This window comes from Ipomoea nil, unplaced genomic scaffold (genome assembly GCF_001879475.1).
Source record: "Ipomoea nil cultivar Tokyo-kokei standard unplaced genomic scaffold, Asagao_1.1 scaffold3321, whole genome shotgun sequence".
Classification (NCBI taxonomy): domain Eukaryota; kingdom Viridiplantae; phylum Streptophyta; class Magnoliopsida; order Solanales; family Convolvulaceae; genus Ipomoea; species Ipomoea nil.
Window position 1 is genome coordinate 5,353,785 of NW_017619749.1, and position 144,179 is coordinate 5,497,963.

Consider the following 144,179-nt stretch of genomic DNA (forward strand, 5'->3'; position numbering starts at 1 on the left):
AATATATAGCTATTTTATTTTTCAAATTTTGTGTTTTTATTTTTATTTTATAATAAAGGATGTTGTGGCATTAATTGTAACATTAATTACTTCCCAAACCATATAATTTTATTATAGTTAAGATATATATATATATATATATATATATATATATATATATATATATATTTACACGTTAGAATTGGTTATTAGCACAAAATAAATGGGAAAAAAAATACCCGAAAAGGGGAAAAATATATTTCATAATAAATGTATACCATATTTGTATAATTTAATTGATATTGATGTAAATCAATCAATATATATAAATGGATACTCATAAATCTTGATAGAAACGGATATCACTATACATGGATTTGGATATATATGAAAAGTAAATGTAATATATTTCAAATATTCTTAGGATTAATATTTGATGCACTGTCGATGTATAGATGTTATACACCGGTGGTGAAGGAGACGATACCACATCATTAAAAAACAACGTCAATATTAATGGGATTCTTTTTGCAAAATATCTAAGATTTGTATTTTATTAGGTAACTCTTTTATTTCTAATTAACAAAATATATCTACTTTCCTAAGGGTCCGTTTGGAAACCCGTAAAATGACTTCTGGAAAATAAGTCATTTTTAAAAAACATTTTCCTTTTATTTGATACTATCTTTATGTGAATAGAACTCTTATATATATATACACCACCTTGTGCTCCAGGTTTTTTTTTGGTTTTTTTTGTCCCGTGAGGCATAGAAGCTGGCACAAAGGAAATCGTCACTTGTGGGAATCGAACCCGGGTAAGAGAGCTCATTTGACACTTGAGCTACCCTATTGGGTTATATATATATATATATATATATATATATATATATATATATATATATATATATATATATATATATATTAAATTTCAATTATTGAATTAAGCATTTACATTTTTCTAAAATTAAATAATTGGATATTTGGATTTTTTGGGGGTTAAATGTGATGTTTGAAAAATTATCGTCATTTTGATTTTCAAATGCTTGAATTTTTCATATTATAATTTATTTTATTTTTAAAAACTTATGTTCCGTCATAGGATTTCCATCAAATCATCCAATCCATTATTGATAAATCAGATTGGATTAGATCCACACTCTTAGCTAATTCAGATTAAAAAAAAAAAATCACATTTGTCAGATTGGATGTGAAATATATTCTCTCATCCTCTTTGCGATCATCCCTACTTAGCCTTTAGCATATAAAATCTTGAGTAAGGTTTGCAGCTAATGAGACCTTAAACCTTCTGTTGACAGTATTTGAAAAAAGAGATCAATATTGATGCATTTTTATTTATTAATACAAGTAATTCAACTCGTTTTTATTTATTAATACGATCACATAATAAAGTCGTTTCCATTTCTCTCTATATAAAGAGTTGTCTGGATCGCTTTCTCTCTTTATATATTTGGAGCTGATACATATACTACATGACTAAATCCGAGATGAAGTTGGTGGGTGGACATCTCCCAAAAGCTTACGATTAGGAGGATCTGTTCTGCAACGAGTGATCGGACTACAACCTCTGCGGTAGCGGCCGGATCTGGGTGGCGGCAGACAACCTGCACCACTGCATGGTGGCGGAGAAGGTGGCCATGGATTAAGGAATTTGGCCTCTACTATTGCCACCTCTCCCAAACATGCGAATGCGATTGCTACAATAACCCCAAATGCAACCATTCCTCTATTCATCATAGCCATAGCTACCACAAAAACACTTCCTTAATATATGAAGAGAAAGAAGAGAATGTGTTTTTGTTGTGTGTTCTCCCTGAAGACTGGCAGGGTATTTATACTGCATTAGTGCAACAACCTTCCTCTGCTTATCCATGGAAACAAAAGGGGATCATGGGTCTGAATAGAAGTAAATCGAGTATATATATATATATATATATATATATATATATATATATATATATATATAAAATAAATTTACCATTTAATAAACCCTTTATTGAATTCGAGTAAATAATTGCTCTTATTATAAAAAAGAAAACAGAGAAGGATTCCTAATTGACTGAAAATAGAAAAAAGGAAAATATCATTGATCATTATCCTTAATAAGTATTATTGATTATTATTTATTTTCTATTAAATGATTTTTATTATTATTCCTTAATAAGTATTATTATTTCCTAATTAGCTGATTATTATTATTCCTTAATAAGTATTACTAATCTAAAACATACCTCCATTTGTATATGTTCTATACTTTATCAAACATACCTCCATAGTAAATCTTTGTTTTTTGGAAAATTAAATAAGCATTAAAGCTTTTCATCGATCCGCCCGTAGTGTAAAATAAAATCTTGGTACGCAGCCCCCTCCCGTAGTGACGAGTGTAAAATGTTAATGGTCGTTCGATCGTCTAGTTGCTCTACTTCTGCCATTAAAGCTTTCCATCGATCCAGGAACACCGACAAGGGTTCACGTACCGTGTCGTTGACCCTTCTCCTCAAGGTAGGTAAAGTGCTTCTTAACCGCTTTTGAAGTGGCAAAGCGTCGTACAAACTTGCGGGCAAGATCAGAGAAACTAGTTATTGACCTGGGGTCTAACGAGTTGAACCATTCGACAGCTTTTCTTGACAAGGTGGAGTAAAAAGTTCGGCACATTATAGCGTCGGACACTCCCATCATAAGCATATTACCGTAGTATGTGTTGATGTGCTCGTCGGGGTCAGTCTTACCGCTATAGTCTTTGTTGCCGGGGACACGCAGATCGATAGGGTATTGTTCCGCCATTATTTGCGCGGTGAACGGGGTTTGTAATAGAGGCATATCGACCTCACTGGTTCAGGTTCCCCGTTGTTCCCTTTTCCACCTGTTGAACTCTTCTCGAAACTGCTCCATCAGTGCTGGAGATAATGGTCGCTTGGCGATCCAGTTGAACTCCTCTCTTTCGACGTGATCGGGAAGAGCTAACTTCGCTGGAATCCCCATGACCGCTAGCTTCCGGTTCATCGACCGACATGCGCGCTTCCTCTCTTGATCCTAGTCGCTGATGAACGGTTGTGCCTATCCGGTCAAATGCACTGGTTCTGGCGGCTTCGCCCCTTCGGCGGTCTGCCAGAGCGGGGTTTGGGCATAACCAGGATAAAGCGGGGCGGCGAACTGAAACTGAGGGAGACCGGTCAACACCTCGCTCAGGCGGGGCCCTCCTCTCCGATTGTGCCCGCCTGAGTTCTGGACGGGCAATCTCGTTAGTTGCAGCCACCGTTGCCTCTGGTCGGATCGGGGCAGAGGCCAGGGGCGGAATCGGATACATTCCTGGCATGGGCTGGAAAGGGTACGTCGGAGGGTAGTACCTAGGAGATTGTTGGGTGTAACCTTCCTTACACTTATTATTATGTTTTTAGAATATTATTATGTAGGAATATGTTAGTCTATATGCATTATTTATTGAATCAATATTCGACAAATTATGTTTTTAGAATATTATTATGTAGGAATATGTTAGTCTATATGCATTATTTATTGAATCAATATTCGACAAATGAAACAATATAATTAATATTCTTACTAATTTATTCTCTTGTAATTTAAATTATATTTGTCAAACTTATTTTATACAAATCGAATAAATTATAATTGTTGTTGTTGTTGTTTTTTTTTTTTTTTTTTTAAATTTATGGTTCATATATGATTTTTTGTTTGGCGGGCTGTCACATGGGTCCTTCACGTGAGATTGAATGCGATTGACTTGTCATTTTACGTTGACTAAATGGAATAAAAGATGGGGGAGGTGATCGCAATTAAAAATATTGAGGAGGATAGTTTTGCAATTTATATGAAGTTAATACTCTTGAGCTTCTAAAACGGATTCCATGGTGAGAGCAGGGGTGGTGTAATACTGGTGCATATGTAATTCTCTCCATCTTGGCTTTGCAGAGAAAGAAGGTTTTCGCAATTGGGTAATTTACGGAATGGATCCTTTCCATCACCGCCAAAGGTACGTTCAACGCCCTCCTCCTCCGAACTTTCCCGATTCCCCCAATTGCTTTCACCACCGCCCGCCGCCCCCGCCGCCTCATCCAAATCTTCACCCACCACTGCCGCCACCTCGCCATTACCATCATCGCCTCCCTCCTCCACCCCCTCCCCGCCGATTTTCCTTCCACCCCGAAAACCCCCAATTCTTCGATTTCGTTAAAAATCGCGATTCCCCACCTACACCCCACTCTATCCCAACTCTAGAGCCCTGGTCGGACCTATCCCCTAGGTTTCCGCCGTCTCAGCCTCTTCACCACCGCCAAACCCCTTTTTTGCTGCCCCTCAATGAGCAGACTGATAATTCTCGGTTCATAAGAGATGATCGTGTTATTAAGAACAATGGGTTCGGAGATAACCGCTCTATCACCAATCAAGATTCGCTCTGGGGACGCAAAGATAGTGACTTTGATGACGAGGATAATGTTGATAAGTTCCGATTTAAATCGGGATTCCAGAGGCCATCAATCCAACATAGACTTCATATTAGGGATGACAGAGAGGAAGACCTAAGATGGGGCTATCCAGATGTTAATGATGTTCTAGACTCCTCGTCTAGGAGGTTGTCCTTAGATAATAGCAGCTATGGTTATGATCAGAGGAGGTTTAGCAGTAGGGTGAGAGAGGGTGTAGAAGAATTCCGTAGGTCACCTAGGAACAAGTATATGCAGAAAAGGAGTGCACCCCTTAGGATACAATTAGGAAAGACTAATAATAGGATTAGAAATCAGGACCGCCATTACTCAAGAGGGTTTGTTGATAATTCAAGTGTAGCTGGTTCGAGGGGAAAGGAGAAAGATGGTAATGCACGGGCTGGTAAAAGAGTTGAGGAGAGGGAGAGCAGTCCTGTGGAGCTTGATGTTTCATTTAAATCTAATGCACTTGTGGCAAAGGCTATTGTGGCTCCATCCAGTCCAGCACTTGAATCTGATAAGAATCTTACACCTAGAGTTCCTAAGGCTAGGAGACTTAGGATGTCTGGCTCACCAAGTGAAGATTTTGGCAAATGTGAAAATTCAGCAAATGGGTCAGATTTTCCATTGAATTCTGAGAAAGATTCAAGGGAGTTGGAGGATAATGTTTCTGGCAATGAGAAGGCATCTACTAGTATCAACAATGCCTGCACTCCTACGAAGAATATGGTTTCGGATCGGGGTACAAATGGTATTGGAAATGATGAAAGTCCTCTGAGAAAAACTAGGTACAAGAAGAAAGTTATGACCTCTGTCATGGAGAAAACCAGTTTGTTGCAGAAAGAGTCTGGGGCTAATCCTGTTAGTGCAGATAGATCTTCAAACAATCCGTCATCAGTCTCTCAATTGGATGATGATACCATACATGCAGAGGAGAGAATTGTATCTCATGGTATGAATAAAGTGCAGGATTTTGTGTTGGCGCATTCTTCTAATGAAGAGCCAGTAACTAACAAGATTCATGAATCTTCGGAGCCTGTTGACTCTGCTAGAGATGATTCTAGTAGGCCTTTCAACTCTAAGAGAAAAAGGACCTGTTTGTCTGTAATTGCTGTTTCCAAAAGCCAAGTGGACACAGAGATTAATGAACATGCTCATCCAGAAAGCAGATCACTTGAAAACTATCCTCTGTTCAATTCTGAGACAAGTATAGTTGAACCACAGAAGAGCCCTACTGGCTCAAGCATTGATAAGGAACATGATTATAAAGAGAAGCCTTGCCAGAATGCTGATTTGATGATTGAAACCAATCTTGTTCAAGAATCTACTGGGCATATGCTTTCAATAGAAAACAATGGCTGTGCTCACATCTCAAGCTCTGAGGAAACCATGATTCATAAGGATGGCATGAACGTACTGTCAGTAACTGCAGATGCATGTGCAGCTTCAGAGTCTCTTCTGAGATTTTCCAAAAGTCCAGAAAATGTTATTGATGTGGGATATCTGCATGCGGGTTCTGAGCAATTATTCATCAATAGTTTGACTATTCCTCATACAGATGGTATAAGTAAAGAGCCTCCAGATAGTTTTTTCTTGGTCAGAGACGTCAGTAATGCCTGTTCATTGAGTGCTGAGAAAACAATAGTTCATCAAGGCTTGTCAAGTGTGAGTTGCTCCAACCCTTGTTCCAGTACCAGCACAAATTCTAATGTTAGTGGTCCTTGTACTGGGATTATAAGTGTTTCTCAGAGCTGTTTTCCCAATGATATTATTAGAAAATCAGGTGCTGATGGTAGCATAGCATCTCCTGATATAGGCTGTTGTAATGTTTCTCCACTACCTTCGATTGGTGTTGAAGATTGTCATGACCTGTGCTTGGGTAGGGAATATTCACTTGAGGCTAACAGGAAGAGGAAAGCAAGGGATATTCAGTTGAACTTCTCCAGTCCGAGGACAAGTGACACACCCATAAATTTATGCAGCCCTCTAGACTTGAGTAAGGGAATGAATTGTGTCAAGGAATACAAAGTTACAGCTCCTGAAAATGGAGACAACTCTTCATATAGAGGCCAGTCACATGAAGGATCTTCAGGGAATGACATTTCAGTACGAGGGGGTCTTGAAACTGGTTCATATGTTACTACTCCCAAGAATCTAAAGAAAAGGAAGTGCTCCCCTGCATTGGGTCACACTATTCTTTCTGAAACTTTTGAGGGACTTGATGAAGCTAATATGTCAGAACCACCAACACAAGAGCTTTCCATTGGAAACAATGCTATTACATGCACTGTGTCTCAAGTAGAAAATTGTTGTGCTGCTCTGTCACCATGTATCCAACCAATGGTCACGTTGCATGATAATAGTACTAATCCAGGATCATTTTTGGGTGAATCTGTTGGAGATGGCTTTTTGGGGGACTTGTCAAAACTTGAGCAGGTGCCATCTTTCCCCTCTCATATGGGAGCTGGTGAAAAGGAATCTACTTCAGTTGTGTCCAAGGGCAATGATCAGGATGATCCTCTGGGTATGGCAACCAAGATATGTGAGGAAAAGTTTACCTCTTCTATGGATGGTATGGTGCCGACTGAAGGAGATAGTGAATGCCGCAATGGTTTATCTACTTCAAATTTCAGTGATGAAATGACAGGTCCTATTCCTGACAGTTCAACTATAAAGTCATCACCGTTTCAAGTATCTAATGAAGTTGATTCTGAGGTAGAACCAACTGATAATGAGCTGATGGTTTCTTCTGGCGATGCATTATCTTTTTCTGTGAAAACATCCTCAGACAATTCTAAAGTTGATGGTTATGCAGTTAATGCAATTAGTACAAATCATCTTATGAAAATAACTGCATCACCTTCACCCCCAGACAGTTATAAACCATCAACAGTATCCATTTCATCATCACTGCCAGACACTTTTAAACCACCCCAAAGTTTGAAATCTGTGCCAAGTAAATCAATTTTGAGTAAGGACAAAATGAGCTCTGTTCTCCCCAGGGGTTACTCTGGCAGTTCATCAGTAAGTTTTATCACTTCAAGGAAAGCTGCCCTACCCACCCATGTTGCAAAACCACGAACATGGCATCGAACTGGTAATTCCTCTTCTGTCACAGGTTCGGTGTCTATAGTCAGCTCCATTCCTCCACGGAGTCAGTCACCAAATGACACTATGAACATCCGTAATTCTTACATTCGCAAGGGTAATAGTCTTGTAAGAAATCTTTCACACACTGGTACTGTGGCACGATACCATGCTTCAAGTTCCTCTGTTTATAGACTGAACTCCTCAAGTATAAAGGGTGGTAAGAAGTTCAAAAGTGATAATGTGGTGGATGCTTCTGATCCATCAAGTTGCACAAAAACTTCTGGATCTAATACTCTTTCTCAGAGGCTCAACTGCAAGCCATTAAATTGCACTAGTAACAACTTAGGAAATCCAATGCCTTTGCCAGTAGCTGATCAGTCTGGAAGTGGTAGCCTTGGTAGGGAATTGAATGGGTTGGAATTGACAGCAGTAATGAGTGTGCAAAAGTGTTCTGAGGATGCTGCCAAATCTTTTCAATGTCTAGCTGATTCAGTCAACAAATTAGAAACCCAGAACACATCAGATGAAGGCAATTCAAGAAAGAAGTTGTTATATTTGAAGCGAAGATCAAATCAACTAGTTGCAGCTCCAGATACTACCCCAACGTCATCATCTGATGGCTATTATAAAAGGAGAAAAAATCAGCTGGTTCGGACAATAACAGAAAACCATGTCAAACAAGGAGTTGCTGTTGTTGATGATGGCTTGAACTCAGAGAGGCAGGTTGCTGAGAAGGCTATTACCAAGAAGCAGACTGGTAGGAATGTGTTCACCAAAAACTACTTATTATATTATTTGATCTCAATTATTCTTAACTTTAATTTTCTGGCAACACATGCACATGCTATTCCCTATAGACCCTTTCTCTTTCATTGTACTAATTTTAAGGTTATGTTGTGGTTTTCCTGGTTTGGTGATTTGTTTGCAGCTGATGCATGTAACTGAAGACCAATAAAGCTGATAACAATTTGATTGAAACATGTACATATTGTTTGAAATAACACTGATATTGATTCATATCAAGTCAATTCTGTTCCACTTCCACATGCAGAAAAGAAAGTATAACTTGCATGCTTTATTAGTTTTTGGTTCTGTACACAGTATACCTGGCTGGTTGTACCAATTTTTTGTTTACGTAACTTGGCTTGTTGAACACTGGTAGAGCTGATAAGAGTTTGATTTGAACATGTTCCCAATGCTTCAAATAACACTCATGCTGTGATGCATAATCAATTCATATTCTCAACTCAATTCTATCTCACATGCAGAAAAGAAACTGGTGTTCTTCCTCATTGCTTCCAGAAATTGTATTTTGACACAATAACAGTTAGTTTAAAATAAGGGGATTTCATATTAAAATTGAAATGTATTCTTTATACTTTATAGTCGAGGGAAGAAGGTAGGTTAAAAGCATAACTATGGACTCCATGAGACCGAAGGTGTTTGTTGACTAATCAATGTTTTCATTATATGTCTAAGCCAGAGTTTTTTTCTTCTAAATTCTAACTTGGTACTTATTGAAAAAGTATCCATTGATGTGATCAGCATAGTTTAATGGAATTCTTTTGTGCAGTTTTACCAAATGCACATAACCGTTCAAAGTTCTCTTTGGTATGGACATTAAATGGTACGCAATCATCAAGGGAAGATGGTAGTTCTTTTAATCATAAAGTTCGACCCTACATGTTTCCATGGAAAAGAGCTACAAATTTGAGGAGTTTTGTCCAGAGCTTAGGTTCAATTCCAAATGATCATTCTATATCTACCATCAGGTTGAAAGAATATCAAGTTTTGCTTTATTCTGTTTCTTGTCTTAGAGATTGTTTTAAATTTAGTGCATATTTTCTATTTTAGGCAAAGGCTACTGCTCTCAAGAAAGAGAGATACTGTCTACACCAGATCGGCCTATGGGCTCTCTCTGCGAAGGTCCAAAGTATTGAGTGTTTGTGGCGCTAGCTTGAAGTGGTCAAAATCTATTGAGAGAAACTCAAGAAAAGCTAATCAGGTTTGCTAGCAGCATTCTACAGGCTTTTGTGTCTGGGTGTGTGTATAACTGTCTATAGGGTTGCAGAGTTCAAATACAGTTGTCTGCTTCTAGTTGCTTAAAACTCAAGTTGTACATTAAAAAAATTATCTACAGGAAGCTACACTAGCAGTTGCTGCTGCAGAGAAGAGGAAAAGGGGACAAAACAGTATTGCCCCTTCTAATTCGAATCGCAGAAATAATGTTTCTCGTAAGTGTTATAGTGTTATGCTTCTCCCAGGTAGGCGTGTCCTTAATCCTGCCGTGGCATATGCATTTATATATAATGGTCAGAAACATATTTTTAGATATTTGAAAATCTTGGTCTATGCACTTCCATATTTGCTCTCTTTTCCAGTTCCTTATTTAATGAGCATTATCTAGATGTGTAGATTATGATATCTGTACTATTTTACAGGAGAGAGGATTTTCCGTATTGGTTCAGAACGCTACAAAATGGATCCTACGGGGAAAACACTTCAGAGGATCTCAAGTGGTCTGATCCTGATTTACCGAATATGCTTTTTATCTCCTTTTTTCTTTTACATTATGAAGTACTTCAGCATGAGAATCATATAATTTTGTTTTTTTATTTTTTTATTTTTTTTGGTTTCTATATATATATATATATATATATATATAAAATTCTATTTAGGTGTTATGTGACCCCACATATGACATTTATTTAGTTGGCTGGTTAGACTTTATGCAGTAAGAATTAAATTGACTGATGTATAAGTGAATAACTGCTGAAGTCTTTTTATGTAGGTTTTTCAAAATATTGTAGCCAAAATCTTTCTTGATATATATTTATGTTCAATTAGTAGCCCATTCCTATTTTATGCATTGGATTAGTTATCTACAGAGGAGCTTCATCATATTCTTTCCAATTTCCTAAGCTTGTTACCATTTTAGGGTGCTTTGAAATGATGAAATCTGTCTGGTATATTTGAACTTTGTATCACGCATGTAGAGATATGCCTATAAACATAGAGCTTCATTATATTCTCTTCAATTTACTTGAGCCTATTACTATTTTAGGTGTTTCAAAATGGTTGAACTCAATTTAGTGTAACTGTGATTTATACTAAATTCGTGGAATTCATCAAGAATGGAATTGCAATCCCTCTGTTGGGTGTCTCCTAAAAGCCTCAGAATGGGATTCTGGATCCCCTCTTCCCCTTTGGAATAGCTATTCTTTGGTCTGAAGGAATTGACCAAAATGTTAATGGAGAAGTATCCCCCAGATAGAATCCTTTTACCCTATAAATGAAGAATAGTATACACACACAAATACTAGGTGTGACATATCAGAATACAAACACTAATACCTTGATTCCTCTAAAAAAGTTAAATTGAATAGGAAATATTTAAAGCTTTTCATGCCCTTGCTGATTTTCTTCTAACTTCTGTTTTGTCTAACTCTTCTCAAATTCTATTGTTGTTTCTTTCCTTCCTTTATGCTGATATAATGAAACAAAAACAAAAATTGTAGAAAGTTGAGTATTCTTTGATGTTGAACTTGGTTCCATAACCTCTTTCCGTGCTACATTTACAGATGAGGAACTAGCAGAGGATGTTCCCCAATCTGAGAGTAATGCAAAGACATCTTATATTCCAAGGAGATTACTGATTGGTAATGATGAGTAAGTATGCCTAGATATTTCACCTCATACAAGTCAAGTGCTGATTTCGTCAATTTTGGTATAGGCTGTATGTGTGTGTGTATGCGTTTAACTTGTCAAAGCCATGTCTGGTTTACTAGACAAAATAGTTAAATAACTTAAATTTAAAAAGAAAATTTATTTGTACATAAGAATAGCATTATTTTATTTGCAATTGTCAATTTGTCATTCTATTTGAATGGTAAGTTCCAGTAAAAATAACTGAGGTGAAAGATTAACCATGTTGTCTGGAATGTGTTGATTTTTGCCTTGGATTGGTTTTTATGTTCCTGGAATGTTTTCATAGATATGTGCGCATTGGCAATGGGAATAAGTTGGTCAGAAATCCAAAAAGAAGAGTCCGCATCCTGGCAAATCAGAAAGTCCGATGGAGTTTGCACACTGCTAGGTTGCGGTTGGCCAAGAAGAAGAAGTATTGCCAGTTTTTCACTAGGTTTGGCAAATGTAACAAGGATAATGGAAAATGTCCTTACATCCATGATCCCTCTAAAATCGCAGTCTGCACCAAATTTCTGAGTGGGTCATGCTCCAATCTTGATTGCAAATTGACTCACAAGGTATTATCATTATTATTATTATTATTATTATTATTATTATTATTATTATTATTATTATTATTATTATTATTATTATTATTATTATTATGATGATGATGATGATGATGATGATGATGATGTTTTAAAAGCTTTTTCCCATACTGTTCCATGCATAGGTCATTCCTGAGAGAATGCAAGATTGCTCATATTTTTTGCAAGGTAGGCATTGCAGTATTAAATTTTGGAATGAACCAATAAGGTTATACTGTGCGATGTACTAATGAGTGTTTTTGACAGGATTATGCTCTAATGAGAGTTGTCCTTATAGACATGTAAATGTGAATCCAAATTCATCTGTTTGTGAAGGTTTTCTCAGGGGTTACTGTTCTGATGGAAATGAGGTATTCTGTTTAGTTTTATGTTTCCACCTACTCTAGAGGTCAATTCAAGAATTGACCTCTACATAATATTGAATCATGGTCAATTTATCAGTTTAGGTATTCATAGTGGACAGAGAAGAGATTAAGAGGAGAGAAGGGGGTACTCAAAAAAAAAAAAAAAAAAAAGAGGAGAGAAGGGGATGCAAGGAACATTTTGAAAGAACAATACTATAGTGGATTACAAGTTGCCCCATTACACGAAGGGGGACTGTTTGGGGAACACCTTTAGCTTTTTGAAGGACTTTTAACTGTTTAACTAGGTCTTAAAGCGAAATTCTATGTTTGGTAAAATAGTTTTAGCATGTGCTACCCATCTTGTTGTGGCCTAATAAAGCATATAGATTGCCTTGTTGTGCACTATATATATGCCTGCATGTGTGACTGCGTTCGAATATGTATTATATTAATATATTTTTGTTACAACAGTATACATTTTGAGTAGGCCACAACAAGATGCGTAGCACATTTTGAGTTGGATATAAGAACAATAAGTTACAATAGTAATATTCAGTTTTACTTAGATATGTTGGTTTTTAGTCTTTCTTCCTTGTATATTTTGTTTGTTCAAATAATTCATTCCAACTCTTCCTGCTTGATGCTGTAACTGGATTCAATTTCTACGACGTTTCGTCTGGGTCTCCCTCTTCCTCTTCTGCCAGGCTCCATATGTTCTCCTTCTCTCTTCCCTCTCCCTCCATCTGGATCACTTTTGTGTGTGTGTGTGTACATGTTTGTTATACTAGTACTATACATTGTGTGTGTGTGTATGATGTATCCATATATAGAAACACAAACTCACTAATATTATAACTCGTGAAATGGATTGTATGTCTAAACTTGCAGTGCCGGAAGAAACACACATATGTCTGCCCTGATTTTGAAGCAACTGGGAATTGCCTTCAAGGTTCAAAGTGCAAGCTTCACCATCCAAAAAACAGAAGGAAGGGAATAAGACGGGGGGGAGCATTAGCTTGTAATGAAAAGAAGAATGATCGAGGTCGTTATTTTGGTTCTCCGCATATTGATATCAGTGAGTGCATACGAGCTGTATCAGAGGATAAGTCCTCTGATGAGGACTTTTTCTTTAAAGAAGGCAGGTTTGTTGAGTTTATTAGGTTAGATGCCAATGTTGAAGAGCAGCAGATAATTGATCAGAGTAATGTGGAAAGATGTGAGGAGGGTGGCCCTTTGCATTTGCAAATTGCTGCTGCTGCTGTTGATGATGATGATTTTGATGAGCTGATCAAACCCATTCGGCTAATAAACCACGGGAACAGAACGACTGCTGTAGATTCCTCATCCACAGGCACTGGCAGCCCGAGTGAGATGAGCACAAGTTATGATGTTTCAGAAGAGTCCCATTCCCAATGTTGTAAGAATGAGGCGTTGTAGTTAAATAGTGGCAGAACAAAACAATTTTTGTAGGTAGTAGGTAGGCTTAGCTTATTATACTTTAGGAGGGTTAGGTTGTAGGAGGAGGATTAGGCAGGCAAGGTTTTAGTTTACATTGTCGTTTGAATTGAATTGTAGAAAGCAAATACAAATTTGTAGTATTTCTGCTTTTGCTTGCTTATCTTCCAGCCTGTGTTTCTTTGAATCTTGAGATTTGTAGTGGTATTTATCTGTGTTGGATTTTGCAGTCATGATGTGGCTGGCCGGCCATAAAATGAAAACCAAAAGAACATAAACAAATTACTTTCATTGCTCTCTCTTCTGCTTCTGGATACAAAATACTCCCTAGTATTTAAAGAGAAAAAGTAGAGCAAACAAGCAGCCTTTTGCCATTAAGTCTCAAAAAGTAACACTACCACAATGTGCGCCCGTACCTCCCAAAATGACGTTGTTTTATTAAGTTGTTTAAAAAAAATCCTCTGTTTTGAATGCACATAAACTCATAACATAATACACAAACTCATAACAGGATACCCATAATCTAACATAATACATAATATACATAAAGTTTTAACTGAATACACATAATGAGATTTGGTTATCATAATACATATAAACTCTTAACTGAATACACATAAACTTATAACGCAATACAAAACCATAAACTTTTAACTGAATATACATAATGGGATTTGGTTAACATAATACACATAAACTCTTAACTAAATACACATAAACTCGTAACACAATACACATAAATTTTTAACTAAATATACATAATGGGGTTTGGTCTGTTCGGACAGATAGAGTAACGTCAGCCTGAAATGCGCGCGTTTTGTGCCTGGGCGTACATAGTGGTGCACGATATAAATTGCCACATTCCTGCATATGCTGCAAAAAGGAAGTTGTTCAACCTTTTGTGTATTTCCAACTCCTAGCAAGATCCAGGCATAACAGCAAGGCATTTTGGGTCCTCCCAAGGCTTGAACGCTCGTTCCTTAGTCATATTCTGCAATAGTTGAACCCACCCGCATTAATTATATTGTGACGACAAAAGTGATAATGGGAACAAATTCCAAATTAAAATGTGAAGTAAGGCTCAAGTCTGTTTATTCATTCTCTCATAAAGCATTAGTGTTATTCTTAATCCGTCTTTTAAGGAATCCCATCCTCAGCAGCAGCTTCACACCAAAAACTATAGATGCATACTAAAATATAAAATTGTATGAGGACCATACCATCAGGAAGGAAGGATACCCTTTTCCTTTTTCTCAAAGAGTTGAGTACATACATGGCTTTTATCAATTTTCTTCATTTGTTGAAAATGAAAATACACATTGAAAATAAATCTCTCTCTACAACTATAAGCTCAAGCAAAATAAAATAACATAAAGAAGGAGATTATCTGCATAAAATTCGTAATCACTATTGTATATTAACAAAGTGCAGAAAAAATGCCACTCACCCGTAGCCAAAAGAAAAATCCACGCAAGATGTTCAACATTTTATGTTTGTCAGGACTCACTTCTTCAAGTTTGTTGTTAAAATCTGCATGTTTGTGTGAAAAGGTATACATCAATGCAGGCATTCTTGGATCTTTTAAACAACACAATTTTAATTTTCTCAAGATAAGATAGATAAAGATAATATAAATGCTCAAGTATTGCAGGAATATAGAGTGGATATACACAAGTGTTAGAAGAAGGCATAAAAGTATAAAGTACATAACAAGGATAACAAAAAACAACTTGACAAAGGACACCAATTGAAGAGATGGAAAATGATTTTCCATAAAAAAAAATACTAGAGAAACTACAAGAAACAAAATCACACTTAAACTACAACTATAAAACTCAAATCAAGCACATTTCACCCTGTAAGAAACATAGACCAAACTAAACAAATTAAAGGAGTCGTGTAAAAATGTGCAAGCTTCACACCGTGTATTTGAATGAGAACGACAGAGAATGCAACAGGGCACAAAAGTGGCTTCTTTCCCTTTCTCCATATTATATGCATGTAAAGGCATGAAAAAACTATGTGCTCTACCAAAACTAGAACTTTAAGCTACTATAGAGGGAATATAGAAGAAAGCACATTTGTGGAATCTCATATCTTCCTCAAGCAAAATTTGTAGTAGGAACTAAGTGCCCTAGATATGACAAAAAGAGTTCAGGAATTAATTTAAAAGCCGACTTTAATCAAACTACACCAAGGAAACATCAAATTACAAACAATGATTTTTAAGTGCACATGGTTCCAAATTTGTGGAGCATATGTGGTGGCAGAGCTAGGAATGAAATTCAGTAGGATCAACAGCTTAACTTAATACGGAATATTATTTTCTAAGGCATTGAAATATAAAGTATCTCAACAATCAACATGATTTTTAAGAAAATTCATTGATGAAGGTGTTCATTTTACCCTTAAGAGCTAAGATTTAAAATTTCTTCCTTATTTAGACAATTAGACTTTTGTTTTTTTATATATTGACCCCAATATTTTAATTTCAGTGGGATCAATGTCACTTGAATGCGTCAATTAGCATATGTCAAAAAACTATATTGTCAACTATGAAGAGGGATATCATTTGGAGCTTCTTGTTGCATGAACTCAGAGACTACATCCACATGTACAATGAAATCATCATATGGTAATACGGTATGGTAGTTCGCATAACTTTAAAACAAAAAGAGAATTGCTCAGATCTGGACAAGTAACTTGCAAAACATAATTTTTTTACCATCAAAGTGATCAAGATAAGATTTTCCAATTCTATTTGATGGGCAGCTTCTATCTCTCCCATGGCGTAACTCCAAATTTCTATCCATTGGCTTTTGAACTTTGACATCTTGCAAAAGCTTTTCAAATTCTGCTTGGTCATAGGGCCTCCTAAGAATACTAATTATCTCCTGTCTAAATTGAGAGTCTTCATACAGTGTGTTGCCCACCTAAATAATTCAAGGGTAACTCAAATTAAAAATAGAAAGTCATAAGTGGATGAATAGGAGGGACATGACGCAGGGGGAAACAACCTCACAATAATCTGTTGAAGGGACACATGGATTGAAGCTTCCCCCATGGCAAAATGTAAAGGAATCAATTTCAAGGACTTCAACATCTCCAGAATCATCACGATCATATTCCACATGCTGGTTATTTGGAAATAAAGCCTTCAAGGTGTATCCTTCACATTGCATGTGTTGCAGGAAAAGAGCATAATCTTTGTCTAGATATTTTTCCTCGGCGCCTATACTTGAAGTTCTCTGCTCTTTATCTGAGTTATTCTTCATATTATACTTGTGTTGTTTCCCAGACATAGGCTGCCTTCTCCCCATAGAAACAGGATTCAATGGTCCAAGCACTGATTTTTCACAATTCCTCACATCACTCCTTAAAATTCTTGGTCTTTCCACATTGCTCTTTACCGTAAGATCCTCAAAATCTTTTCCATCACCTCCTTTCCTAGTCTTCTTCACTTTTCTCCTATGAACATCATTCCGCTCATCACTAGATATGACCTCTTCTTTTTCATAGTGCAGAATTAAGTGCAATCCATTCTCCTCAAGTGTAGGCTCACCACTAGATATGACCTCTTCTTTTTCATAGTGCAGAATTAAGGGCAATCCATTATCCTCAAGTGTAGTCACATACGCTGTCCCTTTTTGTACAGTATTATCCAAAAAGATCCTATACTGAGGGTCCACATCATTATCATTGACATCATTATGATCCATACTATCTTCCCTGTCAAAGCCACTTTCTTGGCTACTGTCTAGGGTTTCTAAATACAGCATATAATCAGCATCCACCTGTGTTGAGATTTTCTCAAACTTGGAATCTTTGGTATCACACTTCACATTCCTACGTCCTGCACCAGACATGCCATGCCTCTTCTTCTCCGTTTCGCCATTATTATTACTACTGTCTTTTTCCCCTTTTGTTTCCTACAATCAATTACTCTTTCAAAGGCTTCACTGTGCCTAAAACCAATTTAGAAAAATAATCGCCGCAAACTGCAATGAAAAAATAAATAAATAAAATTATCAACTTCCTGAAGGCCAAGGTAAGAATTGGACGGTGAAAGAAAAAGAAGTGTAAAATGTTAAACGCAGGAAAACAGATGCCAGCGTAAATATGCATTTTAACTTTTAAAAAAAAAAAAAAAAAAAAAAAAAATCGCTCCATGTATAAATACAGAGCCGGAAGATAGGTTAACTCGGCCATAAGTGTCACCTGAGAATCGCCGGAAAATCAGAGCCGCCGGAAAAATATTCTGCGGATGGCCACGCAGAGACTGAGACTGGATAGTTTTGGAGAGTTGAGAATAAAGCAGAGCATTGCCTATTCAAGTCCTTTGGGTAAAGAATGATGAGGGGAAAGGAATTTAAAATTTACTCCGTATTATTTAGTTGGGGTAACTGGGTAAGCACTAAACATATAATTATTATTAACGAGCAAATACCAATTTTGATATCACGAGTATTAATAAAATGATAATTTTTGTCAATATATTTAATTTCAATCAATTTTCATCCATAGTTACTGTTATTTTAATCCACAATTATTATTTTAGTGTCAAAATTCATCCCGCTAATCACCCCTTTCATTTAAAATATGTTGAAATATGAAATTATTAAGGGTGTTTTTGTCTTTTTTAAATTAAGAGCCCGTATTAAAGTAGTATGAGAAAGAGAAATGCAAACTGAGATCAATATTAAGACTTAAATCTCTTTGTATAAACATTTAGTATGTAAATAGTAAACATTTAGTATATAAATTATATATTTTGGCCCGAGTCTATCTTACAATGTAAATCCGAGTCCATTGTATAATTGTCGTAATACCTTCCCTACCTATGATTTTCGAGTTGTTATACCATGGACCAATGTCCACCTTCTTCACCTATGATTTTCGAGTTGTTATACCATGGACCAAAGTACACCTTGCATGGTAGACCATAGTCCTAAACAACAAATAAATTGTGTTTTTTAGTATTGGAATTGTAAACTTCTAAAGTATAAATTATATTTCTAAGTCAAAACACATAACGGCATAAAGAAATTTGTAAATACAATACAAGATAATCAAATCTTAATTTATTAATACTGCGTGACTGCAGGTCTGCAGTATTTGAAAAAAAAAAAACTTGTGTTCGTAATATATATATTGTGAATTTCTAAAAGGTAAATTGTGAAGTGTGAACATTTGGGTCCACCAGGATCCACATAATAATTTGTGATGGTTTTCCCCTCCAATTAGCCAAATTATCCAACTCTCTTCCAGATGCCCTCCTTAATAGGCCCCTCATTATGACCCAGCCCAAATCTGGACTTCCTTAGCCTCTTCCCGACTCATCTCTCTGCTGAGACGCCGGCAACAGACCACCGCTCCGCCTCATCCTTTCCGCCTCTACAGCCACCGGAACTTCCTCATTCACCGCCACTCCACCACCTCTTCCGGTCGCCTCCTTAAAACCCCTCCCCCTTTCTTTCCTTTCCAGCACACCATCATCGTGTGCCCAAACCTGCTACACCTAGCACAATACACCGGCACTGATTCATACTCGATCCTTTGCCAAAACCCTCTCAAATCGCTTCCCTCATTTACAATTTCTACCCAGACTCTATCAATTATAGGCTTTGATAGGTCTATCAATTACAATGTCAAGGTAGATCATAGAAAGGAACCAAAGTTTGAAGTATAATTCTTACCATCATCTGCTTCCTGATTTTTTAACAAAAAACATTAGAGTTAAAATGTCTTCCAACAATAAGTGTGGTGTCCCAAGCACCACAGTTACAATGATTTTTACCTGGCAACAGCAGTGCAGAAAGATACTCAAACCATAGACAAGTTTGCCCGCTATGCAACATTGGCTGTGCAACTAGAGCTCATTCCTTTCTTAAATCCAGTAAAATCTCTTTCAAGGCACCAGAGGGAGAAGAAAAAAAAAAAAAACCAACAACAACAAAGATTTACTTAGTAAAGAGCAGTGTGGTTGGAATTTGAGATGGAGAGAATGCACAAAAGACACACACACATATAACAGAGAGAATTGCACTAATAGTTGAAAAGCAACTTTCATCTTCATGCATGCATACATGATCCTTTGGTTTCAAATGAAATTGCATTTTTTGTCCTCGGCCTTATAATGTTCTCTAAGGAGTATGAGGGCAGGAACCAAAAAAATAAAAAAATAAAAAAAAAATTGCGGCATAACCAACCCACCCCTTGAAGAAACTAAGAGCTTGATGGTTAATAGAAATTGTTTTTTACGGAGTACTTCCATTTCCAGTTTTCTAAAATATTCCAAAATTTCATTTTTCATTGGAGAGTCAGAAAACACATTTAAATTCAATTATCTAATTTAGACAATATGAAACCATTTCCAAATCAGATGGTTTTATAACTTTTATTTGTAATTTTGTAAATAAAAAACACCAATGCAAGTGGCAGGCAACAAAAGTAGTGGGGAGCATCAACGGAAATGTAAACTAAAAACTGAACTGAAAAAATTCCAAACATTGGGTTAGATTTAGAATTTCATGCATTGGGTTTGGATTGTTACTTTAAAGTTTTTTGCAACAAGCCCATTATTACTTTGAATATCTGAACTTAACGGAGTCAAAGATAAAGCCCTGGTTCCAAAAGTCAAATGTTTTGCTTTGTTCAAATAATTTAATGTCACAGTTTCTAGTTCACATAGTAATAACTTCCAATTCTGATCATGAAACAGTACAAAATTATTTTGAACCACAAAAAATTTCTGCAAACCTAAAAGTCCCTATGAAAATCAACAGAAGAATGAAATTGAATTTTATGTTATACTAATTTTGGTTCTGGTATCGAAGTTCATATACTTGGATTCTGTATTGTCTAAATAATGAGCATTCAACCACTTATAGGTGATTGTACACAGTGGGAGATAGTGATTAGCATTAGCAATGGTAAAGGATATGTTGGATGGATAGTGATCGTGATAGTAGCAATAAATGGGGATGTGTGGATAATAGTGGTAGTTGTGGTGGTGATGGTAGGAGGGTAAGAGCGGTCATTGGAGTGAAGGTTCATGTGTGAATTTGCATTTGTCGTATTGATGAAAAAAATTACTTTCTTCAAATTTCTTTATTAATTTGGACTTTCTTGAGTTTCTTCTATACTTCCTAATTTAGATTCAATTGGGTATTCTGTTTTCCAGTTTTTTTAAAAAGGGGAACTTTCCAGTTGCAGAAGAGGCCATATGCCATCACGACCTTCTTACAATCAAACTTTGGAATTACTTAATTAGCCAAGCAATGGAGTGTTGTAGTAATTCAAAATACAAAACTTACTTGGGCTGGGCTAGAAAAGGTTTGATTCAACAAAGTTGCTAAGTAGTAAGTACTGACCTTCTCAGAATGGAAGCTTTTGGTATCATAGTGATAGTGGAGCCTCTGGCAAATATTTCACTGGCTGAAGCTATTGGCAGGTGCTCCACTGAAGTTCTTGACAGGCACCCAATTGGCCAGCTGAAGATCTCATCCTGTGTGAACCACAATTCATAGATTTAGAATATCTGGAGACTCCAAGATGACTATTACTGATTTGTAACAAATTAGAATCTGAGATGATTCATCTACCTGTGTTGAATAGTCTGAAGACACAATGATTCTGCTGCTGAATCTATTGGTCTCAAAAACTGATGAAGTTCACAAATCTATATAAAAGATGATTCAGCTAAAAAAAAATAGAGACAGAAAGCCCGTATAAAAGCACTAGCACAAACTATCCCATTTTCAGAAAATATTGAGGAAAAATTAGTCCAAAGCAGTTAGGGAATCAATTAAATAGCAACAAGCGTATACCTTCAACTTAGAGAAGAACCCCTCATCAAATAAAAGCCTTCAAGATCAACTGGAGAATCCAAAGTGCTTATTGGACTGTAATCCAGTGACAAATGTAACATTCGTATTTAATGTATCATTAGTGAAACACTCATCATCTCCCATGTCCGTGAGATAGCAGATTGATTTAGTCATTGTAATCCCTGCTTTGCAAATTGCACAAACTTGTAGTCAATAGCTCAACAATGTCCCAGTTGCAACAGCAAATACTAAACTAAGAGTCCCTTTGACACTTTCTTTGATAATATTCTTCTCTGTGACTTTAGAGTTTGCACAATGTAAGCTTCATTGCATTTCTTTTCTTCACATAATATGCAAACCAACCAGTTAAGATTAAATCCGCAAGGGATATATTCATGGGCAAGCATATCTTCAAGAATCTTGAGGGCATGGACTGTACATTTATTTGCACAAAAACACTGTAGTAGATTTTCATATGATGCCTTAGAAGGGGAAAGCCCTTTCTTAAGCATAATATTTGAGACTGATAATGCCTCAAGAAGTCTTCCAGCTTTACAAAAGCCTCTTATCAATGTGTTGTATACTATATTATCAGGAACACAGCCAAGTTCATTCATTTTATTGAAAAGATTAACAGCAAGATCAATTTTACCATTCTGAATATGCCCATCAATGAGAATAGTAAAAGTGACATGATTGGGAAGCAATCCTTTTCTTACCATCATATCAAGATGACAATATGCACCTTGCATATTATTTGCCCAACAATATCCAGCAATCACACCATTATGCAGGTATAAGTTCGGAAGAAAATTAGTTTCTTTCACTTTGTTGATCAATTTCAGTGCAAAAACTTTTAGTTCTTTCCTTGAACTGAAAAAAATTTTCAAATCTTTCCCCTTTGAAAAATTAGTATATTGGCAGAGTAGATGGTAAAGCATATACTTTGCCTTCTCAAATTGGCTTTGTGATTCATGCCATTTCCTACTAATGTATCGGATATTTCTGCAAACACCACTAACCAATGCAACATGGGTTATCATATCTTCCTCAATCTGACTTCTCTCCATCAAATCAACTAACTGAAGCGCAAATTCAATTTCTCCCTTCCTTAAGAATTGGTTGATCAGAGAAGTATAAAGAGCAGCATTGGGCACAAATCCCTCTTTTAACATTCTATCAAGATATAGACACCCCTTTGCTATCATGTTTTTCTTAACAAACCCATTTATAAGTGCAGTGTAAGCACGGTAGCCTGGTTGAATACCACACTCCAACATCTTTTCAAAGAGTTCATGAGCTGCAATTGCTTGTCCGTTCTTTGAGAGGCCATTAATCATTGTTACAAACATAGTTTCATCAGGGAGAGTTCCAGCCTCACGCACTCTAGCAAACAATTCTAATGCTTCCGGTAATCTCTTCTCTCTAGCCAAATGCCCTATTATAGAGTCATATATAGCGATACTAGGCTTCATTCCACTATCTTCCAGTTGATCCAAAATCCCAATAGCTGATGGCAAGTCACCCTGTTTACATTGCTCATTCACCATAATTAAGAATGTCAACATGCTTGGAACTAGACCTTGGTCTTGCATTACTTTAACAAGGGATTTAGCATCCTCTCCTTGTCCTTTCTGGTAAAGACACCTAATCATGGAGTTGTAAGCTGGGAGTGAAGGCTGAAGAGAAAGATTTGACATTTTATCCATGCATAGCAAAGCAGCCTCCAGTCTGCCTCCATAACACAGTGCAATCATGTATATATTAAAAGCAACACAAGCTAAACCTGAGTTTCGTGAAAAAATTTCTTGAAGGAGAAGATCAGTCTCAAGCATGATGTCATCAGCAGATTTACTACTGGTGCTACAGATGTTTGAGAGGTCAATGCCACACCCATTTCTGGCAATTTCTGCCACAAAATTATGTGCCAGATTAATCTCATGTCCTTCTACGTGGTTTTTTACTACGGTGAAGAAGAGAACTTCATCAGGAAGAAGTCCATGATCAAACAACTGATTATACAATTGATCAACTTCTGCTAACCGATTTTCCTTATAAAGTGCAGCAAGTAAAGGCGTGTAACAGTATACAGTGGGTGCTAAATTGCACTGTATCATACTATTTAACAGGGCCAATGCACAATCAACTTTACAAACCTTGCAACACTTGCTAATCATGATTTGGTAACTCACAACATTAAGCTTCAGCCCTAGCTCCTCCATCTGGTGATGCAACACAGGAATTTTTTCGAACATGCCTAAGTTCAAAAAACCATGCATCAACGTGTTGTATGTATAATTATCTGGCTGGCAGCCCATTTTCAGCATTCTGTAAAACAATCTCATAGCCATCCTCATACTTCGTTTCTGGCAATACCCATTGATAAGAGCCGTGTACATGACTTTATCAAGAAAGAAACCAAAGGATTCCATGTTCAAACTTAACAACTCAGCCTCCTCAACCCGCCCACTCTGACAAAGCATGAAAACCAATTTTTTGAGCAAATGAATAGTGGGTGGCACCCCTTTATCACACATTAAGTCATACACACAGAGTGCCTCATCTATGTACCCTCTTGAGCTCAACCCATCCACCAACCCATTGTAGCACCGGAGGTTCAGTACAAATTCAGCACCACACACTTCAAGAAACACATGAAATCCCTCCAGGACTCGGTCTTGTGCACAAAACTCACTAATAAGTTCACTGCACGCTGCACTGCAAGGCATAGTTTCCATTGCAAGAAGTCTATCAAATTGAGACTTGGCTTCCTCCAACTTACCCAACTTAGAATAACAAAGAACCATGGAATTCAATAAATAATGATCCGGCTCAACTCCTCTGCTCAATATGAAGTCAACATAAACTGCCTCTGCCATCCTGGCTTTGCCAGAAGTCGCAAGTTTTCTGATAAGAAAATCATAACTCTTGATATCGAGCTCGACTCCCCTAGAAAGGGCAAAATCAACAGCAGAGACGGCTTCATGGACCGATGAGGAATGCTTTATAATTCTCTGAACAAGCTTCAGTGCGGAATTCACTAATCCCCGTCGAATTAGCTGCTCTAATGCTGAAAAGCACATGACTCTTAGGTCATCTGGGAGTGCTCCAGTAGCAGATTGTGAAGGAGATTCTAAAGGTAAAGGGCAAGAGGTGAAGGGTATTTTGCGGGAAAAGAACAAGGGCTGAAGTGGATTGTGTGGAAAGGATCTATACTTGGCCATTCTTTGGAGTCTGGCTGAGAATTACCAAGAAAGAAGCCAAACTTGAATTTCATGAATCCAAAAACCCGTTAAGTGAAATGAAAGATTTTACTAATAATAAGTGCCGCAGATGAGAGATTAAGGATTGGTATATACAAGAGAATTGGCGATAGAGAAATCCAAACTGGAACAAATGAAAAAATGGCGAGGCTGGCGAGGAAGTCTCCGGAAATGGCAGATGAATAGATGATATTTGCTAAAACCCTAAACCCAAATGTTTACCCGATTGGGAATAATCATGTAATAGTTGGGTAAACGGGTGGGTATTTGGGAAATAATTAAGGATGGCAATGGGTCGGGTGTGAGTTCGGGAGGACTACATCCATCATCCGACCTATCTTATATTTTTTTCGCTCACTTCTACCTTCAACCCGCATCGCGTTCACTCTCACTCTCATTTGGTGCGGGTATCCACTATGGGTACCCACCACTTAGAATCTGATTATTATTTTTTTTAAAATAATATTTAAATTACCTACACATAATAAAATAATAAAATTCATTAATTATATAAAACATAAAATAATGTAAATATTTAAATATAATAACTAAATTGTTAATTTTTAAAAATAAACTTAGTAGTTTAGATATAAAAATATAAAAAATTTACATGAAGTTATAAAAACTTTTATAAATAACTACATGGTGGGTCGAGTGGGGTTCTAGGCGAGTTTTATACATAGAATCTGAATCCAACTCGACCCACCGCGGGTTTACTTTTTTAAGACATACACCCGACCGATCACCCACTATCACCCAAAAAAATCTGATTCACGCGAGGTGGATTCGGGTGGATATCCATGGGGCGGATTGAAATTGTCATCCCTAAAAATAATCATCAAAGCACAAAAAATATTGAAGATGCAAATTCAACTCATGAGCTAGGATTCATTTGGAAGTCTGTAAAATGTTTTTTGACAAAAATAATTTTTAAAGAATAATTTATTTTATACAAAATATTTTAACTTTTTGGTTTTTTGTTGAATATTTAAAAATTATCTTTTTTAGTTTAAAATTTAAAAATTAATTTTTTCTGTTTGATTTATTTTTATGAAAATTAACATGTTATTTGTGATAATAATAATAATAATAATAATAATAATAATAATAATAATAATAATGCGGTGATTGTGGTCGTGATGGTGATGGTGGTAGTTATTTGTGTTTGTGGTGGTAGTAGTGTTATTGGTATTTGTGCAGTGGTGGTGGTGGTCGTTGTTGTGTTGGTGTTGGGGGTAGTAGTGTGGTACTGGTTGTGGTGATGATTATGGCAGTGGTGGTGGTAGTTGATGGTGTTAGGGGTGTGGTGATACTAGTCTTTTTAGTGTTGATGTTGTAGTGGTTGTGGCATGGTGTCAGTAGTGATTGTGGTGATAGTAATAATAATAATCAAGAAATTTATTTAAAAAAAAAAAAAAAAACAATGAAGCAAGAGATCAAAAAATATTTCGCGACTAAAAAAACTGTGAAGACATAAACTTATTTTTCGTGACCAGCTGAATATTTTATTTAGACTTCATTTTTATTAAGTACCCAAAAATACTGAAAATGATTTCCGGTTTCCAAACGGACACTAATTGTGTTACTAATTTCAAGGGATTGCAATTTAATGAACAAGTAGTCTTAAATGGAAGGGCAAATTCGTCATTTATGTGACTTTCTTCTTCTTCAATTCCTTGCAGCTGCTGGCCGGAATTGCACCCCAGCAAATCTATGGTGCTGCAATTCTGGCCAACGGCGGCAAGAAATTGAAGAAGAAGAAAATCACATGAAATGACGACTTTGCCCCTTCCATTTAAGATTACTTGTTGATTTAAAATTTTCCGGTCACATTTGGTCGGTATTCGGTAATTTGGCCAGACTAAAATTAATAAGAATTACATAGTCAATGTACTAAATTAATATTTTTGAAAGTCAAGTGTTGCAATTAACACAACTCCAATAGTCGGTGTACCAAAATTGAAATTTTCTCTTAAAAATTGAAACAGTTAAGGATAATAGCTAATGTGAGCAAATATTTATATATTTATTTTGGACATATTAATGTAATATATTGGTGGTAAAAATAATTAATTTTAAATATTTATAAAATAATATATGAGTTGGCATGTAAGTATGATGACGTGGCAGAGATATGTCAGCGCCACATAAGTTATTGTCCTTAATTGTTTCACTTTTTAAAGTACAGGAAATAAATTGAACAAAATTAAGGTAGAAAGACTAAATTGAACAAAATAGTATAGTACAATGACCTTATATGTACTTTAACCTCAAACACAAGTGTTCATTGCAAGAATTTTTTTTAAACAACGAGTTGAGTATCATTAGATCAAAAGTTATCGATAGTATTGAACTCCTTCGAATGACTAATTCCATTTTCATCAAACAATAAATAAAATCATATTTAAAATAAAAGATAACAAATTACTAAATATTTCATATATCTATCTACAATACTTATAAGAATCAATAAAGTTAAGTTTACAGCATAACTAAAAAAATATTCATCCAATTATTTGATGAAATGTTATTTTGAGAGTAAATACTCAAGTGATTTATCAACTATATCATAATTTACAAATAAGTCATCGACTATCAAGTTTAGCAAATTAAGTTCTCAACTATTGGGTTTCAAAAAAAAAAAAAAAAGGAGCTCTCAACTATTCAATTAGAGTTAATTATCGATTTGGTCTCTCAATTATGATGATTTCACCAATTTGATCCTCGACTACAAAAATTTCTCAATTTAGTCTTCGACTATCAAAATTTCTCAATTTAGTCATCGACTACCAAAATTTCTCAATTTAGTTATCGACTATGTTTGTTTTACACAAAATGGTCCTTAGTCTAATTTTTTGGTCAAACTAAAGGGGTAAATTTGAAATTTGAAAAAAATTATCTCTAACCCTTTGCAAATTCCTTTGTCAAGTGTGGCCGAAACCCCATCTCTGAACTGAGGCTTAGAGCCCTGCAACTTATTGTTCTGGAGGCTAATGTTATGTAATTTGGGAAGAGTCATCAAAGAATCCGAAACACCCCAGTGAACTGGTTATACCTGAGCTTCAAATAAAAAAAGATTTGTGCATTTGGAAAGGTCAGGTATCGGACCCGAGAAGGCATTGGCGTGAAGCCATACTTGGGAGGAAAGCACGTCGATAGTCCCAGTGAGGCCTTGCTTCTGGTTATTCAGCCACATCTTTTGGATCTCCGAGTTGGCTAACGATCCGGGAAGAGACCCGGTGAAATTGTTGTTGTCCAATACCAACGGGAAAGATGGCAATCCTTCGAGGAATTCCAGCAGCAACGGTTTTGTTCGTCGGCGGCGTGAATTCTCCGTGCGCAGCAGTAATTGATAGTCCAGTCAGCAACTCTCGGCTTCCGACGGCAAATTCGTGGACCACAAGCATCAAATTCTTGTCGTCAGTCATTGGATTTAATTTCCAGCAGCGGCTTCAAATTCCTCTTGGTCGGCAGCAACGATTTTATCAGCTTCCGGTGCAATAGTTCCAGCCTGCAACAGTTTCCTAGCATCGACGGCAGCTTCCGGTTCGACGGATGTGGTGGAGCGGTGATTTCCGGTGCAGCAGTTGTTTTTGTCGGTGATCCGGAGCAGCTTCAAATCCCCTGATTCAGCTTCAAGCAGAGTTCGGGCGACGAGACTGGGGCGGCGAATTCTCTTCTTGCGCGGCATATTAGTTTCAACGGTGTTGAAACCGGTGGAATGATAACCAGTGATTACCATTCTGGTTATCAGTTCAGAGATGGGGTCTCGGACACACCTGGCAAAGGAATTCCCAAAGGGCAGAAGATGATTTTTTCAAATTTCAAATTTACCCTTTTAGTTTGACCAGAAAATTAGAATGAAGACCATTTTGTGTAACATAAGCATAACTGGAATTAAATTGAGTAATTTTTTTAGTGGAGGACCAAATTAGTGAAATCTCATAGTTAATGGATCAAATCGGTAATTAACTCTACTCAATTATTACTCAATAAGGTATTTAACTATTCAATTATTACTCAAACCAATAAAGTCCTCAACTATTATTTTTAGAGTTAATACTCAAAATTGTCTTCAACTATAGTGGTTTTTCTCAATTTCATCCTAAACGACTTTGGTGACCTAATATCGTCTCAGACTTTTGTGTTTCACTCAATTTAGTTCCAGACTTTTGTGTTTTTGCTCAATTTAGTCCCTCATTTGTTATTCTGTCCATCTGGTGTTAAATAAATAGACAATTCAGTAATTTTAGTATTGGCATCTCTTTACTCATAGACATGTGAACTGCGAAATTCTTTTTTTTTTTTTTTTTTTTTTTTTTTTTTTTTTTTTTTACGAAATACTCTTAGAATTACTCTTAAAACTGCGAATATAAAATTTGATTTGTAGGTCCGGGAGTAATTCTGGGTGTAATTCGTACAAGAAAGGAGAATTTCGCACTTCACAAGGTGAAAGTAAAGAGAGATCAATATTGACATTACTGAATTGTCCCTTAATTTAACACCAATTTAACGGAATAACAAATGGAGGACTAAATTGAGCGAAACACAAAAGTCTGGGACGATATTATGTTACCAATGTCGTTTAGGACGAAATTAAGAAAAATCACTATAGTCGATGACGATTTTGGGTATTAACTCATTATTTTTAACTCAATAAGGTCCTCAACGAATGATTGATTTGTGAATTATCGAATAAGAATTGAATAGTATGACTTAATTGATATAATTGATAGTCAATGACTAAATTGTAAATTATGGCATAGTCGCGAGACCATTTTGAGTATTTTAAAGGACAAAAGTGGTTAACATTTTTAAAGTTGATGACTTAATTGCACAAAAAAAAAAAAAGTTCGAGAACCAAATTGGTAATTCTGCTATAGTCTAGAGATCATTTCGGTAATTACTCATTTTCATTTGATAATTTTGTCTTTGATAATGAGTTAGTTGGGTCTCACTTCACGATATCCAATTGTTATAAGCCATGTTAAGATGGATTTCAAGTGGGGAGGTGGTATAGAGAATCAACTTAAGGATTCTGTGTATCTATTATTTAATGTAACAGAACTAATTAGACTAATTTATTTATTTTTGTTGCAAATTAGCACTAGTAATCCAATTACACATGAAACACTATAAAAAAAAAGGGACAAGCAATATGAAGACGAAAACAATGACAAACCTATCAAAAAATGAATTATCAAAACTTAGAGTGATTTCAAACAAAAGTAATATTTACTACCTATTAATATATTAATTGCAATAAGTATTTAGATAATTATTTTAAAAAATAAAAATAAATATTAATTCTAACGCCAATCATAACGAACTTCTCATATATAATCTGATATACTTTAAATTACTTATGAATAAAAATATTAAAAACATTAAATTAATTACGTAATGTGTGTGAAAAATTAGTCTTAAGTATAAAAACAAGAATTGACATAAACCCGTAAGGATATTTATATGTTAGTATGTTTAAGAAAAAGATATCTATATGTTAGTAAAAATATTATTATAGTAGTTATTAATTATTAACGTAGTCACTAAAAATAATAAAAAGTTATTATAGACGTATAGTTATGGCTGGAAGAAAAAAAAAACAATTTATACGATATATAATTAAAAAAATATAAAAATAAATATTACTTTGTAATAAACTCAATAATGTTTAAAAAAAGAAAAGTTATGTCTGAAAAGAACGTACAGTTACTAGTAATGAATCCACAATCATAAATTGACCGTCATAGACGGGTGGGCCCGCCCCGTAACTGCCTTCAATTCCCTCACCACATCTTCCGGTCACCAAATCATTCAGCTCATCGCATCATAATCATAATAATCAGTAACATTCCATCACCCTCCTCCCTCCTTAACTCCATTTCACAATCACGAACACGACATTCTTTTTCGCGTCAGTTAATCCGCGACGTCTTCAGCCATGGCATCTACGGCTGCCGACGGGATCTCGAAACTCAGCATTAACGGAGACGAGTGGGCTTCGTCTGCTCCAAATCTTCGGAGTAACCTATCTCTTCTCTCTCCTCAACAGGTAGTGCTCTCTTGTTTCTTTTGTTTTCGGTGATCGATCTGAGATCGGTGCGCGCGGCAAGTTCGTATTGAATCTTGTGTGTTTAGGTAGAACTTGCGAAGATCTTGTTGGAGGCGGGGCAGAGTCATCTCTTTCAGCAATGGCCCCAGCCCGGGGTTGATGACAACGAGAAGCGCGCCTTTTTTGATCAGGTGCGTTTGTTGTAGCAATTTCAACTTAGTTTTCATTGTCTTTGAAATTTATTTCGCAGATGACTGATTTTACACCTGTATATGCTGTAAGGAAGAATTTGATTTTATGAATTGGAACCGATCAAATATTTATTTGGAAATTATTGTCATTTCTTGAACCTTTAATATGGTATCCTCAACATTTCAATTTTAAGCATCTAAAGCTGTTTTTGTTTCAGGTTGCCAAACTTAATTCAAGTTACCCTGGGGGACTGGCATCATATATTAAAACTGCCAGGGAACTATTGGCTGATTCCAAAGCTGGGAAAAATCCGTATGATGGTTTTACACCTTCTGTAAGCCTTTAGACTATCCACATCTTATAACTGATTTTGTAGATTCTTTCTTCAGAATTAACATATGAAATTGGGAATTATAATCAGAGGAATGTATTGCTTAATTAGATTTATCTAGTTTGTTCATAAAGTGGTGTTAACAAAACATGATTAGAACTAACAAAGAAACATCAGATTGAAACTATTGCAGTATTCCAGTCTAGGTCAGGAGTTCACTTTAATTTTTTGTTGAAATGAATGAAAGGGTACATTTTGTTATATCCTTGGTGACTAGTTTCAGGAGGCAGTATTTCATTCACTACCCTTTTAATTTAGTTACTTCAATTAGGTAATTCTGTAGTGAAACTATGTTCTATAGTGCTTTAGTTGTATTGAATACCATTTTAAAGAGTTCTTCGTGGTAGCAAAACAGAAGATTTCTGCATGTTCTGCTGATCTAAGCATGTAATTTTGTACTTGGGTTGATAAAGTGTACTGTACAATGTATTCTGGTATTGTAGCTGTGTAATAAGGAGGAGTGACATTCAAGACATGAGATTGGAACAAGAGATCAGGAACTCTCTGGAAGTGATGAAAATGTCATTAGAAAATATCAGCATGATGCCACACTTTCAAAAATAGTTTCCTTGTTGAGTGCACGTGATGAAAATGTCATTGCAATCCTAATGCTAAAATACTGCTGAAATTTTCAGAATGTTAAGGAAATTAATGTATTAGTTTGGTCAAAGTGAATATGAACTTCAAGTAGCTTATGAAACCTTCATTTTGTAATAGATTAATGCGGGTTAAATTTTTATTATTATCAAATTTGTTATCATCCTTCTGCTTTTGCCAAATGTACGGGTTTTCGTGAAACTTTGTAAATTGAATTTTTATACCTTTCTTTTTGGTGACCAATGGCCAAGGGCCAGTAAAAATTGGTTTTTATGTGTTGATCTAGTCCATCATGCATGAGCTGTATAATTATGTCTCAATCTAAATGAATGTGTAAAACATTTTTCAGGTTCCATCTGGGGAAAATCTGACCTATGGTGATGAGAGCTTTGTTAAATTTGAGGAGGCTGGTATTAGAGAAGCACGGAAAGCTGCCTTTGTTCTTGTTGCCGGGGGACTTGGAGAACGTCTTGGATACAATGGAATAAAGGTAAAACTGTCCACTTCCATTTTCAGATGCCCTGTTGTTTTATGTTCAGTGTGCATCATTATATTCTCTTTGTTTTAAATCTCCAGTGCATATCAAAGTAGCAGTTGCAACAAAGGAATTTTGTCTCATATGATTGCGTATTCCTATCAATTTTATAACAATACATACCACTTTCAGGTGGCTCTCCCTCATGAAACTACCACTGGGACTTGTTTCTTACAGCACTATATCGAATCTGTTTTAGCTCTACAAGAGGCTAGCTGTAAACTATCACAAGGTTTAAATTTACTTTGCCTTTTTTTTTTTTTTTTTTTTTGTAGATTAGACTTATATTTGTCTGTATTATGTGAATTAATTTTCTGCTAGCAGATTAAATCTTTAGTGCTATGTGGCTATTAAATTAAATTTAGGGTCCGTTTGGAAACCCGGGAAATGACTTCCGGTAGTCATTTTCCAGATTTTCCAATGTTTGGGCACTCAAGGAAAATGAAGTCAAAAGGAAAATATTCATTCTGGTCAATGCAAAAAAAAATTCAATTTGGCGAAAAATGTCTTCCTAGTTTTCTGAAGACATTTTCCAAATTCTTTATTTTCCATTTCTCTTCTTTTGTAAGTTTGTTTCTGGATTATTGTTTTTGTGGTTTAAATGTTTGGGTTTTCTTTAAAAAAAAAATAAAATCATACCACCACCGTCACATATTATTATTATTATAATTATTATTTTAACAAATAACAAATAATATGTTCATTTTCATAAAAATGAACCAAACAAAAAATTACAATTTCTTAACTTTTAGCCAAATAGAAAAAGATATTTATTTGACATTCAACCAAATACCAGAAAATTAAAATGTTTTCCCAAAAATGAGTCATTTTCTGGAAAACATTTTCAAAGTTTCCAAACAGACCCTTAATTATGTAAAGCCTTGGGTACATACAAGAGCCCCCTACATCTGAACCTGTATAAATAATGGAGTGATAGCGTAAATCAAAGATGAACTTTTTAAGTGGCAGTTTGTAATGCTTTTGTACAATGCTTTGTTTGAATACTGTTGAAACATGAGAACAGCAGCATTCATGAACTTATATGTATGGCAATAAATACTGTGTTACTTCGTTGAAGACTGAAAAACAAAGTTTCTTATATTATCTAAATTATAAAGCTGTCTGGCAAGGAATAAACTATTCGAAGAACTTCAGATTTCAAGGCCACAATTTCATTTGTTTTGTGAGAATGATTCTTATATATGGAGTGTACAAAATGTATTTGGTTTTGAAGACTAAGTGCTTCCCATGTTCATGCTAAACAAATTATTAGAAATAATGTATCTTCAACATTAACGTTAACTCAATGAAGTATATTATACAGGTTACTGAGTCTCTCTCTTGTTATTATTATTATTTTTTTAAATGGCCAGAAAACCGTAAATATTACCTGCTCATCTTTTTATTTCAATTTCTAATGGGGATGATTGTAATTTTAATTTTCCTCACCTATATTGCAATTGTTTAGTTGTTTACTTGCTTCGATAAGGATGACAAAGGGAAGCTATTCTTCTCTAAACATGTGAATCTCTCCCTTTAATGAAGGTAGAGGTTTGGATTAAACACACTGCTTTTATTGGTTGCTAATGTCTTTATTTTATAATAATATTAGGTGAAAGCCCAGTCGATATCCCTTTCATTATAATGACTTCAGATGACACGCATTCACGAACTGCAGAACTGTTAGAGTCAAATGCATATTTTGGCATGAAACCAACCCAAGTCAAACTCCTAAAGCAAGTAAGTTACTGATAGTCAATATAATAGGAGTTTACATAATGGTATTGTAGTGAACTAACTGCATTTTACTCCAATTTATTCTAGGAAAAAGTTGCTTGCTTAGAGGACAATGATGCACACCTTGCTGTGGACCCACACAATAAGTACCGTATCCAGGTGATTCCATTCATCCTTTGTACTTATTTTGTATTATGTTGATTGATCAATACACACTTCTTAATTATTTTCATTTTCTTCTTTTACCTTCTCCTTTGCTATGTCTCAGACAAAACCTCATGGGCATGGTGATGTTCATTCACTTCTTTATTCAAGTGGGTTACTTAAAGTATGGTATGTATACAAATTATCTTTTCCTCTTATTAAATATTCACCTTTAAGTGGATTCTTTGTATTTTCCTCCATCACTTATCACATGCAACAATCTAAATAGAACACATATAGAAATTTCCTATAAGTGGTTGATGTTTCCAGGAAAAAGTCTGCTGTTTTTTACTGGAATACATCTCTATGATTGAACATAACTTGGACTCTATCTTCACAAGTCTTACTCTCTTATATACTAACTTCAAAATGGAAGTTAATCTTTTAAACTTCCTTTCATATCATTCTGGTATTTATATGGAAGTAGTATATGTAGTTCTAAAATTTTCTTTGGGCAAACTGTTTTTGCCAATTGCCATTAGGCATGCTGCTGGTTTGAGATGGGTCCTGTTTTTTCAAGACACCAATGGCCTTCTTTTCAAGGTTGGTTGAAGGTTCTGGTTTGAATTGTTTTGTTTATGCTTGAAATTACAACCTGACAAGTGTACCATTTCCAGGCTATTCCAGCATCACTTGGTGTCAGTGCCACAAAACAGTACAATGTCAATTCTCTAGCTGTTCCTCGCAAAGCAAAAGAAGCTATAGGGGGAATTACCAAGCTTACTCACAAGGATGGTAAATATATCTGTGCAAACATACATAGTAACATAGATGTGTTCAAACAATCATGTATTTATAACATTTTTATCATTGCAAAAATCAAATAAAGAAAAAATCAGGCCTATTGCTTGAGGCTCTTGTGCTGTGCAAGCTTTGGTTAATGTTATTTGCAACTCTGCTTATAGCTAACATAAGTAGTGAAGAAAACTTATAAATGCTCGCTGGGATGAGGCACCCTGCTTCATGGATTAGTATGGAGACATCTGCTTAATCGACAATATAAGGCAACATTTTCAGTTTCCTAATAGCATTAGTTCCATACATTGGGTGTTCTTCACATATGCATCATTTTTTAAGTTAATTCATTTTTGTCTAGGAGTGCTTAAATCCTAAACTAAATAATGTATACAATTTGTCAAGTTCAGTGCTTCCGGGATTCTATTATATGGTATGTGTGTTCTAAAAATTTTCAAGTCAAGTGTAACTGTACTAGGACATTTGGATGATCGATTACTTAAGTGTGTGTCAAGCTTCTCTTATTTTAAAATTGTCATCCAATATTATGTCTCTCTAGTCTACCCCTACTGCTCTCCTCCTTGCCTCATTCTTCCAGATCACTTGGGGTGACAGGTTCTTAACATTACACCTAGTATTATCATACTTGTTTCATATTTCATTTTAGGGAGAACGATGGTGATTAATGTGGAATATAACCAGCTTGACCCGTTGCTTAGAGCCAGTGGACATTCTGATGGTGATGTCAATTGTGAAACCGGATACTCACCTTTCCCTGGGAATATAAATCAGGTTTGTACTTGTTAGTATTCTTTAGGTTGTTCTTATATAGTCAAGATATAACTGGTAGAAATGCTTTCTCTACCATGTAACTTTGCTTGAGATTTTTCTTTTCTTTCTGTTCACTTCAGTGTACTGATATGTTTTTGGGATTCCATAGAAAATTAAATTGCATGAGAGTACGAGACTCAATACTTTAGGTTTATCTATGCCTTTGTCATTTACTAGTGTTTGACTAAGGCACTTTGAACGTCTTGATGGTGAATGTCTGCAGTTCAATGTGCATAGTACTAACTGTAGCTAGATTGCATATGGGATCATGTTATTGCTTTTGTGGCTTGCTGCTGTTGACTAATATGTTTTTGTACTAATCAGTTGATAATCGAGATTGGTCCATACATTGAGGAGCTCCAAAAAACCGGAGGAGCTATAAAAGAGTTCGTTAATCCAAAGTAATTCCTATATCCTTTCCCCTATGTTCTTAATTAAGTCATGCATCAATTCTATGACATGGGGCTTTTCTGGTCTGTAACTATTAGCTGGCATTATGTTGAGGGTATAGAGTCTCTCATTTTCCAGACTATGCTGATAAGTCAATGTATGAAATAGCATTAGTGTCAACTTTTACTACAAGTATATTTGATTGTGTTGCTCTGTTTGTTGGTACTTCTCTTTCCATGGAATGTATGGTTGATTGATTTTTGCTACTGATTTTCCAACACCTCCCCAGTATTCTGACTAGCTCTGCTCTTTTTCTCCTTAGGTACAAAGATGCTACTAAAACTGCATTTAAGTCCTCAACTCGACTTGAATGTATGATGCAAGATTATCCTAAAACATTGCCTCCTTCTGCTAATGTTGGATTTACTGTAAGTGGAAGTTTCTGTTTGATTTTATATGAATAAACATACACTGTACTGTGTTCAGAATCAGAATTATGTCTCTTGTTTCAATTTTCATAATTCAAAATTGATTGTATATACTCTAATAGTGCTTCCAAAATTTTCATTCTATTATAGAATGAGATTGGGCAAATTCATAATTTCTTATGGGAATCTGGTCTTCGAATCTTGAAATGCGACTGGGGCGATTTTTAGATGGGAAGGGATTTTGTTATGGCATCAACTTCACCTTGGATTTGGATGTATCACTATATTTGTACGAGAGTATTTGAATATGAATCTTAATGTTTTCTGTTTGATCAATTAGGTGATGGACGTGTGGCTTGCTTATGCACCTGTAAAAAACAACCCTGAAGATGCTTCCAAGGTATGGTTAATGATCATAACTCTTTCTCTGTAAAGTATGCTACTTTCAATATCTGTGATTTTAAAAGTTACGAAGTACCATTTTTCTGTTTGTTTTTCCAGTCATCATTATCCATAACAATTGAAATGTGATAATGCAATATATATATATATATATATATATATATATATATATATATAGACAGACTCTAGTACATATTCATATGAGAACGAAGTCCCAGATAAGAACATGTGGACAAATCCAAACCACCGACTTGCATGATCTAATTGATAGGAAATTAAGTAAAAAAGGAGCGGGGTCAAAATTTGTAATATTTATTAAACGACCCCTTCATTTTTCATTTTTTCCTTTATATATATATATATATATATATATATAGAGAGAGAGAGAGAGAGAGAGAGAGAGAGAGAGAGATTAATGATCAAATGAAAACTAACTCTTAGGTAAGAACGTGATAACCACATGAATGCACACAAACTACTCCATGGTAGATTGTGTGCAATGTGCGTCTGGTATATTGGAGTGTGTGCATTCATGTACAAGTTTGCAATTCTCATGTAAGAAGTCGTTCGCTCTCGAATTCAAGCCTATATATATATATATATATATATATATATATATATATATATATATATATATATAAACTATGCCATTTGAAGGTTTGTGAAATTCATTTTCAACCCTTTGGGATATATAAAATAGATTTCCACGTACATCTGACTTTATGAGTTGTGTTTATCTATTTTACTTGGCAACTATTAGCTCATGGTTATAATTCTTAGCTCTGTTAATATTTTAGGCTTGCCAATCAGTACTAAATTCTCCAGTGATTTCGTGTGATGATATTTTCTCTGATTAGTACCTTTTTCTTTTTCAATCAATTTCCAAATGTGCACTTCAACAATTTTTTTCATGGAATAATTGTTTCCTTTCTAACCGTAGGTACCAGAGGGGAACCCATACCATAGTGCTACTTCTGGAGAAATGGCCATATATAAAGCACATAGCCTCATTCTGAGAAAGGTCATTTTTCTCTCAAGCCAGATATACTTGTGGATTTGATATTTCTAAAACTGCAATTTTCCTCTTAGTATTGGTGTCAAAATTAAAGGGCGTGTCATCATGCAGGTGAGTCAAAATGGGTTGAAGAAATAATTGAGTGGTTCTATGGGACAAATTAACTATTTGTTATGTTGAGTGTGATGGTAATTTGAGTGTTTGTTAACTGCTTTGACCAGTTATAAATTTCCACATCTTATATTCAGTGGTTTCCACTTCCAATGATGGGAAGTTTAGACAGGCTGAAATGTGAACTACTACCCAAATTTCCACCAATCCTTTAACTTTTCTTATGATTACAGTTGTCTCAAAGATACACTACACTTGTGGAAAGATTTTATTATGGATGTCAGTTACAGTGTTTGCTTTCCACCAATCGTTTTTCTTATGATTACAGTGTTGTCTCAAAGATTTTATTATGTGTGTGACTTACAGTGTTTGGTTTGTTACAGGTTGGTGTGAAGGTAGATGATCCAATTCATCAGGTGTTCAATGGACAAGAGGTGGAAGTGTGGCCACGTGTTGTATGGAAGCCTAAATGGGCAATTACTTTCTCAGATGTTAAAAGCAAAGTGAGTGGAAGTAACTCTATTTCACAAAGATCTACTATGGCTCTAAAAGGTAGAAATATCATCCTTGAGGACCTATCGTTAGATGGAGCTCTAGTTGTTGATGCAGTTGACAATGCAAAGGTATGTTGGATTGGGCCGGTGGAAAATTGTGATTATGATATTGAGATTGGGAATTCTATACATATAGCAACACATATCCATATATGTATGTATCATTGTTGACAGGTTAAAGCGGGAGGTTCAATTGATAACAAAGGATGGGTGATTGAAACTGTTGATTATAAGGATAGTTCAGTGGGTGAAGAAGTGAGGATCAGAGGTTTCAGATTTAACAAGGTTGAGCAGCTTGAGAAAATATATGATGAGGCCGGGGAGTTCTGTTTGAACCCTTGATATGGATCACGATTCACCCACTTTTCATAAACTTCAAAACCCCCTCCCTCCAAATACTTTGGTGTAGCCTTCTTCTATTATTCTTTGATTTGTAGGAGCTGATCGAGGGTTAAGAATCAGTACGTTGATTACTCACCCTATTACTGTACTGTCTTCTTTTCATTTGTTTTTATTTTTCACATTCTTGTGTCCTGTATCGTGTGCTGACTGATAGATTTTGGTTACGTTCATCAATCAACGTTGGCTTTCTCTGAGTGAGTTGGCAGACACTTGTAAATGCTACTGCTAGGAAATTGAAGTATGAGGTGTGTATCTGAGTCCCCTATAATATAATAATAATAATAATAATAATAATAATAATAATATTCCAAGTCGATCATGCTGGAGAATAGATCAATATATTATAATAATCCAATTAAATCATCAAAAGTAATAAAATCCCTTTTTAGTGTCCGAATTGAATAAACAATATATTGTATTTCATGTAAACTGGTTGCACCGTGGGGGGTTGTATATATAGGAGGAACAATGAGAATGGTAGGCAAGCATCGATGTACGTAGTATTCGGAATCAGATCAGTAAATAAGAAAAAAAATGTCAGTAAAATATTTTCTTTTCATATCTTGAAGAACAATGGATGAATCTTGAATTTTGAAACATATCTTAAATCACAAATGAATATAATATACAATACATGCAAAAGCAATTAGAATCATATAAGAAAATAAGAAAAAAAATGTCAAATGTATATTTTCTTTTCATTTCATATCTTGAATCACAATGGAATAGATAATTTCATATTTTGAATTACAATGGAATAGATAAGGTAACGTCAAACCCAAGGTGAATTACATGCAAAAGACAGAGGAGGGGGTTAAAATTTGCATTGGGTTTAGCTTAACAATCTTGTTCTGTCTATCATCGGCTACTTTTTATTGAGATTAGAGTTGGTGAATGGGAGATGGCACGGTGGAGTGTATGAGTATGACTATTTAGAGTGAATTTCAATTTTGGTCCTATGACTATAGAGGTTTTGTTAATTGCAGTCCACGACTTTCAAAAGTTTTAATTTAGTACCTTGATTATGTAATTTTTATCAATTTTGATCACTCCGGCGAAATTGTCGGTTAAAACTCACCGGAAAATTTTAAATGATAAACAAATGAGGGTATTTTGGTATTTTCCTTCTCTTTTATTTCTTATCCATTGAGTCTTCTTCTCTGTAAGGGGGCGTTTGGTTCAGGTTATATAACATAACCAAGGGAATGTGACATTCCAAAGCTCACATTCCGGTGTTTGGTTCATATTATCTTAGGGAATCTAACATTCTCAAGGAATGTCACATTCCCTCCACATAGGATTTTGAAGGGAATGTGATTCCCTTCAAAATCTTAGGTAATGTAAGATAACCTTGGTTATCTTAAGGATATTATAGTGTGTATAAAAGATAACCCTAAACCAAACATGATTATATTACATACCTCAATTTTAACCAAACACAGGAATCTAACATTCCCAGTAATCTAACATTCCCAGCAATCTAACATTCCCTAAGGTAATCTGACATTCCGTGAACCAAACGTCCCCTAAGTGTTTTTCCCGTCACGAATAGAGAGAGAGAGAGAGAGAGCTTAGCTGTTGGATTGGATGTTCTTTATTCATTTTTGGTATACACGCCGGAGTAAAAAGGCATCGAACCTGCGCCGGCAGAGCCCACACGATTTCTAATCAATACTACAGCTCGAAGCCAAAATCTTTTAATTTGGTGGATTATAGTAGAGCAGATTAACAACCAAAACCTTAGGACCAAATATGATTTTGGTTGATTCCATGTTCATTGCGGTCGACCTTATTATGGACCAAATTTGATTTTGCTTGATTCCACGTTCCATGGTTCCATTTGATTTTGCTTGAAAACCAGTAGCTATGTGGTTGCTTTCCCGATGCCGCCGCCGGTTCTCCCGTACATGAACCTGCTTCCACTTCCCCTTTGCCTTGCAGGCGCAGCGGTTTCCTCTCCAAGTTAACCGTTATTCTCCATTTATTAACTTACCAACAACCCTAAATCAAGAACCCAATAGTGTAAGAATTGCAACCAGAAAATAACGAAAACCTAAAGTGACACAACAATCCACCTTGTCTTCAACTACGAGAAGAGCCGGTGAAAATTCATTAATTATCTCCGATCCTTTCTCGCTAAGAAACACAACAAATTCGGCAAAGGAATGGGGAGAAAGAAAAGAGAAGGAAAATACCAAAATACCCTCATCATTTTATCATTTAAAATTTTCCGGTCAATTTTAATCAGTAATTTGGCCGGAGTGATCAAAATTGATAAAAATTGCATAGTCAAGGTACTAAATTAACACTTTTGAAAGTCATAGACTGCAATTAACAAAACTCCTATAGTTACAGGATCAAAATTGAAATTTACTCTGACTATTTATTATGATACCAACTTATATGGGATGCTTGCTTTCGATTAATTCAACAACGTAACATGACGTTGTCTTCTCCATATTTTTTGTTGTTGAAAGAGTTATATATTTTTTTTAAATAATAAGAGATGGAAAATAATACAATTAAGGCTCAAGTGTCAAATCGCACCATGAACCAATTGCGATATGTCATGCCGCACCCTGAACTTACATAAGTAATTATTCGATTCACAAACTAAAAAATTTTGTCTACCTAGCTTTTTTAGCAGGTTGCCTCCAAGTAACAAGTTATAACTTGCTGATGTGGAGGTTTGTTTGTTTTGTTTTGTTTTTTTTTTTTTTTTGCTGATGTGGAGGTTTTTTTTTTTTTTTTTTTTTTTTTTTTTTTTTTTTTGCTGATGTGGAGGTATTTAGTTGGCAGCCCTTTCACCATTTATATTAAATAATATAAAGTAACCTCTGTTATACTCTTCCATGGCCGATCTTCGTCACAAGGCTATAATCTCTCGAAGTCGGCGATCAAGAGACTCCAGGCCAGCGATGATCTTTCGCGACTCTCCAGAGTAATCTCCCACTCCCAGCGAAGTCGCCACCTTCAGTTTGGCGATTCGCAACCATCAGCGAAGTTGCAAGTTGCGAACCGGTCTTCGTCGCAGGAGATTTTTCCGGCGTTTGAGTCCATGCATGGACGATCGGAAGCCATAGATGGGGTTAGGGATGCGTCTAGATCAACCTCCACTGCTTGGATTGTTGATCGGAGTGGTCCAGAATTTGTGGACTCTGTTGCGCAGTCGGCGGTGCCCCGACGATCGAAGGATGTCGACAATGCTCAGGACAACGACGAACCCCTCTCGCGACCTCATAATTTGATCGCCGTCCTCAGTTTTTATGCAAAGGATTAAGAGTGGAAGATTTTGACAGTATCTGTGATTTCAGTGAAGTCGAGGAGATGCAGAAGGTAGTGTGATCACACTCTATATTATGTTGATTCTTAGACCATAGCTCTGCATTTCAACTATACATTTCAACAAAAAATAATGCAAACATTTTGAAAGCCAATGTTTCGCACATCCCTGGGAACAATTTAACATATGTATACTAAATTAATAAGCAGTAGAAAGTATAGAGAATATACCGTAAGTTGAAACATCCATTATTGTGAGAAATTTTTGGGAAGATATTGAATCGTAAGGTTTGGTTTAGTCGGTGGACATGTAGACATGATTGGATTGAGAATGGGAATTGGGTTGGTGTTTCTTTTCATGCCAAGTCAAGTTACTAGAGCAAGAATGGTAGTGGGTTTTTTCATGGTGATCATTGTTTTCATTACCCAATCTCTACGTAGTAAAAAGCTAAAGATTCCGGCGAGGAGTACCCCAAACGACGATGAGGAATGCATTTCTCAGTGCTGTCAGAAGCCGACGATGAGGAATGCCGGCAACGGTGTACATTGCCCAACGACGCCGTGGCTCTGTCGATCTCTTCCGGGACTATAAGAGCTTATCACCAGCGTGGTCCAACAACTCGATGGCTTGCAGAGATAAAAGCTTGGACGACAGTCTTGAAAAACTAAGCTTCATGATCTGAGTAAGCTTATTTGACCAAAGCAAAGACTGACTTAAAACAAAAAAAAATCCACATCAGCACATTACCTGTGCCATGTCATCAAGGCAACAGGGAAACATGTAAAAAAGGCTAGGCGGACAATTTTTTTTGGTTTGTGAATCGAATAATCACTTATGTAAGTTCAGGGTGCGACATACATATCACAATTGGTTCATGGTGCTATTTGGCACTTCACCCTACAATTAACTATCAAACTCTAAAAAACTCCAAACAAACCATTGAACTTCCAAATGATGCAATTAAACCCTTTATTATTATTATTATTATTATTATTATTATTATTATAACAGCCTAATTTGTTCATATTATTTCTTCCGATCCTCATTGCTTCTTTCCCATTTTATTTTAATTTCATGTTAATAACCAATATTCTTATTAATAGCCAAAACTACAATTTAATATTCTTATTAGTAACCCAGTATACAGAATCAGATCAGAAAATGGAGAAGCACTCTAGACCTCTAGTACATCATCATCAGATGGATTGGTATATATCAATTACACAAGACCACAGTATTATTATTATTTTTTTAATTTTTATTTTTTGTTAAAATTATAATTCGTCTAATTTCATTTGAGAAAGATGTAACGCCTCCAACAATCACGGATTTGGAGGCTTTGATGACCTGGTGAGTTTTACAATAAACTAAACATTTTATTCCATGCATATTTTATTAAATGTGAAATCAATCTTTTAATAATTTATTAAAAATTGATTTCACTTTTAATAAAATATGCAGGGAATAAAATGAGTTTATTGTAAAACACATCAGGTCATCAAAGCCTCCAAATCGCATTTCATCTCCCTGAAATGAAATGAAATTAGACCAATTATAACTTAAAAAAAAAAAAAAAAAAAAAAAAAAGGTACTACCAATCCATCTGATAATGATGTCCTTAAGCTAAGGTATTAGTAATATTCTTGGGAACAGAAGGGGAACCCAAACAAAAGACACAGCAGCAGCAAGCTTGGCCAACCCATCTGTCAATGTTGTAAAAATTATAACATTAGAACGAATAATAGACCATATAAAAATTATAATATACTAAGCTTATACACAGTGACTTAACCAAGTGAACAACAGAAAAAGATGAACAATCAGCCCAACAAACATTATCAATAACAACAACAACCAACAAATTAAAAAAACACTGGACCACAGATAAACGCTCCTCTTAATTTATCTAGCAACTTTGAAATAAAATCCATCAACAAAGCCTATGGATCATTTTCACAATAAATGCAAAAATGTTACCTAAACCATCGAGTATGTTCAAATATGGGAAAAAACTAAAAAAAAAAAAAAACAAAAAACGACTAATATTATTGTGGTTAATGCATCCACGTGATGGTGGTGGTACTTGGAACTTGGAAGCTTCTTGCTCTCTCAAGTGCCAATCAAAGTACTATTTATTGGTATATGCTACTCTACGTACACCAACTTCCCATAAACCTTCCAAATATTTCACCCAATTCCCCCTTTTTTTGGCTGGTGCCTGGGAGCTCTCTACTATCACTAAAAAAAAAAAAAAAAAACCCTTTAGCCTGCGCAACTCTTGTCACATGCCCATGTCCTATCTACCCAATGTTAGAAAAATAACAAAATGTCCATTTCAAAATGACAAAATCTGTCCCTCACTCCCTCAGTACACCCCCATCCACTTCTTTATTTATGTATTCATATTCTGTGGACCAACCACAATTTATACCACCCCTCTTTTGCTCAATATTACAACGGTCCCCTAGTCCCTGAGTTATAACCAAGTTCCAACTCAGCCCCTAAGTTATGACGGTATTCGAGTTTAGTCCATCAGTTATGAGCGAAGTGGCGAGTTTGATCCCTAGCGTTAATACTCCGTCTGCAGCTAACGGAAAACTTAAAAATAATTTAATAGTAGAGAGATAAAAATATGAATTTCAAATTATAATTAATCCCCTTCTTATAATTTGCATCCTCTCCGGCGCTCTTCGAGACGAGCGGGGATCGTAGATGTCTCCTTCCTTGATCATGAAGTGTCGTGCCACACTCGACCCTGACTGCTTCGCTTTGTGCTCTTGACCGGGCGCCTAATTCTGGGTATCCATCAATTATCATCGATCATCATCAAAAGTATTATCACGACATTAAGGCGAATGGATTGGTCACCTTATTGAAGGATAAGGTAAGGTGAATGGTCGCCTTCTCCACTGACAATATAATGTCGATCATTTTTTGGTCGCCGATCGTTAATTTTGTTGTCAGAATCTAAAGACTCGTTATGTTAGGTGAATAATCGGTTATTAGATTCAAATGCACCAAAATAACAAATTAGAGGATTTAATTATGCCTTTATAAAATGTGGGAACCTAATTACTATTTCGTATAATATTTAAAGGTAAATTATATAACTTTCCCAAACAATTCCAAATTCTTTGTATATACAATTACTTAACTCATTACTTGATCACCATAACAAGAATGCCATGATAGCAACATATATTTTGTGCAATCGCCGCCTTATAATAACTAAAACCTTTCGACGTGTGGCATTCTTCTTCTCAACTAATTACCTTCTTCTTCCCCCCTGGACACAACAATTATATCAAGTCACTACGAAAAATAGTTAATTAGCGACGGTTCAAAGATTATTCAGCGGTGAATTTAAACTGCCATGACTATGTATGTTTCCCTTCGGATATTCAACCATGACTAAATAGTGTGTAATAAAAATTTTACTCGAGGATTTTTTACAATCGCAAGAATGTTTATCAATAAATTCCCAATGATTTTTGATGCATTTAACACATAGACAGTTGCGGATCCAAAAAATTATGTCAGTGGAGGCATACTTAAAATGACGTTAGAATTGTTAATGCCAAAATATCAAACACCTATAATATGGTCCCAATATATTATAAATTATAATAAAATGTTTATGATGGACTACTTAGGGGCGGAGCCAAAACTAGGGTGAAATTTTAAAACACTTCTAAATGTTATAAAAATATTTATAGCAAAATATAAAACATAATCAATTAAATAAAATCTTTAGAATAGAAAAGAAATTATATTCATAAATATTAAATATAAAATATAATCAATTAGATAAAATAGTTTGAGTAGAAAAGAAATTATATTAATAAATACTTTAATTTAAAAAAAAAAAACATTTATTAATAGGTGGGAAGAGAGAAAAGTGATGCAAGGAGGTGGGTTTCAAACCCATGCCATTTTATATATATATATCATAACCAAGGTTCAACCAATTGAGCTACTAAATTTTTTAGTGATCTTTACATATAAGAGTATATATATTAAGAAATTGCGGAGGGGTGAGTGGGGGCAGCTGCCTTTACTGCCTCCATTGTGGCTCCGCCACGGTACATAGATGCTTTTTAAACTGTCGCGAATAATTGATTGTTTTTGTTTAGGGTTCAGCAACAATTAAATAATTAGTGCATAATATATAATTTATTTAATTTTTACCTTAGCTTGAATTTTAGCGTTATTGTTATTTATCTTTCAAAAATAATTGAAAGTGAGTTTGCAATATTGTGTGAATGAAAGAAACAAGGCTGAATGGTATTAAAAAAAGGGACAAGGAATGGACCACTTTTTGGTAGAAATTACATGATGTATGGACATTAAACAATTGGAAATTGGCATGGGAAATAATTAATAATGTTTCATATCAATAAAAAAATATGAAACGTTATTAATTTGACAAAATGATTTGAATATAAAACATATTATAAATATCACACACATTTTCTATTAATATGATACTTATAAATACTTTTGTTTTAGTTAGATTAATTTTAACTTTTTATATATTAATTTGATTAGACAACAAACAATATCAACTTCATTCTATACTACATTGACTAAATGATTTATACAAACTAAATTATTTTTAAAATATTTGTCATAAAAAATTACAAAATATATTTCACATAAATCAATTAATCAAGTTAAATAATATTTTGATTATTGTTCTTTAAATTACATCAATAAAACTTTAAATTTAGCTGCTCATACTTTAGCTTCGTTAGCTTTTGATCAGGACCAAGCTTTGTATTGAGACTCTGTCCCTCCTGATTCTATTTATATGCTCATTTAATAATACACCATTATTATTTTTTAAAAAAAAGTTAAATAATATTTACAATATATAACCAATTTTAAAGCACACAAAATAATACATGTTATGAATAAAACTAGTAAATTATTCAAATAGAAATAAATTTCAATACTGATATGAATCACAAATCAAAATATAGATTAGAAATTTCACAATAATTATAAAAAGGAAAAAAATGAAGTTACTAATAAAAAATACAAGAGTTAATTCTTAAAATGGTCCTCCAACTATGACATTTTTTCAAATTGGTTCATTGACTTTTAATTGCACCCAAAGTGGTCCTCCGATTATTGAATTTTAAGCCAAAATGGTTCTCCATTAGTTTTGGTGTTAAGTAGGTGTCAAAATGAGGGGTAAAACTGGTAATTCAGGGTTTTTACTATAGTCAGGGTTTTAGGTGTGTCAAAATCCAAATACATTATGTCAACCATTCATGAATAATAAAGAGTTAATTGAAAGTAGTTAATGTTAGTTTGTACAACTATATATAAGTATGTACTAGTCTAATAATCAAAATTATTATTCTAAATTATTTGTTAAAAAAATAATTTTCTAGGTAACAATTAAAGTAAAAAGATTATTTAGAAAATGAAAATAAGTACAAGATCAACCCCTTTTAATCAAAATGAGTACAAAATCATGTTTGAATTATAAATAGAAAATTCTCAAAATGGTCCACCGACTATGGTCTTTTCTCAAATTGTTAAGTAAGTTTAACATAGCCAATATAATCACCTCAAATGTGGGGTAAAGACTTATCAGTACGTAGTTTGGTTCAAGTTGGATTACGCATCAAACTATTCTTCACATTCGCACTAATGATGAACATAGTGTATGAAGTTTATGAGCCCAATTTACATGCATCTCGGTACCAAGTCTTTACATTCTTACCATTAAATTTAACTATTATTAAACAAATATTTAACCAAATGACCAAATTTAAAATAAAATCAATAGTCAAGCTAAGGAATCACTTATGATTTATAGTTATGAATCATTTTCAGAATCACTCTTTTTTAAAAAGTCAAAATGGTATCATATAAATATCTCAATTAAAATTTTATAATGACATATATTTTATACATTAATTTAATTTCTACCAACAAATTCTAAAAATAAAAAAAATTAAAATGAAAAAAGAATTTAAAAAGAGAAGTTAGGGATTATTCATATTTCATAATATCTTGATTATGATTTGAGTGTATATCAATATATGGTCCCCGGCCTGGTTCTTGATGTAACTTTCATAGAAAGTACGTCTTGATTAAATGTGTTAATATGTATACATCAATCCATTATATCATTCAATGAGGGGGACCCGTGGGGATTAATTGCTCTCCCTCTCAACTCTCAATACTATATTTTGTGTCTGCAGTTGCCCTACACTAACTTCCATAAACCATCCCAAATTGTTGTGTTCTCATCTTTCACTCTTTATAGCCCCTTTTATGGCTCCTGCGTGGGAGCTCTCACCTCTCACTCTTTATCCTCATTTTCTCCTATCTATCACACTCCCTTTTCCATAAACCATTTCTCTGCTATCACTTTTCCAAATTCATACTTCTAAGATTCGAAATTTTAAACTTAAAGTTGATTAACACTGTGCTAAAAATTATAAATTATGATATATGCAAGTATTTATTGTTAAAATTTTGTCCACACAATTAAAAAAAAAAAAAAGAAAAAAGAATCAAAGCCCCGACCACCACATAGATTTGATCTAGTAGCCACTAATTTGGAATGATAACAGGGTACCATCTCACTACGGAGTTGCAACAAATTTTAATTTAGAAAAGCTATTTAATAACTTAATGTTCACAATTTACAATTTACATGCTAAATGTTCACAATTTACTTTTTAGAATATTATAGAACATTCAGTATGTAAATTGTGTATTTTGGACCCGGATCTACAAAATAATTTGCCCCGTGAGTTATGATAGTCAAATTGACACTCATTCTCCATCTCGAACGTGACCAATCAGCCGTTTAACAATAAACATGAGCTCAACCGCCCAAGGCCATCATCTCTATAATAGATTCATAATGTTGATCCATGATACACTATAGGCATGATAGATCTTTATCCATGATATAATTTGTAGTCATCATACACCTATTTATTTAGTTTGAAATAAATAATTATACACACTAACCTTTTACAGCTTGATGAACTAAATTTGATTTAAAAATTTTTGAACTATCATTTGAAAAAATAAAATTTAATAAAATAAAAGAAACTGTACTCTAGAGGAGCATTATATATTTATATTTACGAAGCAGATCATATCTAGAAATATATGATGTTGGCATGATGAGAAGCCATGAATTCTCTCAATGGAAGATTAATTTTTTTTCTTTTCTCTTTTTTAATCGTTAGGAGTCTTATTGAAGTTGACATATGAATGGAAGATGCATGTAGTTGCTTTTCCCATATAATTTATTTTTATAGTAAACTGGACAAAGATACAAAGTAATGGTGTGTTTGGTTGATGGGTTTTGTCCATAGGAATGAGTATGAAAGTGATTATTATTGTTTGGTTAATAGGTTTTTAGGATATTACTATGAGTTTTGAATACCCCATCAATTGAAAAATCCATACCAAAATTAAATAACGGTTTCATTCCCTTATTCATTTTCAAGCACTACTATTAGTAACCATTCTCATTTCACCCTACTACCAAACATGTTAAATACTTTCGCCAAAATCCATTACCATTACCAAGTATTTGACACCCATTCCGATTCCGATTCCGATTCCTATGTGCGAACCAAACACACCCTAAGATCATTTCAAGTGCATTCAATTAAGATTCTTCTCTTAAGTTACATTATCGATCTATCTAATTCTATTTATATCATTGAGAATATACTTAGAATATACCGTCCTACATTTTTTGTTCATCTATTATGTATTGAGTACTATACGAATCAAGCAAGAGATGGAGCCAGAAATCCGATTGAGGAGGGCGAAACTAGCGACGGATTCAGAAATTTTTTTAGTTGAAATTATAGGGAAGGAGTAAAAAAAAAAACTATTGAATCAAACTATAGAATTATGTTAATAACTAGATTTGAACCCCTAACCTTTATTTAGATTAACCCAATATGTACTCAACCAACTCATCTAAATCAAATCTCATTTACATTCAATAGTTTTATTTTACTAATATTAACACATGTAATATATATATACATACAAAAATTATATATGGAGTAGGGGTAGGGGTAGGGGTGGGGGTGAGGGGCAGCTGCCTCCTGCCCCCTCTAGCTCCGTCCCTGGAATCAAGGGCTTTTATAAAGAGCGCCCTTCATTCCACTACACTCAGAGTCCTAGCCCTTCATTCTACTACACTCAGCTCAAAGGGATCCCTTTCTCTTCCCCCTACACTCTCTCTAGTCTCTCATCACTTTTAATTTTCTTCAAAATGCCAAGTCTATTGATCATGGTGGGATGCATTTTTGTGTCCATCTCCTTAATTTCAATGGTGATTTTCATGTGTGGAGACTCCTCTGCCACACACGACAACCAGCCTCCGGAGAGGCGTAAGAGTAAGAAAAGATACTCTACCGGTGGCGGTGGCAGTGGCGTAGGATCAGTGGGTGGTTTCGTAGGTGGCGGTGGAGGGGATGGAGGCGGAGGCGGATACGGAGGCGGATGCGGAGGCGGCGGAGGCGGATGCGGAGGCGGCGGAGGCGGAGGCGGAGGCGGATGCAGAGGTGGCGGAGTCAGCGGAGGCATGGGATGTTAATTTAGGTATCTATTTTCCGGCCGGCCTTGTGTATCATAACTTCCTAATCCGGCCGGCCATGCATGTTTATGTTTCTTTGCTTTATGTTTTTATGTGTAACTTTGGTTCGGTGAATTAATATAAGTGGTGTGTTTGGTGTTCAAAAAAAGTTTGCCGCAGTGTGTGGGTTTCTATCATCAACTACAAAAATGAGTTAGGCCGGATTAGGAGAAGGATTAAGATATATAAGCTTTGGGAGGTTCGGTCTACAATATCACATTGAATTGGTACAACGTTTGAAATCAAAATTTAATAATAATTATTAAAATAAAGCGTTGAAAGTGTTAGGTTAAAAAACTAAAAATAATACAATTGCTCTTTAATTTTAAAAAATATATAATAAAAATTAAAAATACAATTGCTCTTTAATTCTCTAAGAGTAGTTAAAAAATTTTATAAGGAGAAAATTATCCTATAAAATGATAAATGATTTTCAATGTCCATATAAAATAAAATATTAATGTTTAGTCTTCGAAAACTTTTTTCCATAAACTAAACATAAAAGAATTAAATGTTTCTCAAAGTTAGAGAAAAATATTATTTATCCAACCAAACACCCTAAACTAAACAGAAAAGAATTAAATTATATATGATCTATCGATCTTTATAGATGGACGATTCAAATTGGTTTTTCTATATGTATATAAATTAAGGATGAATTGTTTTCAAAAAATAAAAAATAAAAATTCGATGATCATTAGTATATAAAATCTTTAAACACTTGAAGAAATAAATTGTTTAAATTAAAGTACTCATATATTTCTGAAAGAACAAAAAAACTCATTTAGTAATTATTAATTGCACTAACAATAGTCAATACACAACTAACATACATACGTGCAACAATCCCTTAATCACCTAAAGCATTAAAACTTGTGCATTCTATAATGGTAAATAATGGTTCTTAATTTCCCCGCTTATATTTCTCTCGTGAAGTTGCTCAATTCATTAGGTGTCCATAAATTAATTAACATATCACTCATTAAAAAAATAGTGACCAATTAACGAATATCACATCAAAGAAGATAAAATTGGGGAAGGAAAATATGAAGTGTATGAGTGTATCTAACATTATTGTTACTCACATTTATAATACATTCATTTTGTACAAAAGTGATAAGATGTTATTGCAAAAATATTTTTTTTAAAGAACAATTAACTCTATTATAATGTAGTATATATACATATATACTTTCTCAATCTATTGAAACACAAAGAGTCAATGCCCCTACTGAGACTTGAACATGTGACCTCGCATTTGAGAGCTACAAAAGTGCCATTGCAAAAATATAATCTAACATGTGTAATTAGGAAAAAGTGTTAAATTGGCCCCCTAAGTCGAGTGGATAGTGTAATTGGGTCCCGTAAGTGAAAAAAGCTTCATTCAGGTCCCCTAAACTTGTAAAATTGTTCAATTAAGTCCAAGTTGACTTGTTTATCAGGTTAAATGCATACGGTGTTGACACGTGTCCTTATTTTATTTTATTTTATTAAAAATATTATTTATTATAAATTACTTAAAATAATAATAATTAAAAAGAATTTAAAAAAAAAAACAGCGGCCACGGTTGTCCTTGAAGAAGGAAGACAGCCACCGGCTGTCCGGCGTGTACAACCGGTGGCTGTTCTTTTTTTGTTTTGTTTTTTGTTTTTTGTTTTTGTTTTTTTTTGTTTTTTTTTTTGTTTTTTTAATTTTTTTAATTTTTTAATTATTATTATTATTTTAATTAATTTATATTAAATAATATTTTTAATAAAAAAAATAAAATAAGGACACGTGTCAACACCATATGCATATAACCTGATAAACAAGTCAATTTGAACTTTTTTTTTTTTTGAAAGTAAGTCAATTTGAACTTAATTGAACAATTTTTACCCATTTAGGGGACCTGACATGAATGAAGCTTTTTTTCACTTTAAGGAACCCAATTGCACTATCCACTCGACTTAGGGGGCTAATTTGACACTTTTTTCTGTGTAATTATCATATAAATGTACTATGAGTTTAAAGTATATAATATAATAATCTCAAGTGTCCAGATGCTATGAGTACAAGTTTAGGTTAATTGCTTCGATCAATTCGGTTTTTAGTTTTCAAAAATAAAAAACATTCTTGTTTGTCTTCCGATGGTTTTCAATATATATATATATATATATATATATATATATATATATATATATATATATATATATATATTTCAAAATTTACATCTATCACATAGAGAAGAAAGGACGAGGAGGAGAGGGGTATGGTGAATCATACAAAATATCACTTGAAGGACAAATGGACACATATATACCAACCACGTTCCCCTAGCTTGCTATGTGCATCTGAATAATTAAGCACTTAATTGGATCCATGGCATCATTCAGTTTGAATCAAGTGCTCAAACTTAGCAATACTAGTCCAAACAACTATATATACCACAATACGAGACTGATACATTGACTAAATTACATACCACAGAATTTCTTAAAACTTTGAGACGCTTAGATATTTCAAATCATTGTCTAATTAGCTTGCAAGTTGGATCTCCATTTATGCTTTAATTTTGCGGAACATTGACCATATTGATATTGTATTCTTGATTTGTGCAATGGTATGAGATTGGTCATTAGATCATGTTATGTGAAGCGAATTGAAAGTGATGTTAGGAAATAGTATGGGTATACGAGTCTTGATTCCAAGATTGTGGTTGACATCATGAGATCCTTGATTGCCAGGTAAGTTTCAAATGAGACAATTCCCTATAATGTTGTCTTACGCAATGACAATGAATAAGAGTCAAAGACAAAGTCTTACAAACGTTGGTTTACTTTTGAAAAATTCACATTGACAGTTGTATGTGGCTTTGTCTAGAGTTAACAGCCCAAATGGTCTTAAAGTGGTGGTTTTAGTTGAGAATGGAAAGTATTCTTCTTCAACAGTAAATGTTGTGTATCAACAAGTTTTTAAAAATTTGTAATTGGATATATATAATTATTTCAATTTATCTTTATGTCTACTCATATTTATGACTTTGGTAAATTTAGTATTGTTTTGAAACATTTTGTACTTCATATTTCGCATTAAATAATTATATATTTTTATAAAGATGTGTATTAGTAATTCAATATTTATTTATAATATAGTTTAATTTTCATCCCGTACTAGTAGACACAACGTGAATGATCAGGGCCACCCGTACCTCCATATATAAAGGAGTATCTCCACCAATCATCACCAGAATTATATGCTTGAGCTCCGGCAAGGAAACATCTGGACTCTTGAACTTGAAGGATCATAGCATCCCCAACACTAAAATCTCCTTTTACAGGATCAGAATAAGCTAATCGACGCATATAAGCCGTTCTATCATACTTTTTATATTTAAAAGTGCCACTTCCCATCTGAGGGCTATTATCTTCATTTTCTGGTTCGTAAATCTCTCCTCCAAATCGCAATTGACGAGCACTTTCACCCATCTTTGAAAATATGGACCTTGTCCACGTACCAAGTAGATTTCCATTGTAATACAACTCCCAATCTGAAGTAGGAGTCCCCTAAACAATGTTTAGCACAAAATTAAATTAGATTTAAAATTTTATTTTATTTCATACATACATACATACATATACACACACACATGAAATTTGAAATTTTTTAAGGCACACAATACATTGTGTATCCTGGTGCATATATAACATATCGATTGGCTACAGAGATCCCACATGAATATAGGTGCTTGGCCTTTTTATACTTATATAAAAAAATAGAGTTATGTTAATTAGTGTAAACAAGTGTGCAGTCAAAATAATAATGACTCAAAATTTAGTGCGTTTTAATTTACTGCCCCTTAAGCACTTAGAATTTTTCATAAGCATAAATAAAAAGCTAATTTGCAACAAATCCATTTCACGCAATATAATACTTACCTTATGCATTTCGAGGGTCACATCAAATTGTTCTCCATACGATTTAGATGTTTGGGGAAACCCATAATCAAGTGGTACAACATTAGATGTTATCACAAATCCAGGACAACGATTGATATAGCATCCCGTTTTTTCATAATTGTCACTCTGTGCATACATTATTGATTTACATTAGTTAATTATTTTAAAAGTAAAAAAGTCTTTTTGATAATTGTAAAAACAAGCAAGTAAACAAATACTAACTGTCCATCTACTAAATAATCGAGTGCGCGAATCACCATATAGTCCAGGATTTACCTAAAAATAAACATATCAGATTTACATAAATAATTGGGCAAAAATGTTGACTATTTCATATTGAGTTCAAAAGCATGCATAAAATTTTGAGTAACTTACAATCCAACCAACTCGTATTTGATTATCTCCATCCTCCACATACAAAGAACCCGAACTATATTGGTTATCCGCGTTTAGTTTTGGTTTCCATATAGTCATTGTAGCACGAGCACCAGTAAATCTTCCAGAAGGAGAATTTCCAACTAAAAGTCCCGCAAACTGAACAACAATAAATATTTTTAATATAATGTCAAAATCAACATTTTATTAGTATTTCATACTTTACTAAAATTTTCAAAGTGTGCCTTACATCATTGTGACTTGGAGCAGCATATGAATGATTGTCTAACTTTTGGGGGGTGTATTGCGCTCTTTGCACATTTTGAACAATTTGTAATTGTTTTTTAGACATTTTACGAATAGGGACACTTCCAATAGGACATCCTTTCTTATTCAACCATAAGTCTTCAGGATTGAAACTATCATTTTTCTTAGCTATTGAACGTTGTTCCTCTGATGCGAGTTTAGCCTTTTGCCTCTCTAATTCCTTAGCAATTGTCATCTGTGTATGTAACATTTTAGTAAAATTCCTTTTTGCCAAAAATCAAAACAAAAGTTTATATATAACAAATAAGATTTGAAACATGCATCTATCATACCTGAATTCTTTCTGTTGCCATTGTTGGATGGTCCATACCAGGTTGTTTATATATGTCCACACAATCATAAATATCACCATGAATGGTCTGTCATGTTTATAAATATAAATATGTCAAGTTGTAAATATAAGCAAATAACACTTATTTACAAATATTAGTTATTATGCACTAAAGAGTGTAATAGAATATATATATATATATATATATATATATATATATATATAACAATATTTAAATTAAAAAAATATTTTAGACCTTAAAATTACCTTTAAACGAGTAATAATTGAACCGTTCTTATATCCTTTCGCTTTTCCCCAACTATCAACATTATTGCCATAGCTATGGTTGATAACAAAAGCAAAAAGAACAAAAAGAATTATGTTTGTTCTCAAAGCCATGACGTACTAATGATTTCATAGGCTAGTGATCATATTTATAGATTAGAATTACTTAGCATAAAATAGGTAACAAATGAATTAAGAAAAAAAATCATAAATTAATTTATAATATATGAATATTGATGCAAATCTATATAAATGGAATAGCATCCTTATCAGTTGAGGTTATTTCTCAGTTATTTGTGGGTCCCAGCATCCACCTCATCCTCTATCATCTCATTCAATTACAAAAAATCCTTCTCCACATCAATTTTGAGTTATTTCTCAGTTTTTTATGCACCCACTATTTAACTCACTATATTTTAATTATTTCTCTTACTTATTGGGACCACAAATATACCATACTTTGCATAAGAAATATTTTTGAAATAACTCCTCCCTACATCAGCTATTAACTTTGAGTGGAGAGAATTCATGTAGAAATAACTCCTAAATAACTACTAGTGTGGATGCTCTAAGGATATGATACTTACCTTTAATATATATATATATATATATATATATATATATATATATATACCAAATATTTTTATATAATAAATATATGAATATTAATGCAAATCGATATAAATCTAATCCTTTATTATCTTGGTATATGGTGCTATATTCAAAGATAATACTACGTAACAAACAACACTCACGTATTACAATACTCATTATGCTGCACAAAATTAATTTAAAATATAGTTGAAATTTAATTAATCCATCAAAATTACTTTTTAAATTATTATAATATTATTATAATATTTTATAATTATTATATATCTTTTCTTAAAGTGTAACCTGACTTCTCATCTCCATTGTTTTAGTTTTGGATACTTTGACTGCTGACCATTAAACAATTTTCACACATTGTTTTAAATAAGAAACAATTTTCATGTATATAGACTAATTAATGAAATAGGTATTAAAGTTTATATTTTTTTGAATTAATGTGTATTTCTTATATGGTATTATGTAATTTATATATAATCAAATATTAAATAACATTACACAGAATATTATGAATATTGACTAATCAATGAATTAGGTACTAAAATTCACCAGCATCAAAAAAAAAAAGGTACTAAAATTCACCTTTTTCGAATTAACGTGTATTTCTTATATGATATTTTGTAATATATAACCAAAAATATTTTGTAAGATATATATATATATGGTATTAAAATTTACCTTTTTTGAATTAACGTGTATTCTTTATATAGTGTATAAACTAATTAATGAAATAGGTATTAAAGTTTATATTTTTTTGAATTAATGTGTATTTCTTATATGGTATTATGTAATTTATATATAATCAAATATTAAATAACATTACACAGAATATTATGAATATTGAATAATCAATGATTTTTGATAGATCCGGTATGACAGTAGGTGCCATAATGCTGAAGGTTGACTGTTGCAGAATAACGCTTTTAACTGATGGGGAAAATAGCAACGTCAACGCACGATCTGGAAGCCTTTTAAGAAGCACGGACACTACGGATGTATGGTAGGAAGAAAATCTGTGCCGTGTTATAATAACACTACCTTAAAAGCGTTATTTGCCCGGTAACGGTGCAGTTAGAACCCTGGCATGCTTTCGATAGGCTACACAGACCTACTACGGATAGCTTGCACTAGCAATCACGTAGGCGAACCTCACTATTGCTCAGACCTTAACCGATAGTCACGAATTATATATATTATATTATAATATATATTAATTCTTATATAGAAAGAAGGAAGAAGCTTGCGTGTGTTTTTAATGAACAAAAGAAGTATGCTATATATAGTAATATAGTCTTCACTTCTTGGCCACTAATGTCCAAAAGACATGCTACACGCCTCATTCTCAATAAATGAGATTCACTCATTTTGAGTGAAAGATGGCAACGCATAAGAAAGCTTTCATCTTTGATTTTCCCAACAATACATAGACGCACCAAATCAATCATCCATCATATACTAAAGAAAAAAAGTCAAATAAGTCTCTAAATTTTACCCAAAAAGTCAATTAATAAGCTCTTAAATTTTAGAAGTTACAATTAAATCCATAAACATATTATTTTGGAGCGATGAAACCCACTAACCTATTGGTGACCTGTAATTGCAAGTCAATTAAGGTTCCAACCACCTCTGACGAACCTCTGGCAAACATCCGACCAAGTTCTGGATAGCTAGATAGGTCAAATACTAGCTACCAATGACCGTCTACGGTCGCCAGTCCTGTTCTACCGGAAAAGGTGACGACCAACTTGGTTGCCTTCTCCAGTAGCCGGAGAAAGCGGCCAACTTGGTCACCTTCTCTGGCAGAACACGACAACGTAACAATCGTCGGTATTTGACCAAGCTATCTAGAATTTGGTCGGATGTTTGTCGGAGTTGGCTGGAAGTCTGGAACCCTATTTGATATGTAATTCTCAGGTCACCAACATGTTAGTGGGTTTCATTGCTCCAAGATAGCATGTTTGTGGGTTCAATTGCAACTTTAAAAGCTCAAGGACCTAATTGATTTTATTGATAAAGTTTACGGGCTTATTTGACCATTTTTCCTATACCAAATTATACCTGGATCACGGTTCACATTGTAATTTAAAATGAATTATTAATTAATATTTATTTTTAATATATTAAATATTTTTTAATTATAGGTTTATTTTTAGATATTATACTAAAAATGAACATCCAATACACTAGAAATTAACATTCAAAAAGTGAACATATAATACATTAAAAATATTTAACTTGTATGTCAATAATATGCCTTACAATTTTGGCCATGGTCCATGTGGTATGATGATTGCTCATATATACAACCCCTTGTACTCTAAATATGCAGCTCACATACAATGTTCCTCTTAATAGTTACCTTAGCTTGCCATTCATAAATGATTGACTTTATCATTAATTTTTTTTTAATTTTTAAATTCAATGTTTTTGGAAGAGTTCAACTTGTCAATCAACCCAAAAACAAATTCATAAGTGTAGCTTTTGCTAGTATTTGCATGGTGCAAGATTCAAATTTTTGGATTTAGCCTATGTGCACTATTGTACAATTATATATAGAGACATATAGGTTAATTTAAACACATCTCGTAATTTATCTTCCTTAGGATTCAAATATGGGAGTAATATTAACTTTTTTTAAAGAGAAATTAATTATTTGTGTACGAAGAATATAATAATTCTAGTTGGGAAGTAAATAGTGTCATCATATGAATGTTATTGACTTATTGTTTGTAGAAAAAGTGGTGACAAGAAGGGGAAAAAAAAAACATAGGGAATATGCCAAGTTTGTGAGTGAATAAGCTAAGGTCATATGATATGATATGATCCTGATTCATTGTTCTCCTTTAATTCCTCCTTGATAAAAGGGATTCTTGTGGGGACTATATATCAAAATGTAAGTTGGAATGTGATTCCATTTCTCTTGGTTCTTATAAATATGCAAAGTTCGATTTGATGGCACTTCATTTTTCCCCCCTATACTTTTACTGCCTACCTAAACTATATATAATTATTTTATTTAACGCCAATAATGATGTCATGATTTCCATGGACATGCACTAATAGGGTGATGCCGTTCCAATCCACATTAGAATGATTGTGTTGTGTTGACATAATTAGGTACAGTAACACGTGGGTTAGGTTGTCAAACTTACATTGTTATCTCTATGCAATGGTGTAATTAATAATTTAATATTAGTGAAAAATGGTATTCTGATTAAATTTATATTTATTAGTATTAATGAAAAAAAATTACTTTGTTTTTTTCTTTTTTTTTTTCCTAAATTGTATAAATTCTTTTAAATCCCATATAATGTGGTATATATTCTCAGGTATACAGACATGAGTGAGTAAAAATTATAACATAACAGCTTGAACAGTTAAGATAGAGATTCAGAGGGTCCCAAGCTTATAAAGGTTTTGGATAGAAAAATCCTAAAAGTCCCCACTGTGGGGCTTTTAATGTAGTATTTATAGGAACTTGGAGGAGACACATGTCGAGGAGTCAGCATGTGCATGTGACACATGTTCCTCATGCACTCGACAGTCTGGGAGGCTAAATAAGCGACGTCCACATGTGATGGAATATTTGATTGACCTATAGCTAGCGTGCTCGGGTTTAATGTTATTATCTTTATTTGTCTTTTAGTACTTATCATATTGGCTTAGGAAACCCTAGCCGAGCAGTCTGAGTCGGGACTGAATTTAAAGTTCATTGAGCAAAGACTCATTAAGCTAAGAAGGAGCCTTGTCCTTAGGTTGGGTCGAGCGAACCCCAATGATGTCGGATGCAGTCAGTAAATGTCACTCTCTATGTATGGAGTTGGATCCAATCAGGTATGAGTATGTACACCTGAGGTATATGTCCTATCACTATCTTTTATTGATAGGACGAGTCTAGAATAACATTATAATTGAAATATAACCATTACAATTCAATATCAAATTAAAATCAGTCAAATTGTCCAACCAGTAAATTTCAACACAAGTCATATAAAGTACGGTAAAATATTTTACATCATGCATCTTATTTCACCTTCTCACCCGTGACGGAACTATAACTTATAAATAGAGACAAGTTTTTAGGGTAGGTGGTTGAATTAGATGTTACCTCTTTTAATATAGCTGAGCTTTTGTAATTTAAAAGGTAGTTAATTAAGAAAATTGAGATTGACCTTTCAAAATTATTATTGATGAAGTTAAGTTATATAGTATCAAAAATTGATTTTGCCCATCAAAGAATTTGTGGTCCACTTGTATCTGGTTGCTCTTTTATAGGAGAGGTTTAGAATTGGAGAAAATGATTTTACCCAATATTGTATTTTATTTTATAGTGGCATAAGTGCATACCTATATGTTTTGTTGCGTAGCAACTTTAATAAAGCTCCTAGTCACCAACAAGTCATTTGGTTGATTCTCAAATCTCAACCGTAGCGTTGCTTCTATATGTATGATGTCCAGCAGCCCACAAGAACTCCCTAGCTAGCTCGATCATTCTTATTTCTTAGTACCATTCCACTATCAAGCTACTGAGTGAGTGCTCTGATCTCATCTTCCTACTAATATCAATTCTCCCTCCCTCGCGATCCATATATACATATATCTCTCTCTTCTCCATCTTGTCTACCTTCTTCATTTTGCGCTTTAAGCTCAGTACGTACCTCCTTTCTCTTCAATTCTCTCACTAAAACAACAATACAAAAATAACTGCCTAATTCATCTCTTCCATTTGTGTTGTTTGTCTGTCTTTAATTTTTATTTGCATCCTTCTTTTTGAATCATATCATTCATCACGCCAGGCCACTTATTACACATACACTCACTTCATCTTCACCCACCAACTTATGTTTCTGTTTTCTCTTATTAAATTATATTATATATAAATTTCATGCTCTTAATTGTTTTCCTGTTTTTTGTATTCTTTAAAAAACCAAATTCCATGGAAACTGCTTAAGAAAAGGCGATGATGATCTTTATTCTTTAGTGTAGAACAGTTAGTTGTCGCTCGCGGTGCTTTAATTTATTTAGGGGTTTAATTTGCCATTGGATCAAAGCTGGCTAGCTGCTAACTTTCTTGTGGATCGAATCCGTACCATCAATTTTTGTGGTCAAACAAGTGTGATTGAGAATTGAGATGATATGATATACTGGGAATTTTGGCTTTCTGTCCTTTAAACTAGTGTGGGAATCAAATCTTTATGTCAACTCCTTCACTATTTTAAATCCATTTCAAATTCTAGAGCATCTCTGCACTAGCAAGGGACAAAACTATTTCGCTAAGAATTAATATTTTTTTTTTTTTAAAAGGGATGGTAAGAATATATGCTGCATAGTTATGCTACCCTACATCAACTTTGCGGCAGAAGCTGAGGTCCTGCGACACCACCTTTCTATTGAGACAAGATCCCATTTATTATAGAGTAGGTAGCATCGTATCAATCTTATGACCACCGCCTGCTATTATATCACTAAGATTTTTTTTATTACAAAGGAAGGGAGATACCCACATATATAATCTACGCCTACACCGAGGCTCAAACCTTAAACCTCCCACATAAGGGAACAACCAGATACCAATGGACCACAAGGTCCTTCGTTAAGATTTGAATACTATACTATAGTCTTGATTTAATTTATGAAGAAATATTAACAGCTTAGTTATTTGTGTCTTGCTTGTATGTATATAGAGCCCCGAAATATTAAACCTCCTTCAAGTCAGTACTAGTAATGATGTGGAGTCTACCAAAGCATTGTTAATGATTTCCTTATTGTTAATGTAAATGCTTTAATCTCATATCTGTAGTACTAATCTTAAAGAAATACTATAACATAATTTGTCTTTCTAAAAAAAATAAAAAGTAAACATCAAGAACTAGAGAGTTAGGAAATCATTATACTGTTAGTTAGTAGTATTTTGTTTTTTTGTTTATATTTTTTTAGATTTACTTTTTTGTGTTGATGACTTCACTGGAAGTTTTAATTTTTGCTACCATATTCAATTACTGAATCTGCTATTTAGTTGCTGAGTAGGAGTAATTTATTATTCTTTATATTTTAATATCATAGCTACTGAACACTACTGCTACGAATGTTTTTAACTTAGTAAGTTAAAGTAGAGTGATTGGAGGATTAATGACTGTAGTGTTTGCAAGGAATGGGACCAACAGATATATTATTTGAGCAGTCACAACCTCAACCTGCTTGTGAAACTTTAAATTGTGTTTCAGGCTCAAATATAATTCCTTGAGGTGATTGTATATTAAAGTTTTTGATTATTTGAAAGGCATTCCAAAATTTGTGCATAATGAACACTTAGTCAGTGACTAAGAAAGAAGTTTAATTTACTCCATTAAAACAGTTCAGTATAAATTCAATTTCTTTATTACACTGTTCATAACACATACAAACACTACATAAAAACAAACAAGCAAGTTAAATGGGCATGGTAACAAAAAATTATATTTTGTTTTGAGGCTGGTGGTGCAAACTGCAAAGCCATACATAGGATCATCCATTGAGGTCAATTTTGTATTTTGCCATTGTGAAATAAAACTTGTTAGTGGTTCTAGATGTTAAACAATAAACTCAACTGTATATTTCTATATGTTCTGTGTACATTACTCAACTGTATATTTCTATATGTTCTGTGTGTCAATGTACAAGGAGGTATAGAGCTATTTATATTAGACAAGAACTAATCCTAGCCATAGGTTTCAAATACCTAAAACTAAGGCTAAGAGAGATCCTCTCAACTAACACCCTATTTCTCTAACACTCCCCCTCAAGTTGGAGCATCCAACTTGTTACATATGTATCACACGAACCATAGGACTCCACACTTAGACTCATAAGCCCAAGTCTTGAACCACTCAAACAACCTTCGAACCACGCTGTGCCAAACCAGTCCACAACGCACCTTGTCGCATCAACAATGCTTCTACGGAGCCAACAAAAGCTAGGCCAATCACCACAGCGCCGCACCTGCCTCTCACTCCCCACACCCTTATCACCGCTGCCTAACACCACAGTTTACCTGCCTCACACTCCACAAACCCTTAGCGCTGCTAGACCACAGTGCACCTGTCCCTCTCACCATGCACCCTTATCAACGCTGCCTAACACTACAGCGTTTCCCTGGTGCATGTACGTAAACTGATTCACTCTGAATCACTCTTCAACCGTCGGCCTCCCCCGCGGCATATGCCAGGTCCGCCCCACTCCTGGCACCTGTGCTGCCCACTCCTGCAACACCCCTGTTTACGCACACTGAACAAGCTGCACTTGACTCAACTCAGACCCTAGAATTGCTCCCATACCAAGTTAACTTAAAGCGACAAACTATGATAAACAAAATACAAAGCTCAAGACTTATTAATACGAATACGATAAACAAAAGAAAACTACGGCCTAATTATTCCTCAGCTTCGTGGACCTCAGACCACCCAGCTTCATGGACCTCCCCTATCACCTCTCTTGGCTGTCTCTCTTTCTCGGCTGACACCAAACTGGTGAACAAACAGATCCTCGCTGCTGTCGTCGGAGGTTATGAACCCAAACCCCTCACTGAACCACTCGACGCAGCCCTCCATCCTCTGCTCACTCTCCTCAGCCATAATAAACAAAACAGACCAACCCGAAAACGCAGCAGTCCAAAAATGCAGCAGTCCACAACGCAGCAGTCCAAAAAATGCAGCAGTCCAACACGTAGCAGTCCAAAACGCAGTAGCCCTTCGCAACACCGGAGTACACCACCACTGCAGACGCGTTGGGTGTTCAGAGACGAGCCCAACAGTACCGGCCGCGACCGGAGAAGACGCCGGAGAACTGCCCACGCACCGGCGTGTGGCGTCGGAACCCTAGGACTGCGCCGGCGCGTGAGGACTCCGGTGGCTGCTCCGCCTCTCCCGCCGGCGTCGCCTCCTCTTTCTGACCAACACCCACTACCCAGTCACCTCAAGGCTCTGATACCATGTTAAACAATAAACTCAACTGTATATTTCTATATGTTCTGTGTACATTACTCAACTGTATATTTCTATATGTTCTGTGTGTCAATGTACAAGGAGGTATAGAGCTATTTATATTAGACAAGAACTAATCCTAGCCATAGGTTTCAAATACCTAAAACTAAGGCTAAGAGAGATCCTCTCAACTAACGCCCTATTTCTCTAACACTAGATAATCATCACATTAAATTTTGGCTCCTTTTCAACAGTTGGTCAAGCACAATATCCTTCGTGAATATCCACAGAAACATGTTCATCATACTGAGAATTGTTTCCATCTCTTACTTCCAGGTCTTTGCATCTCCTGCAATGTGAAAATTTTTTTGGCGGAACTATGAGCAGATTTCAGATGAACTTTGAGGATGGAGAATGCATGAGTTAAAAGGACAGAAGCTACTATTCCAACTTGTCTTATCAAGGTATTACAATTTTCCATGATTACACTTCAATTATTGTAATTTGTTTGGATGTATCCCTCCCTTTATATGATGAAATCAAATTAGACTTGATATTGTTGCATCTCAATATGCATTGGCACATCTTTAATTCCGTCTGTCCACCCAGAATCCAATCCTCTATTTTTTTTTTTTTGGATAGATCTGATTTTTTTAATGAAATCCCTGAATATATGTAGCGCATGAGGCATGTACAAGGGTGAGGTGAATGTCTTTCTTATTCACACAGATTCATGTGAATGCATGTTCAGAGCATTGGTTAGCACCTTTTATTTGCAATGCCAATTCTAGAAAATATTGCTGATTTGCATCCTTTTATATGATGAAAGTGAGGCTAATTTAAACTTTCATTAAGTTATCATGTAATTGTAATGTACTAATGTATTACCACATTCTAAAACTATGTGAGAATGAAAGGTCAAGTTGAGTACACTTTTCCGCCTGTCCTCCTTATCCAGTATAGAAACATGTAGTTAACTAAATGAAGAAAAGATGTATGGATAGACTGTATAACTCTATTCAAAACATGGTGCAACTTTATTGAATTTCCTCCAGCTCATTAGTATGTCTTACTCTACATCTATGTTGTTGATTAATTGAAGTAGTTATGCGAATTCCAACTAGACAGTGTTAGGAATATTACGCTCACAAGATTACTTCTCTTATTATCTTTTAAATAATCAAATTATATGATTTGAAGAAGTTGCTTAAATTCCAGTTGGTTGGTGTTAGGAATATTATGCCTCGCAAGATTGTTTCTCATCTTATCCTTTTAAATAATCAAATTATATGTTTTTTTGGTGGCAAATGTATTTGTTCTTCCATCTTTAAATCTGTTCTGCTGTTCTGCATCAGAACTATAATATTTGAAAAGTTTACATGCAGTTCAGGGCATATTTATCCTTTGTCTAGTAGTCACAGTTCTCCTGCCAATGACTTGCTATTTACAATTGTATACCTTTAATCTCCTTTCCCTTATTGCTAATTTTGGTTGAAGTGCCGCTAAAATTGCTATTCATGTTACTGATAATTAATGGTACATCAGCTACTATAGACTATGTATTAATATTGGCTCAAATGTTTGGGCAGGGAAGGGGAGAAGTAACTAGCATACTATAGCACTGCTGTTGATATGGCAAGGGCATGTTGGCCATATTTTGATCCTGAATATGAGACTCTAAGCATCAGAATAAATCCTCCAAGGTTCTATTCTACAGTATATCTTACTACATCCTTGAACAATTCTTTTTGTATGATTTCCATGGCTAAAATTTAAAATATTTTGTGCCCTTCTGTTTAGATTTCATCATTCATTTTGTGTGTTCCTGAACCATTAATTTTGGTGATATCATTTTTTTCCCATATTTTAAATTGTGTATTGGTTTATCTATTAGGGTGTCTGTTGACAACATCAGCTGCAAGGATTGTACCATAGTGAAGGTACTTTGCCAACCTTTTTAAGAAGTCATGCATATGATAGCCATTCTCCCTATCTGTTGTATGTGAAAGTTAAGGAGTGAGATAATGCTCATTCTCTGAAATGTAGAGGTTCTCAGATTTTACTTAGAGCAATATTGTCCATCCTAGCTTGCTTTTGTGTTCTTGAAGTTGATAAAGATAATGCATAGCTTGTTTAAGGATAACAAACTTATCAGTCATGAATGTTTATCTCATAAATAAGATTATAAATTGATTTTTGGGCTGTGAGCTTTTTTGAATATTAACCAATCAGACTTTGAGCCTCCATGTTAGATGTTGTGCATTGTTGAGAGTGGTCCTAAATCCTAAATTTTCTCTTCCTTCTCAAATTCTAATCCTTTATGCTTCTGCTATTTTATATAAGGCTTTGATTGGTATGTTGGAATTGTGAGAAGTTAATTAATTACCTGACAAACTGGCCAAAATGGAAACAGAAAAGGCTGTATTACTCACATATGCTTGCTTTTCTTTTCTTGTGGAGAACTAGTAAAAGTGAAATCCAATCCCAAATATGAATTTGTACAAGTTTTTATAAAAATTTTGTAGCATAGGGGTATGTAAGGATCAACTTTCTGAGCATTCAAGGTATTCTTTTATTTGAAATTGTGAATTTTCCTTTATTCTTTTGTTAGTTCTCCTCTTTTGGGTTACTTTTTTTTTTTAATATGGGACAGACCAGAAAAAGCTAGCTCAGCCTGGAACTATGTAGATATTGATTGTACACATAGATGTGCTCATAGGTATAATGTTCTAGCAAATGTTTTTCATAAAGTGGGATGCATCAGAAACATCATTCTTTCCCTAGCTTTCCCTTTCCTAATATGACCAGTTGAACATTTTCATTGCAACACCTAGGTCGACAGTGTCAACAAACCAGGAATACTTCTGGAGGTTGTGCAAGTCTTGTCTGACCTTGATCTCATTATCACTAAAGCTTACGTATCCTCTGACGGCGGGTGGTTCATGGATGGTAAGTCTACCTTTTCTTATAATATTTCCAGTATTTTTGGACCTAATAACATCCCATTCCATATTTCTAAGCTCTTATTTGGGTCCGTTTGAAACTTGTTTTAGTTGTATGTTCCAGAGAACTACTGGAGACTGCATGGATCATGTTGTACACTATTTCAATTCAAGCTTGGACTGCTAGCTCAAAATAAATAGCCAAATCAAATTTCAGAGACAACGATGGTTACTGATTTACACAGATGTGTATGCTTTAAAACTTACATCTGTGGGGAGTGAAAAAAAAGGGGGGGGGGGGGGTGGGGGGGAAGGGGGGCAAGGGGGAGATGGGAAACAAAACAAAATAGCTTGGTATAGGTTTAGGAGAAAGGCAAAAAATTTGCAACTACGTTTCAACTTTTTTTTTTTTCTTTTTGTGTGGATTCTCTAAGTAATTTTGTGAGCTTAGGTATTAAGGTTATTTGCACAAGTAACAAACTAGAAGCTCTTTTAGGGCGCCTCATATATATTTCATCTCCTTTTTCCACCTTCTATGAACTCCATCTATAAGTTTATATAACACACAAGTGACGCACACAAGAAATAATATTTAACAATTTCAATTGTTTTCTTAACAGTTTTTCACGTTACCGACCAACATGGCAATAAAGTTACAGATGGAAACACTATTGGTTATATAGAAAAGGTAAGGTGCTCATTTTCTTCTATGGTTTCAGTATGAAGCTCAAAAATTCAAACATATATGTTTGATTTAGCTGGAAGGTGATGATGCTTTAATTAGCATCAAGGGATTTCCATGTTGCTTACATTGAGGTAGTGTCACATGAGGGAGGTTATTTGGACAGAACTACGAATAAGTAATACACACACACACACACTAATAGGTGAAAAAGTATTAGTTGCACAAAGACTCAATTCTTTGACACACTGAAAATTATAAAGAAAGATTTGATAATATGGCCGTTATTCACATCTGACATGCTATGCTGATGTGTAACGAGCAACTACTTTGTTGTTTCGTATGGAATATTTCTCTATAGATTAATCATATTTCAGTAATTTGTTCTGATAATTTTTCAAATATGGGGCAAGACTCAATGATTGTGTTTATATTCTGTGAACAGTTGGTATGGTCCATCCTGAATGTGTGTGATATGGATCTCAAATAATTACTGATAGAATCACAATAAGATCCTCAAGAGGGTTGTATACTTGTAGTGCATATAAGTTTCATATGGGAGGTTGAAATGATGTGGTTATTTGAGGTCGATCTTTAGGCTTTGGCATGACTTGGTATGCTAAGGTTTCCTTGTTATTTTTATACAATAGGCTCTTGGACCAAAGGGTTACACGTCAGATGTGTTGAAGACTTGTCCAGGGAAAAACGTGGGAGTTAACTCTCTAGGTGACTACACTGCTATTGAGCTTATAGGCAGGGACCGCCCAGGTCTTCTGTCTGAAATTTCTGCTGTCCTTGCCAATCTTCATTTCAATGTTGTTGCTGCTGAGGTCTGGACTCATAACCAGCGCATAGCATGTGTTCTTTATGTGAACGACAAAGTTTCATGCAACGCTGTTGATGATCCATCAAGATTGTGTGTGATTGAGGAGCAGCTCAAAAATATTCTTCGAGCATGCAAGGATGATAATAATATAGCACACACGAGTGTCTCCATGGGCAGCACCCACATTGATCGGCGGCTGCATCAAATGTTCTTTGCTGACCGGGATTATGAAGGCGGTTGCCTGGACATGGAGGCAGATTGTCCTTCACTCAAACCAAACGTCTCAATTGATCACTGTGTGGAGAAGGGGTACTCTGTAGTCAGTGTGAAGTGCAAGGACAGGCCAAAGCTTATGTTTGACATAGTGTGCACCCTAACGGATATGCAGTATGTTGTTTTCCATGCAGCTATCTCATCAGATGGTCCTTCTGCATCACAGGTATTCACTAACTTAATTTATTATATATGATCTAGGATGTATTTAATTAGAGGACGACATTAATGAAGGAGCTGAGAAAATTCCATTTTTCTTAAAAGGTATAAGCCTTAAGGACATCAGTTCTGCGCCCACAAGAATAATTAACAAAAGAAATGTTTTGTAGGAATGACTAAATATACAAATTTTAGAATATGAGTTTGGAATTGCTGTGTAAACAAATTGGGTAAAAGGAAGATATCAGGTTTTCCAGTTTAGTTAGTAGTATAGCTGGAAAATGATTCGCACTTGTTTAGTTTTGGATATTAAGAAGACAAAATATTGAGCTTTTTCTTAATCAGTGATAAGGTTTACACCTATAAGGCTAAAAGTGAGGTTTTGCAGAAAACTAATTATGCTCTTTTAGAATAGCCTAAATATCCTTGAGTCTTGATTCTAATGATTGAACTTAAGGTTCTGGGATGGTAGGAATACTATATACGTCATATGGATGGATGCACTTTGGATACTGAAGGGGAAAAGGATAGAGTCGTCAAGTGCCTTGAAGCTGCTATTCAAAGAAGAGTAAGTGAGGTGAGGGAGACTAGCTAATAATTATTTCCATACATTGCATACCCTTTTGGGTAGAGTTGATTGAAGTGGCCTGGGTTGAATTTGATGCAGGGCCTAAGACTAGAACTATGTGCAAAGGACAGGGTAGGACTGCTATCTGATGTAACAAGAGTTCTGAGAGAAAATGGGCTGTTAGTTACAAGAGCGGGGGTGTCAACTGTTGGGGAGCAAGGAGTGAATGTGTTCTACGTAAGAGACTCATCTGGAAATCCAGTGGACACAAAAATAATTGAAGGACTGCGCAAAGAAATCGGGCAAAGGATGATGCTTAATGTGAAGAAAGTGGCAGCATGTGCATGTGCAAGTGCAAAGGTACCACCTGAGACTGCTGCTTGGTCTAAGACTAGCTTCTTCTTTGGGAGCTTACTGGGGAAATTCCGGGCCTAAAACTTAGTTTATCAATAAATGGATTAATCATCTTCACTACTCTAATAATAAAAACCTAGTGTCTGTCAACTCAAAAATTTGATTGTACTTGTTGTTTAAGCTTTTCAATGTTTACTTGGATGTTGGACTAATTATGCCCCAGTGGAAGTGATCAAGATCAGCTCATTCTTAGTCCATATATTTTATACTACTACTACTACTAGCTTTTTGCCATGTCACAAATATATTTTTGATAAGAATCATATATAGCATTTGATGCTCATTTTTTTTTTTTAGTACATTAGAGGCCCTTAAGCGAGAGCATTATCTAACCCTTAGATTCAGGGTGCAGTGTCCCAGGCATCAGCCAGAGATCGATCATGGTTCAACTGCAACAAATAAGCAGAGAAAGTAAATTGAAGGGAAGGGAACTTGTCTGGTAATTCCACTGGTAGACTAAGACTATTGCTAAGTTTGGATACTTGATCAATATCCAAACTGAATGATGCCAATAGGTAACTATCATATACCATGTTTAAACAAATGTTATAATATCGCCTACCATTTACTTGTAGTTGAGATATTATGTATTTATTATAGTTAATATATTATGTATTTTAGTTTATTTACAAGTACATAATATATATATGTTAATTTAAAGTACTAGCATGGTCGGTCCTGGTCATGTCTAGCCCCTATTTTTTATACTCGGTAATTATTATTTTTGAATTTATAGATTGATTTTAGTTGTAATTAAAAATAAAATTTTAGAAAGAATTGAAATCTAAATTTTGGTGAATAATTTTGTATTTAAATTGAAAAGGAGCTTTGGACTTAATTGAACAATTTTGTAGATTTAGGGGATTTGAATAAAGCTTTTTTTTAGTTAGGGGACTCAATTACACGGGGATCAATTTGACACTTTTCCCAAGTTAAAATAAGCAAAAGTATTGTAAGTGAGATTTAATCCCATGCCATTTCATGTATTATCTAACGCTCATCCAACTAAAGTGCTGAATTTCTTTATGACTTGTACATGTATATAAAGGAAAGGGTGGGTGGGGAGCTGCCCCCATTGTAGATCCGTCCATGGACTTGAGTCTCATTACAATCATGGATGTTGTAGATACTATTTATTATTTAGCATTAAAAAAAAAAAAAAGATGCATTGAATTTAGTAGGTATTGTGTTTCAAAATGATTTGATTTAGCTTTTACTAGATGCAATTAGTTTTTTTGATAATTTTTAAAATTATATTTAGATTTTACTATTGATACTATAACTATAATAATAAATGAAATGAATGTCTTGTTGACAATAAACCAATAATGCATATATTCAGTATTTCACGTTAAGATACAAATGAAAAATAAAATTGTTCTAAAAAAAATGATTTTTTAATTTACAAAAGAAAAAAGTTAAAATAAATATAAGTTAAATTTTTAAATAAGAACAAAATATTAACATTATGTTAAAGTGACATCTCGCACCATGAACCATTCTTGATTATCTCTCCAACGCTTATTCCCATATTACACAAATAAAAACGCGATGAAACCTCTTATTATCACAATCATTATTAGTCCACATAAATTGTATAGACCATATTTTATAAAATAATGTATTTATATATTATTTTGTATAATATACATTTAATATATAAATAATGTATATTTAGTATATTAATAATGTATATTTTATTTATGGTTGATGGGGACCACACAAACGAAAAGGAGCTGGGCCAAAACACAGCCCAAGGAATTAGTTCTCTTTTGGGCCTACCGAGAGTGAGCTGGGCCGATTGGCTGAAGGAATTATCCATATTGCAGCTGATAATTTGTTAAACAAAATTGCTGAAAATGTTTTGGGTTCTAATGCCGTGAAGCAAGGCAAATTATGTTGTGCATCCGTGTGCATAGTGCACACGGATGCAAAAACGGCTTCATTTATTTAAATAAAAAAATTATTTTTAATTGATGTTAGTTACGTAAATATATGTTCATAATTTTATAATTTCATATTCTGGATTTATAGTTATGAAATTGCGAATGTGTAGTTATGCAATTTTTGATTTATAATTATGAAGTTATGGATGTGTAATTATGCATGCAATTCTGGATGTATAGTTATGAAGTTATAATTTCACATTCTGAATGTATAGTTATGAAGTTATGAATATGTAGTTATGCAATTCTGAATGTATAATTATGAAGTTATGGATAGGTAGTTATGCATGCAATTCTGAATGTATAGTTATGAAGTTATAGATGTGTAATTATGTAATTCTAGATGTATAGTTATGAAGTTATGTATGTGTAGTAATGCAATTCTAGATATATAGTTATGAAGTTATAAATGTGTAGTTATGCAATTCTAGATGTATAGTTATGAAGTTATGGATGTGTAGTTATGCAATTATATTCAATTGAAATTATGGATAGTAAAAGTTTTGAAAGTAAAATTATATTCAATTGTGACTTTTCAAGGGTACCTTTTTTTTTTTTATGAGCGAAAGGGTCCTCATTTATTCATCATTAGAAGGCCCTATTCGTAAGAATTTTACTATATTCATTATTCATTCTACATTTTTTATGACTTTAGGAATTTTTATAGCCTATAGAATCTATTCTATGTATAAAAGAAATACAATAAAAACCAATACTCAATACTATGATATAAAACCAATCAACCCCCCCCCCCCCCCCCCCCCCTTTTTTTTTTTTTACGTTTTCCCAACAGAGTGAAATTTTAAATTTAAGGCAAAACTTTTATACTTTTTTTTTTTTTAATTTAAGATTTTTGTAAATTTTTTTCTTCAAAGTACATTATTAATATACTAAAAGTACATTATTTTTATACTAAATATACATTATTACAAAACATACAAAATATGATTCACAAAACTTGTGTGGACCATGGTCTATATTGTGATAATAAAGGTTTCATCGCCTTTTTATTTGGGAAGAATATGGGAATGAGCGTTTGAGAGATAAATATACGCAAGCATTGGCGTAATGGAATGGACTTGCTGTTTCCAGAAGGAAATTATCACAAACACAACTAACCGCGTCGCTTGGATTACGCATTTACGCATGGTGGCAATTAAAGGCAGAGACATTACATTTTCACTTGGGAAAATAATCCTCAATTACTTCACTTTTAGAAATTTGTTTGTAATAAGTACAGTTAAAACAATTTAACAAATTTATTCTACCAAAAAAAAAATTAAACAAATTTAAGTCCCTAAATTATTATTTATTTTTATTATTTAACGTTCCTGAGGATACCTCTTTCACCCAAAAAAAGTTTTAAAATTTCAGAGTTTCTTCCTCCCGCAACCTCTACCCTGTCCGCCAAAACTTCTGCCACCTTCGAGGAGTCTGAGAAGCTTATCCTAGTATGGATATTGTCCGCTTTTCTGTGATAGTCTTTATGACTACAATATGTGTTTTTTGTATCAGTTCGATCACCCTCGTCATCATAGGATCAAAATATCACCGCAAAGAGCCAAATTTTGCTGTCAATCAAATTTTTGTGATGAACAATAACCTCTCGTGTCAGTGCCCTGCAAATTGGAGCATGAACATCACAATACACAACGCAGACATTCATCCTACTTTTATAAAGGTTTTGAGGTTCTAGCGTACCATGAAAATTATAAAAAACGGACAACCGAGTCAAAAGTATGCCTTCCGAAACTTTTCCGACATTAAAAAAAAAAACACAAAAAAAAAAAACAATTCGCCGAACAGGCCGGTTAGGCGATCTGGGCGGCCGGCCGCGGAGGAGGCCGCCGAGACCATTCCTCGAGGCGGCCTCCTAGCGCCTAGCGCCTAGGCGCCGATTAACACTGGTTTCCATTGTAAAATGAATTATTAATTACTGTAATATTTATTTTTGTATTTTAAATGTTTATTTTTTTAATTATAAATTAATTTTTAGATAATATACTAAAAATGAATATACAATACATTAGAAATGAGCATTCAAAATTAAAAATAAACATGCAATGCAGTAAAAATAAACTTGTATGTCAATAATATGCCTTACAATGTTGACCATGGTCCATGTGGTATAATGATTGCTCATATACACACCCCTTGTACTCCAAATATATATGCAGCTCACATACAATGTACCTCTTAATATTTATCTTGACATAAAAATTAAATTATTATATTTATTTGTTATTCATAAATCATACATTAGTTGACTTTACGTACCATGAGTTTTTTTTTTTTTTTAAAAAATTCAATATTCTTAGGGCATATAAGTACATAAGTTTTGGCATTCAAAAAAGTACATAAGTTTTGTTTTGTTAACATTCACATGGTGCAAGATTTAAATTCTTGGATTTGACCTTGTTGTGTGCACTATTGTACAAGTATATTGAGGCATATAGGTTAATTCAGACACATTTCATGATTTATCTCCTCTAGAGAATGAATAGGAGAAATATTAATTTTTTAAATGAATTTATTAATTAATTTGTATGAAGAATACAATAAGTGTAGTTGGGAAATAAATAGTGTCATCACATGAATGTTATTATTTGTTGAAAAAGTGGTGACAAGAAGAAGAAAAAAAAAAAACATAAGAAATATGCCAAGTTTGTGAGTAAATAAGCAAGCTAAGGTCATATGATATGATATGATCCTGATTCATTGTTACAAAGTTGGATTTGATGGCACTTCATTTTTTCCCTATATTTTTAGTGAACACAGTTGGGAATTGCCCATACCCTAAACCCTAAACTATATATAATTATTTTCTTTAATTTAATGCCAATAATGATTTCAAGTGGATCTACATGGGCAGGCATTATAAAAACAGACTTTATATAAAAACAGATTTGTAATTTTCCATTTCTTTTTTCTATCATCTTCCTCTCCGTAATAAGCAGCTACTATGTTCATCAATACAACATCTTTCTTCTTTCCCTCAATGATTGGTATACTCTGCTGAGATTGCAATACTCTCTTGTACGTGGATCAAGTAATAATTGTTAGTTGGGCTTTTGCTTGTGGATGCTAGCTTGCATTTATCCGGGCAGTACCTTTCTCAAGCAGCAAGTGCTTCTTCTAGAGTTCTAGGTGGGTTTCCCCTCCGCTTTAGAGTTTGGGCGTGAGGCGGCGTGGTTTCTTCTCGGACGGCCTTCAAGGTGGTTTTCGACTTCGGAGACTGATCTTTGATGCATAAGGGTTTCTCGGCACCATCTATCAAGTACACAGTGAAGCAGACTTCTCCGGCAGTCATCGTGCATTGTGCGGATGGCGGCGACCTCCTGTGATGCTCCGACGAACCAGCAACAACAGTGCCGAACGACGATAGGAGATCCGGCGACCTCTGATCTGGTCTTCCCACCAACAGTCCAGACAGGTACATTAACATCTCTGTGATCTCCTAAATTACCCCAACAACAAACCCATCAACATCATCACCACCATACTTCTCCAAGAACCCATCAAAAGGCTCTATAAGGTTCCAAGGCTAGCTAGTTAACTTGTGTCCAGCTCATCCAAAATGTATTTTGTAAGATGCAGTTACAGACTTTATATAAAAACAGATTTGTAATTCTCCATTTCTTTTTTCTATCATCTTCCTCTCTGTAATAAGCAACTACTATGTTCATCAATACAACATCTTTCTTCTTTCCCTCAATGATTGGTATTCTCTGCTGAGATTGCAATACACGCCAGCAAGCTACACATACATACACTCACTTCATCATCTTAATTATGTTTCTGTTTTCTCTTATTAAAATACAACGAATATTATACAATGCAATTGATGAAATGAGTTGTATCAATTATGTTTTTTAATGTTATTCTTGCTTGAATTCGAACAAATAATTGTCCAATTATCCGTGCAGTGCGCGTGCACGTGCGATGCACGGATAAAATTTTCTAATTATATATTTAGATAATAAAATTGTTACTATTTCTTTAATCCTTTCAAAATTTGTTAAATATTCATTCAAATACATGTAAATATGTATCAATGCAGAACACTATTGAAATTTTTCATATGAGCAGAAACAAACATGTGGGACCAATTCTACATTAGGGAGAAACATGTGGGACCAATTCCTTGGTTGATATTCGATTAGAATAATATAGATTAGAAAAAATTAAGATATTAATTTTAAGGATTTTGATTTTGGTATGGCCTCATTTATTTACCGGAACAGGCCACAAAAATGGAAAAACCGGCCCTAATTGAGATGATATGATATATTGGGAATTTTGGCTGTCCTTTACAGCACGTTTGGTTCACGGAATGAATTTTGAGGTAATAGGAATGCTATTCCATAAGGAATGGAATAGGCAAGGAATAGAATAGGAATTGTATTCTATTGTTTGGTTCGCGGAAGGAATAGACTTTAGGAATTATATTACAGTGTTTGGTTGATTTAAGAAATAGAAATGAAATATGTTTAAAAGACATAAATACCCTTATAAAAATATGTGATGGTGGCGATGGTGGTGGCGGTGGTGGTGGTGGTGGCGGCGATGGTGGTGGCGGTGGTGGCGATGGTGGTGGTGGTGGTGGTGCTGGGGTGGTGATGGGGGCGATGGTGGTGGTAGTGGTGGCAGCGACAGCGGCGCGGTGGTGCTGGGGTGGTAGTGGTGGTGGTGGCGGTGGCAGTGGTGGGGGCGGCGACGGTTATGGTGGTGGTGGCGGTGGTGATGCTGGGTGGTGGTTCTGGTGGCGGTGGTGGTGGCGGCGGCGGCGACGGTGGCAGTGGTGGGGGCGGCGGTTGTGGCGATGGTGGTGGTGGTGGCGGCGGCGATGGTGGTGGTGGTGGCGGCGGCGGTGGTGGCGGCAACGATGGTGGTGAAATAGGATAAATTTATATATAGGATAAAAAAATTAGGTTAAAGAAAGGGGTAAAAAAGAAAATATATTCTAAAATTAGCGTTTGGACTAATACCAGGGGGCCCTAGTAATAGCTATTACCTTATTTGAGGTAATAGGCTATTACCAGGAATACTATTCCTGGTAATAGAAATGGTTACCAAACAAAGGAATAGGCCTATTACTGGGAATGCTATGCCATTCCCAGCCTATTTCGTGAACCAAACGGGCATTAAAGTAGTGTGGGAATCAAATCTTTATGTCAACTCTTTCAGTATTTAAAATCCATTCCAAAGTCTAGAGCATCTCTGCACTAGCAAGGGTCAAAACTATTTCGGTAAGAATTAATATTTTCTTAAAAAAAAAAAAGGGATGGTAAGAATTACATGAATATATGCTGCATAGTTAAAATATTGAAAGTTATGGCCATCGTATCAATCTTTTGTATTTTTTTTTAACCGCATCGTATCAATCTTATGAACTGCTTTAGCTGCTGGTTCCTACGTACTCACTAAGATTTAAATACTATACTATAGTCTTGGGTTTTATTTATGAAGAAATCTTAATAGCTTAGTTATTTTTGTCTTACTTGTATGTATATATAGAGCCCCGAAATCTTTAACCTCCTTCAAGTCAGTACTAGTAATGATGTGGAGTCTACCTGCAAAGCATTTTGTTAATATATTGATGTAAATGCATTAATCTCAAATTTGTTGTACTAATCTACTATAACATGATTTGTCTTTCTAAAGAAAATAAAAAAAGTAAACATCAAGAATTAGAGAGTCAGGAAATCATTATATTGTGAGCAGTTAGTAATATATATATTTTTTTGTTTATAATTTTTTAGATTTACTTTTTGTGTTAATGATTTCGCTGGAATTGAAGTTTTAATTTTTGCTACCATATTCAATTATTGAATCTGCTGTTTAGTTGCTAAGTAGGAGTAATTTATTATTTTTTATATTAAAATATCATAGCCACTAAACACTAACACACGAATGTTTTAACTTTAGTAAGTTAAAGGAGAGAGATTATATTGGGGGATTAATGACCTTAGTGTTTGCAAGGAATGGAACCAATAGATAATATTTGAGCAGTGACAACCTCAACTTGCTTGTGAAACTTTAAATTGTGTTTCAGGCTCAAATATAATTCATTCCTTGAAGTGATTGTAATTCTGATCTTGCTAATGTTTGAACTTATGAATTTTCACATGTCAGAAAATTTTACCAAGTATATTGAAGTTTTTGATTATTATATTTGAAAGGCATTCCAAAACTCAGTCAGTGACGAAGAAAGAAGTTTAATTACCCCATTAAGAGAGTTCAGTATAAATTAAATTTCTTCATTACACTGTTCGTAACACATACATAAAAACAAACAATTCAAGCAAGTTAAAAATGGGCATGGTAACGAAAAATTATATTTTGTTTTGAGGCTGGTGGTGCAAAGCTATACATAGGATCATCCATTGAGGCCAATTTTATTTTGCCATTGGCAAAAAAAAAACAAAAAAAAAAAAAAAAAAAACTTGTTAGTGCAGTGGTTATAGATAAGCATCACATTAAAAAGTTATGCATATGATGATAGCCATTCTCCCTATCTGTTGTATGTGAAAGTTAAGGAGTGAGATAATGCTCATTAATTCTCTGAAATTTGGAGGTTCTCAGATTTTACTGAGAACAATATTGTTCATCTTTGCTTGCTTTAATTTTGTGTTCTTGAAGTTGATAAAGATAATGCATATATAGCTTGTTTAAGGATAACAAATAAGATTATAAATTGATTTTTTGGCTGTGTGCTTTTTTGAATGTTAACCAATCAGCCTCCATTTTAGATGTTGTGCATTATGATTTATGGAGAGTGGTCCTAAATCCTAAACTTTCTCTTCCTTTTCAAATTCTAATCCTTTATGCTTCTGCTATTTTAATTTGTATAAAGCTTTAATTTGATTGGTATGTTGGAACTATGAGAAGTCAATTTATATATATACTTGCTTTTCTTTTGTTGTCGAGAACTAGTAAAAGTGAAATCCAATCCCAATCAAATATGAATTTTTACAAGTTTTTATGAAAATTTTGTAGCATAGGTATGTGAGGATCAACTTTCTGAGCATTCAAGGTATTCTTTTATTTGAAATTGTGAATTTTCATTTATTCTTTTATTTGTTCTCCTCTTTCCGGTTTTTTTTTTTTTAAATATGGGACAGACCAGAAAAAGCTAGCTAGCGGGTGGTTCATGGATGGTAAGTCTACCTTTTCTTGTAATATTTCCAGTATTGTTGGGCCAAATCACATCCCATTCCATATTTCTAAGCTCGATCTTATTTGGGTCCGTTTGAAACCCTTTTTAGTTGTATGTTCAAGAGAACTACTGGAGACTGCATGGATCATGTTGTACAGTATTTCAATTCAAGCTTGGACTGCATGCTCAAAATAAATAGCCAAATCAAATTCCAGAGACAACGATATGATGCTTATTGATTTACACAGATGTGTATGCTTTAAAACTTACATTTGTGGGGAGATGTGGAAACAGGCCGGGGAAACAAAACAAAATAGCAATTATGTTTCAACTTTTTCTTTTTCTTTTGGGTGTATATAGTGGATTCCCTAAGTAATTTTGTGAGCTTAGGTATTGAGGTCATTTGCACAAGTAACTAACTAGAAGCTCTTTTAGGCCGGGCACCTCTTATATATTTCATCCCTTTTTCCGCCTCCATCTATAAGTTTATATAACGCACTAAGCGACGCACAAGAAATGATATTTATTAACAATTTCAATTATTTTCTTAATAGTTTTTCACGTTACCGACCAACATGGCAATAAAGTCACAGATAGAAACACTATTGGTTATATAGAAAAAGTAAGGTAATCATTTTAATTTTCTATGAAGCTCAAAAATTCAAACATTTAATGTTACATGAGGAGGTTATTTGGACAGAAAATACTACATATATAGAGGTAGGTGAAAATGGTATATATGGTCTAAGATCATATCCTCAAGTGGGTTGTATATATACTTGTAGTGCATATAAGGGAGTTTGAAATGATGTGGTTATTTGAGCTCGATCGATCTTTAGACTTTGGCATGATGACTTGGTATGCTAAGGTTTCCTTGTTATTTTTCTACAATAGGCTCTTGGACCAAAGGGTTACACATCAGATGTGTTGAAGACTTGTCCAGGGAAAAACGTGGGAGTTAACTCTCTAGGTGACATGCAGTATATATGTTGTTTTCCATGCAGCTATCTCATCACAGCTATTCACTAACTTAATTTATTATATATGATCTAGCTAGGATGTATTTAGAGGACGACATTAATATAATAATGAAGGAGCTGAGAAAATTCCGTTTTTCTTAAAAAGTATAAGCCTTCTAGACTAAGAGTAAGCCGGCAACTTACCATGCTTATTAAGTGGATCATGATCATATTCTTTTTATACCTCAGATATGTTATATTTATACGCAATATTCATTATTTGAATGTGTATAATAATTAATTGTAAAGAAATGTATGAACTGTCTATTATTCTCTGTTGTCCATTACACAAGATGTTCACCCCTATATATACAAACTATAAGATACAAGAAACCAATAAGTGAAAATAAAATAGAATCAATAAGAATAATAATAATGAAACCAAGATTACAAGAGAAAATATTTGCTAGAAAAATTATAAGTGATTTCTTTCCTTAACATTAATTAATAAAATAGTATAAAATTAAAATAACTTAAAGGTTCATTATTTATATGCATAAGGTTCAGTATTTGCGTGCATAAACTTCATTATTATTTAAGCATGTACAAACTAATTTAAGGTAAATTATTTAAATATGTATATTTTATGTTAGACTCATTTTTGTTGTACATCAAGTTCATAATTTTGTATCTCTCTCACACACAACCATAATTACAGACATGTTATAGAATTCAGCCCACCTTAAATTTTAACTTGTGTTCATCTTATATAGAAGGATAATATTAATCTACATATCATAGTTCTGATGGGAGTCATAACATATAAGGCACGTGACTAAAATGATATATAAGAAATGAAAAAATAATGACAAAAATATGAAGGTTTTAAAAAATGTATAATTTTAGAAAAAAAAAAATCATTTAGGACTATCTGGTCAGAAACACATCTCCCAAATGAGTTTGAGAAACAAAAATTAAATTTTGGGTGATGAGAGAAACCTGCTACCATTACATGAATGTGTACACTGTTTTGTGACCTTAGCCGGTAAAGAATTACAAGGAGTAGGGGTGGATCCACAGGGGGTCAACTGCCCCCTCCCCCACTGCCCTTGTAAATATATATAGATCGAGTTAATTCCACCAGATCTCCCTTATCGTTGGTGGCAATTTTAAATTCAGTCTCAGACTATCATTTTTGTTATTTAACATCCTGGCATATTATTTTGTGGACACTTTTAGTCCTTTACTTTTTCTATTTTTAGTAAGGACATTTTTGTCTCTTCATATTTTTCTTTTGTTATATTTTTTGTTTCAACCGGTTTAATTGATTTAGGACTTCACTAAAAATCGATTGAAAAATATGGTTAGTAAAAATCAGAGGTTAACCTCCCATGTGGGAGGTCATGAGATCGAGCCTCAATGGATGCGTTGTTGACTCTTTGTGCTTCATTAGGTTGAGAAAGTATGTTTGAACAGATACTACAATGTAATAGAGTCAGTAGCATTCAAAAAAATCAGAGGTTACCTAATGTTCTAAACCACTTAAACCGGAAAATAGAAAAAAGTAATGACTAAAAGTGTCCAAACAAAAATATGAAAATACAAAAGTGCCCTTAATTATTAAAAATAAACAATAGTAGTCTGGGAAAAATAATAAAACAAAAATATGAAAATACAAAAGTGTCCTTACTAAAAATAGAAAAAAGTCATGAGAATGACTAAAAAAGTTTGGGACGTTTGGGACTAAATTTAGAATTAACACCAAAGACTAGAACATCTAGTGGAATTAACTCTCTCTCTCTCTCTATGTATACCCCGCACACCTTAAGTTTCACCAGTGACGCACCTTAAGCACACAAATCACGTACTTTAAAAATGAAAATCACGCAACTTAAGAAGTAAACACACATATATATTACATGTTTATAGTATAATTACAAAATACAGCCAGTAGTACGTATACAAAAGATGAGTTAGGTAAATTACAATAAAACAGAACAATCTATTTTTCTTTTCTTAATAGAAAAAATTAGGGAAGCAGAAATTATTCTACTTTGTAGATCATCGATTTTAGAGAAAAGTTACGATAAAATTTGCAAAGCATATACCAAAAAAATGTCTGCATGCATCAAACATAATTAATATTAAAAACAAAAAAAAAAAAAAAAAACAAAAACAAAAAAAACAAAAAAAAAAAAAAAAGTGATAGAAGGGAACATAATGGTGATTAGTGATTACCCACCACCAAATTAAACAACTTGGTTAACTGGAAAGACGGCCAAGAATAGTAAAAGACATTATTAGGTTTGAGATACATCAATCAAACAAAGTGGAAATGAAGTGGCTAGTCTAGTTTGAAGATTGCATATAATGAATCTAGACAATAATCAGCCATTGATTCATCCACCCCCACTCATCATATATATGTGTATATTATTTACATGGAAGTAGAACTGTAGAAGATGATGAGAGAGAAACAAGGTAGATTTAGGGTTTAGGTTTTGTGGCTCACGAGGATGTCAATTTGTTCCCGTAATGGAACACACAAACGTACACGATAAGATCATATATATATATATATATATATATATATATATATATATATATATATATATATATATAATGCAGAAAATATCCGTGCTCCTCGTCGTCAGGTTTTTGCAAAGCCAAAGCCAATATGTAGAAGACAAACACTGATTGTCATCCATGCACAACCTACCTACCTAGCAAGTGTACAATATTCTATTTATATTGTGTTTTTGGACCCACTGCATTATATATATTAGCATGCAAACAAGTGATTCAACTTCCCCCATCATTTTTAAGTCATTTCATTTCCCCTTTGCTATTATTATTAATTAATTGAGAGATGCCAAATGATATTTCATTATATTAACACTAATATACAAATAAATAAATAAATAAATAAATAAATAAATATATATATATATATATATATATATATATATAGAGAGAGAGAGAGAGAGAGAGAGAGAGAGAGTTGCATCATATAAAAACGATCTTATCCCTTTATTTACTTATGGTACTATCAAATCTCGCAAATTGACATCTAAATTAAATAGAATGGTTTGACTTGATTAGGTTAATTAATGACGGTATGTTGTTTGGTTTGTGTTAAGATCAAGTGCTCATTACTACGTCAAAAGTTATAGTTAGTAGTAAAGACGTAAATTTATTTTCTTATACCGTACCGTCATACATTTTTTTGAGTCAAAGTGCTAGACTTGCTCTTTACTAACTTCTGCCTAACAATTTTTTATTACTTTTTTTTTTTCAGTGTTAAAAAAAAAATGAAAATCCTTGCCATCTTAATGGTAATTATATTCTTTAAAAAACCTTTTTTCAATTACATTGAAAATATAACATAGAACCACCCAGATTGGGTTTAATTTGGCTAGTTTCTTTAATTCTCCCAATCTGGCTAACTGGCTTGTAGGTTTTTTTTTGTTTTTTTTTATTACAAAAGAAGGGGACACCCACATATACTATATACGTCTTTACCAAGCCTCGAACCTAAGACATCCTACATAAGGGGCCAACCGGATATCAATGGACTACAAGCCACTTGGTTGTAGGTATTTTTTATGAACTTGGTAGAAGTAGCTCATTTTGATCCTTCCTTTCGGAATTTTGTTTCTATTTTTTTCCATCTTTTTCTGTGACACGCAAGAATTATTTAGTTTAGATTCATATAATTGTTCGTATCTAATAAAAAAAATTATATTTTTAGTTCATCAATTATTTTTTATTAATCATATTAATCTTTAACTCTTTGATGTTGCAATATACTTCAATTCTTTTCAAAAGTTGTAACTTTAATCCTTGGAGCAGCATAACTGTTAAACCCAACCCGTTAGAACTTTACTTAGTATAGGTGTATTAAAATTTGTACTCCATATATATTTCTTCTTTCAGAATCCAAGTTATATTTTCTCTATTTTTATTTAGTTTAGATTCATGTAAGTGTCTGTATTTATAAAGGAAAATTGTCTTTGTAGTCTCTCAATTATTCCATATTAGTCATTGCAATTTCACTCTAACTTTTTGACGTTGCAATATAACCCTAATTTTTTTTTAAGTTATACTTTTAGTCATCGGAGTAACACAACTAAACTCTATTAGGATTTTACTTAGTACATAGGAGATAAGAATATACAGATATTATCTAATAGTTCTTGACTTCAAGATGACCCTAGCGGGTGCGCTTCCTGACGACCTGTATGTCGAGTCGGGATATCAGACCTACTATAACAAACAAGCGACTCATGAAGTGTTTTCCACCGTCCCATCAACTTTAGTCAACTTAATACAAGCACATGGTATAACCGACCTAACAGACATATAGTTAGGTGCCACATACCAATCATCGTGAGATTCCCGACATGTGTCTCCGTGATTCTGTGCATAGTACTATAAAAACCAATTGATTCCTCAAGAGAAGGGGCTTAGCTTTTTCTATAAAAAAAAAAAAAAATACTCTTAGTATTTCCTGACCTGTAAAGAGCCTTCCACCTTTGGAATCTCAATATAACATGAGATCTAATTTTTCTTAATAAAACATACTTCCACCATATCATTTCATATTTGCTCTTTGTATTAATAGTGGTGTTGTCCATGTTAGTTATATTATTATTATTATTATTATTATTATTATTATTATTATGTTGCAATTGTAATAGTAAATGTTGTTATAGAATAGTGTAGTTAGTTTAGACTTTTACTCAGTGTTAGTTAGAGGTCTATTTCTGATATACTTGTAGCTCCTATTCTATTGTTGAATTCAATTTGTCGATTCACATCTTTCATCTGGTATCAGAGCAGGTGTAGAATCTCTCTCCACCACTAAATTTACCCCCTCTCACCACCACCTTCCGTCAGCATGGCTTCAAGCTCATCGGAACGCACTGTCTCGGCCGCCGGTTCTCCGTCTCCGGCCAGCGCCAATCCTCTCAACGGGGCGCACCATTTTGTGTCCATGAAGCTGAATTTCCGTAACTTTCTCTTCTGGCGTACGCAACTGCTCCCATTCCTCCGGAGTCAGGACCTGCTCGGCTACGTCGATGGAACCATTCCGTGTCCGCCGACCACCATAGAAGTGCCATCATCCGCCGAATCCTCTTCCGCGGCTGCTACGGTTGTCGTCACTCCCAATCCAGCGTTCAAAATATGGGAGAAACAAGACCAATCAATCTTGTCTCTCCTTGTTTCCGCGATGTCAGATGAGGTTCTCCATCTCGCGGTTGGGCGCAACACATCGGCGGAAGTCTGGGCGTCGATAACTCAGGCCCTCGGCTCGTCCAGTCAGGCGAGATGCCTGAGCCTCCTCGGGCAATTCCAGATGCTACGCTAGGGGAATGCAATGATCGCGGATTATCTGGGCCGCGCGCAAATGCTTGACGAGGCTCTCGTTCAGGCTGGCAGACCGCTCTCTTTAATGGAGCAAAATTTATATGTGTTCCGCGGGCTCAGACCGGAACTCAAAGCGATCGCGGCCTCTCTCACTGCTTCCGGGAATCCGGTAACGCTCGCTCACTTATCTGACCATTTGCAGGCACACGAGTTTATACTCGTAGATGATTACCCCTCGGCGGTTGAGCCCGGTGTTCTGGCGACCGCGATGTATGCTGGCCGAGCACCGAACAATAGCGGCAGGCAGACACAGAACCACCGTGGGCGCGGTGGTCGAGGAGGACAGGGACGTGGCAGACGTGGCGGCCGTAACGGGAATCCGAGGTGCCAAATTTGCCGTTCGCATGGCCATACGGCTGTGTACTGCTTTAAACGATACAGTACATAGCCGCCTCAGGCGCACATGGCCGTGTCCGGGGAAGCTCTGGCGTCGTCGACTTCAGGTCCGGACGGCTGGTTCCCGGACACTGGCACCACCGCACACGCGACACCGGATGCGGGTATGATGCAGCATTCCGAGGAGTATGGGGGATCAGATGTGCTACGAGTTGGAAACGGGGCAGGTTTGGCAATCTCACGCGTCGGTCGTGCATTAATTCCTTCCGTATCTAAAAATTTATATCTGTCTGATATTTTACACGTACCAAGTTTGTCTGTTCCTCTCTTATCCGTTAACAAGTTTACGTCTGAAAACAGGGTCTTTTTTGAATTTCATTCTGACTGCTTTTTGTGAAGGACTCCACAACCAAAGCAGTTCTTCTTAAAGGTCGTGCATCGGGCGAACTGTATAAGCTCCCGGTTTCCCAGACTCATCACGCGTTCGTCAGTTCCCGTGCTACACCCACTGTGTGGCATCGTCGTCTTGGGCATCCCCACAAATTCGTTCAAAATAAAATTCTACAGAACTGTCCGGTTGAGTCCAATAAAGCCGAGTCCGTGGAGTCATGTGCAGCTTGCCATCTTGGGAAATCAGCAAGATTTAAATTAGATAGGGTCCCAAATAAAAGTGAAAATGTATTAGATTTGGTTTTTACCGACATATGGGGTTCATCACCTGTAATATCTACAACTGGCTTTCGATATTTCGTTCTGTTTGTAGATGATTTTTCCCGTTTCTGCTGGTTTTACCCATTAAGGGTGAAATCAGATATTTATAAAATTTTTGATTCGTTTCGGGTCCTGGTAGAGCGACAGTTCTCGCGCTCTATCAAATCAATTCAGTCGGACTTAGGGGGTGAATACCACAAACTGCACAATACGTTTCAAACACTGGGAATTAATCACCGTCAATCATGTGCCTATACACATGAACAAAACGGCCGTGTGGAGCGCCGGAATAGACACATTGTCGAAACCGGGCTTGCTCTACTTGCTGCAGGCAAAGTCCCGCAACAATACTGGGACTACGCCTTTGAAACGGCCACCTGTTTAATCAATTTTCTACCTTCGTCTGCTATTCAGTTTAATAGTCCATACACTCGTCTCTATAATACACCACCACCCTACACTTTTCTTCGTGTCTTCGGGTGCAGGTGTTACCCTTTCTTACGCCCATACAACAGGCATAAGATTGAGTATCGCTCAGCACCCTGCGTCTTCTTAGGTTACCCAAACTCATTTAGGGGATATAGATGCATCGACTTGGCGAGTGGGAAAACCTACATCTGTCGCCATGTCCGATTTGACGAAAGTGTGTTTCCTTTTGAAACAGGCAATGTGATGCAGGGACCACCGCCAACACCTGCGGTGCCTTGGGCTTCTATGCCCATTATTCTGTACTCTCCACCGGACTCTGAACCACCGGCACCTGCACCGGCACCTGCACCGGCACCAGGTCCTGAACCTATGCCCTTGGCTAGTATACCGCCACCTTTGGCCATTACTCACACCGCACCTGCCAAGCCACGAGCTCGTAGGGCTCGAAATCAGCCTGTAAGCCGGGATCATGTAATGCGTCTCCGACATATGACTAAAGGTACAAGTGAGCCGTTTCAGGCATTAACAGTAACTACTGATCCATCTTGATACTCCCAGGCAGTTGGGCACTCTCATTGGCGGGAGGCGATGGATCTAGAATTTAATGCCCTATTACATAACCATACCTGGCGGTTGGTGGCACCGGAACCACATATGAATATTATTGGGTGTAAGTGGGTATTCAGGACCAAGCACAATGCCGATGGCTCGGTAGAGCGTTATAAAGCCCGTCTTGTTGCAAAAGGGTTCAACCAGGTAGCAGGGGAGGATTTCTTTGACACGTTTAGCCCCGTGGTCAAACCTACCACGGTGCGTATGCTTTTTTCTCTTGCTGTGTCAAACAAGTGGACACTACGTCAGTTAGACGTCCACAATGCCTTCTTAAACGGGCATCTGGCAGAAACCGTGTATATGAAACAACCCCCAGGGTACGAGGATCCAACTAATCCTGGTCATGTCTGTTTACTTGAACGGTCTCTCTATGGCCTCAAACAGGCTCCCCGAGCCTGGTTTAAAAGGCTACAGGATTTCTTACTTTCTACGGGGTTCAAGGCTTCTAAAACCGATGTCTCCTTGTTCTACTATACTAAGGGGGCTTCTCGGGTTTACTTACTGGTTTACGTAGACGACATTATTATGATGAGCGATGACACTGTTTTGGTTCGTGACTTATTACATCGTCTTGCCTCGGTCTTTAAAATCCGAGATCTTGGAGCGCCAGGTTTCTTCTTAGGGATCGAGACAGTGACCGATGGGGATAATATTATTCTTTCACAGCGCCGATATATGTCTGATTTGCTTGGTCGGTCGGGCATGATTGACTGTAAGCCACTGGCAACACCGGCTGCGGTCACCAAGGCCGTTACTCCCTCTGACGAGCTGTTTGACAATCCGACACAATATCGTCGCGTCGTGGGGGCTTTACAGTACCTCACCATTACTAGACCAGACTTGTCCTATGCAGTGAACCGACTCTGTCAATTTATGCATGCGCCAACAGTTGATCATTGGGGTCTGGTTAAGCGAGTACTACGTTACATTAAAGGCACGATTCACTACGGGTTACGGTTAATACCATCCTCTTCGACTACTATACATGCCTTTTCGGACTCTGATTGGGCCGGGTGTCCAATAGATAGGAAGAGCACAAGTGGGTTTGCAGTTTATTTGGGGTCTAATCTCATTTCCTGGTTATCGAAGAAGCAACGTACTGTTGCTCGCTCTTCTACCGAGGCGGAGTATAAGGCACTAGCAGATGTTTCGGCCGAGGTTACTTGGGTGGTTTCCTTACTACGTGAACTTGGGTTACATTCTGGTCAACCAGCTACCTTGTGGTGCGATAACCTTGGGGCTACCTACCTCTGCGCTAATCCGGTATTCCATGCACGTACGAAGCATGTGGAGATTGACTACCATTTTGTCCGAGATAAGGTTGCATCCGGAGATTTCGTCGTCAACTACGTTTCTACTACAGATCAGCTAGCAGACATTCTCACCAAACCATTACCTGCTCCACGCTTTGCTACTCTGCGGGACAAGCTGAATGTTGTGTTGCACCCACCATCAGCTTGAGGGGGTGTGTTAGTTATATTATTATTATTATTCTTATTATGTTGCAATTGTAATAGTCAATGTTGTTATAGAATAGTGTAGTTAGTTTAGACTTTTACTCAGTGTTAGTTAGAGGTCTATTTCTGATATACTTGTAGCTCCTATTCTATTGCTGAATTCAATTTGTCGATTCACATCTTTCATCGTCCAGTCGTTGACTGTTAACAAGTCATAAAATCAACAAGTTTAATGGTAAACGAATGTTAGAGTATATTTTAATGGTAAAAACTAATAAAAAGTTAAAAGACAAAAACAACTAGATGAGAATAATTAAATGACTAAAAATGTCAATCTTCACTAAAAATATATACGGAGAAAAACAATTGCACTTTTGAAAATGATGTAATTTCTTTAATTGTCAATTCGTAAGTCGTAACAAATTGAAGATATACATACCCAAACGTCAGCCTATGTATATACTATATACATATATAGCTTGCCCACAATATACAGCTTACATTACATATATGCCTCCATGTGTAAGCATACATACATATATGCACAAATACCCATGCATTATCTCAACATGTGTACACATTTTTATATTAGTTCATGCACTACTGAAAAATGTCTAATTTTGTTTTTATAGTATTAATTAATGTATAGTTAAATGAAGTGTATCGTGTAATTAAATAAATGATCAATGATTTAACAAAAAATACAATTGTATGATCAAAATGCATTTTAAAAAATTACTATAGTTTCACGTATATATAATTGATAATCAAAATTTTGTTTTGTTTAGAAGTACATCTGATCTATTGCTTAGATATTTTATTCTAACAAAATATTTAATTATATGGTATATTAAGTACTTGAAGTCTCCACTAATTATATTCAAGTATTCAACAATTTACACAATTAAATTTATAATTATATGTAGTTAACAAATAAATCAATTTGTCAACACTCAAAAAAAAAAGAGAAAATATTAATTTTTGTTTAACCACCACAAGATTTGAGCTAAAAGTTTTATATACACCAACATTATAAAAAGTATGCAATTAAAAATTTTAATTAGAAAACAAATTTCAACACAACTCATGATCATATAAAAGGAAAAAAAAAATTAACAAATTCATAGAATTGAAAATGGTGCCCACAAAACTAAGAAGAGTATGACAAATTTTAAAAAGTATATGCAAAAGTACCCAAAAAAAAAAAAAAAAAAAAAAAAGCACAATATACAAGTCATAGAAACAACTAATTACATCAATATAACTTTTAATTTCAATAAAACTTAATCATTAAATTTAATGGTGTTCATGAAAAAATGAATGGTAAACTTTGATGTAGAAATTTGTCAATTTGATCAATGAATATTATTAAAATGTAATTAAATTTTATAAATAAAAGTTTTAGCACCATGAATCTTCATATATGTATGTAAGAGATCAAAAAGTATTCGTTCAATAAGATGAACTTGATTGAGTACTTTAAATATAAAATTGAGAGCTTGGTATGTATCTCTTAATGAAACCCGACAAAATATAAATATAAATATAAATATAAATATATGTGTGTGAAAGAAAAAGAAGGAGCTCGAAACTCAAATTTTACTTTATTAAGACAAATTATTCTCATTTTCCACAAAATAAAAAAAATAAAAAAAATAAAAAAAGACAAATTATTCACAACATCTTTTGGATTAATCTAACTTATCTAAGTGAAGCTCCAGAGTTTGGATGTCCATTGCTATTATTAAGGGCTGATAGCAACCTCCACCGTACCCATTCTTGTGCAAGTTGTGCCTCACTTTCTTCTTTGACTTGACCAATTCTTAATGCCAAATTATCCTCTCAATTGTTAAAAAAAAAAAAAAAAAAAAAAAAAAAAAAAAAAAAAAAACAGTTATCCATCCTAGGTTTTATAGACGAGAAAAAAAATGGTTAAATGTCAAGTTGTATTTAAATTAATTTTATAAAAAATACTAACGTCTTTTCCATTAAAAAAAAAAAAAAAAGAAGAGAAAATGACACTTTCTCCCCCTAAACTATATACTTATAACAATTTTTCCCCCTTAGTTATTCATGTAAGCATATTAGTCCCCTCAATTATTCTAAAAGTGACGATTTCCCCCCTCCCCCTAATATATTAAATTGACATCTCTACCCTTAAAGTAAACATTTTATTTATTTTTCTTCTCCAACAAATTATTGTTTATACGTAGGGATGACCACGGTTGAATTCGAACTGAACCGAACACTATAGCAATCGAATTGAAAGTTTTCAGTTATGATTCAAATCCAAAACCTAATATTTGGATTTCAGTTTATTAAAAACATGAATCGAAAAAGCGGGATCATGAACCGTGAACCGACGGTTCGAATTGGAACAACTACTAGCATTAGTTTAAAATTATAATTATAATATTTACAAATAGTGTATGTTCTTTTTTACATTTATTCTGATTCTCCTCACATATAAGTATATATGACTGCGGCTTGGTTTGATTTTGAACCACCGGTTCACAATTCCGGATCCAGTTTGAACTGCTAGTTCAAACATTATTTTAAAATTTTATTTTTTATTGTTAAAATAGTTTATATTCAACAGTAAATGTATTTTTTTCAGTTCGGAACATGAACCGTCCGTTTCGGTTCGCGATTTTAATAAACTCTAAATATCAGGTTTTGATTCTAAATTGTAATCAGAATATTTCAGTTTGGTTGCTATAGTATCTGTTTAGTTTGAACCGAATCGTGGTCATTAATTGTTGGAGAAGAAAAATAAATGAAATATTTGTTTTAAGGGTAAATATGTCCATTTAACATTTTATGGAGAAAAATTGCCACTTAAATAATTTAGGAAGGAAAAATGCTATAAATATATAACTAAAGGGGGAAAATTGTCATTTTCCCTAAAAGAAATAATGTCTATCAACAATAATAAATGAACTATAAGGAATTGTAGTAATATACACACACACAGACACACAATTTGAAAATACCATATTTACCATAAATAAATGTTAAATTGAATTATGTATAATATGTAAGATGTAAGAAAAATAAATGGTTTTTGATACCCCATGGGCAGCTCAATTGATCACAGAGGTAAAACTTTAAAAAAATGACTAGGATTGAGTCTCACCAGTGGCAGTGTGTTGAAAAATATAGTTTTTGGTATTTTCCTTTTTGAAAAATATGTTAGCCCTAATATAATTAATATTTACCCAATATGTTGATTATTCTTTCAAAAACGAAAAATAAAATATTTATTAAAGTTGAATAATTTTGAAAAAAAATGGTATAATATTAATACCTTTTAAAAATTATTTACGATGTTTCTTATTTACGTAATGCACAAGATCACTTTCTAATTTTCATTTATGACCTATTAATCAATTATTTGAGTTGTTGAGAGCAATTAATTATTTTTTCTGAAAGGTTGATTTTTCAATATCAATGACCTTACGCTCTGATCGAATAGAGTATCTGAAATTATATAAATCATGATAATTTAGCTAAACTACATAGATTGTTCTTACATGTTATTGGTGAGACTCAATCTCTTATTATTCTTTTTAAATTTTATCTTTATAACCAATTGAGTTGTTGATATATGCCAAAGCGAGTAGTTATGTCATTATGGTTGGCAAACAGACACGAGAGACCGGCATTTACGGGAGTAATGTTTATAATGCACACGGCTTCGAATTTGCACAAAAAATAAGGAACCTTCTGGACCCTCCCCCATTCTATTCTTTTCCTTTCCTTTCCACTTTGTCTTGACAACTAATTTCTTCTTTCCACTCCATTCTTTCTTTAAAAAAAAAAAAACAAAAACAAAAAATTAAAATTGCATTCATGGGGTCCACTTTTCGTCTCCTGCATTCTCCGCCCTCCATCACCAATCACATCAAAATTTGTGATAATCATATTTTATATCACAAAACGAGGCCACCATGTGGGCCCGCTTAATTTAAGATAATATCGACTTTGTAATAATAACATATAAAAAAATAAAAAATAAAACATTGATAAGAGTAAGAATTGTATTTTAAATAATTTTAATCAAATTAATTAAACGGTAACTATGAAGTAGGATGTAGTAACTTCATCTTAAAGCATTCTTGTAAATCACAGAAGTTGGCATTTTGCATGTCTTATTATTATTATTATTTTGGGTGATAGGCTATTTCCATATCACTTTTTAAACATAGAAGTTATACCAATAAATAAATTAAATAGAATTGTTGAGGATCAATTTTGATTAAGGCATATAAATTAAGGAGTATAAATCTTCTGGATTGTTTGGACCGTCGGATCACAATTTCTCTTAGAGATCACCTATGACTGCCACGTGTCTCTGCACACGTCGCTCCGTTATTGTCCCCGTACGTTTCTTAAACTCTCTTCCCCGTCGTTACACTCTTCTTCTTCTTCTTCTTCTTTCTTCTTTCTTCTCCAGAATCCAGCTGCACATTTCAAGAAACAATCAAAAACTCAGGAAAAGGTAATCTATCTTCCCAAAATTCAAGAATTGGTGTGGGGTATGTTACCTTCGCCTTTCATAATCAGTTTCTGTTCTTCGGATAATAGCTTATGGTTTGTCTTTACTTGTTCGTCTGTTATCTATTATGTGTTGATTAGCAGCACAAGTGGTTGTATTCACAAAGACCTTTTTTGCATAGTAAAATTAGATGTAGGAGCAGTGTCCTAGGTGAAGCCTAAAGCTTATCTCTTTTTGTGGCTCTCTATTTAACTTTACTTTCTATCTCTTCTCCTTTGTGATTGACAGCGATAAGAGATTATCTTTGTTGGGATTTGTATATAAGGAAGGCTGTGGTTTGAGAGGAAGGAAACAAAATCAGGTTTTGAGTGATGGGGGTTGAGGACTTGTGCTTTGACAAGTTGATGGTTAGCAATAGCTGTAGTAGTGATGGTAGGGTGGGGGGAATTATGATCAAGGAGTGGAAGGACATACCAATGGAGCTTCTGTTGAGGATTGTCTCTCTGGTGGATGATCGGACGGTTATTGTGGCTTCTGGAGTTTGCTGTGGCTGGAGAGATGCCATTTCTTGGGGTCTCACCCAACTTTCCCTTTCTTGGTATAATTCTTTCCCCCTTTTCTTTGTTTCTCTATTCTGTTTCTATCTTATTTTCAAGCCCTTTTTAAAAAAAAAAAACCATTTTGGTGGCATGGATGCTTGATATAATACTTGGATATTTCAATCCTGAAAAGGGTTCTCAGTGAATTTTCTTAAATTTGTGCTTCTTCTGAACAGTGAGGTTTGATCAAATGATCAGCTTGATTTAGAAGTCCAGACTGTTGTATATGTTTTTCTCATGTGATGCATTTAGGCTAGTCAAATTTGTATTTGATTCATTTGACATGGTGAGTTAGTTGCAAAGTAGCAAATATGGTGATTTCATTATACATAATGGATGATGCATTTGATTCATAGAAGAGTTCTCTGTTTCTTATTCATTTATGTTATTGCTCTTTCACTTCTCTTCGCTTTTTGTCCTCACATATGTTTTCCCTTTCCAACTTGATGTAGAATTGAAATTTGAAAAGTTCATGATTAAAGATTATGATGTCTGGATGCCAGTAAAAAGTTAAGAGTTTAGAAAAACAAAACCTATGTACCGGTATTTATGATTTTGTTAACAGGTGCAAGAAAAACATGAACAATTTTTTATGATTTTGTTAACAGGTGCAAGAAAAACATGAACAATTTGGTTTTATCGCTCGTTTGCAAGTTCACAAAGCTGAGGGTTCTAATTCTGCGACAAAGCTTACCACAACTTCAGGATAATGCTGTTGAGGCAATTGCAAATCGCTGTCATGAACTGCAAGAGCTAGATCTGAGCAAGAGCTTTAAGCTGACTGACCGCTCTCTATATGCGTTGGCCCACGGTTGTCCAAACCTCAAGAAGCTAAACATAAGTGGGTGCACGGCTTTCAGTGATAATGGAATTGCATATCTTTCTGAGCACTGCAGGAAACTGGAAGTCTTTAATCTCTGTGGGTGCGTTAAAGGAGCCACTGATAAGGCATTGAAGGTATGTATAGCAACTGTGTTTTGAAGTTCCATCCTTAACGAACTAACTAACTGCAGATGATGAGTCTTTTAAATGTGACGTGACAACTAATTTCAGGCTATTGGATACTACTGCAACCGCTTGCAGTCTGTAACTCTGGGGTGGTGTGAGAAAGTCAGTGATGAAGGCGTGATGAGTTTGGCTTATGGTTGCCCTGATCTGAGAGCCCTTGACTTGTGTGGCTGTGTTCTTATAACAGGTATTCATTGTGTTTAGCCATATAGTAGGGTATTTTCTTGATCTTTCTGCAATATGCCAAGTTTTGAGCCCATGACCTTTGGTCTGGCTCTGATACCAAATTGAAGCATGTGCTACATTTCAACTAAAAGCCTAAGCTAATAGTTGGATTGCACATTAATGGTTATATGCTCAACAACAACCGATCTGTGTTGAAAGGTTTGTTGCATTACTGATATGTATATGTTGTATGTATGGGCACAGATGAAAGCGTAATTGCGTTGGCAAACAACTGTCCTCACCTGAGATCCCTTGGGCTGTACTACTGCCAGAACATAACGGATAGGGCAATGTACTCTCTGGCTCAAAGTCGTGCCAAAAAGCACAAGCACGAGATTTGGCAATCCATGAAGAAGAGCAGGTACGAGGAAGAAGGGCTGATGAATCTGAACATCAGCCAGTGCACAGCCCTCACCCCTCCGGCTGTTCAGGCAGTTTGCGACTCCTTCCCTGCTCTCCATACTTGCCCAGGCCGTCATTCCCTCATTATAAGCGGTTGTCTGAGCCTGACATCAGTGCATTGCGCCTGCGCGGTGCAAGCACACCGTGCACACACTGCAGTGCCTCACACGGCTCATTAAGTAAGTCTTGTATTGTCGTAGAGAGATGGCAATACCAGTCTCTCTGGTTTCAGAGTACGATGTTGTATATATTCCCTTTCTTTCTCTCTTGTTGTGTGAACGACTAGGCTTTTGCAATTTGAAGTGTTGTAGCTTTTGGACTGAGAAAGACTTATGTTAATGGACTTTGATGCATGCATGTTTTTATGGTCTTATTTTATGGCACTTGCAACAACTTTTTTTCCAGTTAATGTTTCAGAGTTTCAAACATCTCTAATTCTAATTACAAGATGTTTAATGTACACAAATGTTACCATCAAACTGTCCGTCCAAATTACAGCTTTTGCAAGGAGTTGAGGATGAAACTTTGAACTTGAAATAAGAAAGAAAGATTGAAAGCATACATTCTGGGGAAGAATTTTTAAGGTATTTTCCAGGTGCAGCTGCTATCACCTGCCCTTGTACACAATTTCTTCATCGTCCACATCAAAAGCTGGGTTGCACAGACATCTGAACAGTCTACCAATGCCCTGCCATTGCCATTTGGTCAAACAGGCATTAGTTATTTGGTGTAAATGGTGATTAGCTAGTAACTATTATGAAAACCTCAGATCACCTGCGTGACTAGAGGAGTTCGGTAATTAAGAGGAGTTGGAGATGATGAAGAATCTTCTTCATCATCACTGCTATCAGAACTGCTCTCATCTGCATACTTATCAGCCATACTTTTCTTTTTAGATGTTCCCGCCGTACTCTGGGCAAGCTTTTCCCTCTGCAAAATGTATGTCAAATGTTGAACAAACGTTAGAAATATGTTTGTAAGTGCATGTTAGTTAGTTAGTTGTACCTGAAATATCTTTCCCAGTATTTTTAAGGCAACTGCGCGTTTCTTCAGCTCTTCTCTCCTGGTGTTGCTCTCTTGCAGAACCTGCAAATGCCTCTGATAAGAAACAAGTCTGATCATCTTGGAAGCTAGGTAGGGCGTGAAATTTACCATTTGGCAGACATGTAAAAGAGTGACTTCAATGTCTACTACATTCATTTTCCACAATGAACTCATTAGTGCATCCTTGTTTAACCTCAAATGTGATTCCACATCATTTTCAAGCCCACTCCCATCCATCTTGGAATTGAATTGGCGACGAACATCTTCTTGAAGTTGCAACAATTGAAATGCACCTAAAAAACAGTTCAGTTCACATCACACTCGATCACTCATGAGCGAGCTAGCCAGTTTTACAGAAAGTAAGTAAGTTTGTTTTTGGAAGGTGTAGTGTACCCTTAGCTGCAGTGAGTTGTGATTTCCAGAAATGTCCTTTGTTTCGAACCCACTCTGCCAAAAATGGCACTCCTAAGTAAACCACTTTCTTCCCCAGCTCTTGTGCTGCCTGCCTTGTGTATATATATCCAATGGTGTTCAACATATCAGCACCAAAAGCTGTAAATATAATAACAATGCCATCAAAAGGAGGAGGCATCATCATATCGTTAAAGGCATATACATACTACATTGATCTGATGGCTAACCTGCATTTGACAGTCGTTCTGCTTCAGATTCAGCATGTTGTATGAATCCTATTTTGTCACCTCGCACATACTGCTGAAGAAAACCTTTCAATTTTCTAGCAAGGTTTTGTTCTCTTTCCTTCTGGACAGCCTTCATTACATCAAATAAAAATACTCTAAACACTACTACTCGATCAGTATATTTTAGCCTGGCTTCTAATTACCCTTTGAGATAAACAGTATTAATTATGCAAATTAAATGTATTCATTCAATTTGAGACACTTGCCTTGAGCCTGCCATGAACTTTATCAGCGTTGTCCACTAAATCAGAGGATGCCATTGATGCAACCGCCAGATGTCCTATATACTCTTCAAACAGTTCACTTCCGAAGAGAAGGGCAAAAACAGCAGTTGGATCAAGCATTGTTTCCCTGGGATCACAAAAACATATTAAAACAGCCTTGACATATATAATTATGTATGTATGGTCAGATATTTGTCTTATAAAACATTATTAGACAAAAGACAGGATTATTACACTTTGGGTTTGATTTGTGTCATTTGTAGGCCTAAGCTTTTATATTTGATGCAAAATTAAGCAGCTCTGAAAAACTTACATGGAAACACAAGACTTTCCATTTCGATCATATGCCTCTCGTTGCACCGGATCACTCAAAACCTGATAAGCTTCCCCCAAAATCTGTTGACACGAATATTTGCCCTCAGAAACTACAGCTATATTCTAATGCCAATTTAATTTCCAACAAAAAAAAAAAGTAATAGATGGACTACTTCTTCCTTACATAGCAGTGAGTAAAAGAAAGAAAGCAAATAAATAAATAGAGAGAGAGAGAGAAGATGCCTGAAATCTTTGAGCAGCCTGAGGATCATTGGGATTTTTATCAGGATGAACTTGCCTTGCCTGTACCATTCAAATAAAAGAATCTTCATGATAGCTTATGCATCAATATAATGGTACAATACACAAAATTAAAGATCATATTCAGAAGTAGTTAAGTTGAGCAAAATAAGAAACAAAAACATACAATTTAATTTAGGAATTAAAACAAACACAACACATGCGGTTAATCTCAAGCCGGCCATTAAATAAGGAAACTTCAGTGGTAAAATATAATAATGTCTGCAAATTAAACCAACGTAACCTTAAGGTAGTAGGCCTTGCGAATCTCCTCCTCAGAAGCTGAAGGGCTAACGCAAAGGATATCGTAATACTCAGTTTCTTTCACCATTGTTTGGTTTGGTTTGGTTTGCTACCAAAAAGATCAAATCCTCCTGAGACTTGAAGAATTAAAGCAATGTATGTGACTATGTGGAGTAGAATTAATATGATGAGATCAATTAAGAAAATGAAAAGCAGAAGGGATTTGGTTTGAACTTTGATGAGAGGAAAAAAGGATCGGAGTGCATGTGGGAGGAAGATGCAATGGCAAAGTTAATGTGAAGATCAGAGAACTTGAATCCAATCCAATCCCCCACGAGAAGGACATGCTTTCCAGTTCTTAGCAACTATAAACTAATACTTTACAATGCCTTTTTCGCGGGTGAAAAACAGTATAAAAATTGCCACTTTGTGGGGTTTATCATTTATGTGTGGTCCGTGCTGTGTGTATATATTATCATTTTATAATGCTTTTCCACTTCTTATACTTATAGTAAAAGGACTCGTTTGGCCCTACTACACTACTATATTATGCGGTGTTCTTCTCTTTTTTTTTTTTTTTTTTTTTTTCAATTGTATTCTGTGTTGTTTTTATCAACAATTTAATAATTTGGTTTAATTTATTTACTTTAGTACATCTGTTATAAAATTATCATTGTTTTGGACCGATTTGTACAAATCAATTATTGAGACACCACTAATACAATATAAAAACATCTCCAATTGTATTTTGATGTTGTAAATATTATGAATATAACAATTAGAATGAGCAGCCTTGAAGACATAACGAAACCCAATAATCCAATCACCTTGTGAGCTATGAATAACCTCTCTTTACCAGCCTCGCCCTTTGAGCTACCATCTACATTAATCTTCACAAAACCTTCCTTGGGCTTCAACCTTGTCCGAAACTTGGCCTTGCAAAGTTTCTTATTTTAAAAAATAGTGACAAATCAGTTTTGGATCAAGTCAATAATGGATAGAGTACCAAAATAATAATAATAATAATAATAATAATAATAATAATAATAATAATAATAATAATGGATATATGGAGTAATGGCATGAAATTAGACTAAGATAAAATTGATAGAATGAGCTAAATTTATGTGTATTAAATTGAATTTACATAATATTAACTTCATATATAAAAAGTATAAATCTATAATATAAAAATTATGGATCTAATTCCGTGTGCACCATGCATGGTGCACACGGTTGCACAGCATAATTTGCCACAAATTACTCCGTATTACAATATAATAGATAAGGGAAAGACTGGTCTTTGGGCCTCAGAAAAAAATATATACAATGGTCTTTGGGCCTCAGAAAAAATATTAGAGTAAGAAAGAATGGTCTTTGGGTCTCAGAAAACTATAAAATGGGTCATCTCTTAACAACTTAATTAAAAATGGACTTTGGGCCTCAGAAATAAATATTGGTCCATGTCTTAACAACCTAATTACTCATTTTATATATTTAGATTATAAATGAAATACAATGTTAATTCAATTTATAATTTTTTACTATATATTTCTAATTTTGTGCAATGCACGAGTATCATACTACAATGGGTATGAATTGTACACATTTGTTTTCTCTCTTTTTTTTTTTAAAAAAAAATTATTATATCGAATATCATTAATTATTGACTGCTCTCATTATGCAGTATGGTGATATATATGAGTAATAATAACGGAAAAATTAAAGCCAAAAAGGATGTCAAAAAAAATTAACATATATAGATGAACTAATTCTTAAATATTCATTACATGTGAACTAAATTAATCCAAAAATAAAATCTGACATATATAATGTTTCATTTTCATATATATATATATATATATATATATATATATATATATATATATATATATATACTTTGTCCGTGCACGGGTGGAGTACTAATATATTAAAAAGAAAAAGTAGAATAAAAGGGTACACTTGTAAAATATCAAAATCATCCTTGGGTAAGATACTAATCAGTGCATTTAGTGGCAGCTTAACGAAGCAGTGCCGCCCATCCCTCCCCCTTGAAGGACTCTTAAGCTTCAATAAGATGTGTTATAAAGGAACCCCTACACACACACACTTAACAAGAAAAACACAGACATCAACAAAATTTAAAGCCTTACTCTATATTCAGGCTATACATCAAATCAGTTACTTCGCCTTCCCTTCCCCCCTTTGTTGCTGCTTCTTTTGAATTTTTTTCCCTTGCTGGGCTTACTCTTCAAATGAGCTATTCTGTTTGCCTTCTTCTCCCTCTCTTTTCGAATTTGTTCGTGGTCTTTAATTTCTGAACGTACGTGGGCATTGGGTATTGATCTAGTATTCTTCCTTCCACGTTGGAATTTCATATTGCCACCTTTAACTCCCAAACCACCTATGGAAATAGACAAGGTGAGTATAGTTACACTTGGATCAGATACAGATACATCTCAATTTCCAGATATCTAATCAAAACATGCAAAGTAAGAAGTTAACAAACAGCAGCAGACTGTCAATCTGTAATAGAAGGGGGAGAAGAGAGTGGTTTAGACAAAAGCATCCCTAATACTCCATCCATACAGAATAATAATAATAATAGAGACACTGTACAGAAGGATTAGAAGCATCATCAGCCTCTTAAGGAATGCACAATCTTTACTTAAATTCGTTCCATGCTTCCAGTTGTGGTATTAAAAAAAAAAAAAAAAAACAGTGAAAGATGAAGGGGGTGTTTGGCAAATAGTTGTTAGCGGATTGGGTTAGTGGAAGTGATAGCATTAGCTGGTTGTAAAAAGATGTTTGGTAAACTAGTTGTTAGTTGATAGCTGATTACATGCAAAATGACCTTTAAGAGTATAATTTATTTTATCAAAAAAAACTGATCGAAAAATTTTGAATTTTAGCATTTTGGAACAATAAGCTATTAATCCTATTATAAAAATCTGATTAACAAACACTCATATTGGCTGTTTAACCAAGTCAAACAGCTAATAGTGGTCAAACAAGCCAAAATTGGCTGATAAGCTAACTATGTTACCAAACAGGGCCAAAGAGTAGTGAGATCCTAGTACCAATGTTGTTAAGGCGGACTTTCACCCTGCAAGCAGAGTGTAGACACTGCCAGCAGAGTAAACAAAATTATATATGGCCAGTGAGCCACTAAGAAAGAAAGAAAATGAAATCAGAAGTTTAGAACAAAAAAGAAAAACAAACGGCCAGTTGGCCAAGAAGAAAGAACAGTCAGCTGCGACAGCAGTTCGGCGGTGGAAGGGCAATGCTGGGAGGAGTGGGGTCAGATGCATTTGGCGGTGAAAGGCAAAGTTGGGAGGGTTTACACTTTTAAATTAACTTGGGTCGGACACGGGTTTTAGTCCAGGTTAGGGGTCCAAGATGCTGCCGGACGCCTAGGCAACATCCGAGCTCGCCTCACTGATTTCAGACGAGACAAGCTCGTTAGGCATCCGGTCTCCACCAACCGGACGCCTAGGCGATGCCTTGACAACTATGCCTAGTATAGAGCATACACCAAAACACAGACTTTATGAAGCTAGAAAATGAAAATTCATACTTCAGAAATCAGAGGATATAACAGCAGAAAAGATCATGCAGTAGTTTCATTACAAACCTTTACCAGCTGAACTTGTTGATTCTCCAATACTATCATCCATGTTGGTTCCTTTGAGGGACACTTTCTTGTGTGACTGTTCTTTCCATTTTTTGTATATCCCAGTTTTATTAGCTTTCACCTTTGCACCGCCCTCTGTCTTTATCTGTGCACAATTGACAAAACATGTGAAATAGCAAGGAAAGATGTATACCTGGAATCTCACAAAGATTATGCAAACCAAAAAGCAAGAACTAGCAGAAGTTCCCACAAGAAGGAAAGAACGGGATAGCATTAGTACAATAATACCAAATAACAATTCCTGCTTAACTGCATAAAATTTTCTGGGCCCCATATACATAATGACGATTGTCCAGTGACACAAATTAACAGGTATGTAAATTTAAAAATTACTTAATTATTAAAAAAAAAAAAAAAAAAAAAAAAAAAAAAAAAAAAGAGTACCTTCCCACTAGCAGTCACACGATCCCCATTATTCAGCTTGATGTACTTTTTGCTCCTCTGTATAGAGCACATTCAGTTAATTACAACAAACAAAAAAAAAAAAAAAAAAAAAAAAAAAAAAAAAAAGACCACAGATTACAGTATGTGCAGATAGTTCAGTAGATTGATTGTACCTTGTCCCAGTGATACGTAGTTTTTTGTCTATGCAGCCCTTCTTTATCATCAGCTACTAAATCTAGAACAGCAGCATCCAACCTAATCCAAACGAAATGTTATCTAAAACTCTAAAATTTAAGATAATAGCAATTTCTTGTTGCAAAAAATCCCACTCTACCCTAAGGTTAAAATTGCATGCATGTTTTGATAGATTTACCTATTGGATTCAAATCCTTGGTTAGCTTTCACAGAAAGTCCAGCCTCAAAATGCTGAAATGGATGAGTTAGACATTCACATATCAAAATATGTTCAAACAGAATGCAATCACCAAAAAATGTTTGAACACAGAACCAGTGATTTGTAAATCTTACCTGATTTGTTGGTACAGCGCTTATGAAGTACTCATCATCTTTGAAGCTCTTAGCCTTTCTTTTAGATCCAGAAACTGCCAAATAAAACATGTATTAAAAAACCAAATAAAATCAAGCAAAAAAGAATAAAAAGTAAGAAAGTATGCTCAAGTGGCATATTCATGCATTGAAATATTACTCTGCAATGTATTGGTTAAGCCTTGCTTCAATGTAAAAGCTAATAAACAATTAATAACAATATAGTACATACTTTGTGTCTAAGGATTTTAAATGTGATAGAAATACATAACATCATAATTGGTTGATACATATTCTTTGAAGCAGGTCTCAATTTCCCCCAGCAAACTATTCTCTCTAATATTTCTAGTTTTTAATAGAGTCAAGGAAACACTTTGATTAAACACACATCAGACATAAGATATGAAGGCTTAAATAAAATAGAAATGCAAATATGCAGTTCATGCTATAAAAATGATGCTCATAGGCCAAACTCTCATATTCATTTTTTGGACTACTCCACTCTTCAACTACAAATGTCAATAGGCAGTTCTTCTCTGCACTTTTCCAGAACTGAGCAGAATTCTATCAAAACTACACAAAGTGGAATCGTTAAAATGTAGTGCAGATACAAATTCTGATATTAAATTGCAGGTAAAGAAGATTAAGAATGACCAGGGATGAACCTGGTTTCTCCTTGACTTGGGCAGAAATGCATTCTTCAGTGTCATCCTAAAATAGAGCCAATATTTTAGCAAGCTTAACAAAACAAAGCACTAAAAAGCCAGCATTTGGAATTTAAAAGCAATGACAACTCAGAAACAAGGGGAAGGACCAAAGAAGTGAGAGAGCCATCAAACAATATCTGAACAAATAGCAGAAGATAGAGCCTCCCCCCTCTCCGAGAAAAAACAAAAAAAAAACAAAAAAACAAAAAAAAACCAAAACATATTAATAGCCCTTATAAGACAAAGAGATGGATTCATTACAGTAAGCTTTACCTTAGACACATGATCGCCACTGTAGCGCTGATGGCGCACTTTATTTATGACCTCCTCATGGATAGCTCTTTTCATCTTCATCACATCAACCCACTGACTGCCCTGCAATTCCACTTCTCCATTACATATACTGGAAAAAAATGCATGTTTTCCTTCCACACAAAATGAAGATACTCTTTTGGAATTGCTTATGATTCCAAATCATTTGTATCACTATCATTGAACAATAACAGTGACTTAAACTACTTAGAAAAGACAAGCTAACATACATATATATATGCCTAACAGTTATAGACGCATAATGTGAATAGAGAAAACATATATAAACTCAAACAGGAGAGCACAGAAAACAATAAATGGAGAAAACACGTATATGGACAAAAGTTATATAACCAACAAAATGGTAAGTATCACTTATTGTAATTTGTAATTAAATGAAGCTGTGCACAAAATTTTAATTTGCATATTTAAATCATATTTGAACAACACATTTGCACAAAAAAGTTCAAATCTTTGATTGGAGGAAAGATCAATCTATTCAAAAACTTGATGCCGGATTGCAAACCATGAACATCTCAACAATTCTTAAGAAAGGGTGTCTCAGAATTACCAGAAAACACACTTTTCAAGAGGAAATATGGCATATTATCTGAGATACTTCTTAATTCCAGAAGAAACATATGAAAAGTGGTTTTGATAAATAAAAAAGTAGTCAAAAAACTTGTGAAGGATTACTGATAAATACACTAGACTACAGTTATCTGTTTTTTACACTTTGATTCTATTTTCTTTTTTGGAAAGACCTTACTCTTAGCTTAACCTTATGAAGAAACACTGAGTTCTCCAATACAATACAGAAAATGGATTTTCCCACTGTTTCAATACCAGAGACTGCTGTTATATGTACCGAAAGCAGGCAGTAGCAATTTCAAATACATGATTAAATTCCATTAACCAACGTTGCTTCAATTTAGTCTCATAACCTTAGCAAGCCTAACCCTAAACATAAGCATAATGTTTAATAGTCAATATATGCTTCCCTGCAAAATTGCAAAGTCAAAATCTATTGGAATCTCACTTTAAATCTCGAATAAAGCAAAAAAAATTATCCAAATAGATACAGAGAGAAAGAGACCTTGATTAACTGATAGTGAAAAATATTTTTAAAAATCAGGAAGGAGTTATTCATAAATCATCAAGTAGCACTAAAATGGGTGAGAAAAATTACTTGATGTTTTGACTTAGCAGCTTCACCTTCAGCTTCCAGGATGGTTTGTTTCGGTCTTAAAGAAAGTAACAAGTTAATATTAAATAAATGGAATCCACCAAATGCCCAAAGATGTAAAATTAAACTTGTTATTGTGTCACCTGAAGGTTTTCAGACGTTCAGAAAAGGCTAATGCTGTTAACTCATTACCACCCAAAAGATTTTTGAAAAGCAGATGCAACCCTTCACGAGGCAGATCTTTTACTCTTTTGACAGATTCCCTAGAAGGTTTTGCTTTTGTCTTTGAATATATCCTAAATGAATTCTTGCATGGTTTTTGAAGAGAGATCAGCTCAGCAGATGATTCAATAATCTCTCGAACTCTGTCTGAGAGGAGATCTAAAGCCGTTTGGGGAAACCGCCCATAGATGGTTTCTCCATTTGCAGTGGCTTGTTCCATTCTAGACATAACTCCATCAATATCCCGTAAAACCTCTTCCTCAGTAGGAGCAGCCCTAATTGGTTTTGAGAGAAAGAGGTGAAGATCTAATAAGTAAGGCATGTCTTCAGGAGTGACAAAAGAATAGGCAGTACCAGTACGACCAGCCCTTGCAACTCGTCCAACTCGATGGATAAAGAGTTTAGGTTTGCAAGGGAAATCAAAGTTGATAACATTATCAAGCAATGGGATATCGATTCCCCTGGCCGCGACATCGGTAACAATAAGCAGCATTGTCTTTCTTGCTCTGAACTTTGAAATATGGATGTTACGGGCATCTTGATCCATTTTTCCATAACAAACAGAAGACTCAATACCTTCATCTCTCAAAAGAATGCTAAGGAACTCCAAGTGATACTGGGTGGCAACAAAAATTAATGTCTGCTCATCAGATCTAATTAGTTCTCTAATCAGGTATAAAATGGCAGCATGTTTCTCTTCCTGTCTTAGAGTGAAAAAGGTTAGCTTCAAGTCAGGACTTATCTTAGTCTCCAAATCAAGGCGTACTAGCTGAGGGTCTCGAAGACCAGCCTTGGCAAACTCAGCAAGGGCACTTGGTAAAGTTGCACTGAAAAGCAAAGTTTGGCGATTCTCACTTAGATGGGTGAGAACTGTGTGCAATTGCTCAGCAAACCCCATGCTAAATAGACAATCTGCTTCATCAAACACTACATATTCCACAGAGCGCAGGGAAAAATCATCTACCTCTGATAAATGATGCATAAGCCGACCAGGAGTTGCAATTATAATATCTGGACTTTGTGCCAATTCTTCAAATTGGCTTTCCATACTATCACCACCAACTAATAAGCTAACACGGAGATCTGCATTGAATTGAATTGTCAAAATCAAGGATTAAAAATCCTCATAATTCAAACAAGCTAAGTCTTTGAAAAATAAATAAGCTAAAACACCACAAGTGTAAAAGATTAAACGAAAAGCAATCACACATATATTTTATAAAAATTCGGAGTAAAAAAAAAGTCACCTGTGAAGCGACCAAGCTCTTTGGTGAACTTGAGGGTCTGAAGAGCCAAATCTCGGGTGGGAGAGAGTATGAGAGCTCTAGTTCCAGCCTGGGGCACGTGTTGCTGGAGCTTTTCGAGCATGGGGAGCAGAAATGCAGCGGTTTTTCCGGAGCCAGTCCGAGCCATGGCGACGACGTCGTTGCCGGAAAGGATGAGCGGCATGGTCTTCCGCTGAATTGGGGTGGGGACTCTGTAGCCCTTACGCTTAATTCCTCTGAAGACATTGGGGCTGAGCCCCATCGATTCGAAACCTCCAGACTTGGATTTCTTCTGCTCCTTCTGCTTCCGCTTAAGCTCTGCTTTCGAGCTCACCAGAATTCCAGTCCCCTTCGCCATTGCAGCCCTTCAGGAGGCAGAAGGGATTCAGCGAAAGGCGAACAAGGGTGAGGGTTTTGGGGTTTAGAGTTGTTATAATATGGTCCATTTTATAAGGTGGACCTTGGTCTTAAACTATGTTTAGTATTAAAATTGAAAGTGTTTAGAAATTAGAATATATAAATAAATAGTGCTTTTAAATCAAAAAGTATAATAATTGTATACAAAAAATTAGAATATATAAATTGTATTTTTAAATCAAAAAGTATAATAATTGTAAGAGTTATCAAAGACATTTTAAAGTTATGTCTATTTGTTTCATCCCTAGATCAGTGAATAAGTCGGCTCATGCGTTAGCAAGAGCAGCTCGTTCTCAAACTTGTTCACTTTCTTGGTTTTCATCTATTCCTTTTTGTATTGAGAATTTGATTTAATAAAGTTGTGTTTCACCCCTAAAAAAAAACAATCAAAAAGTATAACAATTGTATACAAAAAAGTGTGAATAGGTTATCAAATCCTAATTTGTTAGTATTCTGTGATTGTAGTATTTGAAAAAAAAAAAAAAAAAAAAAACTTGTGAATACCAAACAAGATAATAAGTTACATATATGTTAACATTGTGTGTTCGTAGTATACAAATTTGAAATTTGTAAAACATAAATTGTGAATATTTGAACCCAAGTTGACATAATAATTTGCATCCGACAACAAGAGAGGCTAGTTTATCTTCTACAGTTATGCCATAGACTCGAGTCAAAATATACAATTTATATACTAAATATTCACAATTTGTATACTGAATATTCACAATTTGAATTGTGAACATTGAGTATGTAAATTGTGAACATTTAATATATAATAAAATTGTGAACATTTAGTATGTACATTGAGAATATTCAGTATGTAAATTGTAAACGTTCAATATATAAATTGTGAATATTCAGTATATAAAAATTGTGAACAATCAATATGTAAATTGTAAATATTCAATATATAAATTATATATTTTTGAAATCAAGATGGACTCAGGTCCACATAATAATTTGTTGTTTCTCTTTTACTAGATTTGGACCTACCACTTTAGTCCAATTTTTAAGCTAGGGGGTTATACTTGTAGACTTGGTTCGAAATCATATCCATATTAGATGTTTACGGTTTTTGATCATTACAAAGTACATCCATAAGGAAGGAAGGACGAACTTGTCTCCATTCCATACATTCAGCCAAGAATATAGCTTCCCTAACAAGTCAATGGGCGACTATCATATTCGCGGAAGGTCTAGCAAAAGCAAAGCTAATATTAAGAAACATCTTAGCAATTTGTCTTACATCCTCAATGACGAGGTCAAAAGAAGTCCAATCAGAATGAGAATTAATACTATCAATAACAGTTAGAGCATCTGACTCAATCTGGATATGACGGATACCAAGAGATTTTACTCAGTTTAACGCTTCCCCGATTCCCATAGCATCCACCACCTTTGGTTGAAAGAGACCTTTCCAGCTTCTAACCATAGCAGCAACAAAGTGACCATTGTGATCCTTGATTATGGAGCCTGCACTTGTTGTTCTAGAGTCCAAAGATAGTGCAGCATCAACATTCAGCTTAAGGGTGTTTTTTGGTGGTCTTTTCCATCTCTCACGCTGCTGTAGATATTTATAATTTACTGCTACCTTCCTTGCCGTGAACTTCTCTCCAAGCATCAATATAAGATCTCGAAGGATATTGGCATGGTTAACAGGGATGTTGTTCCAAAGCTTCTGATTTCTTACATTCCATAGGCTCCAGCAGACAATAAAAAAAGACACTGAAAATGGTTGTTGAGGTTATCCACAATGAAGCTTACCCATTCATCAAAAATGATTTGGGACTTGGCCTAGCTACCAGACTACTAAAAGACTCCCAACAACAATTGGCTACATGAAAATGTGGTCTATAGATTCCTCTCCAATGACAATTATCCTTCAAAACTTGTTGAGACTCCATAATGCTCCTCCAAACAAAAGAAGGGTTCCATCCCAATTTGGCTTCCAAGAAAGAAGTATTAAAACTAACCGATTCAATTTACATGGGTTGGCCCGTTACGGGCATGTGCAAAATGGGTTGAGTCCAACGTCAATCTTTATTGCATGGATCATGGTCCACACAATTGTGTGGATCATAAATAAAAAGTACATTTTTAATATACACGGTGTACATTATTTATGTACATAAAATACATTTTTAATATACTGGTGGTACATTATTTTATATAATGTAAATTCAATACAAAATAATGTACTTTTAATATATTAAAAATGTACCTGATATTCATGGTCCACACAATAATTTCTTATCCAACATGGCATTTTTTTTTCGGGACGTTATGCTGTGCAATCGTGTGCACCATGCAAGGTGCACACAATTCCAATTCACAATTTCTATACTATAGATTCATAATTTCTATACTATATATTTATAATTTATATACTGTAGATTCATAAAATCTATACTGTAGATTCATAATTTCTAAACCGTAGATTCATAATTTAAATACAGTAGATTCATAATTCCTATATAGCAGATTCATAATTTCTATACAGTAGATCCATAATTTATATACTGCAGATTCATAATATATGTATTGTAGATTCATAATTTATATACTATAGATTTATAATTTCTATACTGTAGATTCATAAAATCTATACTGTAGATTCATAATTTCTAAACCGTAGATTCATAATTTAAATACAGCAGATTCATAATTTCTATATAGCAGATTCATAATTTCTATACAGTAGATCCATAATTTATATACTGCAGATTCATAATATATGTATTGTAGATTCATAATTTATAAACTATATAGTTAATTATCAAATTATGAACATATAATTATGTGATTTGTGAATATAGAGTTGAACAATTAGGAATATGAACATAGAATTCTATAATTGTAAATATAGAGTTCAATAATTATGAATATGAAGTTCAAAAATTATGAATATATAACTTTATAATTATGAACATATAGTTCAGTAATTATGAATATAGAACAGTGTGCAACATGTATGATGTACACGGTTACACATCATAATTTGCCCTTTTTGTCTACAAGTTGAAAGCATAAACCCATCCATATATAGGAATAGGGTTGTTAACGGATCAAACATGAATGAACTAAGATTGTTCGTGTTTGTTTGTTGATATTTTTTGAGTGTTCGTGATCGTTTATTAAGACTTTTAAAAATAATGACCGTGTTCATTTGTTAAGCGTTTATGAGTAGTATTTGTTTACGTTCGCAAACATATTCATTTATGTGTTCGTTAACATGAACATGTTCGTTATATTTGCAAAGATGTTCATAAATGCTAAATAGACAACACATATACATGTTCATGATCATAATTCATTATTTTGAACTATAAATAATTTGTTCATATTTTCCTCCTTTCTTTTAATTAGCAAAGCTTCTTTCGACGGGGCTATGGGCCTATGGCTCCTCACGGTAAGAGCACAAACTGTGCATAATTTGTTTAGTTGTTGAAAATTTGTACCGCTCTAGTAATTAGTTAACCAACTAATGCTTTATTTAATCTTTTAGTAATTTCGCATACTTTTTTGTTAATTACTTTGACACATGTACACTTTACAAGGTAGATCCGTGTCCATAACATAACTATCCGTGCTTCTAAATGTGGGCCCAGAGAAAGGGCTTAATGGGATGTGGTTGGGACTTATCAGGCGAAAGGAAGAGAGGGGCAAATTTTGCCATGCAACCGTGTGCACCATGCATGATGCACACGGTTGCAAAAATGACGTCGTTTTGATTAAAAATGTGCGTTTGATTTTTAAAAAAATCAGTTTTGATTGTCGTTAACGGCGTTATTTGTGTATAATTTGAACTATATATCCAAAATGAATGGACTATATATACTCAGAATGAATGAAGTATATATCCAGAATGAATGAACTATATATTCATAATGAATGAAATATATATCCAGAATGAATGAACTATATATCCATAATGATGAACTATATAGTTTAAATTATGCACAACATAACGTCATAAACGGCAATCGAAACTGATTTTTTTTTTTAAAAAAAAAATCGAACGTCAAAACGACGTTGTTTTTGAAACTGTGCGTACCATTCATAGTGCACACGGTTGCACAGCATAACGCTCAGAAGAGAGGAAAATGGGCCGAATAGTGGGCCTGGTCTAGGAATGGAGAAACCTGGAGAAAACATATGTATAATTCATTTTCAATTTTTGTTTGGTCAGATTCGGATTCTTCGTGCATGTACTTTTCGTTCATGAGTTGATGTGAAGAAAATAAAACAATACTTATGCTGTGCAACCGAATGCACCATGCGCATGGTGCATACGATGCAAAACAATGTGGTTTTGACTAAAAACGCGCGTCCCACTTAAAAAAAAAAATTTAGGTTTGATTCTCGGCAATAGCATTATTGTGGATATATAGTTATGAATTTATGGATATATAGTTATGAATTTATGGATACATAGTTATGAATTTATGGATATTTAGTTCATTTATTGTGGATATTTAGTTCATTCATTGTAGATATTTACTTCATTCATTCACTGTGGATATATAGTTATGAATTTATGGATATATAGTTAAGAATTTCTGGATATATAGTTATGAATTTATGGATATTTAGTTCATTCATTGTGGATATTTAGTTCATTCATTGTGAATTTTACTTCATTCATTCACTGTGGATATATAGTTATGAATTTGTGGATATATAGTTATGAATTTATGGATATATAAAAATGCTATTGCCGGGAATGGAACCTGATTTCTTCTTTAAGTGAGATGCGCGTTTTTTAACTAAAACGACGTAGTTTTGCGTCGAATGCACCATGCGCATGGTGCATTCGGTTGCACAGTATAATTTGCGAAAATAAAAAGGCTAGATGCTGGGCTTGAATCTGACGGGCTTGGAAGGGAGGGGTCTCAGAACAGTGTGGCTGGGGAGAATCAAAGGAATTCCTTGGTTGGCAAAGCAAAAATTAGTGGAAAAAGGAAGAAAAATGCATAGGCTATCAATGGATTGGGAGTGCAAACAAGAGCAGAGGAGGAAAGGCCCAAAGACAGATAGTTCATTCCAGTTCTTCGTGGCCCAAAGGCAAATCCCATAGTCGTTATATTGTGGACCGCGGTCAAAACGACACTGTTTCTTTAAGTAAAGAAACGGCATGCCGTTACTGTTAACGGAGTACGCATTTTTTTATGTGTTAATTACCAACTAAAACTACAATGTATCTAAACTGACATTACAATGTATCTAAATCGACATTGTCTCACATATTATTTTATATATTATCAAATGAAACTGTAGTTATATCAAAATGATGATGTAGTTGTGGTGAAATAAAATTGCAGTGTATATAAAATGAAACTGAATAACATTACCAAGTGGCTTGTAGTTCACTGGTATCTGGTTGGCCCTTTATGTGGGATGTCTTAGGTTCGCGTCTTGGTGAAGGTGTAGATAGTATATGTGGGTGTCCCTTTTCCTTTGTAATAAAAAAAAAAAAAAAACTGAATAACATTTCACATATTTGAGTATATATTATGCAATGAGGTTGTAGTTATATCGAAATGATCAGGTTGTAGTTATATCGAAATGATCAGTGTTAATTACCAACTAAAACTATATTGTATCTAAACTGATCACGTCATTTTGAAACTCGACGCGTAATCAATTATACACGGCAGTGCACGATATAATTTGCCCAAACCCCAAGTTTGAGGTAAATCAATTAAATCATTTTTCAATATGGGTAAAGATGGCCCAAGTGGTAATATTAGTGCATCAGCCCAAATTGGAGTTAATTCTCTGAAATGCACTGACCCAAATGGGAATGATTCAGGATTAATTCCAATCATTATTGTATGGACTGGTCCACACAAGTTGTGTGGACCATATTTTGTTTACTGTAAAATAATGTACATTCAGTACAAAAATAATATACATTCAAAACAAAAATAATGTACATTGTATTAAGGGGATGTATATTATTTTTATTCTTAATGTACATTATATTGTATAATGTACATTCAGTACAAAAATAATGTACATTCAATATATTAAAAATATATTTTTTGTTATGGTCCACATAACATTGTGTGGACCATGGTCCATACAATAATTTGCCGATTAATTCCCTTACGGCTGGAAAGCAATAGTTATGTCATGTATCCGGGTTCACATTGTAATGTGGATCTTGGTCAAAATACATAATTTATATACTGAATGCTTACAATTTAAATTGTAATCATTTAATATATAAATTGGGAACAGTATGTAAACTGTGAACATTCATTATATAAAATGATAAATATTCAGTATGTAAATTGTAAATATCTAATATATAAATTATGTATTTTTAAACTTAGGTCTACCTTACAAGGTGAGCCTGGATCCACAGCATAATTTGTAGTCCAATAGCCAAACTACCACTACTTAATATTCTTATTAATAACCCAATAGCCCAAACTACTACTTAATATTCTTATTTGTAATCCCATATATCCCAAACTATTACTACTCAATAAGTTAATATTCTTATTAATAAACCACTAGCCCAAATTAGGCAAATTATGCTACGTACGGTTCCAAAACTGTTAATAATTATGAATATATAGTTCAAAAATTATGAATATATAGTTCTATAATTTTGGACAATAAGAAGGAGAAGGAAGAGAAGAAGAAGAAGGATAAAGAGGAGAATTATAAGAGAGAAGAAAATGATGAGTATTACAGTTTCATTAAAAGTGTTACATTTTATCTGATTAGTAACAAATTAAACATGATTAGTATTACATTTTCATCTTGACCTGAACGATCTCACCAATAAGGATTAGTGAGACGGTGTGACAGAAGAATTACTCATTAATGTTATATATTACTAGTTTTATACATTGATAAGAGTAAATATTGATAATTTTACCGTGCATTTAAGCTTATTTTCCTTGTTATTTGTTATAATTTTGCCCAAAGTGTTCCTCATTTGATTCATTTGTGTGTTTATGTGTAATTCTTGATGATTTAAATAAATTGAATGATTTTTAGGGCATTTCAGATGCATGTAGAGTCAATGGGAACTAATGAGAAGCTATGAATATGGATGAAACACCTCTTAGAGAGACAAATTATGGTGTGTTTAGTGGTTTTGGTCATTTGAACAAACAAAGGCAAAAGTAGAGCAAAAGAGCAAGAAGTTGAAATTCTAGCACAAATTGACCATTGCACAGTATTTTTGCCATATCTCTGCGCATCAATATCCAAATCAAGTGATTTTTATATTATTGGAAAACTAACTTGAAGGGCTACAACTTTGATGAAGACTTCAAATGCTAATACAAAGGTTTTAAGGGTGAAAATAGCCTAGAAGTCGAATCAGGTGCACAAAATTGAATTCCGTCCGTGGCAACCAGGTAGTGTACACTGTCTGGTGGCCACGACCATGGTCACACCTGTGGCCACTGGGCAGTGTGCCCCGCATTTATGGCCACGGGTGAAGCCACACCCATGGCCAGCCTCTGCAACACATGACAACGCGTTTTTGCCCTTTTAAAAAGGGTCGGGATTTCTTCTAATACCCAAAACATTATCTTTCATTTCCCTTTCATTCTCTAGTTAAGTTTAGCTCTAGAATAGCTTAGATTAGTGTAGATTACTTGTTCATTTCCATTTCCAAACTCAAGAACAACATTGCAAATCTTGAATTTCAAAACTTCAAGAGAGAAGTTTTCTTATTCATCTCTTCCGATCTCTTTACGTTCATCTATGCTTTTAATTACTATTTTAATATTGTGTATCTATTGTTATATTATGAGTAGCTATGTGTTTTGGGACTAGGATTTGGTTTGATTTCTTGCTATTAATGCGTATTTGAGTTGTATTGCATAAAAGTGATTATTTGGGTTATTTAGGGTTTGTTGTGTGAATTGAGTTTGTTGTGAAATTGTATATAATTGCTGGGTCCCAATAATATGCTTTATTTGTAGTGTGTATGTTGCTACGCGAGTAGAGCTTGTACACTAGCCACACATTCACACACTTAATGCTGCATGCTCAATACGAGAGTATTTTGGGTGTTAAGGAGAATTTATGCCTTGCGTTCTTGTTTAAGCAACCATGGATTGAATTGCTACGGGAGTGGAGTTTAAGGTTAGATTGCAAGTCCAAATAGCTACGAGAGTGGTATTTGGACACTTTTGTGCATCACACTTACCATATACCTTGTTTAATTCCCTAATCCTTTTTTTTTTTTAATGTAATTCCCTAATCCTTAGTATAATATTTGGCATCTTAGCTTGAATCAACCAAGTTCCGGTCCTTTGTTTTGCTTGCCTATTTTGTTATTTGTTAAATCATATCAAACCAACTCATTAACGATTTTGGTCTAGCTAGCTTCTATAAGGATAGTTTTAGTTTGTTCTTAACTCCACTTTGCATCAATTCCTAACATTAAGAGTTATCTTCAGTGGAACGATATCTAAACTCTATACTGTGATTTGATACTTGATGTATCTGTGAAAACCGTCGTTATCATACATGTTTTTTTTTTTTTTTTTTTTTGGAAGCATTGAGAGTTTTGGCCAAGGATTTAAAAGAAAAAAAAGGGGTGCAGAATGTGACGTTGAAAACAGCTACGTTCAAGAACACACAAAATGGAGTGAGAATAAAAACTTGGGGTAGACCAAGTAATGGGTTTGCCAGAAAAAATCTTTTTAAAACTCCATCCTCATCGACCAGGCAACAAAAATTGTCCGGGTCAGATAACACAATAACGTTCCTATACTACCTTTTATCTATGCTAGCTACATCCACACACACACATATATATATATATATATATATATATACTCCGTATAAAATAATGGCATTAACTTAAAGTTTATTTGTTACAAACAGGCTTCGGGAGTGAAAATTAGGGACGTAACGAACGTACCAGAATTAATTCACGCCATGGGCGAACGTGGATGAGCTCGCTTCCGGCGTCAGTTTGCATTGTTTATTAACAATGGAAGTCTATGATTAATTCATTAATCACTCCTAAGCTATACGGCTATACTTTCGCCTTTGTCCTCGATCGGTTTCCATCATTACGCTTTCTCCTAACCTGCACAATTATCAACTTCCCTAATCACTACTAATTAATTAATTAAATATCATTAGACATCATATAATTCCACGATTTATCTTATTCATCACCAATATTCATTACATGAACTGTGAATTGAAGGGCCTAAATTTCAAGTTCAAACTTATAAATATCATCATATCGACATGTTCACCATGTATAAAGCAAATCAGTAGACAGTAGTGCAACGAAAAATATAACATTTTGTATGAATTTTATTAGGGAAAAACAACAAGTAAGAAATGCACATTAGCCATCTAAGTCAACTTGATCACATTATATTATTTGTGATAAAAGGTAAAATCGCCAATTCCAAATGCACCTACATCCCAGTCCAACAGTTTGTGAAGGAACTTGGTTGTATACTATGATATATATTGACTCTGATTTGCAATATTATAATTCTAGAGAAAAATAGGAGGAATAATTAAAAAGATTACACATATAAACATTAAGCATAAGAGCTAGTTAGCCATACGTAGATGTACGTAGTTGGCATAACCATGGTCATATGCTAGTGTCTCCTCGCTTGGCCGTGAATGTAGTTGGCTACGGCCTACGGTGCTAGAGGAGATGGTAGAACGGACTCGACGGAGGCATTTCACCGCGCTTGGGCGGCTGCATGCCGTTCCGCTAGGGCGGCGGTGGTTTACGTGCCGCGGAGGTTATTCTTGATTCGGCCCGTTGCTTGGGTTTAACGGGTCATGCCGGAGTAGAATCACCTTCCGAATCGACAGCACCCTCGTCGCTCCCCACAACATTTATGCCATTGACAATTTGAAATTCTGGATTTTGTTTTATAGGGTCAGTGGGTCCAGGGTGAAACCATTGACGCTAGGGGCAAGGGTTTCTAGAATTGTCGCACACTCGCACTAGAGGCCAAAACTGTCCACGTGGATCAAGGTAAGAGGATCCACATTAGTTGGGAAGAATATGGGGATAATGTAAGAGTGATTAGGAGAGAGAATGTGGGGAAGGGAGAAAAAAAAAATAAAAATAAAAAACAAACGAAAAAAAATAAAATAAAATAAAGAACCTGTCAGGCGCGCCGTTCGTTTCGCGCACAGCAGCCCCTTTTTTCTTTTCTTTCTCTTTCTTCTTTTTCTGCCATTCTCCCCAATTTTGCAGGATAAATATCTCCACAATTATCCCCACCCCACATTTGTTATTATCCCATTGAGAAGAATTAATACTGAAATCTCCCCATAATATGCACAAGTGTGGATGCTCTAAATGGCAAATTATGCCCTGGACCTGTGTTCACAGTGAATTGTGGACACGGGCCCAAAACGACGTTGTTTTTCAAAAAAAACGCGTCATTTAGTTTTAAAAAAAAAATCGCGTGCGTTTTGCCGTTAACGGCATTAACGGTGTTATATTTTTTTTTTTTGGATTATGAATGTACAGTTATGCCGTTATGAATGTACAGTTATGCCGTTATGAATGTACAGTTATGCAATTATGAAATTATGAATACAGAGCTCTAACATTATGAACTTACAATTATGAACATATATAGTGATAAAATTATGACCATGGAGCTTTAAAATTGTGAATATAGAGCTTCGAAGATTATGAATGTACAGTTATGGAGTTATGAATCTACAGTTATGGAGTTATGAATCTACAGTTATGAGATTATGAATCTACAGTTATGGAATTATGAATGTACAGTTATTGACCGAATTATGAACAAAAAGCTCTAACATTATGAACTTACAATTATGAACATATAGTGATAAAATTATGAACATAGAGCTCTAAAATTGTGAACATAGAGCTTCGAAAATTATGAATGTACAATTATAGAGTTATGAATGTACAGTTATGGAGTTATGAATGTACAGTTATAGAGTTATAAACATACAGTTATGGAGTTATGAATGTACAGTTATTAATAATATAGTAATAAAATTATGAACATATACTCCTATAACGAAGCGGTCTGAAATTTAAAAAAAAAAAAAAAAAAAAAAAAAAAAAAAAAAAAAAAAAAGAAGAAGAAGAAGAGATAACAGTGCCTAACGGCACTGTTACCCTTGTCCAGCAAGCATGCTGGACACGGGTCCAATGCATAACGATTGAGGTAAATCCACAACACCATAATAAATTTTAATATTTTTTTGAATAACTAAAAAAACTTGCAATTAACCCAACATGGTAGCTCAAGTGACAAATGAGCTCTCTTTGTGGGGGAGAATTTTAGGATAACCCGGGTTGGATTCCCATTGGGCCAACTTCTATGTCCCTCGGAGCGAACTGGGTGAACCTGGACCGTTAAATGGACAGAGAAAGACCCGGACCACAATGTGTGGTTTACACCAAACAAAAAAAAACTTGCAACGGGGAGGTGTGCATGCACTGCCTAGGTTTTCACTTTTGGGTAGCTGATTAACTTAAATAAAAAAGATCAATAGATTGTTTCTATTGAAAATCAAATTTATAACTTTGTATTTATCAAGTCAAGTCTAATCAAATTAGTTGAAGTTGCCACCAATAAATAAATAAATTTCATTATTAGTTTATTTTTGAATCTCCAGTTTTCTAACCATATATATATAATGTATCAAATTTAACTAGGCCAGCTTATTGCGTTTTTTGATGCAGTCATTAACAATAATGCACTCCAACAACGTTGTTGTTAGCGGTTTAAAATCGTTTTTGCAGACACACAGCCATGTCAATTACATCATAGTAACACGCCCAAGTGATCTGACATGGGCGTGTAACCACCGTGACGCCTGGGCGTATCGAGTTTTGTACGTCCTCAGTTTTGGGCTAGGATATAAGTTCAAATACTGTTACTAATGTAATATAAAGAGTTTGTTTACCTCGTGTTCATTTGTCGATCAGTTAGGCTCACAAAACAAATTTAATTTAAAGCGTACTTTCAATTAACAGATGTAGACTCTCTCTCAAAAAAAAGGATAAACTTTTAGAATTTTGAAACAAATGGAGAGACCCTCCATTATATCCAATATAATGTGCTTAATTAAAATTATATATATATATATATATATATATATATATATTCAGTGTGTATAATATAATATATTTTTGTGTATTTACCTTAAAGAAAGCGATGGGCGTAAGCATCTAAGGCAAACCCCATAATTAATTAATGTAATCATACGCATGTTGAATATATACTAATTTCATCCATCATCAACAAATGAGAAAATTGATTGCATACCAAAAACATTGCATATATCTATCCCACCAACAAAATAATAAACTAAGCTAGCCACACATAATTAAACGCCACGACGACTATATATGATGCCGTGATCTAATAAGTTGACGATGACATTATATTCTTGTGATATATTTAATTATTTTATTAAAATTGTAGTATTGGTGGGATTATAATTACAAATACAATTGATGTAATTAAATTAAACTTGATATTGCTCCAGCTGAACATCCTTGGACTTGAGAGGAACATACTCTCCCAAATAAACCTCAAGATGATCCGACAACGCTGACTTGTCAATGTTCTCATGCTGGTATGACTTGCAAACAAAGTAAATCACAGTTTGCGTAACCAACCCAAACACAACCAACTTGAATAGTACCAGGAGGCACAGCAACCCGACCCCGACCCGACCCACCATCCCCAAATGGAAGTCCCACCCGTTCACGACGAACCTCTTGAAGATTAGGTTTACGAGGAAGAGAGCAAAGTGAAGCTTGAGGAAGAACACTACGCCTAAAACCATCTTTCCTCTCAGAAGCTGTTTGCTCTTGGACATGGCTTTAAACCCGTAGGAATCTTCTAGAACGCTGACGGTATTAGCCAGTTGCCAGATGATGGACATGTAGAGGAATCCGACGGTGTACACGGCGACGCCGACCCACAGGGGGATATCTGCGAAGACGCGGAAGCTCAGGGCGAGGAAAATCCATATCACGAAGGCTGAGGCGGCAAGGAAGTTGTAAACAAAGAAAACGAGGAAAGTGGAGAGGAAAGTGACCATCAACCGCTTCCAGACCTTGGGGACGACGCTGATGACCTTTTTGAAGGAGAGGTCGCGGGCGGTGTAGACGCAGGCGACTGTGTAGACGACGGCGGAGGTGGAGAGGAGGGAGAAGACGAGGAGGCAGGTGAAGTAAGCGAACTTGAAGAGCAGGAGGGCGGCGAAGTCGGAGGTGAGGTGGTCGGAGAGGCGCTGGTAGCGTGGGGAGCCTGGCTGGGAATTCTCGAGCTGGGACTCGGTGTGGCGGAGGTTTGAGAAGATGAGTTGGGAGACTTCCTTTTGAGCTAAGAAGATGATGGCTAGAGGGAGAACGAGAGATAAGGCGATCTGGCTGAAAATCTTCCTACATCTGTAGATCACCTTGTAGGATTCGATATAGATGTCGAAAAGGCCTAGAAATTGCATCTCTTCTTGCTCTCTATCCATGGCGTCGAGGAGAATGGAGGCCGGCTGCTCCCCACAGCAAGTAGGTGTTATATAATTGTTTAAACGTAATTAATAAGACGACGACTAAAACTAAGACAGGGTGGACTTTGTATTTAGCTAAAACACAAAAATACCCTCATTAACTTCTTCGTAAACTACCACACCCTCTTGGTATATCCCGGTCTGAACAAGTCTTCAGTTTGTATTTTTATTTTTTATTTTTTAATAAAAAAAAAGATTGTAAATTACATCCAAAAAAAAAAACAAGATTATAAATAGAGTTAATACCCAAAATCGTACTCGACTATAGTGATTTTTCTCAATTTCGTCCTAAACGACTTTGTTGACCTAATATCGTCCCAGACTTTTGTGTTTCGCTCAATTTAGTCCTCCATTTGTTATTCCGTCAAATTGGTGTTAAATAAATGGACAATTCAGTAACGTCAATATTGATCTCTCTTTACTTTCAACTTGTGAAGTGCGATATTCCTCTTTCTTGTATGAATTACACTCAGAATTATTCCCGGACCTACAAATCAAATTTTATATTCGCAGTTTTAAGAGTAATTATGAGAGTAATTCGTAAAAAAAAAAAAGATTTCGCAGTTCACATGTTTATGAGTAAGGAGATGCCAATATTAAAATTACTGAATTGTCTATTTATTTAACACCTAATAGACAGAATAACAAATGATGGACTAAATTGAGCAAAAACACAAAAGTCTGGGACTAAATTGAGCGAAACACAAAAGTATGGGACAATATTAGGTCACCAAAATCGTTTAGGACGAAATTGAGAAAAATCACTATAGTCGAGGACGATTTTGGGCATTAACTCATTATAAATACATCCATTAATAAGACAACCTCACTCAATGGTCATATTGTTATCTTGGTAATCATCATAAGGATTCAAATTTAACTCTAAATGTGAACTTATTAATCTTCTTATTTTGAGGCTAAATTAGTTTAGCTACATCTTTATGATCCAGTGCACTTCCTCTTCACCCTAAATATTATATCGATTAATAGAGACAACCCCAAATATTATATCAAAGAAATTAGTAGTAGCACCACAATAAATTTGATTAAATTGTTGACTTGAAAATTATGAAATTTTAAGTTTGACTTTCAAAGAGAGTGATCTATTAACCTATGTAGTCTAATGACTAAATTATAAATAGAGATTTATCCTATGTATTCCCTCATCACCCCAAATATTTCATTAAACCATATATTTATTATTTTGAATAAGATTGGCCTAGGCGTGATGGGCAAAGGGCCGGAGTACAGTTTGTATATATGCCTGCAGGATTCCATTTATTATTTGTTTCAATTTTGGAAAGAGAATTTAGGCAAGTGGACAGGCGTAAATTATTATGTGGACATGACTCTAAATATTCAGCCCGTATTGACATCTCAATTGGTCAGTAAAAGTTAAAAAGAAAGAATGAATCTAAATATTCATAATTTGTCTTTTAAAAATTCATAATTTGCATGCGCACACACATATATATTTAAAATTGATTACCTTGTCTTGTATTCACAAGTTCTTTTTAAATATTACAGTCACAGATTAAGATGAAGACCATGTATTGTATCAAAAATCCTCTTATGTTTTTGACTTAAAAACACAATTTATATTTTATAAGTTTATAATTTCAATACTAAAAATACATAATTTATACGTAGTTTAGGACCTTCAAGCTATAACAATTCGTGGACGTGATGGTAATTTAATGAGAAAAGAAGCTAAGATAGGCTAGAAAAGGGTTAAAACTTGAAAGTCCCTCTCGTCAATGAAGGGCGGCTAAATTTAAAGACGACTTGGACTAGTTCAATGTTGTACCGCGTCTTCAACAGTACACCAGGGTCAAGATGATAGGATTTTCAATTCATTGCCAAAATTTTCTTTGTTTACACATTTAAGCATACCATTATATATTTATATTTCTTGAATACTAATTTCAAGTCACTTTCGTTTCAAATTACGTACAATTTCTTTTTATCATTTTACCTTTTTATTTCAAATATTATGCATGATTGAATTCAAATCACTTCCTGTAATCAAATAACAATTTTTTTCATCTTATTTATAAATACTTTCTAATATTTATATTCCAACAATCGTATGATTCTTGAACTCATAGTCCAAGTTAACTTTTGTAATTTGTGCGTGGAATGAGGATTACCTTCAAGCATTGTGCATTGTTTAAGAATGATTCATTAACTTGTAATTTACACCATTTGTTCCCCTCAAATTCGCAAATTATATTATGGATCAATGCCCACCTTGTGCTGTACGTATTGTGGACTTAATAAAAAAAGATATTTAATTAGATTATATGTCTTTTCAATTTATAGGTTATAATTTGTTAACTAAATGTATGTAATATGTTAATCGCGTATATATAATTTAGATAGAGTTTACTATGCGCATGATACACCGTGGTCCATAATAAAAACAATTGCTTCAAGTCATGCCTCTTGGGTAAGTCTATTTATTTTTGTTTTTATTGGAATTAAACTATCCGTATTTATTTTGCTGAAAAATAAGTGATAAGTAAGTTATTATTCAATTTATTAATTTATAATATTTTTTTTATTTCAAATTTAAGTCGTATACATTACATCAAAAAATAAAAAAATTGACATATGAAAGCAAGTCGTCACTCACCATAAGGTTCAATAGGTGCAAGTGGATTGGAGGGACCTATGAATTCAATTCCTCAAATGAAGGGAATTGTAATTCGGTGGAATTGCAATTCGCTTCATCTAAACAGCGTAACTTAAGTGCTTAACGAATTATGTTGTAATTGCAATTCAATTACGTCCAATCAAACAGACAGTTAATTTATTCACTCACAGTCTTTTAATTTTTTAAATTTAACCACTCGTGGTCCTTCTATTAATTTAAGTAAGGATAAAATTAGGACCATGAATAATTAAAATTTTAAAAATTAAAAGAATATGGATGGTTAATTAACTTGAAAGTATGAATAATCACGGATGGTTAAATTTAAAAATTCAATAATCACAAGATTCACAAGTAATTAAATTAAAAATTTAAAATTAAACATGATTTATCAATATCACTATACTCGAAGAATTCTAACATTTAAGAATAACTAATAGCTTCTCTCGTAACTAAATTTGTGCGAACAATATAGTGACGTGAAATGGGGCAAATTATGCTATGCATCCGTATGCACCAAGCATGGTGTATACGGATGCAAAAACGACGTTGTTTTATAAAAACGCGCGTCTCCCCTTAAAAAAAAAAATAGGTTCGAAACTATAATTCCATAATCGATGAACTATAATTCTATAATCGATGAACTATAATTCCATAATCTAATCTATGAACTAAAATTTTCAGAATGAATGAACTAAAATTCCAGAATCTATGAACTAAAATTTCATAATCGATGAACTATAATTCCAGAATCGATGAACTATAGTTCCATAATCGATGAACTATAATTCCATAATCCATGAACTAAAATTCCATAATGAATGAACAAAATAATGTTGTTACTAGGAATCGAACCTGAATTTTTTTTAAAAGGGGAGACGCGCGTTTTTAACAAAACGACGTCGTTTTTGCATCTGTATGCACCATGCATGGTGCATACAGATGCACAGCATAACTATTCGTGAAATGGACAAAATATGGTTGCGATTGGGCTCTGAGGCCCACTAGTAAAATAAAATGTATGAGTTTCAAAATTTTTCCATGCTTTTTCATTTTCCCAATCGTTATTACTTATATCATGCACGGCGCACAATGCATTGTGCGTCCTGACCAAAATGACGTCGTTTCTTATGTTCAGATTTTATGTATATTACGTTAAGGGTTTATGTGTATTTTGTTAAGAGTTTGTGTATTATGTATTATATTAGATTATGTGTATTCTGTTATGAGTTTACGTATATAGGAAACATGTTTTTTTTTTTTTTTTTGAAGTTAACGGTAAAAACGGAAAACGAAATTTCTTTTAAAAAAAACATGACCAAAATGACATCGTTTTGGTCAGGGCGCATAATGCATTGTGCACCTTAGTGCACGATATAATTTGCCTCACTTTCCAATAGATTTCAGTTATCTTCCTCTTCGTTTTTTATCTGAGTTTTTTTTTTTTTTTTTTTTTTTCTTCAGAATTTTATGATATATATCATGTAATACCTATTCTATGTAGTTTTCAAGTACCCGGGTTGGACTTCCATTTGGAAGATTATGAGTTCGAGCCTCAGTGGAGGCGTTATTGGTTCTTTGTGTTTCAGTAGGTTGAGAAAGTATATGAACAGATACTACAATGTAATAGAGCCAGTAACTTTCAAAAAAAAAAATGTAGTTTTCAAGTAATTGCAAACCATACACTCTTTTAGTGGGGTGCTTAATTGGCATGAATTCAAATTCAATGTTAAAAAAAAAAAAAAAAACTAAAAACTAAACTGTATTGTTTAGTTTGAGGAAATTACAATTCATAGCCCCATATGAATCGCAATTCAACCATACAGAGGAAAAGAAAAAGAGAAAGAAAATGACATATTTGCCATTGATTATTATTATTATTATTATTATTACTACTACTATTACTACTGAACTATTGAGTCACCGTGATTTACATCATCCCAATTCCCAAATACTTCGTCGGCTGAGTTAGGTGTGGAGACCCTTGGGATTTGTGATTTAACATTTTGGGAAAAGAATTGAACTATAATATGGCGTTACATACAAATGCAAATTTAACCAATCATTATTGTGAGGATGGTCTATACAATTATGTGGACTATACTATCAAATAATGTACATTCAATACACAAATAATATATTTTTAGTATATTAAAATGTACATTATATTTAAAAAAAAAGTACATTATTTAATATAATATATATTTAGTACACAAATAATATAATTTTAATACATTAAAAATAATATATTTTTTGTTATATTCAACATACTCTATAGTGTGTACCACGGTACACATAATAATTTGCCAAATTTAACATGCTAAGGCATTTACTTGCAACTTAATGGGCCACCGCGTTTCTTTTTGTTACGTTGCTTCAACTGCATCATTAGTTTGGTTTATCGATGGGGCAATTTATATCATACACCACGGCGCGTGTTGCATTATGCGCCCAAATACAAAACGACGTCGTTTCATTTTTATTTTTTATTTTTTTTGAAATTTTCCGCCTCAGTGTTTGGCAGTTAAATTTTCTTTAAAAAAAAAACCATGTTAAAAAATGTACATACTGTTATACTAGAATACACATAATTGTATACATGAATGTACATAATTATATAATAAAATATACATACTCTTTTTAAAAGATAATACACATAATCTAACATAATACGTAATAAACATAAACTTTTAACATAATACACATTAACTCTTAACATAATACACAAAAATTTTCTGATTCGGATGTACATAATTGTATAAAAAGAATGTACATAATTGTATAAACAAATATACATAATCACAGCAACTTCCTACCGCGCCTTTCAAAACGACGTCGTTTTGGGTGGCGCGCGACACACAATGTTACGCGCGCCGTGGTGTAGGGTATAACGATTGGACGATGGCGTTGGCGTCAGTTTACGGATAATTCTAAATTCTTTAATTTGCAACCATCTTCATTTCATTTCTGGCATGCACCCTAGCTCAGCTTCTTATGCGTTTAATTTGGAACAAAATCAAAATAAAATCATTAATACAATATATATATGATGCATGTATTCTTATGTAGTAAAATTCTTATGACATATTTGTATTATATTTTATCAACTGATAAAAAGAAAATGAATAAGATTATAATTCACTTTTGTTTCTATAAATCAATCAAATCATATTAGGTTAGTTTATAAAAAGCAAAATAGATAGTGAAAGTATATCTAATATTACTTTTATTATTATGAACTAAAATAAATTTTACTGTGTTGGATTAAAAATTATAATTCTATTTTTTTTTTTATTTTTTTATTATCAAAAAAGAGGGGACACCCGAGAAAGCTACTAAAGATCACTTTTCATGCACTCATCTAGTATAGGGGATTCGTCTGGAAAATTTGGCTCCAAACTGATCATCACGAATAGCATCCTAGAGATTCGGGGGCATGTCTTCCAAAATCTTGAGGCCAATGGGGTGTGAGATTGCCCACGTGGCCATGAGGTCAACAACCTTGTTCTGCTCCCTGTAAACATGGGGGAACTCCATTGTTTCAAACTCGTCCACCTCTCTAAAGCAAATCCGAAAAGACATTGCTCCTCTGCTCACGCAACCTTGGGGGTACCACGAAGGATCTTCACCAAAGGTTTGGATTAAAAATAATAATTATATTCTATAATTAACCTTTGGGTTATTTGATGGCATTTTTTAAATTTTAATTATAAGTGACCACCAAAATTTTGTTATAGGACGGACGTACATTGTCAAGATCAGAAAGTTTTTTTTTTTTAGCACTACTGATTCTGTTACAATATATTATTTTATTAAAGGACAATGAGTCAATACTAAAGCTCAAACTCATAACCTCCCCATGAGAGAACAATTTGGTGTTAAGGTATATATAATCTTTATTAATTCTTAAATTTCAGATGAGATAACGATTTTAACTCTTACATTTATCGAGGCTGTTAAGCCTATGAATTTAGATTGCATAAGGAGCAAACTTAGCAAATATGAAATATGTGAACAAAAGTGTACGTTGTTCGATATGACGATATAATATTATAATGTACTCCTACATCAATTTATACATGTACGTACAACGTACTAAATCCTTAAATTGTAGTAACCGAGCTAATTCACCCAAAATTCACTTCAAAGTTCAAATTAATCCAAAATCGCATGTCAATTGAGTACTCGTTTGATTTATTGGATGTAAGTCATTTTTTATGTTTACCATAGGGCGAATCTCTTATGAAAGCTCGTGATTAAGAAAGTTGATATTGACCAAGACTATGTGGTCTAATGGTATCCGGGTTGGACTTCCATTTGGAAGGTTATGAGTTCGAGTCTCAGTGTGGAGGCGTTATTGGCTCTTTGTGAGATACTACAATGTAATAGAGCTAGTAGCATTCAAAAAAAAGAAAGTTGATATTGATTTGAAGATTTAATTGATAGAAATACAACTTAGAATGGTGGTTTTACTAGAAGTGTTGGTGACTGGATTGGAAGGACAATTCCAAGTTGTAAGTTATTTTAGTATCGTTTCTTACAAATTGATAGGTTTAATACCCTTCGATTTTTAGTGTAGTGATTAAAATTATCATTTCCTAAAAATTTGAGACCTAATATTTATCATTCGTATATAATTGGGGGATTGCAATCATTATATGTCACATAGATGAAGGAATGAAAAATATTATTTTTATAAATTTATTTCATTATATTCATAACCTATTCTTTGAACTAAACACATTGGTGACAGTAAAAGAAAAGAAAGAAAAAGGAAGATATGAGATATGAATTATAAATACATATACACCTCTATCTTTAGTCATTTAGCTAAGCGACACCCAACCTAACCTAAAAGGGCAACATCTATCTGAGAACATGACATATAAAGGACAATTGAAGGCCTAATTAATTTCAAGTATTAGCAGGTTCACACACACACACACAGATATATATATATATATGCGGCGGGGCTTACGGTATGTGCCGCGGTGCGGGGGTTCCAGAAATACACCAACAGTGTAAGAAAACACACCATAATGAAATACAAATTAAAAAAAAAACACCAAAAAAATATACAATACACCCAAAAAAAATACACCATATAACTCACCACGGTGTATTTCCGAACATTGTATGGTGCTTTTACTCACACCTAATTAATGATATGTTTTTGGTGATGTGTACCTAATTTGTATGCGTTTTTTATGGTGTGTTTCCTAACGTTGATGGTGTATAATCCTCAATTATGAGTGACGCCGCACCATACATCCCCGCCGCACCTGAACTTAACTCTCTCTCTCTATATATAAGTAGGACATGCAGTTGTGATATGACTACATCAATTAAGACAAATTAAATAACCTTAGCTTAGCTAGCTTTAGGCCAAATATATAGTCCTTAATCAAACAAGTATTTTGTTGCTTTCAGGACATGTCCCATATAACTATCAACTATGTGTAGCCTGTCCTTAATGGTGCCATTATGCATCTCTTTGAAAATGATATGGTAGTGGTAAGAAAACTTCACATCAAATTAGTTTCCCTATTTTCACTTTAAAGATATTATCACCAACAATCAGCTAATTAAATAATCTCCATCCCATTTGGGAGAGGAGGAAATAATCTCCATCTATTTTGTAATTTTTAGGCCATTATTCAAGAGCATATATAGTTTATCCGTACAATTCTTAGAGTAATGACTATAATTTTTTTTTTCGTCATTCAAAAAAAAATAATGATAATAATGAATTCACTAGTACACCACTTTAATTATAGTTTGCCGCTTAAAAGTTGATAACAATTAATGAAGGAATAACTGTAAGGCATTTAAGTGATTAATTTATTACTTTCAAAAAAATTAAAAGATTAACTAAACATACATTATTTATTTATATTTATCAAACTAATTAACATTGGATCAACTTCTATTAATGTTTTTTTATACATAATAACAGCAAAACGTACTTAAACGCGTATCAACTATATTTTAATATGTTGATTTAGTTTACTAAAAATTTACCATAAACAACTGTTTAAAGACCTATAAATGCTAGTATAGCACAATAAGTACAACTTTAGTGGTTTCAAGTAAACTTAACTTTTATTCTTCAATTCCATTGCCCACAATCTACTATCCATGGATCAACTGAGTTGCTCCTGCAGCGAGCTTTAATTTAATTTTCATTCTTTTAAATAGGTTTGATGTGTAAACAAAGTAAATAAATAAATATATCCCAGAATTAACGAGACTGATCAAATATAACAAATTCAACCCAAACTTCATTGATCATATCCAATAATCTATATGTCATTAAAATCATTCCTAATTAAACAATTTATCAGGATCAAGAATATAATGGGCAGTAAGGTATATATAGATTAGACCTGCAAAGTTGATGGAAGGGAAGAAAGAAAAATAACTAAGTTATGGTTTAACTTAAACTTGAAATTCTGTGGGGGATAAACATGCCAATAATGTAAAACTAACCTATCATACCATGTAAGATATGATGGAAGAAATATATATATAAAAGTGATCAAGAAGAACTCCCCACACCAAGAAAATCTATGAAGGTAACATCCCTCCTTTCCCTTTTGTCTTCTCCTTCATCATCTTCTTTATCTTGCTGCTCATTTCTTTCCTTCTTCTTCTTCTCTCTGAATAAATACTCTCTTTCGTGATTCTTGGCGCCATCATTGAACGTTGACGAATAATTCAGAAAATTCCAGGGCTTAAGGTTAGGGGGGTCTGACCTAATTACACCACCATGGCTTCCGACTAAAGAAAAACCTAAATTTTTGTTAGTACTATTTTTGTGATGGCGCAGTAGAGAGTAGTCTGATGAGGGTGGTCTGAGGGGAGGAGAAGAGTAAGGGGCCGGGGCCGGAGGGGTATACTTGGATAAGGAGAAAGTCGGCCTACTACTGTCGGGATTATTTTGGAATTCGAAGAAGCTGATGATTTTGTTTGAGGGGTCCGGCGATTTGTATCTTCGCCGGAAAACATTTGTATCGTTGACGTTAACGTTGTTGAACACTTGTTGGTAAGTCCTTTTAACAGAAAGCTTGGATTGCTCCCTTTGCCTTCTCGCCATCAACACATGCCAGTGGTTTTTGACAGCATTGTCTGTCCGGCCGGGGAATAGCCGGGAAATGAGCGCCCATTTGTTGCCGTGAATCCGGTGAGCCGCCACAAGCCTCTCTTCTTCCTCCTCCGAGAATGGCCTCCGGTTGATTCTTGGATCAAGTTGGTTAAACCATCTCAATCTACAACTCTTACCTATATACATAATATTTATTTAATTTATTTCCAAATTTAAAATTAAATAACATATATTATATAATTTATGAATTAATTAAACAATAAAAACATGTCAGAAACTGGTACTTCTTATCACTAGCCATTATTAATCCTCACAAACTGTAAATTGGGGAAATTTTGCAACCCCAAAAAAAAAAAAAAAAAAACACTCAAAGAAATTAAATTGAAATTTTCTCCCTAAAAAACCTAACCCTAATATAAAAAAGTAAGATACAACGATTTTTAAAAGTTATTTTTTTTTTTAAAGAGCATATATATATATATATATATATATATATATATATATATATATATATATATATATATTTAAAAAAAGTGGTTTATATTATTAACTTAAAATTGAGGGTGGTTACATGCATATGGTTAATTTAATTACCAGATCTTCCTTGAAGTTTTTCAGCAATAGAATTCCAGTTCTGAGGGCCATACTGCTCCACAAGCTGCCGGAGTTTTTCATCTTCGGCAGGACGCCAGTGGCCCCGCGGGCAGGTTCTTGAACTGTCATCGCTGGAGGCGGAAGCACCGCCACCGCCGCCGCCGGTGGTCTCAACCATGGATCGTAGTCAGGTGTATAAATACGGAGTAATTTATTAGTAATCTGTGGGCTGGGCGGTGAACATGAAAAGATGGATGAAGAGAGAGAGAGATATATAAATAAATAAAGTTGAAGGGAGAAAATGATTAGTGTGGAAGAAGATAAAAAGGTGCATCCGCAAAAGCATAGTATATATGTGATAGGCGCATGACAATAACAATATTACCAAACACTGTGAGAAAATAATATAGAGATAGAGAAGAAGAGAGACAGAGAAAGGAAAGTGGGTTTGGTTTTGATAGGCAGTCACTTTTCTTAATTTTACACGACAATATTATATATATATATACACACTCAGCATTACATTGTTGAAATAACTGACCATTTCTTTTTATTTATTTTTTACTTTATTACCTTTTGCCATTTTTTCCTAAAATGAACATAATATTACGGTTATTTCAGTAGATTTTTTTTTAATTATTTTTAAAAAACAAAAACAATTTTGACCCACCTATTTATTATCTTTTCTTTTTAGAAAGCAATTATTATTATTATTTTGAATTTGGATCATGGTTTCACACATGAATTTTGATAATTAATTAAGAATTTGCAAAATTTTAATTGCTGAGCTCTATCTATCTTATAATTAAGGTATTGTGTACACACAACCTGAGACAATGAGATTCCATCAAATTAAAGTGGTGGTTTGACATTGATTAAACAAACCATTGTTGTTGAATCTTATGAAATATTAACTTTCTCCGTATTAATTTTAGCTAGAAATGAACCCCCAAACAAGCAAGCGAGAGAGAAATAAACAAATAATGAAAACTATGGTATCTACACACAAACAAGTCAATTAAGATTTTATAATTAATTAAATGTTTAATGAAAAACTAACTAGTAAAATTATATATATATATATATATATATATATATAACTACTATTGTACAATTGATAACTAAATGGTTAATTTAGAACTTTATATCAATTCAACATATACATAAAGCTAATTATTTATGTAAAAAATGAGAATAGATCTCGTTCATCCATAATAAAAAAAAAGTTAATTATTTATGTAAAAAATGAGAACAGATCTCGTTCATCCATAATAATAAAAAAAATAGTGAACAATTGAGATTTGTACTCAAATGAAAAATGAGGTGGCATTTTTATAAACATATAAAACTTTCATTGTAACATTTATTCATTTATAAACATAAAATGTATAGTAGGTAGATCAAGCTAAACCTACACATATTGTTTTGAAATAAATATGTATCATTTATTCATTTAAACTTTTGATTATGTACAAATAATATTTCACCACATTTTAATTTTAAACATGGATCTTTAACCGTTTGTTTTTTTTTTTACAATTGACGGTTAAAATTTACTCACTTTACACATGAGACATTATTTTTACCTGGTCTAGCCCTTATATATACAAGCACATACATGCTACATGCTACTAAATACTTCGTATAAATTATTATTTTTATGTAATTTAACATTTTGACTTATGCTTGGTTATTCTTTGAGTAAAGTCATATTAATTAAATTTGTGTATACACAGGTAGATATATACCGTTAAGAGTAATATATCTAGCTTCCATTAGCAAGGTTTACTTATACGATTGAATTGAAAATGATTTTTATTTTATTTTTTTTTGTTGATTGGAGTTGAAAGTTTCTCCTTATTAAGTTTGTGTCATTCTTATTTCGTAAATTGATGTAAAATGATAACCGTACCCTAATTTAATCTACTAACACCCATATTTCTAAAATATTCCCAATCCCATGACTTGACATACATGCATGATATGGATATGGAAGTGAATACGTTTGTATCATGGCTTGAAATGCCATGAACATATGTAATGCTCAGACTTTTGTTATATATTATATGAGAAAATTTCAATTTTGGTCATATGACTATAGGGGCTTTGTTAATTTTAGCATCTGACTTTTAAAAGTGTCAATTTAGTACCTTGAGTATGTAATTTTTGTCAATTTTGGTCACTCCGGCTAAATTATTGGCCAAATTTTGCCGAAAAAAGACGATTTTACCAGAATTCAAAAGACGATTTTGCCCCTCAGATTATAGACTAAATGAAGGATTAAGTTTTTCCGGCGAAATTTGACCGGCAATTTAACCGGAGTGACCAAAATTGATAAAAATTGAATAGTCAAGGTACTAAATTGACACTTTTGAAAGTCAAGTGCTGAAATTAACAAAGCCCCTATAGTCATATGACCAAAATTGAAATTTCCTCTATATTATATTCTAACTTCTTGTTGACACCTTTCTATACCATTCTCGTCTTTTAATAATATAACAAATTTCCAATGGACTAATCTTTTTTTTTTGAAAATTTTCTGCGGTGTTTCATTAGAAAAATGCTGAAATAATGTCTGGTGGGTGAGTATCCCAGTACATAGTATCAGGTTGCTGATAAGCCGTAGTGGCTAAAGCATGAGCTAAATAATTGTCCGATCTAGAAATATAATTAAAAGAACATGAGTGAAAATAAACGGCAATTTGCCTGCAGCTATCAATGGCATAGCCAACGTAAGAGCGAAACGCAGTGGTTGATGATGTAAGGTAGCGTTGTAGTGTCAAACAATCCGTGTAGATCTCAATATTCTGTTCACCTCGATCCTTTAGCCATGATAAAACTTCCTTACACGCCAAAGCCTCAGCCATAAGTGGTGACGTACAGGCCGGTAGCGGCGCGGTTAGTGCCGAGATATAGGCTCCATCTCCATCTAATAAAACGGCCCCTACAGTTGCATTCCCTGTCTCGTGTAGATATCCCGCATCGACCCTGCATCTTCTCACTGGCGGCACAGAGGATCCGGCGGCGTCGGCAGCATCGTGGCCGGCGGTGGGACTCGCCTGGGCAGCGTGGCGGTTTTCTGTCGGCAGCGTAGCAGTGGCAGTGGCAGCCACGGCTGGGCGGGACTGAGTCCATGCGGTCTTGGCTGCCGCTGCGGCTCTGAGTAGGGACCCCGGGCGTGGTAAAAACGCCTCCCAAACTGCACCATTTCGAGCTTTCCAAATATTGTATAGAATTGATGCTGCATATAACATTCCATCAGAATCTAAAATATTTAGAAGTTCCCCAAACCAAACATGAAAAATATCCGTGACAATATTGGGGATTGTAAGGTTGGATTGATCCCAAATGTTTCTTGCAAAATCACACAAGACTAATGCATGCATTGTATTCTCATGTGATATCCCACACATAGCACAATATGGGTTCACCTCCACCCTCTTTAAAAGCAAGTTCGTAGTTGTAGGCAAAATATCACAAATAGCTCTCCAGAGGAACATTTTCCACTTTGGTGGAATTTTTAGTCTCCATAAAGCTAACCAATTAGTAAAGGGGCCTTGATTATTCTCATAATCTCCCACCAATCGTCTGTACCCGCTTTTCACAGAATATAATCCTCTCGGGTCCCCGTACCAATACCATGCATCATTATAATCCCGGGATACAGGTACTCTCATAATTCTCTCGACATCCGTAGGTTGAAATAAATCTGATAAAATTTCATTATCCCATGTACCAGTTTGTTGATCTATTAGCCCCACTACTCTGGCCTCTCGTAACTGTATAGGCATCTCTGTTTGTATCATTGGGTCCTGGTCATCCAGTAACCATAGATGGGTCCATATAGATGTAGTTTCCCCATTCCCAATTCTTCGTCTGACCCCACTACAAATTATGCTCTTTGATGCCATTATACTCCGCCAACAAAAACTGGGATTATTTCCTACCTGCGCATCAAAGAAAGTATCCCTGGGAAAATATCGGCTTTTGTAAACACGAGCTACTAAGGAATCAGGCTTAGTGAGCATTCGCCATGCCTGTTTCCCCAACATAGCTAGATTAAATGCACGTAGGTCCTTAAAACCCAATCCACCATACTTCTTAGGAACACATAGCTTGTCCCAAGCCTTCCAGTGAACTCGGTTGTCCGTCCCAGAACCCCACCAATATCTATTCATCGTTCTTTCTATAGCCGTGCATACTGATATAGGTAGCAAAAAAACACTCATTGAGAAGGTAGGCATAGATTGTGCCACACTTTTCAACAGTATTTCTTTCCCTGCCTGAGACAATAGCCTTTTATTCCACGACCCAATTCTTTGGCGTATTTTATCCTCAATATATGCAAAAGCTGCCTTTTTATTCCTACCCACAAACGAAGGTAGACCCAAATACTTGCCAAAGTTTGGTGCCTGCTCCACCCCCAAAACTTGGGCCACACTTTCCCTATCCACATTACTCGTATTCCTGCTATAACAAATACTCGACTTGTGGTAGTTAACCACCTGTCCCGATAGATCCTCATATACAGTCAGGCATTTCTTTATCTCATTAGCCTCTTCCACATTAGCCTTAAAGAATAAAAGGCTATCGTCCGCAAAAAACAAATGAGAAATCTGAGGGGCACCTCTTGCTACCCTACATCCATGAATTAATCCCGCTCTGTTAGCCTGTTGTAGTAACAACGAGAGTCCCTCTGCACAGATAATAACCAAATATGGGGATAGCGGGTCTCCCTGTCTCAAACCACGCGTGGTATTATTGGGTCACTCCTTGAGCCATTTATCAGAATACTATAGGAGACTGTGGTCACACATTTCATAATTAAATCAACCCATCTATCATGGAAACCCAATGCCATCATCATATTACGGAGAAAAGGCCACTCCATTCGATCATACGCCTTAGCCATATCCAGCTTAAGTGCACCCCAGCCCCTCAATCCACACTGTTTTCGATTCAGAAAGTGCCCCACTTCTGCAGCTAATAGAATATTATCTGTTATCAATCTATCTGGGATAAAAGCACTCTGTGTCTCAGATATTATTCCTTCCATCAAAGGCTTCATTCTATTAGCCATCATTTTAGCTATTATTCTGTAAATGACATTGCTAAGTGCTATAGAGCGCAAATCAGTTACTAACTCTGGATTACTCTTTTTAGGGATCAACACAATATCTGTCTCATTCAAGCCAGACGGGAGGTCACCTGATTCAAGACAGTTTAGCACAAAACTCGCAACATCCCCTCCTACCACATCCCAAAAATGCTGATAAAAACCCGGATTCATTCCATCCGGTCCCGGTGCTTTATCCGGATACATTGCAAACAATGCATCCTTTACTTCCTCCAGATTAAATGGCCGTAATAGTGAGTCATTCTGCGCCTGTGATACCCTGGGTTCTATCCCCCCAAAAAAATCATCTCCAGTTCCCGGACCCCCAGAGCTGAAAATATTCTTAAAATAGTCCAGAATGATATCTCTCATGGGATCCCCCTCCAACCAATCCCCATTGTCATTCATTAATCTAAGTAAAGTATTCTTTTTCTTTCGGTGAGAGGCATACCTGTGAAAGAATTTGGTATTGGCGTCAGCTTCCTTGAGCCAGTGCTGCTTGGCTCTCTGCCTCCAGTATGCATCCTCCTGGGCCTCAGTGCGACTCAGAAGTTGCTCTATTCGCTGAAACTCGACAAGAGAGGCCGAGTCAGTGCATCCTCTCAAACGTTGTTGATCCCGTTTCAGCTGCACAATCTGTTTCCCATACTTATGGAACCGATCCCCACCCCATCGTGTTAACCGGTTTCCACAGTATTGAACACAACCCTGTAAACCCTGCCCTCTCCCTTCCTGCCACGCCTGCTCCACCACACCCCTACATCCCTCATCATATAACCATGCCATCTCAAACCTAAAACCCCTTCTTCTAACCCCATCCCTCCCTACCTCATCCTGAACTGTGAAAAAAATGGCTGAATGATCTGACTTCCTGGTTCTCAAATTCATAACCTTTACATGGGGAATTATATTGCGCCACTCGTTCGTTACTAGGACCTTATCAAGTCTCTCCTCAATCCAGTTTGCAGTCCCTTTCCCCTTCTCCCAGGTATATGGGTATCCAACCATTGGCAACTGGGCCAATCCACAATCCTCAATCGTCTCCCCAAAACCTCGAAGAAGGCTATTCGGATGTGGATTTCCCCCTCTCTTCTCATACTGGTATAGCAAATCATTAAAATCCCCCACCACCACCCACGGGAGATTCGATTTTGCCGCCAACATTCTCAACAAATCCCATGATTCAGCACGCCTATTACGGTCCGAATAACCATAGTAACACGTCATTCTCCAGGCCGGATTACCTGTCATAGTTACCTCAATATCAACGTAGTTTCTTGAGTAACTAAGGAGTCTCGCCGTATTATTCTTCTTCCACAATAACGCTAATCCACCACTCAAACCATCATTGTCAACATAAAATAAGCCTTCGAAACCGATCGTAACACGAAGACGCTCAGCATGATCTCGCGCTACCTTAGTTTCTATTAGAAATACAAAGTCGGGTTGCTTTTTGGACACCATGTCCACCACCTCTCGAACTGTCCGTGGATTACCCAAGCCACGGCAGTTCCAACTCAGCGTACTCATTAGCGTCGCCAAACAGTGATGATCACCGGAAAAAACGTAGGAAACCGTCGGAAACCTAGCAAACCCTAGGGGAGGAGAAAACTCTAGCAAACCCTAGAGAGAAATTGTGTAGAAAATTTTAAGTTTCCAATGGACTAATCTAAGTAATCTTAAATTCAAGAGTATTTGATAATATAAAATTTTCAAAGGTATTATTCTATATCCATGGGTTTAAATTTTTTATTATTTAATATTTAAGTCACTAAGCTCGTTTAATTTGAACTGCCAATACTTTTTGATATTTTCTATTTTTACAATCACCACCAAAATCCAACTATTTATCCTATGATTCTACAAACAAATTAAACGAATACCCAAATTTAAAAGTCGTCTTTAAAATTAATTATTTTGAATTAAAAGCAAAACAAATTAAAATCTAAAGCATTTAATCAATAAAAAATAATTTTAGTGGTAACAGATGATCGAAGATCCAAATCATCCAATTGCAGCGTGCCTAAGAGTAAGACACCGTACCCTTGATGACTACACCAAATTTGACGTTTCACCGCTTGTACTTTCTCCATGCAGATATAAACCTGGCCAGGTTTAAATTCGGCATAGTTATATATACCTTAATTAGTTAGAGAAAAAATATTTTCAATTTTATTAGATAAAGTTCAAGTCGGTGTTTTTTTGTTTTGTTTTTTTTTTTTTTTTAATCTCATAACTTCTATATGAGAAAAAAATCATTACATGCCATCTGATTGCAACGTGCAGTGTTTGGCAGTTCAAGACGGTGTTAATTATATTATTTACCCCATATTCACATATTGCATCAAGTTATGTTAATTATATTATTTGTCCCATATTCACATTAAGCAGTAAACTGACGCACTTTAAGTACACAACACACGCACATTAAACACACAAACAAAATACCTTTAGAACACAAACTCACGCACCTAAAATACAAAACTCACGCATCTTAAGCACAACTCTCACGCACTTTAAGCACAAAATTTACGCACCTTAAGCACAAAAACACACGCATCTTAAGTTTCTACAACTACTCACATTAAGCACAAAGTCACGCACCTTAAGCACAAGACTCACGCACCTTAAGTACAAGACTCACACACCTTAAGTACAAAACTCACGCACCTTAAGCACAAAACTCATGCACTGCACCTTAAGTTTCAACAACTACTCACATTAAGTACACACCCATGCACCTTAAGTACAAAACCCACGCACTTTAAGCACAAATCTCACGCACCTTAAGTACAAAACTCACATACATTACTCACCACACAACCACACGGGAAACATGCACCCTCACTGGAACTTAATTTTATATACATACCATAGTAATTAATTCTTGCAAACAGTGTAGAGGATGGGTGTTTAATATATATGTAAATACATACCATAGTAATTAATTCTTGCAAACAGTGTAGAGGATGGGTGTTTAATATATATGTAAAAAAAAAAAAAAAAAAGATTATCCATTAACGTCAACAATTTATCGAAAAACAAGAAATGTCTAAGGGTGGGTGTTAAATCAGCATCCAAACCCTAAGTCATTAACACGCATGTCCATTACAATAACGCCCAATCATGGTTACCTTTTTGCATTCCTAAATCCTAACTATATTTTATATAATTCCTTTCATTAGTTTACATGATTAATTAATTCATTTAGATTGATAACATCATCTTCACAATTTCAATCAATTTTAAACTCTATATGCGTATAGTCTTATTTATGCCAAAGGCTTTGTGATCGAGCGGCATAGCTGTGACCCCTCAAATGAAAGGTATCAGGTTCGAATTGAACCCCGGTGTGTGGAGATTGACTCTTTGTGCTTAAGTAGGTTGAGAAAGTATGTATGAACAGATACTACATTGTAATAGAGTTAATATCATTGAAAAAATAGTCTTATTTATATTTATATTAAAAATTGGTCTTAATAACGTGCTTTAATTTGTGTGTAAATAATTACACAATGTCAAGTAATAATAATAATAATAATAATAATAATAATAATAATAATAATAATAATAATAATAAGCATTATTAAAAAGAAGTAATTGTATATTATAAAAAAATAATTCATAGATGTCTTTCACCGATTAACGATTTCAACCCCTAAAACCATTTAATTTCTTTCCCAAAGATAATAAAAATTAATTATAACTTTACAGTGTAATAAGCTTTATGATAATTTTTTTTGAACGTCAATCTTGCGATTGTATTAATGAATCAAAGCCGAAATAGCGTCAGGTGGGATAGCATCCCAGTACATAGCTTGATCCTGAGTAAATGCTAACGTAGCTAAAGTATGCGCATGTAAATTAACCTGCCTAGAGATGTAATCTAAAGTAATACGATTAAACAACGACATAAACGTTCTGCACTGGTCAACTGTGACCCCAACGTACGAATGGATCGGCGTGTGATGGTGCCTGATAATCGTAGCCAATTCCATGCAATCCGTGAGTAAACTTACTGATATGTTGTCCCGCTCAAGTAGCCAGGACAAAGCCTCCTTGTATGCCTGGGCCTCCGCCATAAGTGGTGAAAAACAAATTGGTAACTTGCCATTCCTTGCTGCCACAAACGAGTCATCTGCCGCTATAATAATCATGCCGTAAGTAGCCTCGCCCGTGTCATGCCGTAAGCTTTATGATAATTGATTTATAGGAAAACTTATAATCGTTACATACTTGAATGTGTACATGTGTAGTGTGGGTGAAGTATGCTATATGATCCTAGTTTATAAAGAACCACAAGTAAACCCGTCTAGATTGCTCATAGTTAACATGTTCAAACCGAAAATGTCAATAGGGAACTAGCTATCCAATCAACTTGAGATAATTGACTGCCAGTTATGTTTTCTATTTGGTCTAATAACACTACAAAAGCAAGCAAGAAAAAGAAATAAACCCTCAATGGAAAATATTCAACAAGAAAAAAAAAGCAATTATAAATTTGCAAGTTAACCAAATTGATCGAAGCAAAGTTTTATTCAAGAAAATAATAATGTATATATAGAAAAGTCGTGTTATTCTATTTTTAATTTGACTATTTAAAACACAACTTCTTTATTTTGTTGGATGATGATCGCAACCCGTAATCACTATTTGAGGGTGTGCACTTAGTAAATCCTATTTTGTGACTCCTAGCTGGCAAAAGTCTCTATAGCTGACCGGTTTAAACCTATATATATATATATATATATATATATATATATATATAACTTGGAATCTTGTAATTACGTACCTAGTCAACAATCGGTCAACCAACTTGGTTGGATTGTTCCTAATTATGGTTTGTTAGAGATGTTATTATTTATGTTATTATTTCTATTAATTATGTTGACTAGTCTTTGTATTAGATTAGTTAATTATGGCTTTCCTAGTTAATAGGATTAGTTCACGCTGTGTATTTAGAATACTGTTCTGTAATCTCTATTGTGTTGGAATTGAAACTGCAATCCTTATCTCATCTGGTTAATCTTTTGTACGTATGGGGTACAACCAATTAAAAAGGTGCGTCATATATATGTTTAATAACACCCTAATTTTAGTTCTATATGATCTCAAATAATCATATGCAAGTGTATTTAATTTGGGGCAAGAATATAATTGTGTGAGGATTGCGTTGGGGCATTTCAGTTAATTAGGTGCACAAATTAAACAAGATTCTATAATATTTCCTCTGGTCTCCCAATAATTCTCCAAGTGTCTATTTGATTGAAAGCCATAATGTACCTTTTTATAAGACATCTCCAAGTAACCTTGCTAGCTTATTAACAACATCATCATATATGAGCAAGGTAGGGTAGCTACATATCAACCAACGCTGAAAATCCTCAACAAACCAACATTGACTACTCCAGTCCAACCCTCACCTCTTATTCTCTATATAAATATATATCCTACCCATCCATCATTATATTACTGTTACCATCCAATTGCATTAATTTATTATATACTACATTTCTTACACTTAATCTCTACACGAATATATATATCTTTTAGCTTACATGATACCTTTCTTAAAACGTACTGCCCATTTTGTCATAACATTTAATGCCATTTGTTACATGGTAGTTGATCATGCATGATGTAGCTGTTTGCCTCTATTAATTCTATCCTCGATTATGTATAGTTCAATTCACTTTCACCAATTGGACTTTAATTTCATAATTCGTAGCATTGATTTTTGTTGGAAGACTACTAACATCCTGTCATTGAATTGAAACATGTATAATAATAGCTCGGAAATAATAAAGTGCACTAGCTAGGAAAATCATGTGCAACGGGTGTGATTGAGAGAATGTTGACAAGAATTAAACTCAAACATTCAAGTATGAGAGTCATTTTTCACCCACTCGATTGCTCTTTTTGAGACAACATATGCCTCTCATTTAAATTAGGGTTGATCGTAAGCAACTATATCTTTTAATTAAAAATCTAAATTAACAAGTGAAAATATCGACATTTTACTGAAAAAAAAAAAAAACCATAATCATAAATCAGTATATACAATTAATTACTTTCATGAACTTATCCAAACCGAGCGTTATGTTTGATGCATTATATATAATTACGCAGGTTAGTAAGTAGTTTATATAATATTAATTCATTAAAAAGTTTTAAGTTTTAATAAAATATGTATCAAGATTAAACTCTTATTATTATATATGTTAAAAGTTATAGCTAGTAGTGTAAAATACAATTATATTTTCTTATATTTTTATAAAAGTGTCAAAATAGATTGAGACCCACAATGAGGTGGGATAAGGTAAAATATACATTTGGCTCGCAAGGATGCAGGCCTCATAGGCTCAACCCAGCCCCATTAGCCACAACTGGTCATTATACCATGGATCATAGTCCACATTCTAAGATGATTCATTGGTTTATATGTTCATTTTTAATTTAGTATATTGAAAGTTCGTTTTTTTTTTTAATTTATTTTTAGTGTACTGTCAATTTATTTTTTGTATACTACTTAAAAATAAATTTTCAATATTTTAAATATAAACATTATTCAATATACTAAAAATAAACATTTATCAATAGTTCACTTTACAATATTAACCATGGTTCAAAATATAAGTTGCTGCCACGTTTGAATCCATATCGAGCCTTAGGATATTATATTGGAGAACCAAAATACTTGTTTTTGAATTATTTCAATTGAATTTTTTTTTCCAGTTAATCAATTATATATCCAAAATATTTGGTTCACTGGCATTATTTCAATTAATCAAAAATCTTGAAAATCAAGTTAAAATTTCACCAAATCATACACACGTGTATTTAGCGCTTCAAGCTTGAATTGCCCAACAATATGAAGTTTGATATATTATTCATAAGAATCAAATATGAAATTGTACGTATGTAACTTTGAATGGTTGATTAAGAAATAAGACGCGTATACAACTGAATTCATATAGAAATGCAACATTAAGAATTCTTAAATT

At 34.5% G+C, this 144,179-nt stretch overlaps 13 protein-coding genes and 1 long non-coding RNA gene across 26 annotated transcripts; 6 read left to right on the forward strand and 8 right to left on the reverse strand.

Moving 5' to 3' along the window:
- The first annotated feature begins 3,858 nt into the window (after positions 1–3,858).
- Positions 3,859–13,810, forward strand: LOC109170148. 2 transcript variants are annotated; one of them, XM_019319134.1, is made up of 10 exons: positions 3,859–8,286; positions 9,103–9,301; positions 9,384–9,534; positions 9,670–9,793; positions 9,971–10,048; positions 11,111–11,198; positions 11,524–11,794; positions 11,950–11,992; positions 12,071–12,174; positions 13,057–13,810. In XM_019319134.1, exons 1-10 carry the CDS (start codon positions 3,963–3,965, stop codon positions 13,603–13,605), a joined length of 5,931 nt encoding a protein of 1,976 aa, XP_019174679.1. In that variant the 5' UTR covers positions 3,859–3,962; the 3' UTR covers positions 13,606–13,810. The 2 variants fall into 2 exon arrangements, with proteins under 2 accessions (XP_019174679.1, XP_019174680.1); XM_019319135.1 differs by having other exon boundaries at positions 9,670–9,763.
- Positions 10,872–17,971, reverse strand: LOC109170150. Of its 2 annotated transcripts, XR_002052359.1 has the most exons (7): positions 17,842–17,971; positions 17,199–17,588; positions 16,641–17,126; positions 16,349–16,556; positions 15,071–15,153; positions 14,484–14,614; positions 10,872–10,883 (listed from the first exon to the last, which is right to left on the reverse strand). XR_002052359.1 is itself a non-coding variant. In XM_019319137.1 (6 exons), the coding sequence occupies exons 2-6, from the start codon at positions 17,487–17,489 to the stop codon at positions 14,540–14,542; spliced, it is 1,143 nt and encodes a 380-aa protein (XP_019174682.1). In that variant the 5' UTR covers positions 17,490–17,588; positions 17,842–17,971; the 3' UTR covers positions 14,324–14,539. The 2 variants fall into 2 exon arrangements, 1 of the variants encoding a protein (XP_019174682.1); XM_019319137.1 differs by lacking the exon at positions 10,872–10,883 and having other exon boundaries at positions 14,324–14,614.
- A 1,110-nt stretch (positions 17,972–19,081) lies between these two features.
- On the reverse strand, positions 19,082–24,979 carry LOC109170149 (pentatricopeptide repeat-containing protein At5g62370). 3 transcript variants are annotated; one of them, XR_002052358.1, is made up of 6 exons: positions 22,198–24,979; positions 21,453–21,634; positions 21,228–21,304; positions 20,997–21,130; positions 19,421–19,528; positions 19,082–19,332 (listed from the first exon to the last, which is right to left on the reverse strand). XR_002052358.1 is itself a non-coding variant. In XM_019319136.1 (1 exon), exon 1 carries the CDS (start codon positions 24,674–24,676, stop codon positions 21,701–21,703), a length of 2,976 nt encoding a protein of 991 aa, XP_019174681.1. In that variant the 5' UTR covers positions 24,677–24,979; the 3' UTR covers positions 21,643–21,700. The 3 variants fall into 3 exon arrangements, 1 of the variants encoding a protein (XP_019174681.1); XR_002052357.1 differs by lacking the exons at positions 19,082–19,332; positions 19,421–19,528 and having other exon boundaries at positions 19,889–21,130; XM_019319136.1 differs by lacking the exons at positions 19,082–19,332; positions 19,421–19,528; positions 20,997–21,130; positions 21,228–21,304; positions 21,453–21,634 and having other exon boundaries at positions 21,643–24,979.
- A 5,555-nt stretch (positions 24,980–30,534) lies between these two features.
- LOC109170461 (UDP-sugar pyrophosphorylase) lies at positions 30,535–39,488 on the forward strand. Its single transcript, XM_019319578.1, has 17 exons — positions 30,535–30,770; positions 30,857–30,961; positions 31,180–31,296; positions 32,300–32,440; positions 32,618–32,717; positions 34,098–34,225; positions 34,310–34,381; positions 34,491–34,555; positions 34,909–34,969; positions 35,044–35,161; positions 35,829–35,953; positions 36,317–36,393; positions 36,705–36,810; positions 37,151–37,210; positions 38,153–38,233; positions 38,722–38,961; positions 39,067–39,488. Exons 1-17 carry the CDS (start codon positions 30,660–30,662, stop codon positions 39,232–39,234), a joined length of 1,875 nt encoding a protein of 624 aa, XP_019175123.1. The 5' UTR covers positions 30,535–30,659; the 3' UTR covers positions 39,235–39,488.
- Positions 39,489–54,362: 14,874 nt separating this feature from the next.
- Positions 54,363–55,898, reverse strand: LOC109169837. Its single transcript, XM_019318726.1, has 5 exons — positions 55,774–55,898; positions 55,524–55,682; positions 55,371–55,424; positions 55,128–55,274; positions 54,363–54,755 (listed from the first exon to the last, which is right to left on the reverse strand). The coding sequence occupies exons 1-5, from the start codon at positions 55,873–55,875 to the stop codon at positions 54,363–54,365; spliced, it is 855 nt and encodes a 284-aa protein (XP_019174271.1). The 5' UTR covers positions 55,876–55,898.
- Positions 55,899–61,482: 5,584 nt separating this feature from the next.
- On the forward strand, positions 61,483–71,067 carry LOC109170462 (ACT domain-containing protein ACR3). Of its 6 annotated transcripts, none has more exons than XM_019319582.1 (9): positions 61,483–61,545; positions 65,310–65,437; positions 66,563–66,676; positions 66,868–66,913; positions 67,808–67,922; positions 68,536–68,603; positions 69,248–69,862; positions 70,328–70,423; positions 70,523–71,067. In XM_019319582.1, exons 3-9 carry the CDS (start codon positions 66,606–66,608, stop codon positions 70,856–70,858), a joined length of 1,347 nt encoding a protein of 448 aa, XP_019175127.1. In that variant the 5' UTR covers positions 61,483–61,545; positions 65,310–65,437; positions 66,563–66,605; the 3' UTR covers positions 70,859–71,067. The 6 variants fall into 6 exon arrangements, with proteins under 6 accessions (XP_019175127.1, XP_019175124.1, XP_019175125.1 ...); XM_019319579.1 differs by having other exon boundaries at positions 61,487–61,545; positions 70,328–70,432; XM_019319580.1 differs by lacking the exon at positions 61,483–61,545 and adding an exon at positions 61,583–61,665 and having other exon boundaries at positions 70,328–70,432; positions 70,523–70,989.
- An 8,860-nt stretch (positions 71,068–79,927) lies between these two features.
- On the forward strand, positions 79,928–80,861 carry LOC109170463. Its single transcript, XR_002052444.1, has 3 exons — positions 79,928–79,943; positions 80,497–80,569; positions 80,837–80,861. It is a non-coding gene; the product is annotated as an uncharacterized LOC109170463 (long non-coding RNA).
- Positions 80,862–86,281: 5,420 nt separating this feature from the next.
- Positions 86,282–86,719, forward strand: LOC109169838. The gene has a single exon (XM_019318727.1). The coding sequence runs from the start codon at positions 86,282–86,284 to the stop codon at positions 86,717–86,719; it is 438 nt and encodes a 145-aa protein (XP_019174272.1).
- Positions 86,720–94,290: 7,571 nt separating this feature from the next.
- Positions 94,291–96,929, forward strand: LOC109170471 (F-box protein SKP2A-like). Of its 4 annotated transcripts, none has more exons than XM_019319598.1 (5): positions 94,291–94,377; positions 94,663–94,972; positions 95,582–95,930; positions 96,027–96,168; positions 96,411–96,929. In XM_019319598.1, exons 2-5 carry the CDS (start codon positions 94,746–94,748, stop codon positions 96,785–96,787), a joined length of 1,095 nt encoding a protein of 364 aa, XP_019175143.1. In that variant the 5' UTR covers positions 94,291–94,377; positions 94,663–94,745; the 3' UTR covers positions 96,788–96,929. The 4 variants fall into 4 exon arrangements, with proteins under 4 accessions (XP_019175143.1, XP_019175142.1, XP_019175141.1 ...); XM_019319597.1 differs by lacking the exon at positions 94,291–94,377 and adding an exon at positions 94,396–94,414; XM_019319596.1 differs by lacking the exon at positions 94,291–94,377 and adding an exon at positions 94,403–94,469.
- Positions 96,930–97,057: 128 nt separating this feature from the next.
- Positions 97,058–99,841, reverse strand: LOC109170470 (chaperone protein dnaJ 10). The gene is made up of 10 exons (XM_019319594.1): positions 99,437–99,841; positions 99,136–99,195; positions 98,891–98,973; positions 98,560–98,704; positions 98,294–98,423; positions 98,046–98,204; positions 97,761–97,945; positions 97,614–97,694; positions 97,383–97,538; positions 97,058–97,296 (listed from the first exon to the last, which is right to left on the reverse strand). The coding sequence occupies exons 1-10, from the start codon at positions 99,521–99,523 to the stop codon at positions 97,216–97,218; spliced, it is 1,167 nt and encodes a 388-aa protein (XP_019175139.1). The 5' UTR covers positions 99,524–99,841; the 3' UTR covers positions 97,058–97,215.
- Positions 99,842–101,363: 1,522 nt separating this feature from the next.
- Positions 101,364–108,179, reverse strand: LOC109170469 (putative DEAD-box ATP-dependent RNA helicase 29). The gene is made up of 11 exons (XM_019319593.1): positions 107,734–108,179; positions 106,408–107,569; positions 106,268–106,322; positions 105,040–105,141; positions 104,725–104,770; positions 104,042–104,115; positions 103,887–103,939; positions 103,687–103,768; positions 103,514–103,570; positions 103,070–103,214; positions 101,364–101,839 (listed from the first exon to the last, which is right to left on the reverse strand). Exons 1-11 carry the CDS (start codon positions 108,107–108,109, stop codon positions 101,613–101,615), a joined length of 2,379 nt encoding a protein of 792 aa, XP_019175138.1. The 5' UTR covers positions 108,110–108,179; the 3' UTR covers positions 101,364–101,612.
- A 1,157-nt stretch (positions 108,180–109,336) lies between these two features.
- LOC109169839 lies at positions 109,337–109,792 on the reverse strand. The gene is made up of 2 exons (XM_019318728.1): positions 109,601–109,792; positions 109,337–109,498 (listed from the first exon to the last, which is right to left on the reverse strand). The coding sequence occupies exons 1-2, from the start codon at positions 109,790–109,792 to the stop codon at positions 109,337–109,339; spliced, it is 354 nt and encodes a 117-aa protein (XP_019174273.1).
- A 10,865-nt stretch (positions 109,793–120,657) lies between these two features.
- On the reverse strand, positions 120,658–121,665 carry LOC109169841. The gene has a single exon (XM_019318729.1). The coding sequence runs from the start codon at positions 121,663–121,665 to the stop codon at positions 120,658–120,660; it is 1,008 nt and encodes a 335-aa protein (XP_019174274.1).
- An 8,956-nt stretch (positions 121,666–130,621) lies between these two features.
- Positions 130,622–132,482, reverse strand: LOC109169896 (transcription factor MYB44-like). Its single transcript, XM_019318795.1, has 2 exons — positions 132,060–132,482; positions 130,622–131,641 (listed from the first exon to the last, which is right to left on the reverse strand). The coding sequence occupies exons 1-2, from the start codon at positions 132,235–132,237 to the stop codon at positions 130,899–130,901; spliced, it is 921 nt and encodes a 306-aa protein (XP_019174340.1). The 5' UTR covers positions 132,238–132,482; the 3' UTR covers positions 130,622–130,898.
- Positions 132,483–144,179: the final 11,697 nt, after the last annotated feature.

Excerpts from the sequence above, each read along its gene's own strand:
- LOC109170148 (XM_019319134.1), top strand. The coding sequence starts at position 3,963 with ATGGATCCTTTCCATCACCGCCAAAGGTACGTTCAACGCCCTCCTCCT. Across the intron at positions 9,794-9,970 it reads TAGTGTTATGCTTCTCCCAG|GAGAGAGGATTTTCCGTATT; the intron begins GTAGGCGTGTCC and ends ACTATTTTACAG. Across the intron at positions 11,795-11,949 it reads ATTGCAAATTGACTCACAAG|GTCATTCCTGAGAGAATGCA; the intron begins GTATTATCATTA and ends TTCCATGCATAG.
- LOC109170150 (XM_019319137.1), bottom strand. The coding sequence starts at position 17,489 with ATGTCTGGTGCAGGACGTAGGAATGTGAAGTGTGATACCAAAGATTCC. Across the intron at positions 15,154-16,348 it reads TTATCTTGATCACTTTGATG|ATTTTAACAACAAACTTGAA; the intron begins GTAAAAAAATTA and ends ACAAACATGCAG. Across the intron at positions 14,615-15,070 it reads GATTTTTCTTTTGGCTACGG|AATATGACTAAGGAACGAGC; the intron begins GTGAGTGGCATT and ends CAACTATTGCAG.
- LOC109170149 (XM_019319136.1), bottom strand. The coding sequence starts at position 24,676 with ATGGCCAAGTATAGATCCTTTCCACACAATCCACTTCAGCCCTTGTTC.
- LOC109170461 (XM_019319578.1), top strand. The coding sequence starts at position 30,660 with ATGGCATCTACGGCTGCCGACGGGATCTCGAAACTCAGCATTAACGGA. Across the intron at positions 34,970-35,043 it reads CCAATGGCCTTCTTTTCAAG|GCTATTCCAGCATCACTTGG; the intron begins GTTGGTTGAAGG and ends TACCATTTCCAG. Across the intron at positions 35,162-35,828 it reads CAAGCTTACTCACAAGGATG|GGAGAACGATGGTGATTAAT; the intron begins GTAAATATATCT and ends ATTTCATTTTAG.
- LOC109169837 (XM_019318726.1), bottom strand. The coding sequence starts at position 55,875 with ATGTCTAAAAAACAATTACAAATTGTTCAAAATGTGCAAAGAGCGCAA. Across the intron at positions 55,683-55,773 it reads CTGCTCCAAGTCACAATGAT|TTTGCGGGACTTTTAGTTGG; the intron begins GTAAGGCACACT and ends ATTGTTGTTCAG. Across the intron at positions 55,275-55,370 it reads GATTATTTAGTAGATGGACA|AGTGACAATTATGAAAAAAC; the intron begins GTTAGTATTTGT and ends ATGTATGCACAG.
- LOC109170462 (XM_019319579.1), top strand. The coding sequence starts at position 66,606 with ATGGCAAGGGCATGTTGGCCATATTTTGATCCTGAATATGAGACTCTA. Across the intron at positions 66,677-66,867 it reads ATCAGAATAAATCCTCCAAG|GGTGTCTGTTGACAACATCA; the intron begins GTTCTATTCTAC and ends TTTATCTATTAG. Across the intron at positions 68,604-69,247 it reads CTATTGGTTATATAGAAAAG|GCTCTTGGACCAAAGGGTTA; the intron begins GTAAGGTGCTCA and ends TTTATACAATAG.
- LOC109169838 (XM_019318727.1), top strand. The coding sequence starts at position 86,282 with ATGATCGCGGATTATCTGGGCCGCGCGCAAATGCTTGACGAGGCTCTC.
- LOC109170471 (XM_019319598.1), top strand. The coding sequence starts at position 94,746 with ATGGGGGTTGAGGACTTGTGCTTTGACAAGTTGATGGTTAGCAATAGC. Across the intron at positions 94,973-95,581 it reads ACCCAACTTTCCCTTTCTTG|GTGCAAGAAAAACATGAACA; the intron begins GTATAATTCTTT and ends TTTTGTTAACAG. Across the intron at positions 95,931-96,026 it reads CCACTGATAAGGCATTGAAG|GCTATTGGATACTACTGCAA; the intron begins GTATGTATAGCA and ends AACTAATTTCAG.
- LOC109170470 (XM_019319594.1), bottom strand. The coding sequence starts at position 99,523 with ATGGTGAAAGAAACTGAGTATTACGATATCCTTTGCGTTAGCCCTTCA. Across the intron at positions 98,424-98,559 it reads AAGTTCATGGCAGGCTCAAG|GCTGTCCAGAAGGAAAGAGA; the intron begins GCAAGTGTCTCA and ends GATGTAATGAAG. Across the intron at positions 97,297-97,382 it reads GAACTCCTCTAGTCACGCAG|GGCATTGGTAGACTGTTCAG; the intron begins GTGATCTGAGGT and ends TGGCAATGGCAG.
- LOC109170469 (XM_019319593.1), bottom strand. The coding sequence starts at position 108,109 with ATGGCGAAGGGGACTGGAATTCTGGTGAGCTCGAAAGCAGAGCTTAAG. Across the intron at positions 103,940-104,041 it reads GCGCTGTACCAACAAATCAG|CATTTTGAGGCTGGACTTTC; the intron begins GTAAGATTTACA and ends CATCCATTTCAG. Across the intron at positions 103,571-103,686 it reads CTACGTATCACTGGGACAAG|AGGAGCAAAAAGTACATCAA; the intron begins GTACAATCAATC and ends TGCTCTATACAG.
- LOC109169839 (XM_019318728.1), bottom strand. The coding sequence starts at position 109,792 with ATGCTTGGAGAGAAGTTCACGGCAAGGAAGGTAGCAGTAAATTATAAA. Across the intron at positions 109,499-109,600 it reads GTCACTTTGTTGCTGCTATG|ATTGAGTCAGATGCTCTAAC; the intron begins GTTAGAAGCTGG and ends CGTCATATCCAG.
- LOC109169841 (XM_019318729.1), bottom strand. The coding sequence starts at position 121,665 with ATGGATAGAGAGCAAGAAGAGATGCAATTTCTAGGCCTTTTCGACATC.
- LOC109169896 (XM_019318795.1), bottom strand. The coding sequence starts at position 132,237 with ATGGTTGAGACCACCGGCGGCGGCGGTGGCGGTGCTTCCGCCTCCAGC. Across the intron at positions 131,642-132,059 it reads AAAACTTCAAGGAAGATCTG|GTAAGAGTTGTAGATTGAGA; the intron begins GTAATTAAATTA and ends TTATGTATATAG.